This window comes from Phaethon aethereus (genome assembly GCF_964289735.1).
Source record: "Phaethon aethereus genome assembly, chromosome: 3".
Lineage (NCBI taxonomy): Eukaryota > Metazoa > Chordata > Aves > Phaethontiformes > Phaethontidae > Phaethon > Phaethon aethereus.
In genome coordinates, this window is record NC_138576.1 from 109168101 (window position 1) to 109312279 (window position 144179).

The 144179-nt window shown below is 43.7% G+C and overlaps 4 protein-coding genes across 6 annotated transcripts in view; 2 read left to right on the forward strand and 2 right to left on the reverse strand.

The window, feature by feature from the left end:
• Positions 1-2626: 2626 nt before the first annotated feature.
• On the reverse strand, positions 2627-33067 carry CAPN8 (calpain 8; the record flags this gene model as incomplete). The annotated part of the gene is made up of 21 exons (XM_081997144.1): positions 32636-33067; positions 29823-29892; positions 21887-22005; positions 20656-20789; positions 20189-20357; positions 19202-19285; positions 18311-18396; positions 16859-16933; positions 15689-15849; positions 14797-14972; positions 12765-12776; positions 10833-11044; positions 10236-10272; positions 9505-9570; positions 8513-8570; positions 7891-7955; positions 6600-6668; positions 5247-5325; positions 4204-4320; positions 3534-3592; positions 2627-2650 (listed from the first exon to the last, which is right to left on the reverse strand). Exons 1-21 carry the CDS (start codon positions 32870-32872, stop codon positions 2627-2629), a joined length of 2109 nt encoding a protein of 702 aa, XP_081853270.1. The 5' UTR covers positions 32873-33067.
• A 5684-nt stretch (positions 33068-38751) lies between these two features.
• Positions 38752-68169, forward strand: LOC309403678 (calpain-2 catalytic subunit; the record flags this gene model as incomplete). 3 transcript variants are annotated; one of them, XM_081997915.1, is made up of 20 exons in its annotated part: positions 38752-39824; positions 40789-40858; positions 49243-49361; positions 49747-49880; positions 50744-50912; positions 53413-53496; positions 54988-55073; positions 55763-55837; positions 56057-56217; positions 56532-56713; positions 59431-59642; positions 60935-60971; positions 61714-61779; positions 62344-62401; positions 63884-63948; positions 65050-65118; positions 65695-65773; positions 66777-66893; positions 67385-67443; positions 68146-68169. In XM_081997915.1, exons 1-20 carry the CDS (start codon positions 39588-39590, stop codon positions 68167-68169), a joined length of 2103 nt encoding a protein of 700 aa, XP_081854041.1. In that variant the 5' UTR covers positions 38752-39587. The 3 variants fall into 3 exon arrangements, with proteins under 3 accessions (XP_081854041.1, XP_081854040.1, XP_081854039.1); XM_081997914.1 differs by lacking the exon at positions 68146-68169 and having other exon boundaries at positions 67385-67897; XM_081997913.1 differs by lacking the exon at positions 68146-68169 and having other exon boundaries at positions 66777-67520.
• Positions 68170-70285: 2116 nt separating this feature from the next.
• Positions 70286-91566, reverse strand: TP53BP2 (tumor protein p53 binding protein 2). Its single transcript, XM_081997624.1, has 14 exons — positions 91465-91566; positions 88669-88843; positions 86537-86718; positions 85982-86146; positions 85323-85560; positions 83441-83563; positions 82924-83063; positions 81635-82124; positions 80483-81264; positions 78445-78582; positions 77751-77884; positions 76569-76735; positions 73267-73466; positions 70286-70478 (listed from the first exon to the last, which is right to left on the reverse strand). The coding sequence occupies exons 1-14, from the start codon at positions 91549-91551 to the stop codon at positions 70437-70439; spliced, it is 3063 nt and encodes a 1020-aa protein (XP_081853750.1). The 5' UTR covers positions 91552-91566; the 3' UTR covers positions 70286-70436.
• A 40176-nt stretch (positions 91567-131742) lies between these two features.
• FBXO28 (F-box protein 28) overlaps positions 131743-144179 on the forward strand; it is a gene marked incomplete at both ends in the record, with an annotated part of 12448 nt that continues 11 nt past the window's right edge. The window contains 5 exons of the mRNA XM_081997063.1: positions 131743-131955; positions 137898-138007; positions 139028-139166; positions 141682-141877; positions 143796-144179. The exon at positions 143796-144179 is cut by the window's right edge and continues 11 nt beyond it. Of these exons, the coding sequence (XP_081853189.1) occupies positions 131743-131955; positions 137898-138007; positions 139028-139166; positions 141682-141877; positions 143796-144179 (1042 nt within the window). The remainder of the gene's footprint in view (positions 131956-137897; positions 138008-139027; positions 139167-141681; positions 141878-143795) is intronic.

The following is a 144179-nucleotide window of genomic DNA, read 5'->3' on the forward strand; positions in this document are numbered from 1 at the left end:
AGGAAAGATTTGAACAGCCATTGCAGAGTTTCCGTGGGGGTCTCTTTTGCCCCACCTTATTTATAAAGTGCTGAGAATGCCATGCAGCACGGTTTTTATACTGACAGGGAACATACCACAAATTCATGAACCTTTGTGACTTGCCTGCATTATAATTCCCCATGACTGAGCTCCTGTGACGGGAGCTGCAGTGCTTCACAGCTCTGAAAATTAAGCACAGCCAACATGCCCGGCATAAGAGTGCAGAGAGTCCAGATGCCCAAGCCCTGGCGCAGCCCACCATGCCCCACTGCTTCCACAGGAGCTGCTGCCGGCGTTTTAGTCAAAAGGCATTTTAGCCCCATCAGGACTAACTGGGAGAACTGGTGAGTGCAGACATTTGTTCAGCTTGCAGCACAAGGAAGGAAAATAATGTGGATGTTAATCATCTTTTTGCAGATGTGTCAAGTAAAAAGGAGAAGTGCATTCAATCCCATGAAAAGGCTTCTGAGCAGTCATTCTCTGAGACCTGATAGCCAAGTGCTGTGCTCACAGAACAAATTAAAGAGGAGGTGGCTCCTCTGGAGCTGCCTGCTTCCCAAAGATAAAGGAAGATGGAGTGCAGCACTCTGCTCATCCTGTACAGGAGGGTGAGAGTCATTGAGATAACTACGAGAATTATTGGGGGGGGGGCAACTTGCTTGATGTAAAGGGAGAAGAACTGGGAGCATGCAATAGATTTCTGTGTATATTTGAGTTTTCCCAGTCCTGTGGAGAGAGGCCTCTCTGTGATCATAATTGGAATGAACTCATGAATAGTGCGTGTGAGCAGAAAGCAAATCTGAAGCTGCAAGCAGTTGGCTCACCCTGCTGCATGGTTAGTAAGGAGACGCGTTGCATACTCAAGGTATAGGGCAGGGAAGGACTTGTTCATCTTACTGAACAGGCAGAGCATTTGCTAGAAAATTCTCAAGGTTTCAGAGAATTTTTGCTTGCCTCAGGTAGCTCTGTCTTCCAGGCAGGTGGAGGTACGTAGATGTCTGTTGTTGATCAGCAGGCAACTATCTACCATGAGAAACTGGTGGCAACCTAAGACAGCTGCGCGCATGTCATGGCCAGTGTTGGGTGCACAGGGACAGCCCTCAAAACCTTACGGTTCCCTTGCTGGCTGTTTTAATCCTGCAACCTGAACTAAAAAGTATTTCTTTCTCTTTTACTGGGAGAGGACCTCTAAATGAGAGCAGCGAATACCATCCATTAGAAAGGCAGAGCCGTGCACTGAAACGTCTCATACATCCCTTTTAGCCGGGCAGCTGTAGTCAGCACCAAGAAGAGATGCTGGGAGATGTCAAACGGAGGCTTGGGGGCTGCCACGAGGCATTCTGCGTTGGGAGACAGGAACCGAACAACAGCTTTCTTCCTGCTTAAAGAGCGAGCTTAGGAACAAGCAGGCGTGGAGAAAGGTCCCTCCCAAACACAGCACTGAAGAGAGAGGGGGATGGAGCCTTGTCCCCACGTCTGCCTCGGGGATACAGCTTTCTGCTGCTCCCTGGAAGAAGTGTCAAAGACATGTCATCTCATCAGATCATTACTGCAAGTTACAGAAATATTTTCCAATTGCTAAAAAAGACTGCTATATTATCTTGCCTGCGTTGCTGTGCTATTACTCTTTGTAATACTGTGAAATTAAATGCAGGGAGATTTTTTTTAAAGGACAAAGTTTTTACAAGATCTTAGGAAAGCATAGCACTGTTAGCCAGTAACTATGAGCTCCCATTTCTTCCTTAAATCATGATCCATATTAGCACATCCCTCACACACTCAAGCCCCTGGACCCTCTACACGTGGATTTTATGTTCCTCCCCTCACACTTGCCTTCATGAGCTTCTGAGCTCCAACGACTCACCTCCTAAAACTCCAGACCCCACCTTTGGGCACTGAAGTACACATATGGACAAGCGTCCATAGGAGAAAAACTCAGCTGGAATAACTGCGGCAACTTGCCTTCCATCCTTGCTCCTTTTCCTGGAAGAGTGAGCCAAGACTCGTGGACAAGTGCCATTGTGTTTGCCTAATTCCCTGTTCATCCCTGAGGCTGTGTCCATGCCCAATTCCCCTGTGCCTTCAGTGGCTCATCGTTTGCCTCCGAGCTCCTCACACCCAGCTTCTGCAGGCGCTTGGCACAGCCAAAGCGGACAATCGGCTGGGAAGGGAGGCAGCCAGAGCAGCAACACAAATTTTGCCCAGGATCTGAGTATGGCTTTCGTTCCGTGAAATATATGCTGGACATTGCATTTTGAACACTGATGAACTTTGATGCGCAATCAGAAGTCAAACCAAAGCCACCTGGACCCATCTGTGGTAAGCCAAAATTTGTGACCTTTCAGCACAACACACAGAAATATTCCTTGGGCAGGAAAAGTTATGGAGGTTAGGTTTGGGTTTGTTTGTTTTATTTGTTTGTTTATCTTTTTTGGTTCAAGAGTGTGTTTATTTTCTAACTGACAAGAGATCGCTTCATTTTTAGTGGGCTTAAAATAACTTGCCAGTAAAAAAAACAAGTTTCTCTCTCTGCTTTCCATAACAAGGAGAAGCCGAACGAGAGGTTCCGTGTTCAGAGGTCTCTGCTGAATTCATCGACCGGCGTTCAAACCAGTGTGCAGCACAGCCACTGAGGGAGAAACAGAACAAGGAGTCAGGCCATCTGGAAGGTCCACAGGATGCCACTGGGGCACTCTACCACGGCTCTGAGAGAACAAGCTGGGAAAGGCTGGAGCTGCGTTTTAATCTGTTGTACACGCAGGATCCATCTGCTCTAGAACTACAGGGAAATTTATTGCAAAGATCAGCCTCAGACATTGAAAGTGAGGTCTCTTCTGAGGGAAGACCAGTTCTCCAGAGTAAGCTGCGTGACCTTTGAAAAATTCTAGGGTCAGAGTATGCAATGTACAATTTCAGCTAGACTTAGCTAACTGTGACTGAGGGTCACAGGGCTTCCTAGTCATCCTCCTCTCTTCAAGTCAGTCTTAAGCTGAGGGGACTAATTTGGTGGACCTTTTGGGGCCCCTTCCAGCTGTTTCCTGAGATATATTTGTATTCTGCAAAGGGAAGATTCAAGCTGATTCCTTTTATTACAGCTTCAAGAGGAGAAATTTGCATTAAAAACAATGTGGGGAAAAAAAAACCTGGTATCTTAAAAGGTCTCTTCTAATTCTGGCAGGTTGATAAGTACATTCTCCGCCAGACAGAACAGTTCCCTGCTGTGTGTTTTCTAATGAATTGACCACTGCCCTCTAAAAGTAGACAGTGTAAGCATCTTCTCAAGCAACCTTAGGATTTTGGATGTATCTTTACTTTTTTGCTCATATACGGTAATGTTTGTTCTACTAATTCAGACAGGCCTTCTGAGCTGAAGAAACTTTTCACATAAACAAACTTTCCCTTTGAATCACTATTGAGTTTACCACTTACAACAGTGATTTTAAATAAACGTATTTTAGTGCAGTCCATTGCTGTAGCTTAACCAGAAGGTATTTCAATCTGACCAGCCTCACCTCAGCCAGAGAGAGCTGGATGACTCCCCTCTTGTCTTTGTCCAGGAGATGGAACACTTCTGAAAAGTAGAAGAAGAAAATGGATCTAAACCACTGAGTTTGGCATGTAGAGAATCACTGTCTGACAAAATGGAGAGGTCTGGCTTTTTGCCACTATCTACTGGAAATCTAGGCTGGTTCTGCAAGAGAGTATTACAGCTGTTCTTCTTTCCTCTTACAAATAATTTTAAAGCTGCTTCATGGGGCAGAATAGTCAGATCTACAGCAGCAAACTGAGAGTTGGCAGCAGACAACTATAATATCTGATGCGGTAACATCTGGTATGATCCAGGGACAAACCTGTAAATCAGGTCTGAGTGAGAACTGTAAATGATAAATGGTACCATTTACAGGAGCTGGGACAACATGGGGGGCAGAGCACTGACCATAAAGTGCAGATGACTGCAAAGCAGAAGAGCATGGTAGGTTATGAAAACATGTTGCCCAGCCTCCATGGCCAGGCAGAAAGGCTTTTGCTATTTCTCTGCTGCTTTCTCCAACAGACACCATTTTGCTGGCACCCTCACATTTCCATGCAATTTGCTACATTCACAGTTGAAAGACACCAAATACTTAACAAAACCCCAAAGTCTTCAGGAATTCCCCTTGGCTGAAGAACAGAGGCACTTACTGAACAGGGTCTCCAAGCGGATCATACAGGCCACAAAGCCATCAAAATCAATGGTCAGCTTGCTGCAGGCATAGCGGGTGACAATGCTATGCTGCACCTGATCGTTGAGCGTGAAACCTGAAGGCGTGGGAAGCACACGAATCACTGACACAGCAGGTTAATGTGTTGTCTTTGATACGCCTTATCCATGGACTGCTGCAGCTGCAGGCAGACCTGGATGAAGGATCGAGGACTACTCCTCCCAGAAGGTCTGTTGGACTTCGTCACCCACCTCTGCTGTGGGTCCTTTCCAAAGCCCATTGTGCTGGGTGAAGAGAGGCATAAAGTTCTCCCACAGCATTTTGTCAAACTGCATATTTCACATTGTTTCACAGCATAATCAGTCCTATGTTCCCCAGATAAACCCCTAATTAGCGAGTCTTGGTGCTGCAGCTGAATAGCAGTGATTACAGTAGAGCCAATTGCTCACATAACACATTGGGCTCTATTCAGGCCCGTATTATAGCTATTTCTGTCTCTAGATCATTCACATAGACTCCACTGAGCACAAGACAAATCAAAAAAACAGTGCTCCTCTAGTTGCCCCTGAGCTGGCAAACAGTGCTCCAAAAGCGAATAGCACACATCAGAGAGGATATTGTTGGGGCATGCCTTGATCAGGCGTGCACCTTCTCTAGTGTAGAGAAAAGTGGTGGGAAGAAATGAAGGAAAAAGAGGATTTGGACATTGGTCTGAAAGAGGACAATTAGATTAGGAAATAATGAGGCAAATAATAGAGCAAGTAATAATCAGATGGATAAGCAATGGTCACAGCGTGGACAAAAAAAATCTGTGGTTCGTAATGCAGAAGAGAGGATGCGTTTTGATGTATATAACAGCAAAAGGACGTAGCAGTATGTGCCTGTCAGGAAAGGAGAATGGCAATGGCAACGCTGTGATCTAGGAGACGGGAGGGAAGCAAAGCCCTTAAAGGCTCCACTGCTCTTCTGATGTTTGGTGGGGAGACTGCAGTGATCCGGCGGTGTCCCAAGCAGCGTACTCACCCGCCTCTCTGAGGGCATTTCGCATCTCATGGCAGTCGATGGTACCAGAGTAGTCACTGTCCACTTGCTTATAGATCGCCTGCAGCAGAGGGAATGTGGAAATGGCTTTTCGATGTGTGCCGGTGCAGCAATGTGATGATGCAAGCACAGGCAACCAGGCTTTGGCTTTCATGGCTGGGTAACAACAGTAGTGAAGACATGGTAACGCCAGGCTTGCCAGGAGCTAGCAGCCAGAACGAAATAACCAGGGACCGCCTAGACTTTAACCTTGGTTTGCTAGTCCCAGTCTGCAGCCCATGCCCTGCCACCCTCCCTGCTCCTGTAGCTAGGTTAAAGCTGCATCCACACCAGCACGCTGCTGTACAGACACAGCCTTGGGTTTCTGATGGCTGGGACAGGGGCTGCCCCTGCCAGCTCCTGCTCTTTGAAATGTCAACGAGCAAGGGAGATGTCTCAAGTAGCTACTGGCAAGCAAGGCAGAGTGGGAAACACGTTCCCATGGGCTGGCAGCCTGCCTGCCTTCACGTTAGGTGGTGGCAGACAGGCCGTTGAGGAAAATATCCTATCACGTGGCAAACGCTGCAACAGACAAGTTGCTTAATATTTCAGACGAGACGACAGATGCTTTCTACTGCCAGCAGGTTTATCATCCAGAATTAGAAGCCACCCAGACCTACAGGTCAGACTGGAGCTGGCTCTCAGGGCTTGCTCTGCCACCACCAGTCTCAGGACAGAGCCGGTGTGTCCAGCTGAAGGAGAGCTGAACATCTCCTCACGAACCTCCGGGCCAGATGCTCACCAGCATCAAGAATGGTAGCAGCAGACTTGCCCAAAAGGGATATTGTCAAACAAAGCAGGTTCAGATTTGACCTTCCTTTAGACTGCTTGATTCTGGGTACACTTGCTGGGATAGTAAATCCTCTGTCAGAAAAATAATTCTGTGCTTCTACAAGATTTAAAAAGTACAAAGCCAGATTTTTTTTTTTAGGTCTTAAAAATATGTTTCTTGTCTTTGCTGGTGCTCAGCTGGCAATGTAACATATCGTAACAGCAGAGACATGTTCATATGAGCTTTAATACAGCAGGCAAGCAGAGAGCTGTCATTGCCAGCAATGAAAGAGGGTTAATGTGGCTTTCCATAAAGTATTGCAAATTACGGAGGTGAGGCCAAGGTGAAAGAGGATCTGCTTGTGTCCTTTTAAATGAGAGGTGTTTCTGAGCTCTGTGACTAACTCCAGCCATGAGAAGGAAGCCTTCCAAGTATATCTGCCTGTGGTGGCTTAACCCTATCTCAGTTCTGGATCTGTACTTCAGAGCTGAGAGGGAAGGAGACAGTCAGAAATATTATGTTACCAAATACTTTTGAATCTTCATCCAAAGTGTCTTGAATTCTACAAGTCCCAAGGTGCCGGACCCATTGGTCTGGGGATGTTAAGGCATGGTTCAAAAATCAGGATTCCTCTCTCCTTAGAAAAACTGGAGAGCAAACAGTTCCAATAAAAACAAACCACCCATCACAGTGTCATCTTAATGCCATATTCATTCTCATTTGTAATACATCTCCATCTCACACAGGCATGCCCACAGCTTTACATTTGCTTAGTTAAAGGCATGCCAAGAATTTCTAGGCTATCTGCACTCTCAAGGAATGATATATGGGATTGCTAAATATATAAGCATGATTAGATCCGCTTGCATTTTGTACAGTTAACAGTAGATTAAAGCCCTTAGGGAAAGAAAGAACTGGCCTCACTGCGGTAAGTGTTAGAAAGCAGAGACGGGAACTATGAGTTAACAAAGACAGTCAATAGTAGGCTACATGGTCTTCCCCCATGTCCTTCAGGGCCTGAACATCCCTTCCTATGGAAAATTATGCAGAAACAAGGAGCTGGCCCCCATCATGCTTTACTTGGTGAGTTGCCCTGTTGGGTTTGCGAGGCTGTAGAGTGTAGGGCAAAGGCATCACTTCTCCAAACAGCCGGTGATCCACAAGATCCACAGCTCATCCCTGCTGACCTCAACATGAGCATCTCATGAGACCGACATTAGTGTAATCCTGGCAGCACGGCTCTTGACCATGCACTGGCTACTTTCCCAGCACATCAGAGTACTGGGCGGTTGCGTTGACCTCTCCTTTTCCCTTGGCTACGCAAAGCTTATTAGCTCCCATGTGTCCTACAAGCCATGCAGGAGGGAGGGAGGCACGGCACGTGCTCGTAGCCTTCCCCCTCTGAACAGGCTCTCCGGCGTGTCTCTGCTGCTTTGAGCTCTGTGCTCTGTAAGCGGCACCTGACTTGGAGATGGAAGCGGAGGTTGTGCTTAGAACCTGCCTCCTCCCAAGCACACTCGGTACGCATCTGAAACCACACGGGTGCATCCAGGCAGCAGGTCCCTGCTTCTCCTCCCTACTACTTTTAGGGGAAAGTTTGAGCGACGAGAGATGCCAAGCAGGTGAAAGAAGCAGCCGGTGATTAAATGGTTCGGGTTTCTGCCACCCTCAGCTGATAGAGCTGCTCGGCTGAATTTTTTGTCTCCAGCCATGCGCCTGGACGACGGAAGAGTAAACTTAGCCTTGTCTTATCAGGAAGTTTTGTAAAAGAGAACCAGAAATTTTAAAGGTGATGAAATGACATTCAAAGGATACATCTAAAAGGCTGATCATCTCCCTGCAGGTGTTAATGTTGAATCCATCACTTTTAATATCTTTTCCTGTACAAAAAGGAAACAAAAATCCAAGTCAGAAATACTTTCAGACAAATATTTTTCTGCAGACAACTTTGGAGATGTCAGCTACCTTTAAATCTTGTTAGCAAAGTAAATGCTCTGCCATTTCTTCCACTGTTTCCCTTCAGGTGATTAATATGGGGTTTTTTTGGCCAAGGGACAGGGGATGGTATTGGTTTTGGGGGCGGTAAGCTTCTATCTGTCCACAGAAGTTATGCAGCAGCATAATAACATCTTCCCATGGTGGTCCTCCCAAGAAGGTACAGTGCCTCTGTGGGACATTGGCTGGCAGTGCTTGGAAGGGGAACACCAGGCGGTATTTTTCCATCCCCCCATGTCAGAAGTTCAACGGGCCAGGAGAAACTGAGCTGGGGGCAGACAAAAACTCAGTTTTTCATCACCCTGAGCTGGTAGAGCTGGGTTTTGCTAGCACAGAACCTGTCTGTGTGCCGATGGCGCAGATACTCACTCTGACCAAAGAGCAACTTTATGTCTCACCATTTCCCAGCTCCATTCAAGGGGAGCTATATAACGTTACTTACTCTTCGCCAAAACACGATTTAGGATAGTTTGAAGTTCAGTTGCAGTCACTTCGCAGTCCTGGTCAGAAAACACACTTTAGTTGTTAACACAAAAAATATTTGAAACAAACTATATTTATTTGCTGCCAGACATCCAGAGGCTGTTTTCCTTCCATATATTAGGTATGTAAAACTTTAATTTTCTTCTGACACTTTACATTGACCATCAGACATCACACAGAGGAGATCCTCAGGAACCATGAATATTTCCCAGCCTTTCAAATGGGAAGTGGTTTGTTAGGTGCCATGGTAACATGACCCAGTAAATGTTAACTTCTTAACAGGTTTGACTGAATTGGGTGACTGCCTTCTTTCTCAGCTGAAGAGGTTCAGGAGAGCATTTGAGATTTTCTAGGCTTATGGAAACTACAAGCAAACAATACTAAAATTGTCCTCCCAAAACTCAAAAAGGTCTTTCTAACGTAGAAGATGTTTTCCCTCTCCGGCACCAGTGGCCGCCTGTTCATTAAGAAAACATCTGACGTGACAGCCACAGGCTAGTGCAGCAGGGCTTTGTAGATACTGAGGTTTGTCAAATAAAATAAATAGGGAGAAAGTTCAGCCAACAGCTTTCTGATTCCCGGGACTTCTAAGCAAAAAGGAAGGAATTGGCCAACTAAGCAATTGTCAGAATTATACACTAACTCTACAGGTAATTTATTTCACCATGGGATAATATTTACACAGTCCTATCACCCTTATTTTCAAATAATTTTCAATTATTCCATGACCTGCATTACCGAAGGAACAAATCACATTTTGCACCAATAAGAGGAACAATGTAGTAAAACTGCTCTATTGTAAAATAAATTGAACTGAAGCTGTGAGTTAATAAAAGGGGAGAACTGCTTGGATTTTTGAAGACCAGATGGTAAAACGCATCAGCAAGTCAAATATCTGCATCATCGTAACAGAGAGATCCCAGTCTTTTTTTTTCACTTTAATCCACTTACCTCTCCAGAGAGCTTTTGAAACAGAGTCTTGAACTCATCATCTATGTCTTTGTTATTGACATGAGGCTAGAGGAAAGAGATGACCGAGACTGTGGCTTACAAGGTGATCCTAGCAAGCGAGCTGTGGATATCGTAACGCAGCTTTACAGGGGACTATTTACAGCAATGGAAAACGAGCACTTGCTCTGCAGCGACGGCAAACCAGAGGCACTACTTAAATCACGACTAGCCGGAGGCTGGCTTCATTTGGGAGCAAATACTTTCTAAGACTGATGAAAAAATTTCCTTCTGCAGCCAAGATAGTTTTATAAAATTGCTGCAGTGAAAATGTTGCTGCGCCTGGCCATAGCAATTCAGCAGCTCCTTGGAAGTCTGCTTTTGCAACTTCTCTTGGGCTTCAGGAAGACTATTTGATTCTATGGAGAGGATCATTCTGTGCCCTCCCCACCTTCTCCTACTTGTGCTAGATGGAAGGACAATTTAATGTGTTCCAGCCCAGTCTACAGTTTCTGTGCCACATGGGCCCAGGTACGTGAAAATGCACATGAAACTAGGATATGGAGATATGTAAAGGATCCCCACAACCAGAAAATATTTCTCCTGAGCACAAACACATATTGTGATCCCAGCTGAGGGGAGAAATAAAAATCTTGTCCCTATTTTCCCTCCAGATTATGAAGGTAAAGTCTGCTAGGAAAGAAAAATCCGATCCGCCCTGTTAAGACATTTACCTCATACGGTTTTGCAGACACCACGTCACCAATCATCCTAAGGAAAAAAAAGAAAAAAATATAAACCAACCAGAAATGATGAGTCTACCGTTTGCCTTTAAAATAATTAACAAAACAAGCTATTTTAATGTCAGGTGTTAGCGAATGCACAGAACAAGCCCCCAGGCTTCCTGCTTCCCACACTCCCCATCCCACCTCTGTCTGTCCCACCTCTTTGAAGACATTTTCCTTGGGAAATCCAGCCTTCTTGTTCTTGTCTTGTATCCAGACTCCTGTTTTTTCATTCAATAGCTGCTACTGATACAACCCCTTTTAAAACCCATCTCCTCATCGTCACACTCCCAAATCCTGCACTTTTTAATTGTGGGAACTTCTACTTCACGGAGTGCTTGGCGGAGGCTATCTGAAGAGCCGTGACTCTCTGTCATGGGTGTGTGTGCCACATACAGTAGACTATGTAAGAAAATAGGTCCTAGAAATGGGCTTATTTTGCCGACTAAGGCAAAAGATAGAGCACAGGATGTGGGTGCAACACCCGACCGTTTCCTTTACGTGCCTCACCAGCAGAAGAGGAGGCTTTACAGACAAAGTACGCACTGCGTTTTAGCCTGCTTCTCAGAAAAAACTCGCAGGCAGAACTCTCCGTTTTTGTAAGGCTCAAATGTGGACGGCACAATGAGGTACTCTCCCCGGGGCAACTTCATGCGGCTGGAGACTTCACGCAGGTTGACGTACGGATCAGACCGGGCTGCTGGCTGGTTCCTTGTGAAGAAAGCACGGTTCACATGAATATCTGTGTTATTTTCCAGCTGTGGGAAATGTGTTTTTGTTAGAAACAATTTGACAATTCACTGCTAAGCTCTATTTCAATGTAGTGCTTTAAAGCCATCTCAAGATTTTTCTTAGCATAAAATAATAAATCCACAAGTGGTGGCATAAAAGATAACCACCAGGGTTCTGTCATGGGAAACAGTCAGGCAGATAATTAGAAGGGGCAAGGATCTTTCTCTATAAAGATTATCTTTTCACATGCCTCTTTACAATATGTGATATAAAATAAATAAAAAGATCATACTGTGTACTCGTATCTGGCGAAACTAGTACTTGCTGTACTTAAGTTGTCCATGTATAGAGAGTTTTTTGTTTTCACGGGCTGCTTGTGGACAAATTTAAATTTCAGAATGTTTTTGAGCAATTTATGGTATGGGATATATCTCCTAATTAAGCAGGAATTGAAGTCCCTGATTTCTTTAAACAGACAGAAAGGAACAGTAAACAGGACAAAGTACTAGTCACAAGGGTGAGACTTTTGGGGCCACGTTAGATGATTTACCCAACTATTATTAGTAATACTAAGGCTATTCCTTTGGATTAGGTGGAAAACAGTACTTAACTTTTCCTTAATACCAATATACTCTTAAGCAAGTGAAACGTTGCATAGCTCATAAAACAAAACACTGATGTGAGAAGGAACAATAGTGTAAGAATAGCTCTCTCTGCTATAAGCCTCCTATTCATGACTTTTGCTCCACAAGGATGTCTTTCAAAAAGCATGACTCCATGATCCAGAAAAGGTGCTGTGTGGTTGACACAGGGTGGGGAATGTTGCATATGAATAAGGTTTCTGGCTGTCTAAGATCAGAGCACACAAAGATGTTATCAAACATTTTATAATCATTCCATTTTTCTGTTGTAAACTGTAGAAAAATACAGGATTTTTTCCTCTCTTGTTCTGAAGATAAGATTGGATTTGGTATTTATTCAACAGCCCCATCCTTTCTCTCACTCTGTCTTAAGCTGAGTGGGACTGCAAAGATTAAGAAGCCAGATCCATATCTTTTTCAATATATAAGGTTCATTTTCTCTTTGCATCTGCAAGGCTGTTAAAAGAACACAGTTAATTGCTGCATGACCACACATTCATTTGCTGAGAGAGAAGAAAAGGGCTGAAAAGCCGAGGAAAAATTGGCAACGCAGGCTGCTGGACCTCAGTAATGAATATAGGTCATTCCTACTGCCAGACACCCCTGGGGTCTCTTTCTTCAGGAATGAAAAGTCTCTCTACCTCAGTATTGACATCTGTGAGGATTAGGGAAGGTTGAGCAGGGTTTGTTCATTACCAGAAGCCCCAGCTCAGAGCTATAAAAGGAATAGATCCACAGAGTCTGGCATTTCTTTGAACAACATTAGCTACAGTTTCTCAATTTTAGAGTGCAGAGACCCTGTTCTGACTTCACTTGTACTAAATAGACAAACTCTGACCTCTGTTACACAAACTTAATGGAAGCCAAATTTCAACGAGTATAAATGAAGTCAAGATTGGTACTTAGATGTCTGTAATGAAGCCTTGTGCCCCCGTCCCCTGGAAAAGATTATTCAGAACTTGAGATATTTGTCCAATGATCCAAGAATAAAGCTCTCCAGAAGAGCCATCTTTAGTAAGGAAGAAGTCTTCCTGGTAGCTAAATTCTCCAGTGTGACAGAAGGTGCCCATCTGGAGGCTAGAAGTCTTCAGCAGAGATTACATACCTCCGGAGGAATCTGAAAGGAAGAGAAAGATCTGATATTAAAAGGCTGCTACATACCCACTTCTATCATTAGGGAAAAAAAAATCAGAAAAAGCCTCCTTCAGACATATTTTTTTCATTTTCATTTACAGCCACATATTGTAGTATCAGTTATACATGAAGTTCTAACTTGTGCTAGAGCTGTTCCAAAGGAAAAACAGGATCTTCATCCAGAGAAATCTATACAGCCTTTAAATTGCTTTTCTCCTGATATGGTGTTGTGGATGATGCTAGTTGTTGGGATTATTTGGGTAAGCCTTGAAATGTTCAGTCAGGAAAGTCAACAAGTTAGCTCCACTTTGCTAACCAAAACCAAACTGAGAATTACAGCAGACCTAAAATCTACTAGTCTACTGTTACTGGAATATGATGAAAATATAAGAACTACCATCGCTGGCAACCAGCCTGAGGGTGATGAGATTGTTCTAAGGCAAATATAACAAGCAAAAAATGTCAGGATTTGGCCCTTCCTAAATTAACTAAATTGCTATGTTAATTTGTACCTCCAAATATAAGGTAATTTTTCCAAAAGCAATTAGCTTTCTTGAGAGCACAGATTCTAGTGAGAGCCGAAGACATTGTCTTCCCAAGTTCCAGAAGAGCTTTTGAAAATATCACCCATACAATGATTCTGGGGCCTGAGATGGCCCCTTGAGACCTCAGGTCTTGTTCCTTATAACCAGCATACTAGAAGGTCAGGAGCTTGGTGATGGGCCCACTTACAGTAGCTGTCAGAAGGCAGTTTGAGCTACATGACTTACAAAAGCTCTGCAGGGCAGGTAGGTTTGAGCACACACCTTTTCACCTTCTCCTGCACAGAGATCTGCTTTAGGTCACCATCCATGCTGTCCTAACTGGACCTCGGCCACAGTATCATCTGTAATGATTTAAATCCACAACAGTGCATGACCCAAGGAACTTGGGTCATAGCTGGATGTCTACCTGAGATGACTTAGCAGCCATTTCTTTCAAAAGAAAGACTTCATCATGTTAAGAGTCACCAAGTCTACCCTACTATGGAAAAGAGGGAGGAGGCAGATGGGATGAAATAGATGTAAAGCACAAAAGCTCTGCTAACTTCTCCAGGGTTGTACTCAGTGATATGAACAGACAAGCATCCTTAATGTCAAAATTCAGGATGCCAGTGGGCCTGGGTGCTTGGCACCACGCAGATGGCAACTCAAAAATGTGCTCGGTGAGAACCATTTGTGTATGCAGACACTTAGGCACTAGGGAAAACCTGCCTAGTTTTGAACCATCTTGCACAAGATATATTAGCAAGAGTCAGCCATTCCCATCTGCTCCCACCTGTGCTGGTTAATGATCTTCATCCAGTGGAGTCTATACAACATTTAATTGCTTTTCTCCAGATATGAGGAATATATTGTGAATGGCAATACTGGTTGGAAATTTTTATATTTGCTTCTCTCCCCTCACATCACAGAAATTAGAGGTGACACTGCAGTTTTTTTCCCTATGTTGTATTTTTAGAGACAGAAGCAACACTGAGAGAATCGGGGGGGAGGGGGGGAAAGCAAACAAAAAAACTCCACAAACCAAAAAAACCCAGAATAATAGCATGGTAGACAATGAATCAAAACAATTTTCAAATGCAAGGGGAAAATATTAAAAAAAGAAAGTGACTACTGAGCACTGACGATAGGCTGTAATCAGAAACACTTATCTGGAATTGCCAGGCACCCGGAGCCTGCCCCCATTCAGATTTTTTAAGAGAAGGCTCTCAATGAGACTCTTGATAAATTATTGCCCCTAGTTTTACACTGCTCTCCTGTTAAAGTGGGACAAAACCTGAGCCTAAATTTATCTGAATCTTCCCATATTATGTAAGTCAGGAAGAAATGAGAGAAGGATTTGAATCATCTTGCAAAATCCAGTTCTTATTGTAGTGGTGAATGTCAAGATGTAACACACTGCTAATTTTTTCCAGTGTTACAGAACAGGGAATAAAGCCTTTACTCAGGAACAAACTTTACCTGATAGAGGGAATAACCAATACTAAGCAGAGCTTCTCCCATTTTCTTCTGTCTCCTGCGGTTCTTCTGCATCAAGCCTACCAGTATGGTACAGCACGGCTCATTCAAACTCCCTTCATGGTCATCATCTGGTTCATCCAACCGGATTTTAAACTGGGGATTGGTCCAGTACGTCACTAAAAATTCCCAAGGCAAGACAAAAAGGAGGAGATTTTGCTGTCACTGTAGCCAAGATGGCTGTAACTAGAATTACAGAGAATATCTCTTTGGAAGGACTTTTGCCTGGAGTTTTTCTAGTCTTTTCCATTATGTTACATGGTTTTATGCTTTCACAGCTATGCTGAATACCAATTAGAGCCATGGCAAACGAAAGCACTAAGGTATTTCCTGGGGAGTAATGACCAGCAGGGAGGAGCTGATGTCATTAATTCTAGCCTGTCATTTATCTCCAGGAAACGTCCTCGGCCGAGACTGTTATTGTTGCAAGAGGACCAAATGCCAGCCAACCTCTCCAGAGGTCTAACCTGAAAATGAATGGGAAGCAACACTGCCACATGAACTGTGACACTTTCCTGGCCTACCCAACCCTTCGGAGGATTACTCCAGTGAGTAGCAAAAGCCATGTAAGCAGGAAAAGCAGGCAGATAAAAAAAAAAAAAAAAAAAAAGAGTATAGCCATGAATTAACTGCTTAGTGGGCTGGTAATCCCCGACAAGGAAATAAGTGTGAATTAGAACCTGGTTTAGGCTGCCAAGATTTTGCTTATTATCTAAACCCCACAGAAAGAGCTGCACCTCCAAGCCTTTCCCACCAAAGCCCCCTCTGGTTACAAGCATTTATTTTGCTTGTTTTGTTGGTATTTCACCAAGTCCCCACTTGGCTGGGTCTCCACCTTGGTAGTTCTGGCAGCCCCCAGCAGTCGAACCCCGTCTCCACTGTCCGTTAAACAGGGTCAGGTCCCATTTATTGACCTCGTTGCTTGTCAGAGTGTCGGGAGTCAAGTTGCAGATCTCAAGGCGGGTGAACTGCCTTTGAAAATCCGAAAATGCCATCCTGGTGCACAAGAAGACCAGGGTTAGTCCATCAGCCTGCAACAGTCGAGGCGACTGCATATGGATGTCTCTCCCAACGGGGCAGCAAGCGTCAGTACTGCAGAGCTGCCCAAAGTCCCATTTAATTGAACTCTGAAGCTTGGAACTGGCTTTTGGGAAACAAAATTTCCCACTCCCTGAATGAACTGTGTCTCCTGGAGACAGTTGTTCTCAACGGCTGTTACACGTTATGGGTTCAGTCATACCATTTTCTGTCATCCCCAGCTGTGGGCAAACCCTCGTGCATCATGCTTCATAAGTAAATTCACTAAAATTGTCGGAACAGAACATGCAAGGAGATGCCACTTAATGGGGGCAAGAGCTGGCCCTTATGAAAGAGTCACTCTGTAGAAAAACAGTCTCAGTTTGGTGTTCTGCTTTAATTCTGTTGTTGATGTTTGTTTTTACCATTCCTAGTAGATTTGCATGAGTGACAGACCTTGATCACTTTATGCTGCGAGGAGAGGTCTGTTCTCATTTCTCATTGCCTTATGTCCCACATAGCTGATTGCACTGAAAGACGGCGGGCATTTATCTTTCCAGTCTAGAACAGAGTGACATGGGTTCAGTACTGAGCCATATAATCAGCTAATTGGGATGGGCTTTCCATTAGGTCTGGGTAAACAGACTCTTCCCAAGCTGGTAATCTAAACTTTTTCATTAGTGTGTAGCATTTAGGCAAAAAAAACCCAAACCTCAAAATATAGAGCAGCTGAGATTCATTCTTACCGCCTCATTAATTTTATTACCATCTGGTCTCTGTATTTTGGATAAGCACTGAGTTATGCAAGCTCTAATAAAAGGTAATATTTGAATGGGAAGGGAGGTAAACAAGGGGCTAACAATGCGCACATGTCATTATTAACCCCTTTGGAGCTGGCAGTTTCTCTCCATCCAGCTGTAAGGACTGCTTAAAGAGCATACGTGCACATAAAATGTCCAAAACGTTAAGCTAACTGAATGATTCTCACCAAAACTCTCCATCATCTACTTGCTTATCCAGAGCCTGTTTTTGTTTGGGATCGACATAATTCCATTCAGGAGCACTGCAGACAAAGCACAAAAGCAAGCTGTTCAGTTGTGGCTTAGTCTACGACGAGATCAAGAGAGTTAGTCTCCGTCTTTGCTTCCAGCTGATAAAGGACTACGTATTTCTTCACAAACTAGACCTTCCGCCCCTCCCAATGGCAGTACACACTGCAGCCTGTCTATCCAGGGCTGGAACCAGACTGCAACCGTATTTGCGACAAATAAGCCAAATAAATAAATTGAATCATCACTGCCAGGTGCCAGAATGTACAAGTATCGCAGACCGGCTGGATTAGGTAACAGGCAGTCGGAAAGTTGGTCAGAGCTTCTTCATTGTACGAAGCTGTTGGGCTGCCTGATACCCTCCCTGGGGAAATGATAAAAGCTCCGCTGTTGGGGTCAGAAAAGAACAAGAAAGGAAAAAGGTGGAATTAGAAAATACACTGCAGAAAACAGCATTGCTCCTTTCCCATTCTGACGTTACGGTGCAGCAAGCTGGATTCTGCTCCGATCTGCTTCCGTGTGGCGGTGCCATTCCGCACCTGCCTCCGCAGGGTTGTCCCATAGCAAAACCGGTGTAACAAAATCAGGATATGGCATGTGTGTGTGCTTGAGGAACCTTATCTTGGGGCTGAGCAAAGCAGCTCTGATAAAGGTAGGAATAATTCTAATGTTTATCTCTATGTTCTATCCTTAAGTATTCTACGTCGGCACCGGTACTGCAGTCAGTCAGCACGGGAAACCGAACTCTCGGAGCACTGCATGAAAAAATATATCGTGGCCCAAATGAGAGTAAAATTCATGCCATGCTAAATAGAAAAATAAAAGAGGTGTTGTCACTGCCATTCTCATGAGATTCCAAGATAGTTGGAGCCCAGACAGTTTCTGACAGATTTTCAAACTTCTGGGTCTTTAGCTTAACCAACATCCCCATTTTTTCAAGGTTCTCCAGTAGAAACCAAATACTGCTCTGATTTAGAGCCCAGCAACCTCAGAGTTGAGGCAGAGGCACAATGGTTTAGCCCTGCTGTATTTCCCAGGAATAGGACTGGTTTGCACACCCTCCTAAGGTCCTGGCACCATCATTCGGATCAATCGGAGAAAAACCATCCCGCAAAATGACGTGGCTATGGCTTGCCTTGGGCTGCTCGCAATTAAAACGTCGGCTGTTCTCTCTTATTACAAAGCTCTGCCTGAGGCAGGGAAGAATGCCCGCTGGGCAGAGCAGATCAATATCTAACCTTGCTAATAAATTAATAGCGTTTTATTCCAACTGATTCAGTATCTCGCCTAAATGTGCTTTGTGATTGGATTAACTGCATATTCCCAATTTAATTTTTAAAAGATACCAAAATGCACTGAAGAGAGAGAGGCAGGGGCATATAAAAACCTACTTATCACTCCAAGCTCCAGTCCATTCCACTTCACCCCAGGGATTTCTAAGCCTCACTAGTTTCTCTGGCCGTCCTCGGTAACATACCTAAAAGATCCACAACAAACAGAGCCTGAGCACTTCCATTATTCCAATCATCACGGGGCAATTGCTTTTTAGGCAGGATAAAGCACAATTTGTGCTTGAGTGATGCAGTCCATTACAATTTGCAATAGTTAAAAGACACCTAGATGCCTTCCGCCGTTATTTTGCATTATCCTGTGCCACCAAGCAAGCCATTAGCTCCAGCACTCACCGTTTCACATAACGGCAGCAACCTGCAAGGAAAAACGTCGGCTACAAACCAGCAGCATATCTACGTCCTCAAAAGCAGGAGACATCACACAACACAGCAAAGCTGGGAAGAGGTTATTTGGCACGAACACCTCGGTAATGATTCTAGTTTCAGAGGAGCGGGATTATGTAGGGCTCACTGTGAAGATGAGCCTGACGGGAGAGTTCATGAAAGAGGCTTTTACTCCTTTCCCACGGGCGCTGACTGGCAAAGCACATGCTCCCACCTCATGCAGTACCGATACCTGGGGCTGCCTCCTCTCCCGTTTCTCCTTTCCGTACCCTCCATTTCAGTAACAGCTTGGCCCACCTTTATATTTTATATTCCAGTCTGCTAGCACAATAGAAGTTGCGGACTGCACAATATACTCTATATAATTACCAGTACAGAGCTCCCAACCTGGTTAAGTACTACAGGTTCTTTCTTTTTCTGTAAGGGGGTGCATAAGGTAGCAACATTTTTTTTGGTCAGTCACAGAAAGACACCCAACAGTTGAAAGCACTGCGGTATCGCAACTCCAAGCTGTTCTGTATGACGGCCCTGGAGAGGCTGGCTTACCTCTTCTGCTCCAGTGACAGAGTAAGCGTGGCCCTTTACCAGCTTCAGACTTGTGATTGCTTCTATTTCAGCTGCAGTAGTTATCTGGGGCAATAAAAGTATACGCATTTAGGACTATATATTGTGTATGAACTCAGCTTTCACGAGCAAATTAATATGGGGGAAGATATCCAAAGTGGTATGCACAATGAATATCAATATTCTCCATGCAAAGTATATTAAATAGAGGCGAGAACCACAGCAAAAGTTCACCTCCACAGTTTCATGCCCCTATATACGCAGTCCTAGCACAGCAGAGGTTCAAGAACATACAATGAAATCTAAATCTAAATCAAATTCCCAGCTCAGGTAACAGACCCAGTCACCTGCAAAGACATGTTCATGTGAACTCAGCTCTAGCTTGCCTCAGCTGAGACCCAGCATATCAAAATTTGAACTCTGGTAATCCCATATGCCATGAACCAGGATTTCAAACAAAACAATCAAATGGGATGTGAAAGGCGTGAAGTTTCCAAAATATGTACAAACATCATCTCTAACTTGAGGAAGTTTGTATTACAAGTGTCAATAATTTTTAGGACTTTTTTAGAACTGAAATCCAAAGCCAGAATCAGACTACAGGCTACAACAAAGTATCTCAAAGAGTTTGTCTCTGGCCGTTGAGTGTCTGGAGCTGAAATTACACAGAATTTGAATGAAAAAAGATACTCAGAGAATGAAAACAGAGTTCAGGAAGACCAGTCCCCAGTTCATGGCTCTAAGTATTATCACAGGCTGTCTTGTAAAAAGGGAGGCATGACAAGAGTTGGCTATTTATAACCTAGTCTAAAGTTTTTATAACTGAAATCAGTAAAAGTCTCCCATTAATCATAGTTTGCTTCTACTTCAGACCTTCCTATGTCTAACATTGGTCTGAGTTTTCGTTACAGTATGGACCAGAGTCCTGAGAACAGGAGCAAGGAGAGTAAAGCAGCAGCAGTCTCTTACATCAATGGAACAGCCAAGCAGCGACCCAGCTCTCAGAGCCTTCTGGATGATTTGGTACAGGTTTGAAGGAGCCCTCCGCAGCTCATAGGACTCAGAGATGCCTCCAGTAAAATCCTCAAAGCCCTCCATAGTGGATCCTCCTGTGAGAGCTTCATAAGAGCCGTTCAACCTGTGGGAGACATGTCAAGAGCTGTGTAAGGGTCCGTCTCCAACTGTAAGCATTGGCACTGCAGAAAGAAGGGTTTATAATTTAGCATCTCTCAGTCCATGTGATCATCAAGACACCAGAAGTAATGCTCCTTGAAACAGAGAGTTGGCAGTATCCTTTATGGACCTAGAGGAAACTGTAAAAAATGGGTGGAATGGAGGCTGCATTTGAGTGAAGCACACTGTGTCTAACACCACAACCACCCGGGCAGTTGACTTCTGCACACCCAGGACAGCTGCCTCCTGCTTAGCCACCATACTTGGCATAGGCCTTCTCCAGCAGTGCGCTCCAGAACTCGTTGCCTTCCTCCGAGTGCACGAAGAGCAGCTTCCCGTTCTTGGTGGGCAGCCTGTCATCCACCACCACGTCCACCCACTCCCCGTACTGCCAGAACTGTGATGAAAAGAAGAAAGAAAAAGATGGTGAGGGCTGGTGCACACATACTAGCTCCACACTACCATCTTCCTACCCCTTCACTTGTCATCCGTTCCCCTGGATAAGTGACTGTAAGGTTTCATTCCCATGTTGAACTCCTCTCCCTTGTTATAGAGGCAAACTCTTCCCAGCCCTGTGAAGTGCTGAGCAGGCTTCTTAATGCTGTATTAAATTTTGCTGATAGGTAATATTAACAGCAACTTGTTGCACATAACATCTGGAACACCATCTGGGCTCCATGCAGAGCTTACATGGTGGAGAGTCTAGAAAGCTAGAGTGTAGACAGGATACTCTAAAGTCTCTTTCCTTGTCTACTCTTTAAGGCCCAATCCACCAGGGGAAAAAAACCAACACCTCTGTAGACGTCACCCAAAGGGGAAGCACTCAATAGTGCGAATCCCTTCTGAAAATACTGGGAGACGTGTGAAGCATTGCCAGTGCTAATTTTTTGCCTGAACACTTGAAAAATTTACTCCTGAATTTGATGCAGTCCTGAAAGGAAAGAAGGTAATTCACACAATAACCCCTCTACTGAGACGAGCTGGTGGAAGGGTTAGGTTTGTGCTCTATAACATCTGTCCTCACCAAAACACCTCCTTTAGCTTTGCAGAGTGAATCCCTACTGCTCCCACCCGAGCCCAACCTCCAGTGAAAGCGGGCTGGCTCCGCTCCCACACACTGGCTCCATCCGCAAGGAAATCCAGACACGGGTACAGGGAGGGAGGGGAAGGAGGGGAGACCGCATCAGCCTGAATTCGCTCTCAACAGCCAGCGGCGACGAAGCGTGGCTTGACTCCTGCGGCGTGATGGTTTGGCTCAGTTTCCAAAACATGTATAACTCCCCAGAGCCCTGAGACAGCAGAACCTCGCCAGTGAGCAGGTGTCACTTGACGTTATTTAACCCTGCTCTTCTTTTCTTCCCTCTCCCCTGCCCCAGTTTCACTTATGCACTGTAACTCTTGAATATTTAGCCTGTGCCAACCACAAAATAGCTGCTTTTAGCTAAATACTAGCATTTTCCTCTTTTATTCTCAATACTCTGACCATATAGGTACCTGGAAATGAAAGATCCCAGCATAGTCCTTCTGGAAACTCTGAGCCTTGGGAACAACACGGTACAGAACATCTGGATTCAAAGTGAGAGACGCAATGGCAGCCAGGAGCCAGCAATCACCTAAAAACACATAGGTTACAAGGCAGAAAAGTTCATTAATAAATACAGGTTTGCTGAGCTGATCCTTACACCATTATGTCATGCTCCCATCTAGACTAAAATGCCAGCACTAAGTGCTCTGCAGGATCCTGCCAGACTCAGTGTTGGTTCAGCAACTCATTCTTGTTTTGTTCTGTTATGCATCTCTTTTACTCATTTTCCACTCACCCGGACCACATAGGTATCTTGGGGCCTCTGAGGCTGATCATGGTGGTAATTTCAATGATCTAGTTTGGACTTCGCTATTTTGATTTTTTAATGAAGCTGCGAAAGCAGGCTGCTTTATCTAAGCTTGTTGATGCCCTCAGGAGACCAACAACATAGCCAGAGAGAGAAGGCATTTGAGGTATGTGGGTTGCAAAGCCACACTGGGCAGTACAGAGTTAATGACCTGCAGTACTTTAACTAGACCCAAGCCACCACAGCTGGGAGAGGCAAGGGCTTAGAAGGCGTCCAGAAGAGGGGAAAAAGCTCTGGCTGGGTAGAAGGGTGGTGGAACTTGCATTCCTATGTTTTGGAGAAGATTTGATGGGTAGCAGGAACATGCCAGTGGCTCTTCTTTCTTAGCCCTTTCTTTGAAGGTCTGAATTTGAACCAGCACTTAGGGCTATCGTTATGGATTTGCATGTGAGTCTAATGGAAACTGAAGTCTCCTGAGAACTCTGCAAGGAGGTGAGTCCTTTCTCTGGTCCCCTCCTCATCCTGGAAAGGACGGGCATGCGCAGCCCGCGCTGGAGGCTGAGTGTCTTGCAACTTGAGCTGTTTGCTGGGTTGGTTACCTGCTTGCTGTGGACTGAAGGTTGGGTAAGTGGAAGCCTCTATCACACCAAAGGTGGTGCACCTGGGAAACTCGGTGACTCATGGGTTTCTTACAGTATTTGCATACTGTAGGAAGAGCTTTTGTGGTTATGTGTTATTTCTGAGGTGTGCAGAAAGCCTAGGAAAACAAAGCTGCTCTGAAGGTATTAACATTTTCCTGGTTCCCGGTGGATTATCTGTGCCAAGACATAGTTTCTTTGTGCAGGTGCCTATTCTGCAGAAGGAATTGGCATAAGAGCTCTTGCTTCAATGGAAATAAGCTAACAGAGAAACCAAGGAGTTTAATCTGTAGCATGATTTAATAGCTTAGAGCAGTGTTTAACTCTTTATGTTGACTTGGGCTTTATGATTTAGTGCCATGACTAATATAATTGTAAAGGTAAGATACGGGGACTTGCCTGGTGACGCATGCTCCCCGCTGCCTGCGCCCCACTGGGAGGTACCCAGATGCCTCCTATGAGCTGAGCAAGAAACAGCTGTTCCCAGTTAGGCAAGCAGCGACTCCAGAAACACCGATAAAGCAGTGTCCCTGGTGTGATGACCTGTAACCACCTGAGATGGCTGATCTGATATGGGTGCAAAACCACGATCCACCCAGGGTGCCAGCCCAGGCTTTTCCAATACGGAAGGAAAACCTAGTATTAGGATGTGAGGCGCCAGGTGAGCCTTCCCTGAGGAGCCTTCCTTTGTCATCCTGGCCGCTACATTCAGGAAAGACCGTTCAAACTGGAAGGGGGTAGCAAATGGCTGGATTACCTGCTTCTCCCCATCCACCTGCATTTCTTATGAGAAAAGGTTAAAAAAAGCTCGTCCTGCTCACCCTACGCAAGTGAAGTTTGAAGAGGAAGTGTGAGGCAGGTTAAATGCTACTCTGCAGAAAAGCTGTTTGAGTCAAGAGCTCTTACTTGAAAGGTAAGATTTCCCTTGCAGAAGAGAAGATAAAATAAAAGATTTGTGAGATGTTTAAATTGGAAATAGGAAAATGTTGCTGCTGTGCATATAGAAGAGAGCGTCTAAGAGCCTCAGCCACTAGAACAACTATGAGCAAAAACCTTCTCAAGCTGATCTTCAACCTAATTATTTTACAAATTATTTTGTGTTCAGTGGAAGAGGGCTTGACTCAGTGGAGTGGAAAGTTCCTCCCAGCTATGTAGAAAACAAGCAAAACTGGGAGAGAACAATTAGGGGGGGAAAAGTCTTTAAGAACCTCCTCTCTCCAAAAAATACAGATGCTGGAAAAAATCAGACTGAGAACACTCTGACCTGCTTTGTACCTATTTCTTCTAGGCTTTCCTTTGTACAGGTCTATGCCTTAAGCTGTTATAACTTCCGCTTTTCCTTGGAGCGGTAGAAATAATGGTGATAAGTGTGGGGAGCGGCTCCTCGGAGGGGGAAGATGAAAAGTTGTATAAAGTTAGAACTGGAGCCCTTGCTTTTCCAACTACCCCAGGCTTTCTTGCTGCCCTGGCATGCTGTGAAGCACAGAAGACCGTTTCTGAGAATATGGCAGGGTGAGGGTCCTGGCGTCCCTGCTGTGTCCATCCACCCCCGGTGAGACCAGAGAAGGTCTGTAGCAGTGATGACTCTGTGCTCTCCTAATGTGCAACATCTGGAAGGGTTTCCCCTGCCTGGTCCACGCCAGGTTTTCACAGCCAGCGAAGGGGAATCTGCTCTGAGCTTTGCTGAGGATGGTGTATATTTGATGCGCAATTAGGCAGAAGAATCAGTGAAATGAGAGGGCTTTCCTTAAATACGTAATTTACTTCCCTGACTCAGAAATAAACAATTTCAGAATCTCATCTCCGTAAGATGCCAAATGCAGCGTGAAATCCTTTACAGCTATCTTACGGTATGAATTAAATTCTTAGCATCAGGGAGAGCGAGTGACATTGGCATTGGCGCTTCTGCCTGCCACAAACATGCCATGCAACCCCACCTCCCGGGGAAGCACGAGGGGCAAGTCCGCTTAAAGGACGCGTGGAAAGAATTGTATTGGAAGAATGGCAGTGGTGAACTTGGCCTTAATGGCCTTAATAGCCTTAATAGCTGTGCCTGCCTTGAGCAATGCTGAGTCCTAGCTGTCAACCTTACCCGAGGGCCTAATATCTTCGGCTAAGTTTGTGGCCGAACAAATGTTAAGCGTGCCCTCCGAAAGGAACCAGCTGGGAATGGGCTGCTGCGCAGAAACCCGATGAAAAGGAAGGTTTGCATGGGGTGCCTAGATGCAGATGGCTTGGGGCCATCTCTATTTACAAGCAATGCATTACGTTCAGGTTCCTGTGGTGGTGGCTATAGGACAAATCAAAGAGGGTGCAGGAATCTGTCCGTATCAAGGAGCTTCCAGGATGGAGCCGAAATTGCACAGGTTGCTTCTTACCTTGTCTACCACAATGGGATCCCGGCCTATTAATAAGGTTTCTCAGCCCTACTGGGTAATATATCACTAATTCTAGAAAAAGTACAAATTGGCAGTACGTGTTCCTTTTTTCAAAGTTCAACAGCATTTTGCCAGCAGCAAATATCAAGAGTTTTGTTTGTGGTTGAGCCTACAGCAGAGTGCGGCAGCACAAGCTCCCTAGAAAAGCAGCATACGTAGGACCACTAAAACTTGTCCTGATTCAGCTGCAGCTTATAATTCATCTCTCAAACTGTGAAGAAACTATTGGATTCCCGTTCTAAAAAGTGAATTTTTGGAGGGAGAGGAAATGAGGCCAATTGGCTTATGAATTAAATATTTAATTATAATGTATTTCCAACGCAGTTATAGGAAGAAAAACAACAATATCAAAAAGCATTTATGCTCACTACATGCATTTGAATTTTTAGCCTTTTAGCTTATAAAATAAATTTAAAAAAAAAAAAAGTCTTCTCAGCATTAGACCCGCAAGGCTAAATCACCTACAGGCACATACACTGCTTTCTGCTCAGTCTCCTATTTCATGAAAAAAAGTTCATGTACTAAAAATAAGCCAGCTTGCTTCCGGATCTGAAGTAATTTGTAATATTGGTAAAGTCAAATTCTTTTTTTTCTTTTTAATTTGGAATAAGTAATTCTGACCTTGAGTTTTTGGTGGAAAGGGTAAACGTGAAACCTAGCTCTGTGTGTGTGTGCATACACACACATGATCTTGGAGAATTACTTTGACTATTAGTGTACTTGAAACAAAATCCCTCACTGCTCGCAGATGTACTGAGGTGTCGCATGTTCTCAGTGCTACGCGAGCATCTCCTGGTTTTCGGAGATAATCGAATTGCTGCAGAGAATACAGAATCCTTGGTGACCTGGGAGCTGAGCGACTCCTCTACACGGATGATGTTTACCCAAACGCTCTGCACTCTGAGGCCATAAAATAAATGAGAAATTTGATTAGTTTCGGTTGCAGCAGAGCAGTGCTCGGTTTCTGTTTAGCTACCATTGAAGTGTGTAGGCGCAGAGCATCTGAACTGGTGCTTCATTGACCTGGTGGCCGTGACTTTAAGCCAGAGGCCCAAGTGTCCAGTTCCAAGATCTAACTGGACAGTACAGAGGATTCCTGTCCTGACTGTACTCTGGCTTGTTGCTGTATCGGCAACGCCTGATATTCAGAAAGGGTCCTCATACAATGCTGTGGCTCTTTCTTCATCGTTTGTCAAGCAGATTTGACTCTCAGCTTCAGCCTCTGCTGGAAACCCTTCTCCAGAGCCCATAGTACCTGGGGCATTCTACTAGACGTCGAGGAAGCGCTGGCCCACCAGCTTTATACCTTCTGGCAGTGCAGGCTCTTCCTGCTTTGAGGTTTCTAAGGAAGGCTTCCTAAAGTTTTCTGTGGAAATGAATTCAGCTCTGCAGCTGTGTACAGAAAGGCAAAGGAGCACCCAGCAAAGGAATGGGCTTTCTTCTCCTTGGGGTCTCAGACTTGTCAGTGAATGTATTTTTTGAGATCTAGGGGATCTACCTGCTAGAACAAGGATCTCTAATACCCCTGGGCCTGAACATCAGAAGGGACGTATACTAATGCCTATAGCAAAAATAAGTGAGTACTATTAAGCCCTCTCTTTCCTGCAGGAGCTCCAAAGGCTCCCTCAACAGGTAGCAGATCTACCTCAGAGCTGTCAGGCTTTGGTCTGTTCTCCAACCCACCCGTAACCTTCTCAAATCTGCCCACGAGGCAAGGCTCACACAAAGCACGTGTGGGGTGGGCTCCTCAGCTAGTGTGAGCTGGTGCATCTGCGCTGACTTCAGGGGACTTCTCCGGCTGACAGCCCAGGCCAAGGGAGCCGCAGCACCTGGAGTGCCCGCCGACCCCTCAGCAGAAAAGGTGACCCGTGAAGACAAACGGTGCAGATCTGGAAAGCTAATATTAAACGGAGAGGGTTTGAGTACGTTTTGTCTTCTTTAAACTAAATTTATGCCACTCGCTTCTTAAGGCCTTCTGCAAACAATTCTGGGGTGAACTTACTCGGATATCTGCAAGAAAACCCCGTAAGTCACCTTTAATAATAAAAGACTATGGGACTGCATTCTAAGCTGTTACTAAGCTATCAAAAAGATATGGTTCAAAGAATGTTTTAAGTATTTCAGGTCTTTCAAGTTCCCATCAAACTTCCCAAGCTGATATTCATCTAGCTTACGCTGTTGTCAGAGAGAGAAGTTTAATGGAGTGAGACCAACTCTGGGTTTTCTTCTTCCATTTGTTCGTACAAACCCAGGCCTGCAGTGTTATTTTTAAAAGAAAAGAAACATGTCAGAGAAGATTAAAAATAGGCTCTATTTCCCTAAACAACTTGTTAACAGGTCATATACATGGTTTATGTAAATACGTAATCAGGGTTGAATGTTTCAATAGAAGCGTTTTACATGAGGGCTTTAGTAACAAGGGCTTTGATATTCAAGGTATTGGATCAAATACCAAAAAAGCATAGTATGCCTCAGATGTAAGGCAAGTAACTGAACGTTAAAGGTAAGTCCCATTATTCTGAAGCTTATTTTTTTGGGAAGGGTCAGTGTGTGTAGAAGTGATTGTAAGCAGCCTTGCAGAAACAGGAGTGGACTATCTTTGATTATTTTATGTTTGGTTTTTTGTTGGTTTTTTTTGAGAGAGAGAGAGAAAAGGAAGCTCCTAACAAAAACAGAATCAGCTCTGGGGGCTTTTCTTCCAGCTTTGGGGGTAGCTTTCAGGACCAGCACTTGGGGTACTGCCCACTGAAGACTGGCTTGGGAAAGCCCAGAGCCAGGCACTGTCCCCAGGTTCACAGGAGGCTTTTGGTCCCAGTTCTGTTGTTACCACCATTTGATGGATTTTTGGCACCGCTCTCTAATGAAAGCCCATTTAGTACAAAGGACTGGGACTCCACAGAGACATTCAGGAGGTGACAGAAATAAAAAGAGGCTCAGGGTAGTTGTATTCAGTTTCTAGGCTTAACACAAATAATGCATTGACTTCTTCTAGTTTAAGAGCAGGTAATATTCTTCAGTCCTTTAGCTTGTAAACTGTCAAGGAAAATGAAGTTTTACTTCAGGCATATGATCTGTATTTTTTTTTTTATGCTATTATAGAAACTTCCCAAATTGGAGGTGACAAGAAGTGTCGCTTTTATTACTTATCTGAACCATTCTCCTAAAATACAGTAAGTGATTTCCCCATGCTCTGTTCCAGCATCCACCGAATAAATATCCTGGAGCAAGTATATGATTGGGCATCTTATTTTTAGCATTTGGAGCACAGGCCCACACACCAGGGAATTTTTTAGCAATTGCCTTAATGGTGCTGTGTTTACAGGACCAGCATTGGTATTATTTATTGCCAATGACTTGCAGAAATTGTTTGAATCTCATTTGTGCAATGGATGAGCTGGAAGACCAGTAAGGTCAGGAGTACTGCGGTAAGCAGCGCAGGAGGGAGAAAAGCTGATTTCTCTGTGTCTAATCTATCAAATTCTCATTACAAGAGTTTCAGCCTTCTCGCCTCTATACGTAGTCGGGAGAGGCTGTCGCTGCTGTCTTCTGGAGCTGGATTTTACCAGCGAGGCAGGCAGGCGCGGCGGCGGCTGCAGCAGCTATCTGAAGGGGGAACGAAGCCCCCTTACAGCTACCTTCTGGCCGCTCGCGTAGGAGCTCTGGGTAGACAACGGCAAGCATCGGAGAAAAACGGTAAGAAGGTTTTTTTTTAATGGTGGATCTCCAGGAGAGGATGAGTTCCGAGAGGCATCTCATCAGCATCAGGCCCCAACTCAGGGAGCTGAGCAACACTGACTTTTTTGGCTGTGTTTGCACAATTGGCTTGGAACAATTTGCTTGTTGTGGATGGTCCAACAAAGTTTACGTGCTCTGTTCATTTGTATTTTTTTTTTTAATGGTGTGGTCCTTGTTTCTAACACATGCCTGCAAGCAGATGGCTCATCCCGCTTGAAATGGTGTGAAATGGCACATCATAGCCCCAGCCCCTGTACTAAACCCGTTCCTGCTCTACTCCTTGGTTATTGTGTATTTGTTTTGTGTGAAACTGGGCCTGGGACTTGCTCTGCCTCGCAAATAAACGTCCCTAATGACTAGGCTCCTGGGTGAAACTTCCCCAGCGTCCCTTGTCCCCTGAATCTTTGGAGCTGCTCTTGCTGGGACGGGCATGAACCCCCACCTCTTGCTTCAGGGCAAGTGCTCTTGCAGTTAGGTTGGTGTCTAGCTCTGTCTCAAGAGGTGAAAAGCAAGCCAGCCTTCTGCTCCACAAAGGCGTAATTAGTTTCCTACCTCCAGGAGAGGGTTTGGTGTCTCCCTGGTTTGACATAGCTCTTACAAGCCCATATACACCCTGTCCCAGGCAGCAATGCTGGTACCTGAGTCCCCTTCTTGGGTACCTGCCTCTCTCCATACTAAGTCTGGGAGATAGCCAATAAAATGATCTGTGTATGAGGAATATTTAAATGAAGCCTTCTTTTTTTTTTTTTTTGTCTTCTGAAACAAAATTCAGAAGTGCTGTACGTACCCAGCTCTCCTTGGCAGACGTCTGTTCGAGTTGCTCCTCCAATTATAAACTGAGGGTTGGTGCACAACTCCTGAAAAAACACATTTTCAAAGTATGCATCACCCTTTTTGGTCTGAAAAGTTCCCATTTCTTGTTCATTGTTTCGATGTGAATGTTCAAAAAATATTAACACTTTCAACATTTCATTATAAACATATCCTTTGTCCTTTATCTGATTAACGTGGTGTCAGAACAACATTGCCTTATTAAATTGAAAACTGCATGTATTTTTTGGAGCCAAACCCTGAAGCCCTTTTCTACTTGAGACTGTCAGTAATAATTGTGAGAACTTTAAGCTGCTGTGGGGAGAGGTGAAAATTCAACCTCAGCATTTACATCTTATTGTAAGTTGCTGTGGTTTTGGCTCAAGAGGTGCAAGTAAGTTAGTGATGGTTGCTGCTGGCTCTGGCACTGGAGCCGTGTTTCCATTGCCACTGGCGTGGAGGTTCCCCCAAACCGACCTCAATTCCTGCGAGACCAGCCACCCAAACACGTTTATTAACTGACCCTTGGGGCCAGCCAAGTAGGTTATGGGTATGACTGTTCCTCCTACCCCCACTCATGACAATTCATGCCCTATATTGGGAAGTTAATATTGTCTCTCTAGAGACAAAAGCCTTCGCTATCTCCCGAGCGTTTTCCATGAGCTTCTGGATGGCAGCAAGGGCAGTTTATAGGAAGCCAAGCGTGGGGCCAGTGTTGAGGAAGGCTTAGGCAGTTGCCTGCTCTCCTGGAGGGCAGCTCTGAGCATCCTTGTGTTGCTGCACCGTGGCATCGGGGACAGCCCAGGATTTCTCCTATATGTGTGTGTGATGAAGAGCCAGTTTGTGAATGTCCTCTCGCAGTAGGTGTGATCTCGGCTACATCATTTTTGCTTCTGTGGTCATCCAGCTGGTCAGCTGCCTCGCAGCTGTCTGGGTGGGTGGGAATCAGGAGTAGGTTACCTACCACACAGGAAGGGCTTTGTGTTGTTCTTTCTCTCCTCCTTCCAAATCAGTGCACCTGGTGGCAGTCAGCTGCGTATGGCTTATTACTCACCTGGACACCTGGCCCTTCTGAGCCACTGCCAGGTGCCACATGCACCTTCTGCATAACTGCATCTCCACCTTCTCTCTTTTTGTAAAGCCACTGTTGAAATCAAAAGATAAGTCTACGATGGTAGAGCGTCTAACACCCACTGTCTGCAAACCAGCAGTCACAAGCTGGGTGGGATGACCTTAGCAGTGGGTATTTATTTTGCAGAGGGCATTTCTCCAGCAGGTCCCCTCCAGGTTGCCCACGGGTCCTGCTGCCTGTTTCAGATGCAGGCAGGTAAGTGAACAGCGATCCCGTCAGCCTGCAATCATGGGCAGAGTTCGCAGATGGCAACCTGTCAGCTGGTTGGAAAAGTCGGAGCAGGGCTGCGACCTCTGACGGGAGCCATCCGCCACCCGTGGAAGCAGGTCAGATCCAGGTCCTTCCATAGGAGAGCAAAGTAGAGGGTTTGTGTCACCTTGCAGCAGGGGCTGGACTCTGCCCCATGGCTAGGGATAAGCCAGGGGTCCCGATACCTGTGGCTGAGTGTCCGTAAACTGCTTGTGCTGAGTGCTGGGAGGGCAGAGGGGTCCCACAGGGGCAGGTCTCTGGCAGGCAGGGCTTGGCAGGCAGGGCTGGGACGTTTAACCCTGTTGGATCTCAGTCCTCAGTCATTCCTGGCCCTGCTACACTTGCGACTGTGTCTCTGCCTGCAGTGCACACAAGGTTGTTCTGGCATGAGGAGCCTAAGTCTAATTTAATAAGTTTTCTGAAGGCTGATCTTCTCCCAGGGTAGGCAAAGCCAAGAGACACATCCAGCTTGTTGCTGAAACATCCAGGTGCCAGAGTGAGGTGCCGATGGGCAGACGGGGTTGCCAGGGTAGAAACTTGGAGTTATTAAACCTGCAGGTTTCCATTTCTCACTTTTCAGGTGAAAAAAATAATAAAAACCTAAGCCCTGAAATTTTCCCTTCTTTTCTTGTTCTCCTTTCCCCCATCAGAGGAAGGTAAGTTGTTCGGGGGTTTTCTGTCCTTCCCCTTCTGCAGTTTTTCTGGATGTTGCAAGGAGGGGCAAAATGACAAAGGAAGAGCAAAGCAGGGACAGAAAAAAATGACTGAAAAACGAAAGTGCAGAAAAATCACTAAAGACCTGATTTTGTGGCTTTAAAAAAGTTCAGCATCTAATCTTTGCTGCTGAAAATGACCATTTTTAAATGAAAGGCCATTTATAGTATATACATGCTTTGGTAATAACAGTTCCAGTCAGTTGCTCTTTAACTGTTATAGGTGGCTTGTAGTGAGGCAGAGGATTTTATTTAAGTATTAGCCTGATTGCCTGAGGTGCACAGTGTCAGGCCCATGGTGGGGGTACCGTTACAGTTGATGGTTGGCATCTCCTGGGGTGCCCTGCGCCCTGTCTAGATACACTTGGGGTGCTTGCATCCACCTCTGGATTGTACCCTGGCCTCGTAGCTGTGTGGAGCTGGGGGGGACAGAGAGGAAGCAGGTTCCAATGAAGCCATTACAGGATTCCTTGCTTTATAAAGGGCTTAGAAGATGTTGATTTCTGTTTTTTTCCACCCCACCCCCCTTTTCAACCTTGCTTCCGCTAACCATGGAGGTAAAGCGAGACAGAGGAAAAAAACGAAACATGCAGGAATAGTGGATATTCAAGTTCACCACTGATTTAGCATGGATGTTCAGGTGGGCCTTGATTAGATCTGAACCCGGTAAAGCAGGCACTTATAACGCACTCTTACCGTGGGGCGCTTCCAGATTATCCCCTGGGTTTTGAGCGAGTACGGTCCCAGGTCCTGGTAGCCCAGCGCAGAAGGACAGGCTGGGAACTCCTCATCCTTGAACAGGGTGCCGGCCCGCAGGCACCGCCGCCTCAGGGCTTCATAGTCCTGCTTCAGATACTTGACGGCGTTCCTGTTCGATCCCAGCCCACCGGCGGCCGCTCTTTCCCGGCACAGCCTCGCCGCGACCCCGGACATGCCTGCCCGCCGGCGTGCGGCACGGCCCTGCGGCTGCCGCCCGGGCAGCGGCAGGTGAACAGCGGCCGGGAACAGGCTCGGGGGAGCCGGGGGCTGCCCCGCGCGCTCCGGCTGCCCTGGCGGGAGGAGGCACCAGAAGTGCAAACACGTACCCGAGAGACGCGGGCGGGGGCCGCGGCCGGCGCTGCCTTGTACGACTCCCCACCCCCCCGTTATTTGCTTAAAAGCTTGTGAGTTCCCTGCCCCTTTTTAAAATACCCTTTTAACAAGGAGCGAGGGAAACCGGTGGTTTTTTGCGGACACGCCTGTTTACACACGGAAAGTGACTGCGTGCGTTCGGTGTGCTGAAAGCCAGGCTTGAGGACCAGCACTTCAAAAATCCAGCTGGAGATGGTTTAAAACTCTTTTCCTTCCTTCTGAGATGGGGCTCCATACTGTTGGAGGGTAAAGCAGCCACAAAACCTAGTGCTGAGTATCTACGGTTGCAGCCTGCGTGGTTATGGACAGGTCAGTGAGTTTTAAAGCCAGGAAAATGTTGAGAAGTTAAGCCCATGTCGGGCATAAGTGATCTTTTTTTAAAAAATATTGTCTTTGGTATCTCAAAGCAGTGTGATTTTTATGAATTGATTAATAAGCAATAAAAGGTGTGAGCTCGACAGAGCTAGAGGTGGCTGCTTGGCCGTGTGACTGGCAGAGGGCAAGGATACAATCCAGGAGCATGATCCAGGCCAAAAGTGGAAAATTATATCAGCAAAGAGGAGGCAAGCTTGTAACCCCTGCTCCCCATCTCCAGTGTGACCTTGGGCAAAGTCATTGTATCTTCCCCATCCTTAAAAACGGGGTCTTTATCTGAGCTAGTGAGAAGTTAACCATCATTTTTGGTCTTTTGGTGGTGTTTCCTGCATATAAAATGTCTACAAGTAAAAAACAAACAAACAAAAAACCCAAACAAGCCTTGGATGCAGAAGGTTTTTTAGACCCTAAAAAGTGGTGGTTCCTGTTCTTGTAGTAGAAAAACTCAAAGTTTCTACCCATTTTGTGCAGACACGGGGGTGCACGCCTCCCTGGCAAATATCTGTAGGTTCAAGAACTGAAGCAGGAGCAATTTTCCGTGGAGCACGGCTGCTCTCCGCTGTCTTCCTATTTAATGCCCAGGTTTCTCCAGCAAAGCCCACCGCGTGTCCAGCTGAGAGCTGGGTAGGCTTTGTTTGCCAAGGAGAACATTTGATAACTACCCTCTGGAAAGTTTAGGCAGGAGGTGTGGGGAAGGCAAGAGAGAATTTTTAAGGACCATAACCTGTTGAGATAAGGAATCCAAACAGCAGCTAGCCAGGTTGCTTGTCTGCAAATATTTGAAGAGCGTGAATGCAAAAGAGGAAACAAAATGACTTGGTTGGTTCCAGGTGGGCACAGGTAGAGGAGGCTGGGCTGAGGGAATTACTATATGGGCTATCCAAAAATTAAATTACAGAATCACAGAATCACAGAATCACTAGGTTGGAAAGGACCTTTAAGATCATCAAGTCCAACCATTAATCCAAAACCACCATGTCCCCTAAACCATGTCCTGAAGTGCCACATCCACACGTTTTTTGAACACTTCCAGGGATGGCGACTCCACCACCTCCCTGGGCAGCCTGTTCCAATTAATACTGTTAAAATAGAGTAAAGGAGACGGTTGGCCAGAATTTTGTCTCTGTTATATTTCAGTACTTCTAGGTGTGTCTGTGTACTGAATGAGAAGAGAGACTGTAATAATAGAGTTGAGGGGAGGTTTTTTTCCTTCCAGGACTGATTTTTTTTTTTTTTTTTCCTGACAAATAGACCCATTCAGAGGTATCCACTTTCTCTGCTCATGAGGCAGAATAACGGTTTCTTTCCCTCCCTGTACCAGCCTCTTAGGCTGAAATTTCCTCTGTTCCTGTGGCCCAGAGGCACGCTCCCGTCTTGCTGTGCTTGCTATAAGCTGCGAGCTTTAGCAGCCTTGTTCATGGATAAGCGTGGTGCTCCAGCATTTGGGAAATGCTGTTTTGACCAGGAATCTTTTGTTTCCCACATACTTTTTTTTAGACATAAGCTTGATATGCTGTGTGCTCTGTAACGCCAGCTGCCACCAGATGCGAGTGGGCGCAGAAGGGGTGAACCCTTGTGCATCACTAGCGTGTTAAGGTGCGATACAGAAGAGATACAATCAGATTTTAATCTTCATAAATTCCAGTAAAATGTGCCATAGAGGTTTTTTCTGTCCTGTATCTCACATTTGGGAAGAGACTGAGGACAACCATTTTCTCTGATGGAAGCTTGGACCAGGTAACCACCCAGTGTGTCCACCACCACCCTCTGCTCCTAGTGATCTGTAGTACAGTACTTCAAATCCATTTCCAAGCTTGATTAGCAGCAGCGTGATTTATTTTGTGTAGAAAGTGATACACAAGCACCATCTAGAGGCTATAAAGCAGAGGAAAAGATGGTGACTGTACAGTTGACTACAGTAACAGCTGACAGTTATATTACACGGGGAAAAAGTTTTCAGGTTCTCCATGACTCTCAAAAAAAAAAAAAAGATGATGAAGTGGCATTAAACTCCAGGGAAACCACAACCAAAAAAAAAATTAAAATTATTGTGATTTCTGTTCCTTCTGGGATTCGCAGATTTTTGTCTGGCTCTTCCTCTTTTCCTTCCCTTCTCTCCCTTTCCTGTTGGTAGCAGGAGGGTGAGAGAAATGAGGAAAAACAGAATAAACCAGGAAAACGCATCATCTTGGTTTCAAAGAAGAACCCGCCAATTCTCTGAAATCAAAACTGTTCCATATCTGTGGAAATCTTTAAGAGAAAACGACTGCCAATTACCTAACAGTTCTAGCTACATTTTTGCTGTAGTGCGTTAGAGGGAAATGAAATGTCTTTCCTGTACTGCAGCACTTTGCTAATGAGAATTAAAGCTGTTTAGCTGTATTGTGGGCCCTACAGCATGAAAAGGGATTGATTTAGAGAGCTTGCCTTCTCCTCTTCTAGATGTATGGGCTCCTACCCACCCTGTTACTACTGAAATGGAGAGGCTATTAATAGCTGAACTAGCGCGAGCTATGAAAGGTCCTAAATATTTGTCTATACGATTATTCTTTTAGAGGATGAAATATTTCATCTAAACGTTGGGGGGAGCTCAACGGGCTCCCTATAGGGAAACGCCTCTGAAATTAGCAGTGACCCTGCTCGCTGGTTTCATGAAAGCCAGAAAATTGTCGGTGCCTGAGGAGGAGGAAGATGGTGCGCTGAAGCGGTAAGGCCTGCGCCCCAGGTGTGAAGCTCCGCGGCACAACCGGGCTGATCCAGGGGTGGTGGTTCAGGGCCGTATGGAGCTGGGAAGCGTGGCTGCATTTCGCAAGGTGACCCAGGTCTTGCTGCCACCTCTCACTGCGTCGGCCGGGGCTGCAGCCAGTCTCGCGCTGGTGAGGAAACCTCAGTCCCCCTCCCGATCCCAGCTCCAGAGGGAAAGCAATGCCCTTCATCGTGAAACATCACCCCTCCTCTGGGAAGCCGCCCTCATCCTGGCAAGGACAGAGCAGCTCCTGGGGAGGAGAGCAGGAGCCCAGCAGGTGCATGGCCCCGTTCTCCCCTTCCTGGGCCATTGGCCAGTTGCTCCCCTTTGTCCCCCCAGTATCTGGGTGTAGCAGAGGGCTGGTGAGCAGGAGGGACGCTGCGAAGCAAAGCAGCACTGAGCTGCTCGCAGCTGCTGGGTGCAGGCATAGGGAAGGAGAAGCGGATCCTACCTGGGCTCCGGGCTGGGAGAGGCAGCTGGGTGCTCCTTATCAGCACCCAGCATGAGCTGCTGCAGCAACAGCTGAAACCGCTTTACTTGCAAAATGTGAGAGCTACTGACTCTTCTGAAGAGCTGCAGGTGTGCAGAGCGCTTAAGAAAAAGTAAAATTTATTTTTCTTTCTAAAGTTGCCTAATCTTAGGAGGATACTAGTGGGTAACTAACTATTCTTGGGGCTGCTATTTTACCTGGGAGCATTACACTGGTCTCACAGTCAAGTGGACATTGCCTCTTTCTTTAAAGAAATGGGCCTATTTGAGCACGTAGAAGACCAAGGGACTGGCTCATGTAGTGCTCAAAAGAGCTTCCTTCCCTCTAGCTGTGGACTCACGTCTGCATCTGCTGCTGGAAGTGGCTGACTTGTTGACTTACCTGGCTGCAGAGGACTTTGTGGGCAGGCTGTTCAGATGGCTGCTGATATGGCCAGCTTCCCATATAATAAATCCTGCATTACACCAACATATCCTTGTCTCTCATCGAACCACCTGGGACAGTACAGCCCCTGTATGGTTGGGACCACTCTAAGAAGCCACAGCAGCAAATGCATGTCTTCTCTGAATTGTCCCAGGTACATCTCCCACTGCCACTCCTTGCTGGCTCCCTTTCATTCTGGCTTTGCTCCCTCCTGTTCTTTTTTTCATTTGGCTCTGTCTCAGCCCCTGTCCCACCACAGAGACTCTAAGAAAACTCTGCTAACTCTGACTGCACAGAGAGGCCGTGTAGCACGCTTGCACACACTTGATCTGCTTGATCCTTGTCCAAACGGAGGCTGTCGGCACACTGCCAGCAGACCCTAGAGCAGTCTGTGCATATCATCTATGGGACGTAGGGGAGATGACTAAGAAAAGCAAAGTGATTAGATGACAACTTCAACCCAGCTTCAACTTCTGCACCTACTGGGAAGTGGCTAGAGGAGTTCACAAACCCAAACCAGTTTTGCGGGCCAGTGAAAACCACTGCTTTGAACTGACGCCTGTTTCCTTTTACTTGACTCTTGAAAAATCAGAGAAGTCTGATCCGTGGCAGCTGTACAGATTTGAACCACTGTGTGGAGCCAAACAAATGCCTTTGGAACAGCTCTACAGCTACCAGCTCTGTCACCTTAGGGTGCAACATGGCTCGTTGTTAGTTGAACTCCCAGGTGGTAATGTGCTGTTGACCCTTAGTCTCCTGGTTCAGTAGTTGGCCTTCTTGCCTGTGAAATAATTCAGTAGTGCTTAATGAATCAAAACAGTTGAGCATACCATCCTCTGGCGTCATATGTGCCCTGCCAGAGCTTCAGCACAGTCGTGCCGGAGACTTTGGCTAACGGTATACCGGCAATCGGGTGCACACAGCATCTACCGGCTCTGTTCAGAGTGCACTTACAGCACGTAGCATTACTTGATTCAGTTCTCCACATGTGACTGATTTCCCATGTGCCTCAATATTCAGCTAAAAATACCATTATTCTCTTCATTCAGAGAGCCCCTCTGACCCACAAGGAAGAACTGACACCTCCAAAGTCGGTCTGTGCCTGGCCAGGTTTGGACAGCCTCGCAGTCAGCATCCGTGCTACTCCCTTTCATGGCCATGATCTACACAGATGTTGCTGGTGTGGCTCATACCACTCTCATATCTAACTTCAAAAAGATTTTGGGGACCTCCTCTGCTATACTACGTATTGAATGGGCAACGCTTACCTTGTTTTCCTATTCAATAGCAACGGTTTCCCATCTAACTGTGTAAGCAGGACCTTGTGCTGAGTATAAGCAGAGGAATCCTAAGTGACTGAAGTCCAAAGCCACCAAACAAGTGGACAGTGTCTCCCGGCACATCGAGGCACCATATATCAGCAATGAAGAAAAACTTCTGGTTTATCACTTTCAAGGAAAACTTCCCACCACATCTCAGCAAACAGCAAGGTTGGGTGTTTTATGATTCTTCAGACATTGTTCAAACAATAATGTTTATTTTAGTCAGATAGGATGGCTCCAAACAAGTGTTAAGTGCACCCAGGCCTTGGGGTACAACATACAAAAGGAGGTGCCCCGCCTTCCAGGGCAGCAAGCGCAGGCGGGTGGGTGCAGTGCCAAGGGCTATCAGCCTCTGCGCCGCTGCCCGGGGAATGCTGCCCAGTGCCCGGCACATCCTGAGTCAGACCTAAAATATGAAACATATGGTTTGAGTTCTCCCCTGGAGGGCTGCTGTGCTACGCGGGTGCCAACAGCAGCATTTCAGCCATCCTTGGCAGCAGCTCACCACCAGCAGGGAGACGCTCCTTCTCCCACACCGCACGGTGGGGTTGCGCGTTTGGGGGGAACGCGCTGTTTGAGCTGCACAGGGGGATGGAGATGGGTGCATGCCAGCAGCGACAGCAACACGCCCTTTGGTTACCACCAGAAAATCAAGCTGTAAATTATTTCTGTTGTGCACAGCGTTCAAAATTATAGCAGGATGACAATACAGGGTACATATGCACCATATTAGTTTTTGAGCCTTATTAATTTTTTTCCTTTCCTTTAGTCTTTTTTCTGTGCTTACGGATTTGGACATGGATACTTCTGTTTTTTACACAGGAAAATTCTTTTTTTTTTTTTTTTTTTTAATTGATGGACACATGTGGCGATTTGGGAGCCAGGGCTGGCGCAGGCGTGACGCCGAGGAGGTGCCCAGCTGCGAGGGTGACGGGCTTCCCTTCGGGTCCGTGGGGAACAGAACTGGAGGCTGGGGGGGGGGGGCGGTCCTCATCGGTGAGTGGGAGGGGGTGCGGGTAACTCCGGGGCAAAGAGACTCGAGCAAACCGGAGGACAGCGCAGCGCTGAGCACTGGCAGCACTCGTGTCACCCGCGGGGGGGTGGGGGGGTGGTGTGTGTGCTGTCAGACCGGGCCGGGCGGGGCGGCGGCGGGGCGGGGCGATGGCGGGGATGGCGGCGGCGGTGGCGAAGGAGCGGGCGGCGGCGGCGGGCGCGGGGCGGCACGGCCGTGCCGTCCCCTACCTGGGCCAGGACTTCGGGGCGCTCCGGCGGCAGTGCCTGGAGGAGGGGCGGCTCTTCCAGGACCCTTCCTTCCCCGCCGGCCCCACCGCCCTCGGCTACCGAGAGCTGGGGCCCAGCTCCTACAAGACGCAGGGCGTCGTCTGGCGCAGACCCACGGTAGGGGCGGCGGGGCGGGCGATCCCGGTCGCGTCCTTTCGCGACACCACCGCGCCTTTGCACCTGACTTTTCTATCTTCCCCCCCCCCCCTCTTTAAATTGGATTTGATCTAGTGTGGGTGTGCTGTTTGCGCTCCCCCTTCTCCCTCTCGGCCCACCCGGAGGCACCTTTCTCTGGCTCCCGCCCGGCACCGGCGGGTCGGGGTGCGGCTGCTCAGCGCGGCGCGGGCGGCCCCGAGCTGAGCCTTGCCCCCCCTCCCCGGGCTGAGCCTTGCCCCCCCTCCCCGGGCTGAGCCTTCCCCGCCCCGTCCCGGGCTGAGCCTCCCCCCGCCGCACCCAGGCGGCCGCACAGCTCCGGTGCTCCCGTTGCCCGTTTGGTGAGGCTGCGGCCGCTCGGAGCTGCGGGGCTCTGCCGGTGGCCGGGCGGGCAGGGTGATGTGCTCCATCTGGAAAACAACCAACCGAGAAGCCGTTTGCCTTTCCGTGCGGACAGACCGCTTGCTTTGGGTTAGCGCTGGCGGCTGTCGCTTCGGATGACTCTTTTCCTTAGGAGAGAGGCGAGCTGACCGTGACGCCTGCGCCTCTGGCTACCGAAGCAGCCCTGTCTGGCCACGAGAGCCGTCGGGTCAGACGGACTCGAAGGTGCCTGGGCGTTGTACTACTACTACTACCCATGTAGTCAGTGGCAGGGAGGTAATAGCCGTGTGGTACATGCACGTGTGTAAAAACGCAGCAGGCCTCCTGGCACACTGTGAAGTGAGATGGCTGCCCACAAGCTTTGGTCACCAGCCCCCTTTCTCACCGCGCTTCGCGTGTCTGGTGCCCCGCACTCATTCCTGACCTGCTCCATCTCTGTGGCCTTGTCCTGCTGTGGTCAGTCATTTGTTTAAATTTGCTGCCGGTGGGGACTTGTTCCCTCCCTTACCTGTGGATATATGTAATGCAAGGCTTGTTTCTCTCCCAGGAGCTGTGTTCCAGCCCCCAGTTCATAGCCGGTGGAGCCACTCGCACAGACATCTGCCAAGGGGCCTTGGGTAAGGTGGAGGCAGAAAGCGGAGTTTTCTGTGCTGGTGCTGCCCCAGGACACCACAGTCCCCTGCTGTGCCTTCTGGGTTTACGCTAGGCTGTAACTCGCTCTGTAAATACATCTTCTTGCATCCTACTGCCTCTCTTCATCTCAAATCAGGACTTTCTTGCCTTTCCTCGACAGCGGCAGGCAGAGACCACACGTGTGTGTCCATTGAGCACAGCCTTGCTGGGTGCACCGGCCAGGGATGACACAGACCGGCTTCCTGATGGCTTTTCTGACAGCTACCAGTTCTTTTCGTGCCCGCATCCGTGTGCCTGAGAGTAGCTTGACTAATTTCTGCCTTTAACAGTCTGCTTAGAAGAGCACTTGAGTGCATAGCGGGACGTTTCTTTCCCCAGTGGGAGAGAGCGCTGCCGAGCAGGAGAGACCCCCTGAAACCTGAAAAGATGCAGTACGGGGAATACAAATTATACAGGGGCATTCTCGGTTGCGTGCCAGCTTTTGGGGAAAAACAAAACTGGGGTATTTTAGGAGAGATGGGCCAGCCTGTGAGCTGGCCATGCTTTTGCCATGGCTGCCACTCAGTTTGTGCAATGGCAGTCCCTGGGTCAGCTGCTCCGGAGGAGCCCCGGGAGCTGCGGGGAAGCCCCAGGGAACAGCGGGAAGTGAGCGGCTTAACCTGGTTGTGCGTGCAGAGCTATCCTGGCCTCAAAGCCTCTCTCCTGCCTTGCCTGCCAGAAGGGGTTTTGGGTGAGTGCCTCTGCATCTCTCCTCCTGGAGGGTAGCTGCGGGGGTGCCGGAGGAGATAAGCTGAAGTGGAAGCAGCGAGGCTCATATTTATTCCATAACTGTAGGGAGAGAGTTTTAGATCAGACTGATAGTGTGGCTGAGGGAAAGCCCTCAGTGTAGGGAAACATGATTAATACATGCCGTGTGTTGTGCTTTTGCAGCAGGGTTGGCAAAGGAAGGAAGTTCTGTTTGTTTGCTTTTCATCAGCATAATATTAGTCATGTTGCAGCCTCTTAGTTTCTAGTCCCACTGCTGCTATTTGTGTGTTCACGTCCAAAAATGTAACGGATAGGGAAGCTTATTTCACATGTTTCATGCTTATGTTTTCTTTCAGAAATTATCTGGCTTAGTGCTTTCACAACTAGACACAATTTGTATACAAAGCCCTGACAATAAAAAATGTTTAGATGGTGAATTTAGTTCTTCTCATGCCTAGATATCATCTGTGGCAGGGGTTAGGCTCTGTTGTGTAATGCGTGAAGTCCTTGACATGTCACCGCTTCCTTCGTGTGTTCTCTCTCTGCCCAGTGTTATATCTCCCACCATGACTATTTTGGCTTAAAGCATGTCCCAGTGTTTAAGACATGTGCCAGGCATCTGTCCTCTCTTTTTTATTGTGAAACTTTACAGCTAAGGAGTTGTTCAACTTGAAATTAGAGTTTATCGTAATGCCGTTTCAACATCTGGCATTTTGTAGAGATAGGAATTTCTGAAGGCACTTTGTTGCTTTCTGCCTTCTGCAGAGCTTCCAGCTCTTCTACCCAGATGTTGTGGCAGGAGGAGCACTGGAATGAAAGATTTGTAACTTTATTTTCAAGTTGTGGAGTTGCTGTTGCTAATGCCAAACGTTGTTTTAAATTGATGAAAGCATTTGTTGCCTTAATGGTCTTTGGACTAGTCAGATGTTCTCATGAGGCCGTACAGTATCACCAAAGCATACGAACTGACTCACAGCTGGTATTATTTTACCTCCTGAAACAGTATTTGAATAGGAGGTGGTTAGTGTTCTTGGTTGTATTACTGTTTTCACTATGACTAAGTACTGCTATGACTTGCCCCGCTATCTTCTTATGAATCTGGGCAGGATTTTGGTATTGTGTGGCAGTTTAGTGGTTGATGAAAAATTAGATGCTATTGATCTTTTTTCTGTGTAGCCATTGAGTTGCCAAGAGCCTGTATTGAATCTCTGCTTTTTCACACAATGAGGCTAGCATATGTGGTGTACAAATGCTTTTTGTATCGATACATTTGCTTAAGCTTCTATTTACTTTAACTTTGTGTGCTGACGCTGACGTCCCATCACATTTTAGGATGTTACAGAGAAGGTTGCACTGGAGATGTCAGGTGCTCTTGGAAACCTGTACTTTTTATTATGTTGCCTCTTTCCATAGGAAGCTTTTGTAGTCTTATTTATCCCCCAGAAGGCTTGACCACAAAGCAGCAGACCTGTACCCACATGGAGTTTCATCACTGTTGCTAAGCCGTTCGGAACATCTCGGAGTACTGCAGGGACAAATGAGGCATCCAGCGCACACGCACCCAATCACTGCTGCGACAGGCTTCTTGGCAGGGGATGTGTAACTGAACAGCTCGGCTGATGAGCAGTGGTACAGATGTTCCTTTTTGCTCTGTGGGCCAGATGCAGCCTATAAATTGGTTTCATTGTTTTTGACCTGGACTGTATGATACTGTGATGCATAAAAGGCATAGGTGATCATCAGCACAGAAAAGGTGGCAGTTCATTAGGTTCTCCGGACACCCAAGTTCTGCCCTTCGGGCTTTGGATTATTCTTTATTCTGTTTTAAGAAGAAACTTTTAAAGGAGAGTATTTGGTGTTAGTTTTGCAGTATCAGAGCTGAAGTCAATGACGGTATTTGGCTAAGAGCGGCAGCAAATGGGATGTGGTGACTCATTACAGCGGAGGGGAGGAACCAAAGCCACTGCGCAGAGGAAGCTTATTCACCCTTAACCACCTTCTTTGGAGGGGATGTCACCATGGTATCACAACATTGGGGCGTACACAGCACAGTATCTCTTGTCTGCTGTTTAGACACAGGTGTCTCCTCCTTAAATAAAAATGCATGGGAAAACAATGAATTGAGTAGCATGAACTTAGAAAATTACATGCATGATTTTCCCACACCGGCAACCACTCTACCGCAAGTGGGTTGCCACAGCCTCATGTTTCTAACCAGAAAACTTCCCGGGGTCCCATGGTATTAATATAAATACATTCAGTAGTTGTTAATCTATAGCTACGAGTGTTTTAAAATAATGACATGTCTGTGATTGGCTGAATGTACATTTTTCCTTTGACCCCGTACTGCCACTTGGGCTGTGCAGTCACCAGAGGAGCTGCCTTTTGCTTAGAGCCCTCCAGACGCTTCATGAGGATGTTTTGCTTGATTTTGCTCTCCAGAATGGCCAATTTTAAGCCCTTATGGCTATTTATGCTTGCCTTGCAGTTACATTTTTCATAACGTTCTTTTTTATAGCTGGAGATTAGGTAGATGCAGCGATGGATGTATAGAAGTAAGAAGTAAAACATTGATAGCAGCAAAAAGGAAGCATGACAGGAAAAAAATGTACTTGTTAATATAAACAAACTCAGAGCCTGATAATATTCCCTTTTCTGATAACCTTGTTCTGCCTATTGTATTGTGGATTTACAAAAATGCTCCATGATTAACCTAGCCTTGCTAACACTCCTTTCAAATTCTTCATATAAGTAACCTATCTGTTAGCCTCCTCTTAGACTTTCCTTCTCTATCAAAGGAAAGTCACTGTCAAGAGCCTTACAAAAGTAGCAGTTCTTATAGTTAAGACTATTTGGTAAAGACCTTGCTCAGGCTTAATTAGTGCAGGCTAAAACTCCAGGTATTATCACAAGATCTGTTCTCATCCAGGCTTTGAATTACCGGGTCTACTTTTGGTGATGACTGTTCAGAAAGGGAGAGTTGATATCCTAGCTCTTGAGCACTTTTCAACATGGAAACCAAAGGGTGGTGTGTCTCACATGTATGCTGCATCTGCGTTTTAACCTCAAGAAGATCCTGCTCAGTGTTGTCTGAGTTAAATCTGTGTTTGTCTGGCTCCCAGTTCTCCTTAGAAACCAGCATAAAGTTGAACAGAGAGATTTTATAACAAAGCCTGCTGTTTCTTTCTCTTCATGTCTGCCTTGATGGGACAGCTAGAAAATAAAGGAAATTCTTTATAAATTTTGCTTATGAGCTTAGAGGCTCTCTGAGGGGAGTTTCTTCTCCTTGAACTTCAGCGCTTCTTATCTACAGGGGAAAATCTGATTCAAAAATGTATCACAGCATTAAAGGGTATATGCTCTTAATCTACATGCCTGAGCAGTTTCTTGACCAAACCTTCCTGAGATACTGTGGTCATATTGAGTTGTTCATTTATTCTTTCTGTGCTGGCTCGCTGCCTGCCCAGACCCTGCCTCATTTGTGGAATAGAAGCACTAATATTTCTTTGGAAGAGTGGTGGGACAGCTGCTCTCTGAGCCAGACTTGCTGCTAATTTAAATCAGCATAGTTTTTCTGAGAGTAGTAACACCAGTGTCAAATGCTCTGGGGGTCTCTTGGAGTTGTTGAGTTCGCCTGGTTGAGTAAGGTTGTGCAACGTGGACTCCGGTTTGTGCTGCAGGTTGAGCAATAGAGAGAAAAAACACTTCCACAGCTGCTGGTGAACACGGGGCACGGGACATGCTGTTTCCACCCTCCCAACAGAGCGTGCACACAGTGCCTTCAGCCCTGCCTGCAGGGTAGGGGTAGGGGCCAGGCGTGGTTTTACCCAGCTGTGCCTTAGGACCGGCACAGCAGCGCCGAGCAGGCAGAGTTGCTCTCTTGCTGGGTTTATCTAACTTAGTCTGAATGAGAGCATGGACCTGCCTAACCATGCTGAAGGCATCCTGGTAGTCGAGGCAGGTGTGCCTGTACCGGCTTTAGTCTAGCTAGCGTAGGTCTGAGGTGCCAGAGACTCGCTTTGCCTCCGAGTTGCGTGTGTCTGTAAAAGCCTTGCAGAGCGTGGGATGGGGTTGTTGCGCTGCTCGGGCAGGCACCTCTCTGCGGGTTATCAGTTATTTGGCCTCTGTGCTGAAATGAGACTGGTTACCCTATCCATTTGTGTATTTGTGACTTGTCTCATGCCTGTTCCCAGTGTCCAGGGATTTTGAGATTGCTGTCTCTTAGAAGTTAAAAGTCTCACTGGGGCTTGCTAACTTTTCCCAAGTGGGAATGATTGTTCCTGGTGGAGCAGGAACACAGTGGCACAGCAGGGAGAATAAGATCCGTGCTCTTTTCCTTTTTCTTTTAGGGTTTTGTTGCTCTTGAACACCCAGTGGCTCCTGGGTGCTAGAAGAGGAATGTTTGCGGGGGAGGCCACGGCTTACCCACCTACGTGCGGTGATGGGGCGCTGATGGAGAGCGCTCAGCTCTGCTGCTGTGCGTGCTGGTCTAGTGCACGTGCATATTTACATCCATCCCCTTCTCCCACGATGCCTCTGACATACAATATTTCTACTGCCAGGTACATAACAACCTAGTGCTCTCTTGACCTGTCACAAGCTGTGACCTCCTTTAACTCAGTAAAGTGACAGAAAGACTTTTTTGCCTGGGTTAATGAATTGACTTGCTGTGTGATGAGTGCCAGTAGGAGAGAAAGAAGTTAAAGAGGAAGGGGTGGAGACAATATGACATTAATTCAGAGGTAGTATGGTGTTAATTCAACCTGACCCCACAAGAGTCCCAGTTGAAGTGCCAGGGCTGTTCTCTAGCAGGGAGTTGTCCCTTGGACTTGAAAAAGCCCAGCTCTTGTTCAGAAACTACCTGTTTTGGAGACCTAATAAAAATGGGGATCCTCGGTACAAGAGGGATCTCTGGGCAGTCTCTCCCAAGTGATTACCATGCTGTCACGTTGGTTTGAAGACTCCTTTGGTCAAAAAAAAAAAAAACCAAAAAGACCAAAAAACCCAACAAAAATAACTTTGTGCAGTGTATTGGTGTATGGGAAAGCACAGCTCTAAGCTGAACTGAATTTGAAGTCCTGCTGTTTCCTTTTGACCAAAGGGTTTGTTTTCAGAGCCATTTACCATTCTCCTCTGAGAGGAGAACTGCTGCGAAGGGTAACTGCTAAAGCACTCGCGTGGCTCGGAGGCAGGGGATCATACTGTTAATTGTAGATTAGCCCATCTAAAAATGTCTCTTAGTATCTTCTGGTCCTGACTGCTTTCCCAGCAAGCACGTTTGCTGTGCTTGGCAGTGCCTCTGAAGGCACCAGAAGGTACACAGCTCCCAGGGAAGAGGGTCTCAACGCTAGGAAGGAGGCTGTAAGAAGAGTCGCCATTTTGCAGGGTGAGATGGATGTGCTGTCGCAGCAGAGGGAGGGGAATGCCCTTGTTGCTCTGTATCAGAAATGGTGTGGCCAGCAGGAGCAGGGAAGTGATCGTGCCTCTGTACTCAGCACTGGTGAGGCCGCACCTTGAATCCTGTGTTCAGTTTTGGGCCCCTCACTACAAGAAGGATGTTGAGGTGCTGGAGCGTGTTCAGAGAAGGGCAGCGAAGCTGGTGAGGAGCCTGGAGCACAAGTCTTATGAGGAGCGGCTGAGGGAACTGGGATTGTTCAGTCTGGAGGAGAGGAGGCTGAGGGGAGACCTTCTCGCTCTCTACAACTACCTGAAAGGGGGTTGTGGCGAGGTGGGTGTTGGTCTCTTCTCTCAAGTAACTAGTGATAGGATGAGAGGAAATGGCCTCAAGTTGCACCTTGGGGTGGTTTAGACTGGATATTAGGAAAAATTTCTTTATCGAGAGAGTGGTCAAGCATTGGAACAGGCTGCCCAGGGAGATGGTGGAGTCACCATCACTGGAAGTGTTCAAAAAACGTGTAGACGTGGTGCTTCAGGACATGGTTTAGTGGGCATGGTGGTGTTGGGTTAATGGTTGGACTTGATGATCTTGAAGGTCTTTTCCAACCTTAATGATTCTGTGATAATCTGTCACAGGAGAATGGCAAGGTGACTTTCCTCTTTGAAAAACTTCTCTGACACGACGATTTCTCCATTGCAGTACAAGCAGCCAGAGGCAGGGCTGAAGGCAATGTTTTATGTTCGGTTCTTCCCCTCTAGGCTATGAAATAGTAAAAGCATCTCAGGTGTGGAAATTATTCTGAAATTCCACATCTTCCACCTTTTGTGAGAAGCAGAAAGGGTGAGGGGACAAATGTCATCCATAGAGCTGCTGCTGGGGATCAGCTGTGAGAAGCGACGGGCAGCCTGGAGGGAGTTGCAGGTTGCCCGTGTTCCTCCTTGTGCCGAGTAGTGCTGGGTTTGAGCTTGAGAGTGACCAAGAGCTGCTTCTCCCTGAGACTTTCTCTCAGCTGCCTGTTTGAACCCCAGCTTCTCACCTGCGAGCTTTTGACCCTTTTCCTATATGAGAGAGCTGGCTGTATCAAGGCTACTGCTTTGCTGGCCTCTGACTTGCCAGCAGCTGTGGCTGGTTCAGGTTTCTTGAATGTGCGATCCTACGCACACTGCAGGACCATTCTGTGGGATCTGATGTGTAATACTGGCTTTCCTGTGTTCACAAAGCAAAGCAAGAGCAGATCTGGTAATGGTAACAAGGAGTTTTGTGTTGGGCTGTGGGAGTCAGGGGATCAGCTGGGTCTTCAAGTCTCTAATCACCTTGCTAATGGGCTCCAGGAGGCCCCTGGCTGAGCAGAAAAGTCACCGCTCTGTTAAAGTAACACTGGTTTCTGAAAATAATTACAAAAAATAGAGGTAATGTTTATATAGTTGTGGTCTCCTCCTCCCTCTGCTTGGTAGGAGATGGTGTGGAAAAATACTATCCAGACAGCCTGGGCTCTGGGGCTCTGGCGTGAGGGCTCGGTGTATGTTGGCTCCATCCCAGGAAGGGTGAAGAGGTGTGTGGGACTGGCGAACAGTGCGTGCCTTCAGACCTTGCCTGACTCTCCGGTGACTAGCGCCAGAGACGGGATGTGGGACTAAACAGAGAGGCCTCTAGCAAGAGCCTCCAGTAGATGTGTAAGGTGAAAGGAGCTCCTATTTGGTAGGAGTCGGGCAAGAGACCTTACAGGGAGCTCGTCCATAAGGTAGACCTCTGGATGGCAAGTCAACAGGCATTTAGTAAACACGGAGGAGGGAAAGGAAAACAGCCTATGCTTGAGAAAACACTGGCTTTTTGAGGAAAAACTGCACCCCTGAGCACCTGCGTGTGCCCACAGGTCCTGCTCTTCGCCTTTTCCTTATGCTGCTTCCTAACCTGTAGATACTTAATTGAATATTAAGGTTTCTTGCAAATAGTTCGGCATGGGTGATAACTGTGCTGGTAAATCATAAAAAGCCTGCTTTTACCTTTTTTTTTGTTACTCTGGTCTCGAGGAAGCACAACACGTGCCTGGAAGTGACGTGTATTGTGTACGTGCATTTGATCTGCCTTAGAGCTAAAGTGATGGGAGGGGTCATCTCATTGCAGCTGAGGTGGTTATTAGTCGTAATGCACAATCCCTGTGCAGTGCAAAAAATAAAGAATAAAATCTCAATAACGAACTTTTGGTGTTTTTTTTTTAAACAGGAGACTGTTGGCTCTTGGCCGCTATTGCCTCTCTCACCCTGAATGAAGAAATACTGGCCCGTGTCGTTCCCAAAGATCAGAGCTTCCAGGATAAATATGCAGGCATTTTCCACTTTCAGGTAGGTAGAAAACTGGCTCTTGCCATCCCCCCAGTGCTGTTGGCCAGGAACCAGCGTGGCTGGCTCTGTCTGCTTGTGTGGTGTTTCCTGGAACATTCTGAGGGATGTCAAAGAGCCAGGCAGAAAAACGGAGACATCCAAAAACGGTGATGGTGGTGGAAGGAAGACGACTGCTAACCAAAGAGCTGGGAGCAGGGGCTGCCTTTTGTGATCCTTCCTCCATCAGCAGATCCAGCTGAGGACGTGCATCCCTGAACAGGATGGGTGAAGCTGGCTGTGAGGGGGAGAGCTTTTTCTCTAGGAAATCAGTGTTAACAGATAAACGTCCTGGTCACCACCCCATGCCGTGCACTCGGGTCACAAAGTGTTTGTGCTCTCTTTCCAGTTCTGGCAGTACGGGGAGTGGGTGGACGTGGTGGTGGATGACAGGCTGCCCACCAAGAACGGGGAGCTGCTCTTCGTGCACTCAGCAGAGGGCAGCGAGTTCTGGAGTGCGCTGCTGGAGAAGGCCTATGCCAAGTGAGTCAAGGCCAGGGCAGCCCTCCTAGGGCTTTTACCCCACTAAAATCTCCTCGTGCCTCTCCTTCCCCATAGCATCCTCAACTGCGCGGATACTACCTATGTAAAATGTCAGCCTAATTGTTACCCTTTAAAACTTCTAGGGTATCCCACAGTGGCTGCTTTAGTAAAGCTTTGCCGACAGGTGCTTAAGACAAGTAGCCAAAAGTACTGGCTTTGCTGCTAGCCAGGAGAAATAGCTCTTGCATCTCACGGCAAGGCTGTTCCTAGAGTGTTGTCTCCTGTCACTGGGGTCTGGAAGCTCAGTTTCATATGCTCTACCCACCTGTGAGGGCTTGTGGCAGCAGTGCTTCAACACGCAAAGCACACCAGTCCACGTGCCCAGGTCTCTGTTCCAGGTGAAGATGCTCAAATCTGAATTTCCAGTTTGGGGATGGCCAGGGAGGAATTCTGCCATCTAATATTACTATTTTCAATTGACTTAAGAAATTCAGCTAATTAGATCAGCTGAAAAATCAGACCCATAATTGTTAAAGGGATTAAAAGACTGTGGAACTAGAGGGGAAAATTGTTTGATCTTGATTTTTTTTTAATATTATTGTTTTCTTCAAATAGTGTTCATGATTTCTGTCATTGTTATGACAGAACCTGCAACTTGTGTACATGATCATATAAGATTTTATGCTGGGCTTTCCAAGTACAGAGGTGTAAGAAGCAAAGCTGGGGATGGGGGGGTGCATTCATAGCTGCTGTGGTGCTGTTGAAAGCAGAAATGCTGCAACAGTTGGCACAACTGAGTGCCTCTCCATGAGAAGAGGAGAATAGGGAGCCTGATGGTTGTGTGTGTGTCCCCTTTTGTGCAGGCTGAACGGATCGTACGAGTCTCTCTCTGGTGGCACCACCACTGAGGGCTTTGAGGACTTCACCGGTGGAATTGCAGAATGGTATGAGCTGCAGAAGGCACCACCCAACCTCTTCAAAATCATTCAGAAGGCACTTCAGAAAGGCTCTCTCCTTGGCTGCTCCATTGACGTGAGTTAGCAGGCTTATTGCTGGATGCTCGGCTTTTGCTGTGCATGCAGGCAGCTGGGGGATGGACCCATGCTCCATCCGCAGGAGGTGCACAAAGGATGCTGATCCTCTCTGCTATGGTTCTCTGCTAGACCTTTGACACGAGAGTGTGACACAGGCACATACTCTTCTAGGGGTTTAGGTTGAAACGTAGGCTTCATTAGGCCATGTGTAAAAGCTCGTTGCCTCCCTTGTTTTTGTTCCTCGAGACCTAGAGCTTTTGTTCTTTCATAGATTCATGGTGGCAAATTGTAGAGGGAACTCATTAGGGGTCCTGATGGACATCTTTGTTCTTAAGAAAGCCCATAGCTTGGCAGCAGGTTGGTACAGGCTGAGTGGGTCTGGACAGAAAGCTGCTGCTAATGGCTTCTGCAGTCAGATGCTCAGAGGTGGAAGCCTCCATCCTTATCGTAGCCTGTTTGTCGCACAAATTGTACCAAAATGTTCCCAAAAAACCTGGGCTCTGTTCTTGAAGCAGGGAGGCTTGGACTGTTGCCAGGCCTTTAAAAGGCTTTATCAGAACACACGTTGCCAAAAGCTGAACCTCTACCAGAAGTAAAAGAGGAGCTTTGGCTCTGCCTGCAAGGATTCAGCACCACTTTTGGCCTCACTGAAATGAGTCTTAAGTATGGTTATTGTGATAATCACCCTGCTCCCAAAGGAGATCACATCTTAGTTATATCTAAAGTGAAGGTAAACTGTTCTTTAAGAACTTCGTTCATAGTAGAAACTCAAGTGTTTCCTCCCATTTTTTAAGTTAAATCAGAGTCACAGGAGACGGAAACTTCACAGCAGGAAAAGTACTTGGCTAATATCAGCGTGCGACTTCGCAGCACTTTCAAGGCTGTTTTACTAGTTTGCATTTAGATAAGAGTCTGACATCTGGATTTTTGCCCCAGAATGATAGAAATATTTTGTCGGGGGTGAGGGGAAGTAAATATGTTCCTTCATTGGTAAGTGCTGACACTTGCTATATTATTGTTGTCATTTAACCCCAGCTGGCAACTAAGCACCACACAGCCGCTTGCTCCCCCGCAGTGGGATGGGGAGAGAATTGGATGGGTAACAGTGAAAAAAGTCATGGGTTGAGATAAAGACAGTTTAACAGGTAAAGCAAAAGCCAGGCACACAAGCAAAGCAAAACAAGGCATTCATTCATCACTCCCCGTGGGCAGGCAGGTGTTCAGCCATCTCCAGGGAAGCAGGGCTCCATCACCTGTAACGGTGACTTGGGAAGACAAACTCCATAGTTCCAAATGTCCCCCCTTTCCTTCTTCTTCCCCCAGGTTTATATGCTGAGCATGACGCCATATGGTATGTTGGTATTTGGTCAGTTGGGGTCAGCTGTCCCAGCCGGGTCCCCTCCCAGCTTCTTGTGCACCTCCACCCTGCTCGCTGGTGGGGTGGGGCGAGAGGCAGAAAAGGCCTTGACTCTGTGTCAGCACTGCTCAGCAGTAACGAAAACATCCCCGTGTTATCAACACTGTTTTCAGCACAAATCCGAAACACGGCCCCATACTAGCTACTGTGAAAAAAATTAACTCTATCCCCACCGAAACCAGCACAATTATAAACTAATCATTAGTGAGTTAAGCCTTTGAAAAATCCTGTAGAATATTCTCTTCAGTCAGAGAAACAGGGACACAGAAGTTAAGCATTACGTGAAGAGTGTGCTGCAGGGCAGTAACAGGGCATGAACTGACAGCAGGAGTCCTGCCTGCTTCATCCCACCCTCTTTGTAAGCTTCAGATACGCTTGTTTAAAGATCACGTGCTTTCTGCAACGGTGGGAAGGCAATGGCAAACATACGTTTCACAGAGGTTTAAGCATCTTTAGAGCAAGAAGTCGGGCAGTCACTTTCTAGCAAGCAGTGACTTTTCTCTGGGTTGTTCATAGGCCAGACTGCCCAAGTATTGCAATGGCCGCAAAAAGCGAGAGGGTGATGACGCCTTCAGGTGTGAATGGCACCCAGAGCGCAGGGTGGTGGTGCTGGGGAAAGGAAGGGAAAGGCGCTGGCGCCAGAGGGGGTGTTTTGGCCTAGAAGCGAAGCCCTGGGGCTTGTTGTACCTGGGTGTGATCCCTGGTGACGCCTGGGCAGCCTCGGGTGGGTCACCCTCTGTGTTCCTCCTGGTCCCCTGAGAACGCGGAGTTGGTCCTGTGTATTCCTTCTGTACGGCGTTTGGAGATGGCGGAGCCAGGAGGGAGCCGTGCTGCGGTGCAGGGACTTCTGGCACGCACCCCACGCCGGGAACGCGGGCCCCGGGGCTCCAGCGCCGCCACACGCGGCTGCCTTCCCCTGTCCCCACGCGGTCACGCAGAGCCCTCGCGTTGCTGCTGCGCAGCAGCCGAGCCGGCCCTGAACCAGCCCTCCCGAAAGCCCTGCCAGAGGGGGAGGCTTTGCTCCCATTGAGTCCCCGGCTGCGTGGGAAGCCGCGCTCACCCGGCCTCTTTGTTCCCGCAGATCACCAGTGCGGCGGAGACGGAGGCAGTCACTTCCCAGAAGCTGGTGAAGGGACACGCGTACTCGGTCACCGGGGCAGAGGAGGTGGGTGCGCTGCCCCAAAGGGGTGAAATGCAGCGAGCTTCGTGCACGGCCTGGGCCGTGGCAGCCACAAATTCGTCTTCAGCGTTGCAGATTCTCCAGTCTCGCCCGTTTTGCCGAATCAGGTTTTGAGTCCCTTATTTCTGAAGAAATACGGAATTAGTCAGCGTGTTTTGGATAAACACAAACTTAGCTTCTTGGGGTTTTGAGAAAAAAAAAAATAATAATAAAAAAAAAAAAGCATGGCTATTTCCCAGCGGGAAGGCCTGTGCAGAGGGCACACTGTGCTGGTGCCCGGGCCCTTCGACACGTTTCGGTATAGCAGGCAGCACCGTACCTTAAAAGCACAGCAAGATGGGCGAGACGTGTGCCAAGCAACCAAAAAAAAAAAAAAAAAAAAGAAATTATTATTCCTTAAATGCCTGCCGAACAGCGCCTTTCGGCAGGGCAAGGTGCCTGTCCAAGAGCGGGTGGCTGGCGAGGGGAAGGCGAGTGGAAAAACAAAAGAAACAGGTGGTGGCATCCTTCCAGGTCTGTTAATGGACTTTCGGTCACTTCACTGGTAATTGTTTCTGAAATAATTTCTGAAACTTCGGAGCGAGGGTGGAGAGCTGCTGACAGGCAGGTTTATGTGCTTGTATTTGGTCCTTCTCTCACAGCAAAAGCAGCAAAGAGGGAGTTTGGCCTTAATTCACAAACAGGCGTGGTTTAGCCAGGCTTTTCCTTTGGAGATACGTGCAGGCTTTGTCAGGGTAGTTCATCTTCGGCACCGGAGCATCATTTCGGCACTCTGCGCTGCTGGTGCTCTGTGAAGTTTTCTTGGCTTCAGGCTCTAGAGGTGCGCCAGCTCCTTCCTCAGATTAGTGTGTTCCCCGTAAATACTGGGTGTTCCCACCGAAACTCGTACAGCTTTGCTTGGCCTGGCCTCAGCGTGCTCGGAGATCAGCAGATAACAAGCCAGGGCACCGGCACGGTGCAAAGACTTGATGTCATGGCAGGGCTGACGCCGCTGCGCCGTGCGGCGTTTGTGTGGTCAAAGGGGTTGTGGCCGGACCGACTATCAGGTCTGGTGCAGTTCAGAATATGTATAGGGAGGGGGAAAAAGCATCTGAATGTGAAAGGGCAGTTTATACATAGATGAGAGCTTTAGAGAAATATCCCCTTGTACCTGCTTTTTGGCAGTCCTGTAGCAGCTCTATGTTCCCGTTGCTTGAAATCCTATCAGAGGTAACTTTTTTTAGGGGCACAAAACATTTTGGTTATCGTGAGCTTTGCACAAAAACCTTTTCTGGACAAGCTTGGGTGTGTGGAGCTCATTCAAATCAGTTTAACTTCATGGCTTTTGGACCAAATGAGGGAGTGTTTGTGTATATACACTTCAGTGTTTGTGTAGCACTGAGATACTTGCTCTGTCATGTCCTTTGATTCCCATAGAAAAGGTGGGAGTGCAGTGCAGAGTCCCTGGGTAACTCCATACACTTCTGATCCCATCAGGTGAACTTCCGAGGAACAGTGCAGAAGCTGATCAGAATCCGAAATCCCTGGGGGGAAGTGGAGTGGACTGGAAAATGGAATGACAAGTGAGTCGATGGCTTGCGTGTTGCCTGTAGGCTTTCACTGGAGGGGTATGATCGTGTTTCTGCTATCACCTGTCTTGTCCCTGCCTCAAACTCCTCTCCTAAGTCACATCTGGATGTGATGTTTGCTCTGAGCTGTTTAAAAGAAGCATCCCACCGCTGTCGTCTTCCATGTAGGCATCACAGTGTGCGGCTCCCTTCATACAAACACCTGCCTCCGTGTAAGGTTCAGTGATTTTGTTGGTGGTTCCTACAAGCCTCTCTGTGTAGTTTCTGCTTCTTTAACAGCCCAGGTTCAGCGATGAGCTTCTGAAAACTTACTTTCTAAAAGGGCTTTGAAAATCCGTTATGTTGTTAGCAATGAAAGCTGAAGTTTACTCACTGCTGTGGCTGGGCAGTATTTATTCTGGGTGTTGCTTTTTCTAAAATAAAGCTCCATCTCAGTCAAGGCATAAGCACTTTCTGCAAATAAAACTCTGGTTTTGATCCTTGAGAAGTGAGGTATCGAATATCCCAGGTCCCTGTATTTTAATTCTGCTGTGGTTTGAGAGCCATGCAGCTGCTTTCAGCTAGGTATTGTGGAGTGTTGCAATTGTGTAGAGCTGTAAGAAAGTGAAATCATTGTGTCAGAACAGCCACATTAGGATTTAACCTTTACCATACCCTGTAGTTGATGTGGGGTTGTCTTTCAGCTGCCCAAACTGGAGTGGCGTTGACCCTGAGGTGCGGGAGCGGCTGACGAGGAGGCATGAAGATGGGGAATTTTGGTAAGTAGCGCCGAGTTTCCTTTCAGGCTGAAGGGAATGTCTTCTCCTCTGCTTTTTTCACACTAAGTAACCTCTCCCAGTACACTGTCAAAAATGAGTGAACAAATTCACTCCAAACCCTAGCGCTAAATTGCAGCGGGAGGGAGGGATAGACGAGGTGGTTGTATAGAAAACTTGTCCATCCTAAGAAGACGTTGTCTGTGGCATTGCCTCCCACAGGATGGCGTTCAACGACTTCTTGAGACATTACTCCCGCCTGGAGATCTGCAACCTGACTCCAGACACCCTGGCAAGTGACAAGTACAAGAAGTGGAGCCTGATGAAGCTGGAGGGGAACTGGAGGCGAGGAGCCACTGCAGGGGGCTGCAGGAATTACCCAAGTAAGAGAAATTTGAGAAATCCTTTAGTCATCCACTTGTTCTTTCTCTGGGAGGTGGTTTGGGATGGCCTATGGAGGAGGATGATGTACTTTGGATATCCAGGACTGATGTCCAAAAAGTGCAAGTGTTTCGGAAATGTGGCTCCCTGATGAACGACTTACTTGTGGTTGTAAAGGCTGTGGGGGAGTGTTAGTTTTTCCTCCTCACAGCTGATTTTGGAAGTCAGAGCCGCATCTGTCCTAACTGACATGTATGTATCGGCATGGCTGCTTTCAAAGGAGCCTCTGAGCAGTCTGCATAAATCCAATTCCCAGACACTTTCTGGACGAATCCACAGTATTTAATCAAGCTGGAGGAAGAAGATGAGGATCCTGAAGATCCTGAGAGGGGCTGCACTTTCCTCGTTGGCCTGATTCAGAAGCACCGGCGGAAGCAGAGGAAAATGGGAGAGGACATGCACACCATCGGCTTTGCAATTTATGAGGCAAGTAAGGCAGTACAGGTGAATGGGAGGAAAAGGAAAACTCGCCTTATAAATGAGGTAGTGCAGTTCTCAAACTGGGCTTTTTACCAAAGCTCAGCTGGGTTGAGTTGGACACCAGCTGCAGCAAGGAAAAGTCCACTTAGATGTTTAGATAATTCTCCTCCACCAAAACAATGGCCAAGCACAGGGACAGGTACCCAGAGAGATGATGGAACCTGCATTCCTGGAGGTATTCAAACCTAGACTGGACAAGGTCCTGAGCAACCTCATCTAACTTTGATATTGGCCTTGCTTTGAGTACGGGGTTGGACCAGATAACCTACAGAGGCTGCTTCCCACCTGTAATATTCTAGATGCTTCTAGGTGCTTCTAAATGGAGGAGCAGAAAAAGTATTAAAAAAAAAAAAAAGAAATAAAAGTGCAGAAATCCTGTCTGCCCTTTCACTTGTCAGGCTGTGGTGAAAAGCAGCAGAATGAGAGCAGCCATGGTAGGGATGTGACACTAGCTGGGACACCTGCGCTAACCTGGGGAGTGTGAACCCAGCAGCAGAAGCAGCCAAACACCTGTAAAACTCCTTCTGCTGATTAAAGGGTCAGAGACATGTCTATGGTAACTACTTAAGCAGGACATTTTGTCCAGAGCTGCAAAGCAACGGTGCTTAACTGGCAGTGAAAATAGGACTAATGGACTTGCCTGCCTATAATTATAGAGCGACCTGCAATAGGTGCAACTGCTTGCTTTCTCAATATCCCAGCTTTGGAAAAGCTTGTCAAAGAATCTGGTCCCTGTAGGGAAATAAGCTTTAAAGCAAAGCTAGGTCCCCTGAACCCCTAAGGAAAGAGAAAACGGCATTATTGTCTTGTTCGGCCCCTGCCTCCTCTCCTGATGGTGGAGAGGTTGAGGGGTGAAAGAGAAGGTGGGAAGAAATAGTAGAGAAACTGAGCCTACAAAAAAATATCACAACAAGCCACAGGATAGAGGGTCAGCAGGAAACCACAACCAGCCTGGCTGCATCTGTGCCAGGCTGTGCCCGTGCTGCCCCGGCTGAGCCTCGCCTGCCTCCAGGATGGGGCTGGGAGCAGAGCCAGCAGTCAGCATTGGGTGACATGGGCTCAGTGCACACCTTCCCCCTTAAGACACTTTCCCCCCCCCACCTCCCAAAAGTGTGGATGTACCTGCTATACCAACACTGAAAAGAAGTAGCTCTGGAGCTGCCATTCAACAGGCAAATAACTCTTTTCCTTTTTCCTTTTCTCCTTGCAGGTGCCCCCAGAGGTATGTAGCAAGCGTTCGTGGTCAAGGTGCAGATTTGGGGCTGAATGGCTTGTGGGAAGAAACGGTTCAGAGGATCCTCATTCACTGCAGGACAATATTGACTGTGCAGAGTCTAAAGTTAGAGGCCATTTATTCTGGAAGGGGACTTGAGCCCATGTTGTGTTTTCAGAGCACCTTGGGTTGGGATAAGAGCTCTCTGTACCACAGAAACTCACCAAAGCTGCTCTTCCACGGGTCTTCTCCCAGCCCAGACCCACACCTTCTCCCCCAGACCACAGCTGCTTTTCTTAGTTTTGCGCAGAGTTCATGTTTGACACACAACTAATATTCCACGGAGGTGTTTATTTTCATTTCCCTAAGCACTGTCTTTATTGGTTTCTCTCTGTTTCTACCTGCAGGTAGCTTGCCCCGGGGATCAGAGTGGGGTGTGCAATGTAGCGATGCCTACGCAATACGAGGCAGGGCTGTAGATCCCTCTGAGCTGTTGCTCCTCAGAGGAATGAGTGAGCTTGAGCAAAATGCCTGGATATAACCTCAGTACAGCGCTTGTTGTACTTACAAGGGTGCATGCAAAGCAGCTGGGGCACCTCACAGCTCCTGAGGCTATGCTCAAACCAGCTGCTGTTATGTAAAATGCGGTTTCATGAGGAAAGGAAATGGTGCTACCGGTTAATTAAATTTCTTATGTACCTTTTGAATGCCTTAGCAGTACTCTGTCAGCGGCTCAGCTCTCACTCCAGTGGTCCAAAAACCTGATTTCCATAAAAAAGAGACTCTAGCTACAGTCCCGTGACTTTTCCCCAAAAGGTGGAATTTTATATCCTGTCATCACAGCAGGTCTGACAGGTTTTGCATTCTTAAAAATCCGGGAGGACAGGAAGGGGAAGGTTTCTGAACCATGCACGTTCCTGATGTTTGCTTCTAGATCTGAGCTAGCCCACCTGTAAAACCCTGCACAGGAGGGTTTGTTCTGGAAGATATTACACTCCAAATATGCTTTTATAATGTGTAACGTTCATTTTGTTCATGGAGGCCTCCATAAGCAGGCTCTGCCTTAAGGCAGCCTGACCTTGGAGGCAGAGCTGAGCTGCAGTCCCCTGGGGGCACCCGCTCTGGGGACCAGTGGGACATGGGTCATAATCCATCTCTCCTTTAAAGAAAAATGGTTGGTGGAAGAGTTTGCCAGATGTCTTCACATACCGTTCACCATCTGCAAAACATAAGCATAACCTGAATGGTTTATTGAGATCTGCAAAACGCATTTGCACCCACAGCTCAGGAGTACTGTGGTGGGACGCACCCACCTCCTTTCTCTTCTCTCTTTTGGTTCTGTTGAACAGACATCTCTTCCCTCCCCCTCCTAATTAATTGTCATATCTATTACATTATTAATTTGTAAATGCAAATACATGCAAACTGTGGGGTCTTTTTCTCTTTCTTTGTTTTTCGTAAGTTTTCTGGCCGGACGAATATTCATCTGAGCAAAAACTTTTTCCTGACCAACAAAGCAAGAGAAAAATCAAACACCTTTATCAACCTCCGAGAAGTGCTGAACCGCTTCAAGCTCCCTGCAGGAGAATACATCATCGTGCCCTCGACCTTCGAACCCAACAAGAACGGGGATTTCTGTCTGCGAGTCTTCTCTGAAAAAAACGCAAACTCCACGTATGTTGCTTTTCTGTAACTGTGTAAGAGCGGTATGGGCGCGTGGGTGATCTCTGGTCCCTCTCACGGGCATGGAAGGATGGAGCAGCACAGGGCTGGGGTACATCAGCTTCCCGCAGACAGCGGGAAGGGGGATGCGCAACCGCCCTGCATGGATGGGGTCACGGCAGTTCTTGTTTGTCCCCAGTTTCCCCATGTGCCACTGAGGAAAGTTTGAGTAAACTTAGCAGGGAGGAATGGTGGAAGAATAATAATATTATAAAGTCTAATATAACATTGTTGTTGTTGTTGTTGTTATCATCATCATCATCCTCATCATCCTTACCTGGGCAGACTTTTTTAGTTATTGGGCTGTAGGCAGCTGGGTGCCACAGCACAGGTTGGTCTGTGGAGAGAAGAAAGCCACAGAGAGCGGCAGGCTGGGCTCTCTGCTTGGGAGACGGGAATGCCTGGGCTTTTGGCTGTCTGAGAACACACTGATCGCAACAAAAGATCTCACACCTTTGAGGTCAGGCTGGAAGAAATTTCAAGATACTTGTTCAACGAAATGATACCTTTGGTAAAATTAAAATGGGTTTTAATGGAACTGGCTCAAACCACAACATTAGCTGTGAAGCTGTGGAAAAAATTTAGACATGCTGCATCTTAAAGAGCAGCTGGGCGAAGGCCTTGGGAAGGGCTGTGGGATCTTTCGTATTGAGTTCCCTAACTCACAGCAAGCAAACACCTTTCTGCTTGTTCTGTAATCTTTTGCTGCATGTTCCTGTAGGGGTGAGAAAACTGGGAGGTCAGTTATGTGAAGGCATATTCAGCTTTTGATGGGTCCTTAGCAGTGCTTATGGTAGGTGCCATGCTCCCACAGCAGCTGGGGGACACTTCTCCTCCCGCTCTGTCACGGCCTGATGACTTTGTCTCTCACTTCTGCTGTTTTAAAGGAAAAAATAAGAAAAAAAAATTACTAGGTAAAAGTTTGATTTGCACCTGGGAGCCTGGTCCTGGGCTGAGGTCTGTAGGCAGTGGCACTAAGTGACCCAAAGGGTTGTCTGGCCCCAAATCCTGTCTGTGGCTCTGCAGGATGTTGCAGGGTTTGTAATGTGTTTTGAACTCTGGTTGCCATAGCTGGCAAAATACTGCTTTCACTGGTAGTATGCAGCATCTGTGGCTGGTTAATCCAGTAACTTTTGAACACTGTTATTCCCATAATGTAAAGAATCTTTAACTGAAACTTGAAGGAAAGGCATCAGAAAAGTGACTTGTTTTGGTTTTAATCTTGGATTTCTTTATCTTTCTAGGGTTATAGATGATGAAATTGAGGCCAATTTTGAAGAGGTATATCTTAACTTAAACGTTTAAATGGAGATAATTTTGTCATAAGTAAGTGGGGTTGGAGTGCCTGTTCCCTGTGCAGGGCAGTGTTTTTCTATAAGGTGTTACCAAGAACTGTTGTCCCACTTTGGAAACAGGTCTTTCAGTATCCATAGTTGAATGTTCACCAAATGGAAACATCATAAGCAGTAATGGAAACACATGTTGTCCTTTATCCAGAGTGGTGAGCTTGGGCTTCCCAGGTAAAGGAGATCAGGCAGAGGTAACTGGAGCCACGGGAAATTCCTTTTGCTCTCCAGAAAGCCAGGAGTCCAATCCTTAGCTACAAGGGTGTTTTTGCATGCGATGTTGTTTCCATGAGTAGGTAGTGGCTCACCATACGTTTAGTCTTGCAGGAGGTGTTTCGCCTACTAATGCATCTACTACTCTGTGTGATTTTTTTTTTTTCTATTTTTTTTTCTTCCCAAGATAAGAACTTAGGTTTGGCTTTCTTCATTTTAAATAAAGACAGATATTTTATTTTATTTTAGTAAAAGCCATTGCAAAAGTTCTTAATTCCTGCAGGGTTTGCAACACCAGCATTTTGAGGTGCCCCTGAAAATAACACTGATTAAAAACAAAGTAAAAGCACTCTGTACCTTCAATTTTGCCATTTCAATTGTTTTACTAGGAGTAAGGAAATGCATTAAGTCCTTCTCAGGCAAAGAAGTTCCTCCGTTCCGTATTCTCTGTTTCTCTTTTCTAGACCGAGATCAGTGAAGATGACATTGAACCCAGCTTTAAAAAGCTTTTTGGGCAGCTAGCAGGAAGTGTGAGTATTTTGGGTTTTTTTTTTTTTTTAAGGACTTGCTGGTAGCGTGGGTGAGTGGGTAAGAGAGACGCCCTCCCCAGCATGGAGTTTTAATTCCTGTGCTAAGTCAGATCTCAAGCACGTACATAATTATGCATGCAAAAATCTGTGTCGTTACCCATCTGCTTACACAATGGATTTGCAGGTGCTCCTGGCAAAAAATCTGTGCTCTCTTTGAACTGCAGGTTCTTCTTGACTTTTATCTCTGCAGGTCCCTAATTCTGTCCTTCAGGCAGAGCATTTGGTGCAGGCGCATGGGTCCCTCCGGGAGATGATGAGGACTGGGCTGCGCCTTCTCCCCAGGCTGCTCTCGCCTGCCCGAGGGCTCGGTGTGCTGATGCCTGGGAGTTGCTGGTGCTCCTGGGAAGGGGTGGTGGGACACCTTACCACTTGCGTTTCCATCCAAGGGAAACTTGAACTCCAAGGGATATTTGAACTTGGCCAGCTTGCCCGAAGGACTCGGAGGCTGCTTATGAGATGGTGTCCGCAGCTCACAGTGAAGAACTTGCTTTCCTCTTTCCGCAGGATGCAGAGATCTCTGCCTTTGAACTGCGCAACATCTTGAATAAAGTCATGGCTAAACGTAAGTACCTTCATCCAACTGCAGCTTCAGCTGGCCACCAGCAGGTTTCCAGCATGGCCGTGGATGCACAGAGTGCACCACTGACCTGGGCAGAGTCAAAGCCCTGGGCTGTGCCCCGGACCTGCCGTTCGGCTCTCCGGATGGCCACGATCATGTGCTATCTCTGCTCCTCCGGGGGGCTGTGGAAACGCTTGGGCTGTGCCTGCACTGAAAGCGTTTCACAAGACGTGTGCTTTGGCAGGGTGCCTCTGGGTGCCTTTTATCCCAGCATCTGCTACCAGGAATTGGCTGCAAGAAAATGAACGGATTTGATTAGGGCTTGATAATAACAAAGAGCAGGCATTGCTGCTACTTTAGTATTGAACCACTTGGGGCTCAAACTGTAGCTCAGCCAATGGTCTGGGGTGTCCCTGAGGAGGAGGACAAACTTTGAAAATTTGGGCTTCTTTTTCTGTGAAGTGATTCAGAGCTTGGCTCTGCACTATTTATTTTCCTTTCCATTAAGCAGTGCTTGAGAAATTAGTGTTTGGAGAAATAAGTGTCCCTTTAATTTCCAAAGCGAAATTTTAGCCAGGTAGCCAGGACCGTGTTGTACGTCTGTGTGCACCAGCCAGTTAGCAATCGTGTATTGCTGGTTACCGAGCCTGATTTGATGTTCTTCCCTTGCATGAAGCTACTCACCACTGACCTCCATAGGTCAGAAGTCCATGTTGTCCACAAAGGTCCACCCTTGCCTTTGCAGGCAGACAGTAAGGGCAGGAAAGTTTTATCTCTGTCTCTTGCTTCTGTAGCACACTACAAACCAGACTAACTGGGCTGTGTGCTTGGGGAAACATCACAGCTAACTTACACCCCAAGTCTCCTCATCAGGAAATCAAAGAGGGCCGCTTATTACCGTCGTCTTCCCTGCTTCAGTGCTGCGTCCCTCTCATGCAAAACAAGGACCATCCTATGACCGTTTGCCCAGAGCTTTGTAATTCTTGTGCTTGCGTCCTTCCACCTGAAGCTCTTCCTCGGTGGCAAGTCCTGACCTTACTGACAACACCTCCAAGTGAGCATTGCTTCCCGGACTGCTGGATGCAAAGAGGTTGTCGGAAGTCATAGCTTACGTCAGAGGGGCTACCTAAGCAATGTCAGGCAACTGTTTCCCACCCGGCGCTTGAAGGAACTGTAGGATAATCTGTACGCAGGTATCCCGACCACAGCTCTACAGGCACCACTTCCTCCACAGTCTGCGTTGTGTAGTACTTCAACTTCGTTGTACTTCAAACGAAGTACAGCATTAAGCACAAGTTACATAGAAGCAAAAAAACCACTCCAAAATGAAAAAGTCATCTTGCCAGTTGCAAAGGAAGCCACCGATGACACAGAAGCAAATGAGGGCCCAGTTGTATACGCTGGTTACAGGGCTCCTGAGCAATCTAGGAAGGTGGTATGGTACAGCATGCAATGCTAATCCTGTCTTTTACTCTTTCTTTACAGGCCAAGATATTAAATCTGATGGCTTTAGTATTGAGACATGCAAAATAATGGTTGACCTATTAGATGTATCCTTTAAGGCTGTTCCTAGATCATATTCCTCTGCCTGTGCTGGAGTAGGTGAGCTGCTGCCTCTGCAGTGGTGGGTCCATACTGATGTACTAGCGACTGCTGAGGTGGAGAAGCTGCTTTTACTCTGATTCCCTTGAATAAAAATGGCAGCCCTTGCCATTGCTGCTGACCGTGCACATGCACCCTCCCAGGCAGTGGGTAAAATCCATTTTCAGAGAAGACTATCTGCTTTGAAGTCTTCCCAGCTGTTGCATGTTCTGGTTTAGCTGGGGACAAAGTGGTGTTTGTGCTGGGAAAAGGCACCTGGTTCTCAGCATGGTGTGGGTAGCCTTGGCTGTAGAGCTTGAACGTTGCATTTCACTGCTTTGTTACCTGGCTGGAGTAAGGGCATCGTAAAACCATGAGGATTTAGCAAATAGAAAATGATGCAAACAAATACAGGAAGCAGAGACTATGCTGACTTGTAGGAGCTTCTACTCCTAAGAATAAAGGCAAATGTGTAGGATGAAGGATTCAAGTCTAAAAATAGTTGCGTTCAGTTTCTCTGTGCAGTGGGAGTTAAATTGCATAGTCAGAAAAAGGGAAAATTAGCTAAACAGAACGATGCTCTGCTATAATTTGGTGTAAAATATGGCAGTCTGTAGGGACTCCTTAGTGTTTTTTGGGAGCAATGCAATGACCAGGTTCTTTTGTTAGCCGTTCTTACACGAACTTAAGTTCTCCAAATAGCAGGCTTGGTTGTGGCTTTTCCTGTTTATAATCCAGACTTAGGACTCGTGCTCCTATAACTGCAGGTGTTGAACCATTGATGCAGAACAAAATGGCATCATCTCAGCTCTTTTACACATCTGTCGAAAAGATAGGAGGAGCAGAAGGAGCTTGTTAAATGGTCACAGTTTAAATTAATCAATCACCCTATTGATTTAGTAAGACAACTCTTGGAAAATAGTTGTGTATTCAACAGGATGAGTCCTTCAGAGAGGACTTGCATCCTTAATTGCAATATTGGGGTTTTTTCAGTATTGTCACAACTCCCGAGCACAGGGTGGGGAAACCCTTTTCCTTCCTTCCAAAGAGCTTACCTTAACAAAAAAAAGAACGACGGGAGTGGTAAACTGGGACTGAAGGAATTCCACACCCTCTGGACAAAGATTCAGAAATACCAGGTAAGACGCAGCCTTTTTGGGATCAAATGTAGCGGTGGCTGTAGACTGATTTGCCTCGGACAATGTATGCAATCACAATTCCCAAAGCAGGGACTGTCACTTCAGCTCATGATGCGTGTGTGTCCTTGGTCCACCAGGTTTTGCCCCTTGGAGCCCAGGGGTGTGATGGCTTCAGCCCTGGCTGAAGGGCTGAAGGGAGAGGCTGCCTCTCTTCCTGCCTTACTCACTGAGGGGGTTTCTGTTTTGTTTTAACTCAACTCGTGTCCAAATATGTTTAGCCTTCCCACTTAACTGTGTGAGTTTAATGTCAGTCTTGCTGCTTGCTTGGGAAGTGATAGTGCTGTTTTGCACAGACATTCAAGGAATTTTCTGGCTGCTCTGGCTGCTGCACTAAAAAGACTTTCTAAAGCCACTTTTAGATGAACTTGGGGATAAGTACCTAGTCCTTCAGACAAACGTTGCAAATGGTCCTGAGCAGCATGCAGGCTGCATTTCAAAATGTTTGACATCTGACTAAAGCCAAAACATGCTCTGAATTATTGACAAGTTTTGACTTTGGGGTTTTGCGTTCTGCAGAAAATTTACAGGGAAATTGATGTGGATCGATCTGGTACCATGAATTCATATGAGATGAGGAGAGCGCTGGAAACAGCAGGTATTTGTATTGTTCTGTCTCTTTTTAGGATTGTATCAGTTTCAAGGTGGGTTGATAGAAGCTCACTCATCTCCTGTATACCACTTGTCAGCTGAAAAATCCTGTGTTCCCAGACCTGATGAAAGGCCTCCGTTTAATCTAGATGCGCAACCTGGGCTCTTGTTTTTGGGTAGCAGTGTGTTGGCACGCAGGCACGCTAAAAGCATCTCAAAGGAGTGATAGGTTTGCGGTTATTTTCTCTAGTGACCAGCTTTTGAAGCACAACAATCTGGTCTCATAACGGCATACTGTCATCGTTCAATGAGCACCTCTGGGTGACTGGGGGGTTGGCGTAAGCCTGTAGGAGTGAGGCTATGACCTAGGGAATGGAAGTGGCTGGACCAAGGGGTGATGCTCAGAAGGGTCGATTTGCTACTGCAACCACTGAACAGCAAATGTGAGTTATGGTAGTGACTGAGGCGGGTATCACAGAGCCCTACAATCTCAGATTAACTTCCTGATCTTCTGGGGCCATCTTAACATCAGCATTTGGGCTCTCTGGAGCTTTCTCTTCCTGTCGCTGCGTAAGATGAGGCAGCATTTCTTTTTGTCCCAGCATTTAGATGCTCTTTGGAAATAAGAGACCCATTTGCCTACAGAAAGCCATTGCTTCATCTCAGGTCTCAGGGGGCTGAGTCTGGCAGCCGCCTCGTCACCCAAGGAAGGACCACAAGCTGGAGCAATTGGCCATGTCCCCTGGGAAACAAAAGTGCAAGTGTGGGACCACATGCAGCAGGAACAACACACGTGACATAGTCACAGCTCTAAAATCACTCCAAGTACAGAAGGGGTTGTTGGGAGTTTCCAAAATGGAGTAAATACTCTTAAAATTTGCAACTTTAACCAAGAGAAGCTAATTGAATTTCTGACAGTGTATAAGGTTTGGGGTATTTTGTTGGTTGGAGCTTTTTGCATTTTTTTTTTCTTCCTCCTCTTTTTTAAATCTTTCACATTGTATTTTTAGGGTTCAAATTGAACTGCCAGTTACATCAAATCATTGTGGCTCGTTTTGCTGATGAAGACCTCATCATTGACTTTGATAACTTTGTCCGGTGTTTGATTCGGCTGGAAACCTTGTTCAGTGAGTACATGCTTAATAACCAGACAGACTGTGTTGCTTTGTGTTTTCAAGTTCAGGATAATTTATTCAGAAAACTTTGTACTGGAACCAAGGCAACTTCAAAGCTGAGCTATAAATCCAGCAAGCCAGTCTGCATGCTCCTCGTAGATCTAGGAATCAGCCTTTTGGGCCAGGCTGCTGAACCAGAGCCAGACAGTCCTCCATGCAAACAACTAAATGTTGATTTAAAACCAAGAATCAATTGAAACACTTAGAGATTGACAAATAATGTCAATATTGCAGACTGAACCATTAAAAGTGTTCAGTCTTGTTCTTGCACACAAGCATGCAATGACTTTATAGTGACCTTTTCTAGTTTGGGGTATAGACTGTTGTCACGAATTTTAGAATCTAGGACTAAATTAGTTTTTGATCCTGAAGCAGAGGAAGCGGGAAGCCATTACAATTTGTTCCTATACTCATCCTTGTTTGTCATCTCTCTCTCACCACAGAAATGTTTAGAAAACTGGATATTGAGAAAACTGGAACAATAGAATTGAACCTCATTAATGTAAGTTCATTCATTAATGTAAGTTCATTTAGCTCTAAAATGTTTATTGTAGTCTCTTTTTTTTTTTTTTTTTTGGCAGGAGGAATGGGTTAACAGTAGAGACTGTCCTGCTCTATTCTGACCGATTCTGGCTGGTTATGTGTATTCACAGTTGCTGGATTTATATAGCTTGTGTATTTATAAGCAGTCTTGAAAAAGGTTACGCTTTTCTAGTATGTACCTACATGACATTGTATTCTCTAACAAAGAGGCCAGGTTGCTTGAACCTGATGCCACTTGTCCCTTTCTGGCAGTAATTTTGGCTGATATGTATGCAGGCTTCTTTCCTGCTTTTTCTGTCAACAACAAACAGGGTAAAAATGTAGGTGCAGCAGTGACTCATGGTATTGACCATGTCTGCTTCTTTCTGCACCGTGTGCCCTGTAGAAAGGGCTAAGTTAGGAGAAAACTGCCCTCCTACATGTGTTAAACTTGCTTATTACCTAAACATAACTTATTTCTGGACCTACATGAGGAATGTGCAGATCATCCCAAAAGTCTTCTGACTTAAATGAGGTATAAATTTAAATCATTCAGGAACGATCCTAAAATTACTTCTGTAACAATAGGCTTTCTTCCTCATGGTAGAAATGGGAACATGCATACTTGCTACAGGTATTTTTACTAAGCTTAACCTCGGGCCATTTTCCTCTCTTCTTACAGTGGCTGTGCTTTACTGTCATTTGAGCCACTGACACCAGCTCAAGAGATCTCCAAAAAGAACAAGATCAGGTGAAGATAATCAAGCAAACACACAAGTAATATCTTAAGGTGAACGTGCCTTAACTTATGCATGGCAAATTTTGCACACAGTTATTAAGAAAGAAAGCATTCTACTTCCACAACAGAAGAATCTGCACCCTCATTTTTATGGGTCTGACAGTCTTTCTTTATATATCCACAAAAGCTTTAATGTAGTATAAATCCTCAGTACAACCTTTGAAAATACTGCTTTGCTAATATCTTTGTATTTAAGGTGTTTTACATGACTTCTGGAAGAAAGCTCATTATAGCTTGACAGTGTGGTTTAATAACTGCTTTCTGAGTAACAGCTCTGCTCCATCCTGCATATCTAAAACTGGAAAAGGGATGGTATTGCATATCCCTGAATACAGGTGTTTAGGTAAGATATGGGTCCTTTGTGTGCTCTCTGTCAAGCCCCAGGAGTAGTCTGGTTAAATATTCTTTGAAGAATTTGAGTAGCAAGTACATGTTTGCTCAAACTGAAGGACAAGTCTTTCCCTCCTGACCATTGATGTGCCTGTAGCAGGAGGCTGCTGGCAACCAGACTCAACCAAGAGAAAGCCCATGCTCTCAGGTGGAATCTTGATTTCCTGTATCTTATCTTCCTTTGAAATACAAGAAAGTATTTAAATAAAAACAGTAGACCTGAAGCTTGCAAGACTCTCACTCCTTCTGCAAGTAAGCACATTTTTTTCTTATAGATAGATCATCACAGAAGCTGCAGAGCTTTTGTTGTCAGGATCAGAATATGTTGCCTTTTAAAGGGGAAAAACAGCATAATTCTAGAGCTGACTAGGCACTCTGGCTGTGTGTCAGTTAATGAAATAGTTAGAGCGCCTGATACTTTAAAAGATTAATACTTGAAAAACTAACGGTTTCCCAGAAAGGTAATTGATACTAATATACCCTGTACCTGAGAGGCTGTGAACATGAGCAGATGGCTGCTTCTAAAAGTCAGCTGAAGTAAGAACTCAAGTTTGCCTACCTGAGGAAATTGCTTGTGTCCTCCTTCATACAATGTCCTGTATTTATTTCAGAAAGCAGTAAGGATTTTCCTACTAGGAAAGCAGGTGCCTGAAGGGTGAGGCAGTCCATAAAGACTCTTAAGGAAAGATTTTATACTCTCTATTAAATAGTGTTCATTATTTATTTTGGAATGATCATTTAATAGCTACAAAGGATAGTTCCATGGGAGAGGCTTTATTTAGAAAATACTTGCACCAAGATTTTCTTCCTTAAGTATGTCTTTTAGTTGCATATAACCTTTGTTAACCTTAAAAGCTAAGATTCAGCTTAATTTTAAATGCAGAAAGACTGTCTTAAATTAAGCCTCTCCTCCCCCATTCATTTAATACAGAAAGTAGTTGAATGGTAGGGTCACATAGAACAGCAGTGTGTCTTCCTGGTAACACTTTCAGATGGTCTAATAAAAACTTGATACTAAAATACCCAGAGTTAAAACTTAAGAGGAGACAAAAGTTTAATGGTATCACAGTCAAGTAAAAACAAGTAAGTTGTCAAGGTCTACAGAAAGTTTCTACACTTCAGTTTCGAAGTACAAAATACAATAAATACATGAGGCTCTTTGTAAAATGAGGAATCTAAAACTACGTTATCTGTTACAGCATGTAATATTTTGAATACATAGAATTCCTAAGATGCTACAGCATTTTTAAAAGTTATTGCTTAATCAATTCATCACATGGTTGTTGCTGTTCAGATGCACTTCGGTTTAGCTGCTTTAACAAATGTTCTGCTTCCAGCAATAAGCATTAGGGTGCTGTGCACATACTTTAATTTCTCTCGTCTGGAAAAAGCCTCGGGATAAATTTGGACACAGCCAAGTTGTCTGTTTCATGATGATTCCTTCAATGGTAAATTGAAAAGGTCCTTGTATTTAATGCAGAAAAATGTAAAATTCTTTTCTGCCATGTTTGAATAAATCAGAGTGGGTACTTGAACATAATGGCTTGCTTAAACCAAAGGGAGCAGAATTTCATTTGCTTGTAAGCATTATTTCATCTTGTCGAATGCCCTCATCCATTTGCTAATGCATCAATCCTTCATTTGTTTTCAAAGCACATTCTTCATAGCTTTCAAATTACATTGTCATTGAAATAAGTCTCATGATACTGGAACCAACACAAAATGAATTTTTTTTTGTAAGTCATCCATGATTAGTACTTCAAGAATCTGGCTTCTGTACTATTTCATGCCAAGCTTCTTTGTCTAGGTTTAATCCTTGGATACAGCTGAGGGTAAAACAGAAATGAGATTTAAAATTTTAGTGCTTTAAAAGGTTAATTTCTTTTTTAAAGAAAAAGAGGAGAAAAAAAAGGAAAGAAAAACTTCTCTCTGGTGCTACAATTCTAATGTAATCTCTAGTAGCAAAAGCATGGTTATAAAAACTACCCAGAGCATTAACAAATACAAATTCAGCATTCCTAGGCAAGCTTAAAAAAAAAATACTAATCATGTCAGTACAAAAGGAAGGCATTGAACAGCACATAATTCAGTATCTTCAGCTATACCCCAATGGGTGGGCTAGGAAAAGCACATGGCTTTGTAAGTCAAGAGACTTTTGTGTTCAGTGAACTATTGGATTTCCCCTGTTTTATAAATGGAAATAGAGAGGTATTGAAGTCTGTTTTGCTTTCTCTCTCTCAATGCGTATGAACTTTTACATATCTATAGCTTTGGGCAAGCTGGAAACATCTGGCTGCATAAGGGCCATGGAACTGTAGGAGCTGTGCTTTAGTTAGTGGATAGTGGGTGGCCAGTTAAATTCATTTAACTGCTCGGCAGTAAATCAGTAGCTGCCACCCTGTGGCCCATGAGCCATTCACACATCCTGGTTATGCACAGAGACTGCCTCAGGGCGAGGACTGATGGGGCACACAGCTCGACACAGCTCACAGCAGTGCCAAGACTCTTGGGAAGCTCTTGACTCCTACTTGGAAAGCGGTTTGGGAACAACTACAGTTCTGCAAAACATGACTAGTGGCATATGAAAATAGAGGAAGAAGCTTCATGCAGTTAGGAAAGATGAATCCTCCATGCTCTAAATTGCAATGCATGTCTACATTACAGCCTGAGTTTTTTGGTCTAAAGTTCTCCTTAAAGATTCCCTTTTCTCTCTTCAACCAGATTCTGGCTTTCCTCTTTTTCACAGTCAGCTAATGATGAAGAGAAGACCAACAACTTCCCCCACAACGTTTGTCTCAGCCTGCTATGATTTCACCACTAGCAGAGACTCAGTCAGCCAGTCACAGTAGCATAACACCCGATAACACCAAAAGAAATCTTTTGAACACTAAGAACTCAGTATTTTGACAGCATTATCTTATTTGTGTTCAATTTTAGAGCTCTCTCAGCTTAGGGAGCTAGTGAGTCACTTAAGAAGGGTAGAGTACTGATGCAGATAATTTCATCTTTGTTTTTATTCAGTACACCTAACTGCAAAAGGATAAAGCAGCTGTGATACAAATACAACTTAATATAAGAGTATATTAAACTACCAAACATTTTCCTCCATGCTGAACATCTTAGCCTAGATTTCAGCTGCTGTATTTGGAGTCCAGTAATTGCTTTTGGGAATAACCACAGAAACGTTGGTAGCAGTACAAGAACAACTGAACGGACACAAGAGCGTAACAGTTAATATTGGGCTTGGGTAGTTTTCCCCAAAAGGTTCTGTCTGGATTGTGTTGTGCTTAGAAGGATAAGTTGCGATCCCCAGTTTAAGATGTGTTGCCTTGTGCTTTTTATTACAGAAGCACAGATGCTCCTTGTGTTCTTACGCACCTGTGCTCAGGCTGAGTGTGCAAACTTAAGAAGAAATAGCACATGCACAATTCACCCTGGGGCAGAGGGAAGGGAAAAAAAAACAAACAAAACACTGCCATTTCTGACTTTAGTGTGCAGGGCTGCTTTCAATTTAGAAATGTTTACATTTGGAGAGGAAAAAAAAAATGAGCAGAAGTGCTATGCTAGGGAGAATTTTACAGTATATTGTGGGTAGGTCTGACCTGAAAGTCATACAGAAATTAAAACTGATTTTACATTAGATATAGTCGGTCTGCAAAATCCAACCAGTTTAAGTGTAAGGATTATCTGCATGAGGAAGCAGGTTCAGCCTCTTTCAAGCATCATACATCAATCAGCTAAAATTCACAGCGGTTAATCTTTAGCATTGGCAGAACCTCTTATCTCCAGCAGCAGGGCAACTGGATACGTAGAAAAAAAAAGCTTAATGGAATTTTTATACGTGTCCATCTGCTGTAGTTTTCTAGCAACTCAGCCATGAGGAGCAATATGGGGAGATAATTGTAAGTATCTATTATTTGTACACAGTTTTTTTTTTAATGAAAGAGGTAGTACAGAAGGTGACGAGGAAAGGAGAAACCATTCATTTAAGGCCTTTGACATGTGGTTAAATATTACTTAAAGGGCACAGGAGAAAACAAAGATCTGCCTTTATTTGGCAATGTGATCTCTTTTTCAACACTAGGAAAAAAGATAACCGTAGAATTTTGCAGTGTTTATCTTAAAACTCTCTGTGAAACCATCTCAGATCACAAGGTGCACTGTGTACACCCAGACAGGGGAGGACTCATGAGTCATTCTTCATACACATTTCAGCTCTTAAGGCCCTTTGTGCCAGTAAATCACTTTCTAAGAGAGGGGAAGGCCAGTTCTTTTCACATGCTCAACAAAACCTTATGCACACGTCATGTTCAGATAAAAGGTTTTTTTTCCCCCTCTAAGATGGTGAGACAAGGTTAGTCTCCTAGAACCTGCTACGGCAGTGTGGTGATACAGATTACATTAATGGGCGCATAGAAGAACAACATGTGTTAGGCATCTAAACAGAGGGTGTTAACCCACTCTGCCAAGGTATGCAACTCCCCAAATGAATAAGTGGAGAACTTTAGCTCCTTTCTCTCAACTTTTGAAATTAGACTTAACCTAGATACATGCTGTGTAAACTCCACATAGTGGGTTGGGGTTTTTTTGACTCTGGAAGTATCAAGGACTCACCCCTAGCAGGTTGCGGGGAACATAGCCTTCCTTGTCATTCAGCCGTGCCCACCACCACTCAATTTCATCTTCATCTTCCCGGCGCAAGATTGTCATGCAGTCTCCCTCTTTCATCGAGAGCTCATCTTCATTCTGAGCCTCATAATCCCAGAGTCCATAAATCACTCCTTTGTTCATTATCCCCATTTTCTCCTGGACTCCTGCAACATTAAAAACACAGAGCAGCTCAATAAAAAAGTTCAACAAAAAAAAAAAAGAAAAAAGACAACAGTTGGAAAGACTGCTGTACTCTACTGGAGAGCAGTCCAGGGAAAAAAACAACAAAAACAAACAAACCAAAACCAAACCAACCTCAATTCCTATCACACTTAGCACCTTGTTGTCATCAGCCTACTGAAAGTCAGTCCTGGAACAGGTGGCATTGTGAAGTTAGCCTGTGCACATGGCAGACAGATTCCGTGCTTACACATGTTCAAAAAAATACAAGGTAAATGGGGAGAGGAGCAGTGATTGATGAAAGGTTGTATTTTTGCACTAGCGTTCACACTTCCTACACCTAAGTGATGAGCATGAAACACATGTATGTACCCTTAGTTCATCAGTAATCTCTTTTTTGTCAAACAGAGATAGCAATACCTGCTTATGTTGACCACCACTGTCATTTTGATGCCTGAGGTGTCATTTGCCACCCATGCCACTTCATTTCAGAACTTTAAAACAAGCTGCAGTTCAGACTTAGACCTGAAAGATTGTCTGCTACCCACCAGCTGCTTTCAGTTAACTCAAACACTTTTATCTCAGCAGTTCTTCACTTCTGCCACTATTTTAACTATTTTTTTTAAACACTGACTTCAGAAACATAATTCTGTTAAATTGCTCCTGGACCAAGGTTTTGGAGTACATGCATACACCGTGCAGATGTTATTTAGAACTTGCTCATTTTACACCTGTAGCCAAAGATGAAATACTGTTCTTTCTGTACACACTCCTCAGCTTCTAACCAGCAAACCAGAAAAGATGTCTCAATCAACTATTATACAAACTTTCTCTCAGGTAATTATTCCTTTTTAAAATACTGAATCCTACTGAGTTGTTTTGTTTGGTTTTGGTATTGTCAGGAACAAAAAGTACATTGCACGACGTATTGCAAAACTTGTCATTTCCCTTTCCATCTCTTACCTATTACAACCTATTGTATAGGATTCTTACTTATGTCTGCTAAAGGAAGCACCTGCTCACACCAGGTCATCATGTAAAATAAAATTACTTCCACTGTGTGCTTAATTCTGCTCAGAGAAGCTCTCCCCTTGCATTTGGTACAATTAAGGGTTAAGACTGGGCACTGAATATCAAAGCAGACAAAGAGAAGATTCACACAATGGATCTGGTCTTCTAAAAAGGTGGTAACAGTCACACCAGGGTAGCAGCGCAAACATGCTCTTAGAGACAGCACAGGCATTAAATCTTAGAAAGTGAAAAATTACATACTTAAGCAGCATCAGACTTGTCATTTAATCAATGCTAAGGGACTAGCAGTTTTATTTAAACCTACCTGTACTTGTTGATGATATTCAATATTGTGCATCGTTTACAACAAAAAGGTATTAGGTGAATCAATGAATTACACCAAGGTTTCTCACCTTACAGACAAGTTTACAGGGCCACGTTTATAATGCGGTATCTGTTCTGGAAACAGACAGATACACATCCCCAAACTTCTTTTACAGCCGGCAACAGATTTAGCCAGTGAATGAATTCCATACTGTAACTATACAGTCTTAGCAATAGGACTGATGCCTAATAGAACAATATGGAAATTGGATAGCTGAATAACCAATGTATCAAGAGATACCTTAGTTTTGGTCGTTTCAATTTGGAAAAGCTGGCAGTAAGCCAAAGCCTTACAGTCCTTTCAGGACCCGCTGAAGAATGTCTCATAAAACAACAAAAAAAAAATCCCAAACCCAACAAAAAACAGGAGTATCAGGTGAGATTACCAGATGGTAGGTCCAAAAAACAGCACAAAAAAAAAGAATGTGTTTCTTCGTGCTGTATATAATAAAACCATGGATCTCCTGCCCACAGGATCCTGTGGGCTGTTTACCTGAATTTAAGAATTAGACAAATTCCTGAAAGAAATCGCTCAAGATCTATTCAACACAAAGATACCATTTCTTAACTCATATCAGAGTTAAAACCAGTAAGAAATATTGGACAAGTATTATTACTTTTCATTTAGTCCTACAATCTTCCTTGGGCATTTGCTGTTGATGACCACCACTGGAGTCTGGATACAAAACTAACACAGATTACAATACTAGTTAAATAGGGTCCCTCCCTTCATAGGGAAGGCTATATATTTGGCACCAAGAGATACAGTTTTCAAGAGAGACAGTTTTCAAGCTTAGTGAGGTTAGCTGGACAGACTGTTTTGAAATACGCTGTCTGAGCAGCTTATAGAAACTCGGCTCTCACGTGTTGCACAAAACCAGAAAGGCTGTATTACAGCTTTTTACACATATTACGTTGCTATTACTGTAACCTCTTACAGATAGATGACGCTCCACCTAGTAGGTGCATAGGGGACGAGAACTTCATAAAAAAACACACAGAAAAGTAATTTAAAGCCTCATTACTTACAAAACATACAGTAATGTAGTTTAAAACCTCATTGACTAATACTCATCATACCCTAAAGGGAATTCATCCTCTCTGTTATAAGATAGCTCCCCTGTAGTCTTAGTCTTTGAATAAAATCTAAATTTAATATGGGATTTCTTTTTCAATGCCAGCGAAGAGAAAGGCCAGAAAGATAAAGTAAAATTCAATGCTTAGAAACCTTCATTAAGGCAGCACCTTGGCAATACCTTTCTTGGTTCTGAAGTGCACATTAGGAAATACTCCTCATTTAAAGATGCCAGTAGCAGATATGAACTGCCTACTGAGATAGCCATACTAGTTTTGTTTTTATGTAAAAAAATACTTATGTGGTAAGACTCACCTAATCATCACCTCACAGTAATGTATTTGTCAACGAGTGCTGTTTAACTCATTTCACGATTTTTGATGTAGGGGAATGTTTTGTTACTCAGATCTTCTCTGTAGGTTCAATATTACAAGGTTAGTCTTGATGGATCTCATTTTGTGACAAGAAGCTGGCTAAAACCTCTCCCTTTGCAAGAGAAACTCAAGGCATGGGCGTACAACCTAAGTATGCAACTTACCACTTCTCATCTTGAAACATACCAAAAAGTGCCAGGTGAGTCCCTAGCATGCTCCAGAACTCATTTGTCATCACCTACCATATAAGAACTGGGAGCACTGTGTGTAGCCTTCCTCCATTTCCTCACACTTGTCTGCAGCCGTCTGCATGTCACTGTAGGTCATCGCAAATACAGCTGCACCTGACTCCACCAGGAACTTGCACACCTGCACGTTATTGCACGACGCTGCACAGTGTAATGGGGTCCTGCAAGCCAAGAAGAAAAAGATGACACATTACTTCTATTGCTCATAGCGGTGCTTACAGACTCCTGGGGGCAAATTACTTTTGTGTGTGACCTCTAGCAATCAGTACTGCATCGCTGAAGGCTTCCCACCAGAAGCACTTAACCAGGATGTCAGGAACAATTGCTTTTCATAGATAACAGGAGTTACCAAGAGCTGCTTGAGCCCTAAAGCTGGGTTTCCATCTGGAACTCTAGTTATGCTACCTTCTTCCTAATCCATTAACATTTCAAGAACATTCATTAGAACAATAAAAATTTAAAAAAAAAAAATTAATATTAGAAAACCACTCAGAAATCCTTCCGACATCATGCCTCTTACAATCTAGACAATTACGTCAAGACTTGGTGACAAGTGCAGGTAATTGGGATAACTACTGAGGCTGAAGGACTACAAGAATCTTTATTCAGTCTTGGGCCTTAGACATTTTTGTAATAGGCAGAAATAATAGTAAAATCACTGCCCCCCACTCCAGTAAATAAGCTCCCTAGCTACCTGCAAAGATTTGTATCCCATTATCAGTTGCAAGCCTAGGCTTTTCTGCTTTGTTTTTAAGTTGTCCCGAGTATTGGACAAAGAACTGAGGACAGTTTGCAGGGCTAGATACTGCCCAGAGCATGTGTAAGCTATAGTCTCTCACACAGGACATTGGGAATTTCAGCAAATGGCTCATTATGCATAAGCTGTCCTCAAGATCTCAAAGAAACACAGTGATTTCCTGACAACTGCATCCACCCTACTGGGCCTTAGACACACACTTTTTTCTTATAGGGAGTATTAGTATAATTTGCCTATTTTCTCCTCTGGGCATTCTCATATGATGCCCCACAGAGAACTGCTGTTGCTCTGTTGTAGGAAAGTCATTGCCAGCTCTATAGGAGCAAAGTGAAGGCCCTTCTGAGGGACCTGTAGCAGCCTCCAAGTCATAGGTCTCTTGTGGAGAGCATCTGTAATGTACTACTTAAAGAAAGCCTTACCATCCATCACTGTCTGCAGCATTCACATTCACACCGAATTGCACCAGGAACTTCACAATTTCTGTGTGCCCAGCACACACAGCGTTGTGCAGTGCAGTAATCCCTTCGTCGTTGGGCATGCTAGGATCTTCAACCTATTCAGACAGAAAAGGAGCCATTCACATTCTGGTGAAACTCTCTGTAATAAACATCTCTTCATATATATAAAAAATCAGTTATCTTATTCTGAAATATGATTTTGATCCATATTTCTATGAAGGACATGAGCAACAGGCAGAAAACTACAGCAGTAACCAATCTTGCAAAACAACTCACATATAAGCTTGCAGCCTCCTTTTAATAGTGAAAACCTAAAATGGTTCAGAGAAATGGTATCATAACAACTTAGTAACAAAATCCACGTGAATTCTACTTATCAAATTATCTAGTAACATGCCAGATAGGGGATGAAACACTACATAAGAAATGAGGAAAAAGTTGTCCTGCAAATATACAGTCTTGATGCTAAATACCCAGTCTGGACTTAACACTGTTAAAACCAGCCTCCAAGTAGCCATGTCCTATTAGGACTTAGGTCCTCAAGGGCACATCTAGGTGTGCACTATTACTTCAGCTTCCCCAGTCCAGAAAAAGCTGTGACTTCCCAGTTTGAACCAGGATTGCTATGCCTTCTCTTAAAAGTTAGCATTTGTACCTCATAAATTATTCTCTGCACGAGGTCAAACTCCCCCTCCAAAGATGAATCCAGAAGCAATGCGAGGGGATTGAATTTCACTCTCATTCCGTGCCCAATTCTCTCAGAGCCAGTTTTACGCAAGTTCGTCCTCTTCCCCTGTGAAAAGGTAACACAAGTTACAGGCATTTTTTTCCTGGGAAGAACAAGAATATAGAATTGCTTATTTGAGGATGACGGCAGAAACAACCAATTAAGGGAGCGTTTAATGTGAAATGTAGACTATTTTCTGACAATTCCAACACATTATGAATATAGTAGGTTAGGCATGTTATGAAAGATCTCTGCCTTCATGTCCAGACAAGGCCAGTATTCTACTCAAATACTGAAGTCACCTTGATGAAACACATCAAAATCATAAAACTCCCAAATCTCTAAAGATCAGGTAAAAAAATGCAAGTTTTTTGAATGCAGACCATTTCAGCATTAGGTCTCAAAGCTGTTACACAAACCAAGAACCTTGAAAGACTCCATCAAGTATGCTACTTTTTAAGCACCAATGAGTTCTTAGCATTTTCCTAAGTTTAGCAGAGTTTAACAGGAACAGAAATAGTTATGGAAAATGGGTTTGGAAAGAATACAGAACCAAGGGTAGAAACACTTCAGATGCTCTCAGTGATACTGGAAACCAAGTATTTCTATAGCCGAGTTTGTACTCCTTCCTCTAGAAAATATGCACGCACTAGCTCAGCGCTCTCCCCAGCTGGCTGTGCAGCAGCAATAAACACTATTCATAAGGGTATGTAAATTTCTGACAGATGTCCAGGCAAAGATGAATAGAAATGACTCATGTTTTGCAAGAGCAAACATGTGAAGATAAGATATATAAGATGAGATTCCCAGAAAATACTCTTTTGCCTCTTGATTTTTACATAATATCAAAAGTAAAGGCTTTTTAAAGAAAGAGCCTGTCAGCACAACCCAGGTATTTAAATATGAAATCAAGAAGTTGGGCCGGTTTCTTCTCATCATCGCAGAATTATTACAAAACCAGACAGAAACGAGTTCTTACAATTTAGGAAATCCTACCACTCAAGCTTCCTTGTAAAAGGGAGTAAGGACAAAGTCTTGAAAGCATGAAAACATGCAATGACTATTCCATGCAGAAGTTAAAAGCTTTAAATGTGCTTTTTAGCCTTGTAACTCCTCTGCACTGAAGTGATGGAGGAAAAAAAAAAACAAACCACTTTCATGTATTGAGTTATTAACATTCTATTCATGGTAGGTTTTAAAAGAAATTCTTTGAGGAACTGAAAGCAGTAAGCATTTCTGTTCTACAACAGTGAGATAACACCATACCACAAACACAGATACAAACTTCCAAAACAATCAAGATGGTAAAATGCTGCCTACCCTTAGCCCAAAGAGACTCCATTTTGATGGAACTTGAGAACCGACTGATGTTAAATCAGGTTCCAAAGAAAGACTGAGAAAACATTTCAGTAGAAGTGCAAGTAGCCAATATCTACAAATGATTTTTAAAGCAGAAACTAAAGAAATATGTTTCTCCATATTTTTCAAGCAAGGCACTGTCAGATAAACAAATGCAATCTGGGATCAATATAATTAGTTTCCATCTCATATCAGCAATAGTGGGAATGCTTGTGAAATCTGTATCTGTGCCTGAAAAAAAAAACACCCAACCAACTTCAATTTCTCTTAAGAAGAAAGTACAGTTTTGATGTAGTAGGCAGACCTCTATAAGGAATGTTCTTTATAGCCTGGAAGAGTTTTACTTTTTGTGTATCAAATTCCATTTGAAACTTTTCATCATGTCATAAATTCTCGAGACACCAGAGACTTTTCATTACTTTCATTCACTCTGGAGATAATAGCATCACACACACAGAACAGCTACCCAGAGACAGACTTCTAGCCTACTTGTGTGACTGTTCTCCCACATCTGCTTAAGCTTAACAGGACAACACACAGGGCTTATGGCAGAACTTGAGATGACTTATTGGCAGGGCACTGAAGTTGTGGGCTAACTAATACTTACAGGAGGCAAGGAAAACTGCCCAGTAACTTCAGGAGGCCTCATATTGAATGAGTCCTCTCCCAAACTCTCTGGTTCCCCTGATGGATAGGGAGGTGGTGGATATGGAGGATATTCTTCCATGTATACCTCCAGTGGCAGTGAAGCTTCTAGGCTTGGTTCTTCCACTTTCGGCTGTGTGAGTTCATCACCATCTGACGTGCCCTCAGATACAGTGTCCAATGCTACAGAGGGAAGAACAGCTTCACTCTCATCTGCTGGTGTGTTTTCTGCTTCCTCAGCAATGGCCGGTTCTGGCATAGAAGCAGCTGTTTCTTTTTCCGATTCTGCACTTAGATAAGGATTTGGGATTTCTGCTGGGCTTTCAGGACTGGAAGCTGATGTTGTCTGTTTGGAAGGATGTGATGGAGCTGAGATAGTCTCCATTGCAGCCAGAGTGGTCCTCTGATACAACAGCTTCTGAATATTGGGGCCATTAGGTCCTTCTGGCTCAGTAATGGAGCTACGTTTCTTCAGTGGCCTGGGTGCATTGGACAGCTTTTTCCGTAGTGCTTCCAGATCAGCATCACTCTGGTTGCGGTACGGATTGGATAAGAAAGGCAGCAATTTCGTCGGGCTAAGGGGACGGGGTATTCGCTCTGTTTCGTGATTCTCATGAGCAGAGGCTGTTGTTTCCATCTCAGGCTCTGGACTGCCTGGCTTGCCTTGGAGGTTTGAGTAGACGTTCTCTGTCTGCGGCAGCTGATTCTGTACACCAGCTCCTGCCATCACAGGCTTGCCATACACTGCAGAGCAGTTCAGAGAGGGGTGGGGAAAAAACCCAAGTGTGAGTATTTGATCAAAGCAGCTAAAAAGAACATGCAACCTGATTTGCCTATGTAGGGCAAAGCAGCAGAATAATAAGATCAAATGTACAGAATTAATCTAGTAACCAGGTTTACCATTAGTTATCTTGCAAATGCAAGACAGTTCTGCACTTTTTGTTAACGCTGACACCTTACACAAGAGAGCATGTAAGACCCACCTAAGAGTCTTACAGCTGTACTAACCTGCTTAATTCCCCTGAAGTACAGCTTTATACCCACAGACTAGGTGGAAAGTACATTGATCTGAGGTTTATGAAGGCAGAAGACAGGTAGAGGGCCACATGCTTACCGCTCGAGAAGTGTGGTCCTCTGGTCTGCGCCCTCGTCAAAGCACTCTGCACTGCCTGCTGGAAGTTCTTCCCAGGAGTCTGCTGTTGCGTGTACATGCTATAAATTGAACTTGCAGCCACAGTTTGAGGCTTTCGAAATGGCGGGAGCGAGGTCTCTTTGGACGGCTGAGGGGTAAAAGGTCTCACAGCTGCTGCTGGGGGACTTTCCTGTTTGGAGGAGGGAAGAATTTGGTCCTGGCTAGAGGAAGGACCTGCAGGAGGTACAGAAATTCTTTGCTGTATCTGCTGAGAAGGATGGGAAGGCTGCTGTGCCACTGGTTTTTGTTTGTTCCCCATAGTTAAAACAGCCAAAGGCAGCTTCTGCAGGTTTCCATCCAGCTTAGTATCAGAAGGTTGCAGATGACTGGCTTGACCAAAGTAAGGCAAGTTTATCTGTTTTGGTTTAGTGGGGACAGGTGGTGGCACCTTTGTTACATTTTTATTGGCTGCCTGAAAGACAAAAAGAAAAAGTTAAGATTAAACAGCAAAACACGTTTTAGGAGTTCTGCTGTGAAGGACCAAAGAGCCTCACAGAACGACACAGTATCCAGCATTTCTACTGTTGCTGCAATACTGTTTTACAACAGCACTAGAAACATGAAGAGATTTCTTGAAACATTTTATGATCATAGTTGTTCATACTTTGAACCCATTCTCTTTAATTCTTTCTGTAGCAGCTATGTTTAAAACATCAAGCAATGGCAGGGCACAGTAATTTCTCTAGAGATATTGGAGGCACGTAGTAGCAGCTGTAGGCAAGAAGCTTGTTTTACAACAGAGTGCTTGTCATCCCCAGTTCTTCTGTATGACTTCAGCCCTACCTGATCAAATTGTGCCCTTGTGCCAAGATTTAGGTGGGAAGTCTTACTGCAAATCAAGCATCTGAAGGACACTGCTGCATTAAACAGTGAAACAAGTGTGTAAATGATTTTAAAAACCTCATGCAAATACCTCCAATGCATATAATCGGGGGGAGGGGGGGGGGGAAGGAGGATATATACATACACGCTAGTATAAGTAACATAGCCATTTTCATGCACTCAGTCAAAAGATACATTTTCATCACAGTGAGTGTAGGGAACAAGATTGAGTTACCAACTGCCATTAAAAGCCTAAAAGACTTTTTTCCTTAGAAGTAGTCTTTTAAGAGAAGACCTAGGTCTTCAAAGAGCTTCCTGACAGCACCATTTGAAAAGCTGTGCAGTAATCCCCATCAGATGGGACGCAGTGGTTTGAGTTTCCCGCATACCTGTGCTTCTCGCAGGAGATCTTCACTGCTCTGGTTCTTTCTCAGCGTGCCAAGCCCAGCAGACTGGTCCACAGAATCAAACATTGAGAATGGACGCACTTTCTTCTCTTTGTCTCGTAAAAAAGTTTCTCCTTCAGCCACTGTTAGAGAGAGGGGAAGACCTTTAAAAAGGGACGACACAAATCGTAGGAGTAAGAGTCCTGTTCTGTGCAATACTCAAGGGGATACTTTTTGTATCCATCCTACCCCTGCAGTAAGGACCCAAGGGCCTGCCAAATCCTGTCTCTTGCAAATTTAACAGGAGGATGTATGAAGGCATTAGTATCTACTTCACCATCTGAAACTTTTTTTTTAAATATCCCTGCATCATCATACTAAAGCTTATATAGCAATATTCCTTGATTTTTTTTGTGCTTTCAGATGAATTCTACATATTTACTGAAGCATTTAGAAGAAACAGATGTCATTAACTAGATTTTGCATATTTTAAGATTAGCCAAGCACATTTAGAACATACCTTCACTAGTCACAATTCCTTTTCCTGAAGTCAAGGCTGATCCTTGACTAATATGATTGTCTGTATTTGAACTACTCCAGTCAGTGGCAGATGGGGAAGGTTTTGCACTGGGGACCACAGAAGCTAGGAGAGAGCAAGGGGAACAGATTAAGCTAAAATAATTTTATTGACTCATTTATTACAGTTTTGTTTGTTTGTTTTTTAAGAGTCAGGTCTAGACCGTGCACCACTATCATATACAGGTTAACTGCTATAAATCCTATCACTTTAGATTTTTGCTCATTTGTTCATTTTAAAAAGAGAATGCAAAACCAAGCTCAGAAACAACTATCAAAGCGGCAGCAAAACTATTTGTCTGAGCACATGTCTGCACTTAACAGCATTCAGACAAGAAACTTCTTTAGACTGCCTTCTTTCCAGCTAGTAACTAACTTTCCTTGTATATTTACAGTAAGTTAAAAGTGACAGGATGGTAAGAAGGGATAAGAAAGACACACCATGCAAAGAAAAATATGATGCTTTAAAGCATAAATAGATCCTACAAGTAACATCCAAAACAGCAGAAAAATCATCTTTATGTTCAATGTGCATATAGGCACTGCATTAAAGCTGATCTTTACATTCACTGGAGTAGACATCCAGTCTGCTTCAAAAATAACTAAGAAAATGCTTGCAACTTGCTATTAGTTTAAATACTTCACCCTAAACCTTTACCTTCACTAAATTGTAAATTATCTAGTACAATAAGTGATATTAAATTGAAATGGTAATGATAAGCAGCAGAATAAAAGTTTTATTCTGACAAAGTATCGAATACTATCGCTCTAGGAAAGCGGTTGTTTTGCCCAAACGCTGAAGAATAAAGAGTGATGTTTTAGTTCAAATAGCACACCACCACGTATTCCTGTAGCAAAAATTCAAATCTTGTGTGCACTAGAGCTAAAATTCCACTCCAGCAGTTTAGGATCTGCAAACAGCTCCCCATTCTCCAGTACAGCAAGAGACACTTGGACTCGTTTTCTGTCATGACTACTTTAATAATAGTATCTGCCAGAGCTAGAGATGGAGGGAGGGAGACAAAAAATAAACAGAACTATTCTACAAGCTCAGCTTCCATTTCTTCCTTTTGGGAAGATCAGGGTTTCTCTGATGTCCCAGATGAAAAGTAAGTCTTCTCCTCCCAAGATAGCACAGAAGAGATATTTGCAACTCTCCAGTTTCTCCAGACTTCTGCTCTCATGGAGCTGAACTGTATGTCATAGCAGAAAGCCACAGAGAAGCCAGGCAAGTCTTCATTAACACTCCTAGTGGGAGAGGCCAAGCCTCATCTCAGGTATTAGACTTACGTCTCCCCATATTCCTATGCCATCAAGAAGTCAGCAAGTTTACTGCTATTTCTGTGCTACAATTAACTGCTTCCTTTATAATATTTCCTGTGATGTTGGTTAATCTTTTAGATGTGTCCTTTCCAAAACGCATGATTAGAAAACTTGGCTTGCTAAGTTTTTGTTAGTTTTTAAGTCCAGGCACCAGGTTGTTACCATGTATGTCCTAAAACTGCCTCTAGAAACTCAAACAAGCACTGCTGTATAGTTTTTAGGAGTAGTTTTAAATAAATAAATAAATCGCTAGTTTACAGAAAAACCTTCCTACATTCTACACTGTGTAACAACTCAAATTGCTCACTAAGAGGATTACTTAACTTGTAATACATTGAATTGTATAACTTCAGTACTTATAAAATATATTCACTAGGGCAGGCAAATTGCAAGTAGCAAGACTGACATTTCAAATAATACTTTGCTTTAAAACAAAAAGACAGAACTGGTAGATAAGAAAACAAAACATTTCTGAAGAAGAAATATTAATTGTAAGCTATTACCTGCAGGAGCTTTAGCTTGTGAACTGCTCCCAGCTCTCATGTTGGGTAGAGTTTGTGTTTTTAGTGGACCATCAGGTGCCTGCAAAGCTTGTGTCCCATCTGAAAATGCTGGTTTCACCAAAAGTTCAGGTCTGGAAGCAATACGTGGCATAGTAGAGGACTGGATGTAAGGACCTACTGCTGCCACTCGACTTGGAGCAGAAGCCACAGGTTGGGGTAAATTCCCATCTGAAGAAACCTTTGGAAAAAAACAAAAAGACAATTTAAAGAGTGTTATGCTGCAATATCCACCCATCAGAGTTTGAAACAGAAGTCAAAAAGGAAAAAAACAAGTAGAAAATTATACTCCCATTTTAAAAATGCTTTTTAAAAAAAGCTTTAAGAGATACAAACTGTCTTTGTACAAAAGAGGTAGTAATAGCAGAAATTATCTAAGAAAATAATTCCACGACAGCATACGAACAGTTTTTGTCCATAAAGAGTAAGTAGGTTAACACTAATGTACCATGAAAAGTACTTTAATAATACAAGACTACCACCACGTATAGATAAAAACAAGTCTAGTATCTGAACAGCCTTGCCCACAAGCAAGCTTTTTTCAGACTGTATGGGCCACAAATTAAATTAATTTTTTTTGCTATTAAATATCCCACACTTACTGGTACATTCTCTTTTTGTTGCAGAGCTGCCTTTTTCTTCCACAGGCGCTCTCGCAGCTCATTAACACGCTTATCCATGACTGCCACCTCCGAGTTGCGCTTGTTCAAACACTCCCTCTGTTGCTGCAGCTTGGCATTCTGCTCCTGGTTCAGTTTGTTCCTCAACTGAATAAATTCACAAAGCGGGGGTGGGGGGAGGAGGGGAAAACAACAAAAATCAAAACAAATTAACTTTCAGGATGGGGGACAGGAAACAGTTACAAAGAGAAAAGCCTTCTAAAAAGTCAAGTCATGCTGGCAAACTCAGCTTATTTTCTCCTGAGAAAATGTTGGTCAGTCTCCAAATTTTGCAGAAAGGAAAGGTATATACACTGCATGCTCCTTCTCCTGTTTACCTTGAACCCAGTACAACTAACTCTCCATCCTCAGCACACAGGCGGCCACGCAGCTTTGTCAGGAACAGGAGCAATAGGATTTCTTTCCAACGAGGCAAGAAACAACCCAACCAACTTTTAGCCCTTAGAGCTGTGGTTCATAAGCCAGCTTTGCCTTTACCTGCAGCTCCTTGTACAGGCGGTCAAGCTCAGCTACAGCTGACTGGTTGTCGTGGTAACCATCAATTCGGCCATTCTTCAGCATCTCCAGTTGCCTGGTGAGTTCCTCTACCTTTGACACTGCCAGCACCAGCTCGCGCTGCTTTTGCTGGAACAGGCTGTTCATCTGTTCAATCTCCTCCACTGGAGAGGACGAGAGAGCACAATAGCTGCCCTGAGAAACAGGCGAGCGTGGGCTGCTTCCAAGGCGGCGGTTAAGGGGACAGAGAGCACCCTGCTGGCCTCCAGAGCCGTGCTGCACGGAGGCTGCGGCTGGCTGCCGCAAACTCACGGTCCCTGTCAAACCAGCTCTTGTCGAAGCATTTGTAAAAGCAAACACACTAGCAAGATTATGTAAATTCGGTCTACTTAGAGCACTGATGGGGAGGGAAAAAGAACACTTTTTACTTTCTGAAGCACGGAAAGAAACAAAACCACATACCTGGCTGAATTTAGTCTTAGAAGTCTAAATTCACTTAATGCTGAATTCCACAGGAAGACACTTGCTCAACCACAAGCCATATTTATGATATTTAAAACTCCAAATTTAGGTCATAGGAACTCAAATGACAAAACACTTCAGCTGTTATATTAAACAACGACTCAGAGGGCTTTTTAGGGTCTATTACAAACAGGTGTCATCAGCTGCTCCCACTGCCAAAACTGTTGCATAATAGAACAAAGTTTAAGGACTCATTAAGAGTTCAAGCAAGTATGAAGACCAGACCTGCTGGGGATGGTGCAGGGTAACAGATACACATACTCCAAGATGCTGTATTACTCTACCATCCTTCTATTCCTTTAAACTTATGTTTATTTTGTGCAACAGAACCCAAACAGAAAATGCATTCTTCACATAGAAAAAACACTTTAACTGTAAAGCACCATGCTTCCTATTAAAACAACATTTTTATTTATATTTTACCTTAATAAACCAATATATTTTCATTTTAGTCCAGCTGGAAATGACAAGTTCTGTACAATATGTATAGAGGGAAGATGAAAAGGTAGGCAGAAAAACTTGTGTTGATATGAAGTCTGAAATAAATATTTAATGTTGCATCAACAAGCCATACACTAGTCGGATTTCCGTAATTAAAAAGAAAATACTTGGCCACTTTGGCCATTAAGTTACCTGTTGCATAAGAGGCAACACATGGGTATCAGGCCAAGCTTTGTTATAGGCCAAGAAAGTAACACTCTAAATGTGTGGGATATTAACATCAAGGATGGAAAAAGTTGCTGTGGTACACAAGTAAATGTCTTGGTTTCAGCTGGGATAGAGTTAATATTCTTCCTAGTAGCTGGTATGGTGCTGCGTTTTGGATTTAGCATGAGAATAATGTTGATAACACACTGATGTTTTAGTTGTTGCTACCTGGTGCTTACACCAAGTCAAGGACTTCTCACTTCTCATGCTCTACCAACTGAGAAAACTGGAGACGCACAGGATACTGGAAGGGCGCACAGCCAGGACAGCTGACCCAAACAGGCCAAAGGGATATTCCATACCATATGACATCATCCTCAGTATATAAACTAGGGGAAAGCTGGCTAAGGGGATGCTACTCAGGGACTAGCTGGTCATCGGTTGGCAGATGGTGAGCAACTGCATTGTGCACCACTTGGTTTGTATATTCTTTTGTCATCGTTATTATTACTATTTTATTTCAATTATTAAACTGTTCCTATCTCAACCCATGAGTTTTTTCACTTTTACTCTTCCGATTCTCTCTCCCATCCCACCACGGGGAGGGGAGTGAGCGAGCAGCTGTGTGGTGCTCAGTTGCCGGATGGGGTTAAACCTTGACAGTAAGGACAAAAACCTACACTGTAATTAAAGAGCAGATATACTAGGCTCAAAACACAGGGTGCCCTTATGGGATATTTTAAAATACAGTAAGAAAATCTATTTTGTTCTAAGTCATTCAGGACTTTTCTTGGTAAATACAAGATATGAAATTATTAAGAGTTCCTGGAACCCTGTAAACACCTCCTCTGAATCACTGAAATCACCAGAAATTTTAGAGTTCCAAGAACCACTCTTCATGAAAAAAAAAAATCACAGGCTACTTTCCCCAAGCAGCAACTCACCTAATTTCCCATTGCTGAGTCTTTTTTGCTCCACATGGCCTTTCAGTGCTCTCACTTTCTTAAGTTTGGCTTCCTGATTCTCAGCAATTTCCTTTAATCGCTTCAGTTTTTCCTGTTCAGCAGCTTGCTGTTGCTGTCGCTGATCTTGCTGCTTCAGGAATTTCAGACGTTGTTCCTGCAGTCAAGACAAGGAGGGTTTTTTTTTTTTCTTATTTAATTAACTTATGGTAAGGTACTGACAGATACAATCTCCACAGCAGCTCAGAACAGCTTTAGCCCAGTATCCTGATTTCTCAGCATCAAGGGAAGTCTGAGAGAACAGAGCAAACACGTACCAATTCTGTCCCAATACAATCTTCCAGGTACAGCCATTCTGTAGTACAAGAACCTACTGAAACAGAGGTGGTAACAGTATCTAACAGCCCTCAGTAAATTCTCCTTACATGAAATCTCTCAAAACCCTTTCAAGCCAAAGAAAAATTTTAGCATTCATGGTCCATGACATGATTTCATTTAATCACTACTTGGCTCTTGAGTTGCAAGAGCTAATGATTATTTCCCCTCTACCTTCTCCATCTGTACTTTACAGATCTCTATCATATGTCACTTTTTAAACAACTGTAAGTTATACTGGAGAATATTAGACATTCTTTATACAGAAGGCATTCCATAAATTATTGATCATTTTCACCATTGTTTGTACTTTTACTAGTTCTGCTAGAACCTCCTTGAGATGAGGATCACTGCACACCAAAGCTCTGAAAATTTACTGTTTCCTGGTAATGATCACTACTATCACAACACAGGATGATTCAAGACATGGGAAAACCTTCACAGTGACCTGGCCCCATTTATACAACAGACATCACCTCAGTGGAGAGGATCTTTTTGCCTCCCCAAGAGCATAAGAGTAAAATGGTGCACTACCAGTTTCTATATACAGATGCCTATAGTTCAGAGCTTAAAGAAACCACTAGATCACCTATAGAGACTTCCTTTAAATCACTGGCCATTATACATTGCTTTCAGTTCTGGAGATGATCAGTTGTTACAGAGGTAGGAGAACTACTAAGACTTTCCCAAGCACCCACTAACAAACAGCCAAGACTACCACTGCTTACTAACATTAGAACTCAACAACTCCTCAAAAAAAAAAAAAAAAAATCAAAATCAGCCATCATATTTGGAAATGGGGACTCTTGTGCACTTTGAATAAAAAAGGGAGAGCAAAAGAGTGAGCTTGCCTTCCAGAGAGAGCCAGGCAGCACCTGCAGTTTATGTACTAGTTTAGAGTCAATCCCACACAGGAAAATGTCAAAAAATAGATATTACAGCTCATGTCTAGAAAGAAAACTTATTCCCCCCCTCTATTTTTAATACTGCATCTGATTTCAGAAGGCAGGAAATAGGCAATGGAACGCCTCTGTTTGGAACAAACCTGCTTTCCTAGGTGCCCTTTCAGAGCGGCAAGGTTAAATGAAAAGTTCTCCAACAGGACACCCACAAGGCTACTCTTCTGCAAACCACAGGCAACAGACACCTACCTGGATGGGTAGCTATCCAGTCTCAAACTCATAATTTTTATTTTGGGGTTTTTTTTAGGTCTTGTACAATTCCCTTTATAGTAAATAGACATAGTGTTCCTATTTCTGGTTTCATGTATATATAGTGACTACAGTGTTACTACTATTATTAGACCAAGGTCTATTACCATCACCTGTCAGTGAAACAGCCAGAAGTTACAAAAGTTTAGGCTTCTCTTTTATATGAAACACTCATCTGTCAGTTTGGAACCGAGAAGAGGGCAACGTTCTACCTTGGCAAATTAATCTGCGCAGGATGGGTATTAATTGTGCTGCTAAAGTTCAAGTGAAAAGTCTAATCATTTTTTACATTTATATTTGCATCTTCTTCATACCAGTTCTTATCATAAAACAGAAATGAAGTTTTATTGGCTATTTTGACAGGCCGTAGTATCGTTCTGCAGGTCCTTCAGAACCATCAGAAAGCCATAGTTTGAAGCAGTTCCCTGAGATATGCTTATTGAAAGCCCACGGAACGAAAGAAGATGCTAAACATAGGGAGGTGGGGGAGAGAAGGGTAGAACTCAGCTACCTCGAAAGGAGAGCGAGACAGGGCTTCTGACAGAGGAAGAGTAGCAAGACAGAAGCTACTTCTTCCCCTGTAGAGCACATTCTGAAAGGCATGGTAACTCCTCCACCCAGAGTATTTTTTCCCCCTAAACAATTCAGGAGCACCCTGTGTGCTTTCATTAGCTTTTCTGTTAGTGTTCAGCAACCATTTTATAAATCACTCTCCTAGTTACTTTTATCAAATACATGCCATCTTTTCCAGATGGCTGCCCCAGGAAACCAGGCACATTGAACTCTGTCAGGAGAAAGCAAGATATCATTAGAGGACAGCATTATATGGAGACAAAAGTGTTGTTCAGTGATCAAACCACTGAATGGCTGGTCACCACACGGAACACAAATAGGGCTGGCAGAGCCACCAGGATGAATAACAATATATTAATGTTACGTGTTCTATCCTTTTCGTAAGCTATACGGTCACTTCTATCACTGCCATTATTTTAATGTTTTACTACTGGATATTTGCATAGGTTGACTTTCAAATTTAAAAAGACAGAGCCAAAGAAAGGGAGCGCTCTGTTTATAAGAGGTAGGAAAAAAAAAACCAAACCCCAACCACACACAAATCTCCAACCCTCCCTCCACCTCATGTGACTCTTACTACCTTTGTTCCTGGCTGTAAACAATCTCATTCCAAACTCACCTTGTTAGCCAGCATTTGCTGTTGAGCCTCAATTTGTTGCTGCTGGCGTGATGCCATTTCCTGAAGTTCAGCCAGTGTCATATCCATCCTTGGAGCAGTGACCTGTCAAAGAAAATCCAAAGCATGCTAAATCTAGAATTTTTAATTTGGCTCTAGACCTACTGCAGAAAACTATGGTAAAGATCTTTAAAAAAAATAACAGCTAACTACCCAATAAAATAGTTAGAAAAAAATGGCTTATTTTCATGGTAAAAGGATGAATAGTTGTAAGTTCATACACATGCATAGCCCAATCCAGCAACACACATAAGCCGACATCTCTTGAAACATTAATATTTCTAGCAAAATCCCAGCTGCATTTTAAAGAGGCATTTCAGGGCCCTTTATAATTAAGCTCAGCATGAATCAGCTTTGACTGACCGAGCCCAGAATGCTCAGCACACCGCAGGGTAGATCTGTTGATAGGTCTGTATCATTGCAATTCAAAGAACTTCGACATAAGTTGAAGAAAATGTAAATATAGCAAATGTAAAGTTTAAATATAGCAGGGTAAAAAACCCACCACCCTCAAAGGTAGCACTATTATTACATTAGTTATCGGTTCGTATTTGTTTTCTGAATCTAGATTCAATCTTGTATCTGTAATTGTATCTTCTGGACCAGGAATAAATGACAGACAGTGGATTCCATGCTGAAACACTAACTGGTCTCAACTTGAAATCTGAAACTAAGGCTTCTCTGACACAAAACTGAATGTGAAAATAATCAATGAACTGAAAGAAAACAGAGAAAATTTTCGATGGGAGTAAAAAAAGGGAAAGTATGTTGAATTTATATGGATGCTATCAGAGCAGCAAATACAGATATGGCAGCCAATGGATCTGAGAGACATCCTAAGAACTGAAATCAAGGATGATAATTGTTAGAGGCTTCGTGTCTGTTTTGGAGCAGTCATTAGAAATCTCTCCAAAATACTCTCTCAGTTTCCAGGGTAGGACTTGCACCAGTATCTCAAAGGAAGGGATGCCTTCATTTGCACTATACTGGCCATTGCATCAAGCACTTACTCCATTCTCTATTCTTCGATCACCAGGCACTTTCACACCATTTCTTTTTAAGGCTGCATCTTGAGACCTTTGTCCAGTCCCTAGGTAGAAATACAGGATAGTCAAAGATAGTAAGGTATTTTAGGATTTTTCTTATCCCTTTAGACATAGCATTCAATACAAAAGGAGAAACAGTACCATCATTTTGGCTTAGAATCTGAACAACTGTTCTTCCCCTGCTCTTACCACTAAGACAACCGATAACACAAGATATTTTATGAAGAGGCTGTTGTTCAATGTCGACTTTTTTTTAAGATACAAGACAGTTTAAAAACGGACAAACAAAAAAGCTTAACCAACAGTATGCTATTTCAGTATTTCTCCCACAGCCCACAGTCCCCTAGTAAGTCTGCATTACAAACAAATAGTCACAAAAACATGTTCCCCTCTGCAATGACACAAAAATATCTGGTTAATTCAGAGAGGCATTTGAACCACAATATCTTAAAACCAGCATCTAGATGTTCTGGTGTGCCTTTTTCAACTGTCTCACAGAGAATATCAATAACAATAATTAAAGGTTAGTCACTTGTCATGAAAGATGCACCATTTAATCTACAGCTGATTATTGGCACATAAAGTTTAAAAGCACAAAGTTTTTTCTTCCTGGAAGCCATTGTGACAGTAAAGATGCTACTTAACTAGAATCCTACTTTAATGTTTCCATCAAATTAGGTACGAATGGTGTTCAGGTGCCAAATACCAAGCTCACTCATTTCCTTGTAGGACATACATGTACTACAGGATGAAGCCATCTCTGTTAACTTCTTGCCCACTTGACACCTATTTCAAGAGCATATTCCTGCAAGACTAACTGCAGAGCTCCTAACTTATTAATTTGCTCTTCCTCAAACATATTTTCTTAGCAATGCTATGGCAAATAAAATGCCAATAATCCTTATACTATGAGCAAAATTACACCCTGACAACTAAACTGCGCTGTAAGATCCTTAATAGGTAGAGATGGCACAGCTTCTATCATCATTACACATTTCAAACATCAAGACACATTTAGCCATTTTAAAAATATGCTGGGTACAATGACGCTTTACACAAATGTGGTATTTCCAATACCAAGGACAAAAACAGAAAAAGGGGAAGAAGCAGCCTGATTTACAGGTGAAAGTCTTAAGGATTCTAACTGAAGATGGGATGCACAGAAAAACCTTCAAAAGCAAAAAGTAATTTTCTTTATAGGTTTCATATTTAGATTTACAATGCATAGATGTTACATTCTCAGAGAACTTGACTAGGCAGTTCATTTAATGTTGTTCCTGAAACTAACACGAATGTGTAGATTGTCAGAGAAACATCGAAGAACTATTATCTTTTGCCAAGTATGCCAAGTTTATCACCCTGGTTAAGTATTATCCAGGTGAAACATCCTAAGCCCAAATAATAAGTTACATCACTGGACAACAGTTTGGTTACTAGATTTAGAAAGAAGAGACCATCACAGATCTCTAGATAATAAACTGTGGCTAATATATTTAGCACAGGATGCATTTGGATGCTTTGGTGATGACCAAACTGCAAAAGTTTCAATTTGGATTTAATGCCCCCAGATTTGGCAAGGGAGGATGAAGTATTTACTAAAATTAACAAGTTTTCTGTTACTAGCATTCTCTGTTCCTAAGAAAATAACAGTCAGACCAAAAAGGGCTGCAACACCATACTGACTACCAACATTAATAAATAACATACACAAGCTGTTTCCTTAACCCTGAGGAATGAAATGAAACTTAGACAAATGAACCAGCTGCGATCAACACCTACCTGCTTCCCGGCAGGGAGAGCGCTCATGCCGAAGAAAGAAACGAACCTCACTTCTCTGCATCCCAAAGCGCTGCAAAATATCCAGCATCCGTTCATTATCAGATATGGGACGTTCTGAAAAGGTAAAAAGCCAGTTGGTTATTACATCCCTATGTAGCTTAGGCACATACCAAAACAAAACAATCTGTTCATCACCTTTTACTTGAATGCCTGTTATTACTCAGGTGCAGTGTGTGCATCTAACCCTTGCCCTCGCCCAAGGCGCCCTTAGGAAGGCGCTGTACTGTTCCTTGCTTCTGAAATTAAACCAACATCTCCGAAAAGCAGATATAACCCTTTAAAAGTCCGGCCCCGAAGGGAGAAGCTGAGACACTGTCACATTCCAAGGGGAAGCAAACACACAGTTTAGAGCTTTTGGCTCTAGTGCCTTAAGTTTCATATTTGCAAATCATCTCACACACTCACTGCCACAGGAAATGTGCTGGAGTACCTTTTGCTCTACTTCTGTGGTATCTCAGGCAAACTTATTTCTCAGTCATTCCCACCCCCTCCTCAAGGGCTCCTCCGCCCGGATTCCTATAGGGACTCATTTACTTCCTATTCCAGTGAGAATTAAGGGAGATGCAAAGATAAACTCTCAGAGAAGAGGAATTCTTCTCTTAATGCTCCATAAGGATTGCAATCAAATGCCAGATTGCAGCCCCTGCGTTCAAGCTCAGGCAGAAGCACGCAATACCCTGAAGAGGCTCCTAGGCAGTACCCAACGGGTCTGACCCTCAGCAAGCCATCAGAGCTCCTGTCACTTCAAGTGTTCTCCTACAGCACCTGTCAGCCATAGATCCTGCTCACTCTCTTGGACAGCAAATTTGATGAAGTTCAGATTACACGCATTTCAAAAGCCGTGCTTCTAGTAAACCTGGAAAAGCTGAACTATTTTGGATTCATGGCTCAAAGGAAAAAAGATGAGACAGTGGGAAGCAACTCCAATAACAATTTGCTATTCTTTTCACGTGGTTAAGATGAAGTGTCTTAAAAAGTTACATGCACAAGGTCCACAGAATTTCTTTTCCTGCTGTTGTTCCGAAGTTCAGCATTCAATCACATCTCTAATTTTTAAGCCTTACTTGTTGCCTTTTGGTGTCACAAAAATCCAGTGGGAGTCTATATCTACCGCCTTCATTTACCAGTCACTCCTCCCGTTCTTGTATTACTGTTCTTTCAAATTTTACACACTTCATAGCTGTGCATTCACAGGGAGGATATAATTACAATTACTTATCGGCCTCTAAATCTTTACATAAAAGCAAGTGCTTTTGTTATCCTAGACATTTTACCACGTATTTTTACGTCTATGCTAAAAGTGATGGCAAACATGCAGTCAATATATTAGTCAAACTTATGTAGTCAGGATACTGTCATAGTATCTTATGACAACATGAGACTCATGATCAGGTTAGAGCCAGATAAACAGAATATATTGTTCCTGGCCTGAGAAATAAGACAAGCAGACAAATACTGAAATTAAATACCCCCACTTTTGCACCAGTTTCATTTTTCCTGACATTGCTCTTGTTGGATGTTTCCTTTTGTTATTTAAGCAAGGGTGGGAGGGGGGGAGGAAATCAGAGTAATTCATTCATATTCAATGGAGACTCTTTCAAAGTCACTATCTTAATGTGGAATAATCATTTCAGGGGAAAATTGTTTGTGTTAAGTATAAATGTTTTCAGTTTCATAAGAAAGAGGAGCTACTAACATGTTTTCAGCATGCGAAAAGCTCTTTTCAACATAAAAGTGTTTCTTTAAATGAAAATGCTGCAGCTGTGCTCTAGCAATCTAGGAAGGAAAATTTCTGGAGTCACTGTCAAAAGAGATTAGCTTTACAGAATAAGCAAGTAGGTCACTGTTACAGAAAAAGCAGTCTCTTGGCGGTTACTTGTCTAGACAACTATAAAAGCTCTTCATCTGCTAAACCTTAATTCAAGGGGGGGGTCGGAAAAAAAACAACAAAAAAACAACACTATCACTGCCAGATTTCCATCTTAAAGATATAGCAGACTTATGAGACAGATTTCTAGCAGCTCGGCAATACTTCAACTGAAACTCTATAATCAAGGGAGATGCCCTTTACACACGGATTCTGTCAATACCACTCTGACTTCAAAGGAAGGTCAAAGAGATTTTCAAATACCAAACAAAACTTCATTTGGAAAGCTCAAGAAGAAAGGACAAACAATCAGACTTCATTTGTTTTATTCCCTAACTATCTGTCTCAAAGAAAAAAAATACATCTTTATACATGCACACGCCTTTTTACTGCTTTCCACCCCGTTGGCCATCACTGGCCAAGGTAGTCACCTAAGAATTCTGTTGATAATAGGAAGATCAAGGATGTTTACCCTGATACTCATCAAATTTCAAGCAAAACTGGGAAGACAGGAAGAGTAGTAAACTTGCCCCCTTCAGGGAGCAGAGTGCCTCAAGCGCACTGGCAGCAATCTTTCAAAGTACGCTTAATAAGGTCTGACAACAGAAGCTAAAATTCCTGAGCAAGCATCAGAAAGAGAGAGACACAAGCAATCTAAGAAGGATCTTGGTAACTGAAGTCTGAGAAGTCATTTTCCAACATAAATCTTTTGTTTCTGCCCCAGAAAGTTAGCTGCCGTGTGCCATGTTGCTTTTAAAGTTTAATTTGTTCAGTGTAAAATGAAAAAAAAAATAGAAGTCATAGCATATCTTGACAAAACAAGACAGTGAATTTTGCTGACATCTAAAATGATATTTGGTAAAAGCTAAAAGTATTTCTCTGCCTTCCCGTCCCCGCCAAAATCCAAGATAGAGATGAAAACATATCTTGCAAATGGTTGCTGCTAGATGTCATACAGATGCTTAAGAAAGGATATATTTTATGCAAAACAACATGTATGTACTTCATCCAGTACTCAAGTCTTTTAATATTACATGATTTAAGACTACTGCATTTTTTGTTACCAAGTACAATTTGAAACTGCGTACCATTTCACATACACACACAGAGGAGTGTTTGTATATAGGAGCAATTAGTAAATATGACAGGATCAGTGAAGGGAACAAGAATAATTTGGTTTCTAAAACAATTGTCAAAGTTTTCACTGTATAAATGAATGATACTTTTTTGGGGGTCTTATGGCAATAGCTGTGCAAATAACATTTAAATATCTCTTCTCGTGGTATCTCATGACATCCTTGCAAAGACTAATCTCATAAAAAATTCTGTGCTTCACTTTATGTTTCTGTATCCAGATTATTTTCTTACATCTCCTTGTGTACCACAGAGGCTGACAACTTCATTTTGCAAATAAATCTCCTTATATTATATAGTCCCACACACCCAGAAGTTCACTTTTCAGCTTGACAAGACCATTTGGACACTAAGTACTGTCAGACTTCACTTGCCTCTCAGTATAGGTGCTCTCCCTTGATTTCAGGACAACCTTGCTGCCCGTTCTAGCATACTCTACATCAACATCTCAAAAGCCGATCAAGAATCCAGGTTCAGGAAAGACAAGCAGGGCTCCAACTTTCGTAATGACAAGAAAATCCTGTCCCTCACCATCACAATCTGTGCTCTTCAGCAGGGCACGGGGCTAAGACTAACTATAAATTCAGTGGTTTTACCTAGACCTTTATTTTACTTGTATGTCTCTGTTGACTTTGGTATTGCATTGATTTAGACAGAGTTGGACAAAGACGTACAATAAAAACACTTTCCTAAAAGATCTCTTTCCATGCTGCATTAGTGATTTTATTTTCCTATCATTTATAAAGAAAAGATGCTTTCTTTTCTAAGAAGAAGAAAAAAATTCTGTGGCATTTTTTAAACTTAGAAATATCAGAAACATTACATTTCTGTCCGAAGGGGCTAAAAATCAAGAGACAACTCAGGTATCTTATGCTATTAAACAAACATCCAGCTCACCAAGGACTTCTTTGAACAGGTGTAAGCCTGGCCAACAGCAGAGGAAGACAGGAACATAAGCCCTTATTAGCTCATTCTTTTGTAATTTTATTGAAGCATCTCAAAAAAGTTGGATCAAATATCATTATTTTTCTTGACTTAAAATCCTGGCCATGACTCATCTATTTCATGCCTCTGGATAGCTACCAGTATCTAAGGAGTACCATGGAGACAGGAGATAGTCAAGAGTCCTTTCCCATTTAAGCCATGAAAAGTTAGCCACACTTTAGCTTTTGATTTGTTTGGTGACATGTTCTCCAGTTCCAATGGAGCATGGCAAGCTAGGGAGATTTGAACTTCCAAGACAAAAATCAGCAAGAACACAGACGAAAAAAAAAAGGCAAAAGAACCACAAACATAAAATCCTCTTCCACAGGCTTAAAAGGACAGAGGACAGTCCAAAGTAGTTTGTGCATCCTCCCTCCCACCCACCTTCTTTAGAGCACTTCGCATCAGGTAACTCCTACTACTTCTGGTAACACTCCTTCCCATCCAAAGTCAACCAACGCAATCCGGAACAACAAAGGTGCCATCAGAAAAAGAAAGTTTTCCTTTGACACTACAAGTGAAAATGGCTATGGGGTTGAAGAAATTATTCTGACTGGTCACAGAACTACTGAGACTTACTACTTCAAAAACCCTGCGCAGGCCACTGGGATCCCACTGTGGGGAAAAGAAGGAAGAGAAAACAATTCTCCCGCACCCTTCAGAGACTCATTTGAGTCAGAGAAGGGCTGCATACACACAAGAAAATCTACATGCTTGATTCCCCTTCTTTTAACTCATTTTTGCATGCGTGAGCCTCTTTGTAGATGCATTATCATACAGCAGGTCTGATGAAGACATTAACAAACTGTAAGGCAGAAACCCTCTGGGACAGGACCACATCTGCCAGGTCTCCATGTGGTACCTTATTAGAAGCGGTGAATGCCCAGCACATCACAAAGTGCAAGCCTAACCTACCTGAGCCACACCACACTTCAGCCAGGTGGCACTCGCTCTCACCAGGCTCCTTGCACAGCTCCACCACATCTCTGCAGGTCGTTTCGGGGGTGACTGGCACCTCAGTGAAGTGCTGCTCGTTGTTACTGAGGTACACAGTCAGAAACATCTGGAAAAGACAAAGGCAACAGCACACAGTTACTTTGCAACACAAAGTCAGACTGCACATCGGAGTCACAATCCTCTCATTAAATGCATTATTTTCAATGCAATTGTATCATTTGTTATCAACTACTGTGCATATAGAATTTCAAAACAAAATCAAATTTCTTTTTAAGGTACAAGCAAGCGAAACACTATGGAAGTAATTCTCTGCTCAACTAAATTATATTGCTGGAGGATTGGTTGGTTTTAAATCTGGACCTACTGCTCCTTCCTTCTCTCTTAAGGCGATGCGTCAGAACTCTTCCCACCTTACTATACGTATATACTGCACCCATTTGACGCAGCCAGAAAAACAGTCACCTAGAGTTCAGAAATATTCTTTATAGTGAAAAACAATGGCAATTACATCTATATTGGGGGGGGTGGGGGGTGGGAATAGACCAGAGATTACTACTTAGGCAGTGAAGTAGAAACATAATTTACATTTCCGTAACACATTTTATTAAAAGGTTTCTTAAAACACAAGTTGACTTGCTATGCCCTTAGTCTCAATCTGAATACAAGGTCCCCCCAAATGCCATTCACAGGGAAGCAAAGATATTTTACTCAGCTTCCTCTTCACAGCTGTAGAAGGATCCTTGATCTTTGGTTATTATTCTGTATATACACAAACCATACAGCTAGATGTTATTCTTGTTCATGTCTTTCCTGCCACAACTAGAAAACAAGCGTTTTAAGAATTAGTTACCTTACAGAAAATATTGATGAATACCGCCTCTGAACACCACGTCACTGTATGCTATTAATATTAAACTGCTATCAAAGTTTAGCTGCTAGCTAAAAATATATGTCAATCCTTTTCTGAGACCTATCTCAACTTCAGTATCAAATGGCTGCTAGTCACATGACTTCCAGCAACACAAAAATCAGTTAAATGTCTCTAGAAAGCAACTACTCCACAAAGCATTTCAAGCAATAGAAACCTTATCAATAGGCTACACAATTCAGTCGTCTTCATACAGCTGGAAAAGCTGTTTTTGCAGAAAAAGACACAAATCCTTGCCTGTCCTCATCTTTAGAGCGTAAAAGGGGTATACATCCTTACAAACAACAGTTCAAAGGCCAAAAAAAAAAAAAAAGTCCAAACAAGGCAAGAGAGAAGTATAAATGTCCTTCTAAATTATTACAAAAAAAACCCAAACCAAACAGACATTACCACAAGCATTATTTGCGTAATTTGGTGTGAATACTCTGAAATAAGTATTTTTGATGCTACTGCAAAGTGAAATTTAGCCTCATCATCTTCACAGTTTTAGGAGCTCCCCTCTTGGGGATTCTCCCAGAATAGAACCATGCACATGCACAGCCCTGACCCCTCCAAAGCCTTTTCAGGGCTCTTTCGAGTGCAGAGATCCCCTCCATGCCTACGAGAGAAGATGCCTTTATTCCTTTAAAAACTTCTACAAAAACATTCCATATTCAGCATGTCTTGTCATACAGAGTTTAAGTATTTGTCCCGCTTGTGGCAGTATAAACTTTTGTGAATAATATTGCGGGCCCTGGGACTGCACCAGATGTAGCACCAAGAGCACGCAGAGTTTCTGATCTCCGGTTTTGCCCAGCTCCCCAAGACAATGGTTTCTGATAAATTCGTAAAGACCTTCTACAAATATTCAGAGAGTGGAAAAAGCCTGCTGAAAGAAAACTCAAAACTGCCTGTAATCTTTAGGAAAATGTTCAGATCGCTCAACTATTTCCTTGTCACGTTAAAAAAAAAAAAAAAAAACCACAACACACAACACTTGTAAGCAGAGGAATTAGGAAAGAGGATGTGGAAACTGCGAAGGTGGCAACAAAATTCCAGTTACTGACTGACAGAAGCCAGTGAATCCCGTGGAGGGCAGGCAGGCAGATGGAGTGGGACACCCAGCGCTTGAGGATTTTAGCTTGAATCAAGGCTGCTGCTCACTCCACCGTTCTGCTCTTGGACGGGAGCATCCCGCCTGCCAGCCAGGATCGCAGCTGCTCGCCCACGGGTGGCAGGGAATTTAATGCTGCTCCCTCTCCGCTATTGCTTTGTGTGGGCCAGAGCTGCATGGCAGGCAGTCAGGTAGGATCCGCTTACAACATCCACTTATTACACAGTGAAGATGGGAGCAACCGTTGTGTTGTTTACAGCATAGTGCACTGAAGTACTGACCTAAATTAAGAGACAAACCTTTCCCAGCTGGAACTCTAATACTCAGCTTTAATCTTTTGTCATTGAACATGCTATCTTTTAGATGTAGCGTTTCTAGAAGAGATTGATGGTAAGGGATGCCACATGCAACCAGGTAAGAATACCACTTAATCATAAAAATTGGGGCAGAAAAGTATAAAATAAAAAAAGAGGTTCCCAAGTAGTTTTAGAGCAGGGTTATATAGGTATGTACAACACATTAACACTTCACATTTAATGCTGCACAACCTCATACTGAGAACACTAAATCGCTCAGGCTGTGTATTTGCAGTAACTTTTGTTAGTTCTAAAGATGAGCTCACAGATGGGAATTAACAGAAAATTATAAAAAACATGGCATTATACACAAAGCAGACCTAATTTGACCCTAGCAAGACTGTTCACTCCTCAGTGTGCCTGTTTATATCCAATTGTTAATCCTCAGGATTTACCGACACAGACAACTGCGCAGGAAGGATCACGAGTTGCCATTTCGATCCACAATGCTCAGGATAATTACTAATACATTAAGCCAAGAGCACTCAAACCTGGTGCGTGGGGGCCATGTCTGAGGGTAGTGTCTGCATTATCTCTATTCCACGTATTCTAGGAACTAGGAAAAAAAAAACCAAACAGCAACCAAACTCTGCAACTTCCCTAAAAACATACCTCAAAGTCTTAAGAGTCTAAAGCCACTAGAAGGCTACAAAATTGACATGACCTTCACAGCTACCTCATCCCACTTCCCTTTAGCTCCAGGGACAACGCTGAGATGATTCAGAAGTCCTCTTAAGTAGTTGTGTCCCTCCTCTCCCACCCAAATGGCTGTAACATTTACTGCCTTGCAGGGGAGAGGTGAGGAGCTAGCCTTGCCTGTTCCACCGCCTGCGTATCTGCAAGGTCTCCTGGGGTAGCTTGCTGCCATCTGGCCATGTCCAAGCCTAGGGCAAGCACTGAGCAGGCAGTATCCATCAGAGAGATGTCCCTCTCCCCAGACAGGGCTGGAAAAAGAAGCTGGTGTGAACCAAAAGCCTGCTATGGCTTCTTGGCACTGCTTGTAACCCTTGGTGGCTGCTGTAGCTGGTACCACCTCACACTGGGATCCCAAGAAATCATCCTTCCCCTGGGAATGGTTCAAGTGCAACATTTATTAAACATCCTACCAGTTAGTTTATACTGCTGTTTGATAGTTGTACGGCCGCAAAAAACAAAGGAAACAAGGATACTCGCATGACACCTTGCTCAGAAGTTTGAATCCTGTAGATTGCATTGAGCTAGAGCACAAAGCGGTCTTTTGCTCCTCCCTGAAATCAAAGGTGTTAAGACAGTTATATATAGGCATCCAGGAATTAAGATAGAAGGAAAAAATGAAAAAACAATATGCAAAAAAATCAGTTTCAAGCTAAGCATAAATGAAAGACTTGATTAAAAAAAAAAAGGAAGGTAAGTCTCAATCAGACCTTGCACTTCTTTTAAAGACGGTATCCAGGCAAACACTGAAATAGCTGACAATTCCATGAAGCCTTGGATCAGGGTTTTTTCCTCTCAGACTTTTAAAGATTGAGCTTTAGAAACACCTAGCATACAGGCTGAGCACTTTTAAAAGTAATCAAGTACTAAACTAAAGATTTCCCCCTCATTCCCCACCACCAAGATGTAGTCACTGTTTATAGGTACTGAAAAGCTTTAAAATGTGAAAGCATTCCAGTACTGTGGCAAACTTAAAAGAAACCAGGGATGTGTTGTATAACTACTGAAGCAGTTCCTTTTAAAACCATATCGCAGATTTCAGCTGACTCTGCCACAGCTTAGAAAATAGAAGTTTGCAGCTACGGAGCCACCAAATGAGGCAGTTCGATTGGATGCACCAAGGGCATCAAAGGGATGACCAAGGACACATTGAGCAAAAGACAGAGTGTGTTTTTGCAAGGAATGACTGCGACGCAATACGTACAAACAACTGGCAACGCAGAGTATTGAGCATAAAGAAGGACTTCATGTCTCGAAAAAAGCCTGCCACTTAAGACAAATCTAAGAAAATCCAAATTGGTATGAATTACAACTTTGAGTCCTCCCAGCATGAAATATATCATTTTGTTCCAACCCATATTACTTATGCATCACCTCCAACTACAGCCACTAAGTCTGGACTGTAACACTCCCAGGAACAGGAAAAGAACATAGCAAGAAAAGCAACCAAACAGGAGGACAGAAAAGGGCCTCAATTAAAGCAAGTCACACCCTGCTTTATAATCCTCCATCTCTCTTCTGCACGTCAGTCCCAAATAGCCTTACATTCGCCCGCAAATCTGACCCATTTCTTCCTGAGCTCATCAACCGGATCATTTCATACAATTACACTGATATTACATACAGGTCTCAATATCTGCAAATAAGTTTTCAGCTGAAAGTAAAATATTTAAGAATGGCTAGCTCTACAAAAGTGCTAGGCTATGGCCACACTACCTTTTGGCTCCTGCTTTGTTGTATTAAAACGAAACAAACAAAAAAAAACAGCTTCCAAACCTGTTTGGAATATAAACCTGGGCAAACACATGCTTTACAATTTATATCCATCCAATGAGATATCATTTCATATCAAAGACCTGATATCAATCCTCTCCTTAGATCAAAAGGTCTCAATTATTGATTAAAAGGGGGACAAAATAGAAATGCAATTTATTTTTCAGCTTTGATGATGTTTCCTGTAAGCATCAGACTTCTCTTACTCCTTCTTATAAAACTGGTATTGCACATCTTCAGTGTTAAAAAGTTATTAAATTGGACATGTTACAACTAATATACTAAGAATATTCAATTATTCAGGATGCAAGTATTGAGGGGAATACTCTATTATTGTGCATAATACAAATTAAAATGCAATGACTTCATTAATTACTGAAACTACTGGAGTTTAAAGGATCAACATACTTTTTCCCCCCAACAATTTCTAGTGAAAGACCTAATTCAGATAATAAAATTCCAACAATGGACAATAATCTTCTAGGGCAAAACTTAGTCCTTTATAAAATACTATAATAAGTAGAGAATATATAAAAAAAAAAAAAATCCCTAACTTAACCCTGGTTTTCATTATTTGCTAAATTCCTAACTTCATGCAGTCTTCCCGTACAGCGTGTGAGATACAAACTGTGGCGTCTATTCACATAGTACTTTTCATCTTCAAAGCATTTTTTGACCAGGAAGTTGTGACACAAGGAGGCAGTTACCCACTTTACAGGCAGGGAAACTGAGGCATACAAGATAGCAATGAGAGACAGAGACAAGAACATTACGTGGTAGCCAAACAAGCATACTGCCTCTGGAAATCGTGATTCATTTTATTACCTTGCATTAGAGCTTATAATATAATTCTGTACCACACTCCATATTCTCTGCATTTTAGACCGAAACCAAATACCCTTGAACCACACAATACGAGCGTTGAGGGGTTTTTTATTTCCATAACACAGCTAAGTAATGGTCTTAGATTGCGTAACAGATTTTCCTAGCTCTCATTTTTAAGGAGGCATTAAAAGTCACTCTTAAGGTTGACAATGCCATGTTTTGCAGTAATATTCTCTCTATTGTTATCTGAGTTATACCTATTATATGACACTGCAAATGTTTCAGCGTAGGCCATATATCTTCCTACAACATGGAGAGCATGTACACCTTGATGTGCTGTACAAACAAGCCTCCAAAAAAGGAGCTCATAGCACACCCTTCAATGACTTTTCTATACAGCATGGTTACATAGCAGCAATATACATCAATACAGAAAATATATTTCACAAGTATGTGAACTAGCTTTTTTTAACACTGTGTGGGATGGAAAATAATTACAACAATATAGTTTACATCCTGAACTAAAATATATTTTTAGAAGTTAATTTTAGTTAGCTGAGAAACTAGCAACATAAAAGTTTTAGAATTAATAGATTAACTATCAAATTTCAAGTACAGATGACAGAAAGAAGAAATAACTGCTTCCACCCACAGACCTGATACCCACAGTTTCAAACACAAATGAATCTTTCCTGATAAATATAAAATCCTTCCAAACAAAGAGTTTTACATGGAAAGCTTGCATCTTACCTACCTAGTGAGAACACTGATGCTGCACCTTCCCAGAGAGCCGTGAAGAAATCAGCTGCTAAAATAGATATTTTTGCTGACTTGATGCAACTTTCTAAACAACAGAAAACAGCCTGCACAACAGCACATTTTCCTGTTCTCATAAGCAGCATTCTGGGCTGGTGCATAGTTACAGCTCTCTTGTTTAATACTGTGTATTTTATATATATATGTGTGTGTATATATAGACACACCCCTTATTGAGGTATAATGAAGTATACCTCAATAATAAAGTAATTCAGCGATTCTCTGTCATCAAATTCCTCAGAATCCTAAAACTGTCCTTCAGTAGGCAACATGCTCACTTATTGATCCTGAAGATTAAGGTAAGCAAGAGATTGTAATGACTTACTAGAAGACAGGCACATAAGATGACTGCTATCCCCGTTCCTGTTCATATTCAGCTGTCCAATAAAGCTAGATTCAACAGAAATGCCGAGTAAAGTTTTATATTTGCCTATAGCCACACCCAGATGCACCAAGTTAGGTTCTTGCTGTCTCACCCGCCATGCACACTACTGCATTTATATTGTACTGGCTTTTGGCCATAAATATAAGAAAGGAAGTTATGATGCAAGGTAGGTGGAGTACAGTAGGAAGCACTGTGGGATTGTTCAGGTTATTCCCAGTCTATATAAAGCACAGCCCTTTTCCCTTTCAATTGTATCACGGAAGAAAACAAGACTCAGCCTTTACTCTCAAAGGCATGGTAGTTTCTGCTTGTATAGATTATTTTAAATATAAATGTATTATGTATTTGTATTTTATCTTTGGTAAAAATGCCAATTTTTCCCAGGACTTAAATTACAACATACATCTATGTGCACTTTTGGGGGGACGGGGGAAAAAAGCTGGAAACAGCACATAGGAAGCTTCCCCCGCCTTCCTTTTTTTTCTCCCTCTTATCCTTAATGTAGAGAGAACAGAATGAAAGCCCTCTGCTTTTGGTATATACTAGTTAAACTGGGCAAACGCTATAGCACAACCGCCACATTACGTCTCACTATCAGGCATGCATCTGAATCATCATTAGGGGAATCTGAAGAGCTACAAGGCAACCAGTCTGAGTTCTGGCCAAGCATTGTTACCATCTGAAATTAATGGACATAGGTTCACCACCCTTCATGGACTGCAACCTCAAAGACGGAACTCCGTGCTTCAGTTCAGACTGACAAATGAGGAAGATGCGATTACAATCTTCCTGCCAAACCTTATAGAAAATCATTATCATCTTAGTTTAGCCATTTTGATTTTGTGAAATCTGTGAGGCATAGTCCATGACTGGTATAGAATCATAGAATGGTTTGGGTTGGAAGGGAACTTCTAAGGTCATCTACTCCAACCCCCCTGCAATAAGCAGGGACATCTTCAGCTAGATCAGGTTGCTCAGAGCCCCGTCCAGCCTGACCTTGAATGTTTCCAGGGATGGGGCATCTACCACCCCTCTGGGCAACCTGTGCCAGTGTTTCACCACCCTCATTGTGAACAATTTCTTCCTTACGTCTAGTCTAAACCTACCTTCTTTTAGTTTCAAACCATTACCTCTTGTCCTACCGCTACAGGCCCTGCTAAAAATTCTGTCCCCATCTTTCTTATAAGCCCCCTTTAAGTTACTGGAAGGCAGCAATAAGGTCTCCCTGGAGCCTTCTCTTCTCCAGGATGAAGTAGAGAAGCAACCTTCTCTTAGCCTTTCCTCACAGAAGAGGTGTTCCATCCCTCTGATCATTTTTGTGGCCCTCCTCTGGACCCGCTCCAACAGGTCCGTGTCTCTCCTGTGCTGAGGGCTCCAGAGCTGGACGCAGGACTCCAGGCGGGGTCTCACCAGAGAGGAGTAGAGGGGCAGAATCCCCTCCCTCGACCTGCTGGACACGCTGCTTTTGATGCAGCCCAGGATACGGTTGGCCTTCTGGGCCGCGAGGACACATTACCAGCTCACATCCGGCTTTTCATCCACCAGCATCCCCAAGTCCTTGTCGGCAGGGCTACTCTCAATCCCTTGATCCCCTAGCCTGTATTGATACTGGGGGTTGCCCTGACCTGGGTGCAGGACCCTGCACTTGGCCTTGTTGAACTTCATGAGATTCACAGGGGCCCATTCCTCGAGCTTGTCCAGGTCCCTCTGGACGGCATCCCGTCCCTCAGGGATGTCAGCCGCACCACTCAGCTTGGTCTCATCTGGTAAACAGAGGATTCCTAACCTGTACCTCCCCTCTTTCAGTAGGGTATTACCCACAAGGTGATTGAGAAGAGATCTTTCCAAACTAAGGCTTTTACTTTGAACCCAAGTTACATTTTCCAACTTGACCTTTTTCTTCAGTCATTCTCATACACAAGAAAAGAGCAAAAGTCCTCCCATAAGCCAGACATCAGAAAGGTCTATGCAAATGAAGATCACTGTTTTGGATGAATGCTAAGCACAGGAGCAACACACTCCATGCTCCTTGGTAGAACTACCACATATCACTGAAGGCAAGAATGTCTCAAATCAAGTGTGGCTTTTAAGGCCACTTATACTTCTGCACTATGGGTATCTATTGCAACATCAGCATTAAGTAGAAGAAAATGTTCTAAAAGATATAGGCCAGTTTGATTGGTTTTTAAGATACATAAACTAAATTGGTTTCAGTAACATACGTAGGAAACAACAGCCTTTTACTGAGCACTCACATTTGCCAACACATCATGTACAGCTCATTCTGCTCAGACCTGAATCCACACTTGGATTTGCACCAACTTAGTTAAACAACTGCAGGAATTCAGGGTAAACAAACCCTGAATACATTTTTCATATTATACCACATGGCAGCATGTTCACAGATCTCTTCCCATTGCCATCTGTGAAGTTCCTCTCCTCCACACATTTCCCCCTCCCCAACTACTCTTCCCCTTTTCCCCCAAATCCTTCCTTGTGGCTCCCTAGAGCCACCACTTTTGCACTGTTGGACATTTCACCAAAACCTGCTGCAAGTTGATTGGCAGAAAAGCAAGCCTACACACGGTGTTTGGACTTGTACTGTTGGTGTCCTACTTGGAGCTTGCTCCTCCTCCTCCTGGCGTCAGCAAAGGAAGATTGGGTCTTTGGAGGCTTGTCCCTTCAGGCAGACTCTGCCTCATCTTCTGCATTCAGCACTGAATTATAAACACTTGGTACACAAGGAGAAAGCAATAAATATCATTTGCAGGCAGATAAAAAAATGACACCACGTAATTCTTATAATAGGTAGTATGGTCTGGAAAAGGGTAACAGTTTAACTCATGCATCATAACCACAGGGTTTACAGTTGCTCCTCCTTCCATCTTTCAGTATCGCAATACACATTCCACCTAACAAGAACCTAAAGCCAAGCCAACATTCAAGCTTAATGAGCAGGGTTATGAACTCAAGCTTAAGCCTGAATCACCTCAATTTTCTGTACTCGCGTCAAACCCAGAGGCAGTCTTTGTACTAAAAAAAATAATAATAATAACAACAACTACATAAAAGAAAATAAAAAAGAAGCTAAGCTGCTCTTGCTGCTCTAGAGCTTTGCATCCCCCCCATTGGTAATAAGTGCTACTGTTCTCTCAGCCTCCTAGACACCTAGAGGCCAATAAAAAGCCATACTAAGTGCTGCCTTTCAGGACACTTGAGAATACCACCTCTTAAAATAGTCCCTTAAGATGCATATATACTCTTTCAATGAAAAGAAAGCCTAATATTTTTCCTGGTAATCAAAAAAGATTTTGTACAAGCCAGGACCCTTCACGGAGAAAAGCAAAGTTACACCTGCATCAGGGGTGAAAGCATGTTTAACAGAACCTACACCTAAACAAAACAGGCTATCACAGTAAACTGGCACCTACGCCACCCACAACACATTGCCCAACGCTTAAGACACCAACTCTTGACGGGGTCTAAAAATACTCATTTTCTTCTTTTCCAGTCAACGTAAAATAATCTCATCTATAAAAAGATGATCAACATTCGCACCAGGAAGCACTCCACCTCAGCCCACCAGAACATCAAAATTCTGGAAGTTAAATCCACATTTATCATGCAACAAGTGCCTGACCCACACATCAAGCAAATTTATTACCCTCTATCTACTGGCAACAAGGGGCTGTGCTCCTGGGAGCACCCATGGGGGAGGCAGAGATGTGAAGCAGAAAAGAGGATTTTTTTGTGTGTGTGTGAGTCAATGTCTATCTCAAACAGTTTGGGGGGGGAAAAAAAAAAGGAAGAAGCTTTGTGATTTAACAGAAACACAGAACAAATGTAGCAAGTTAAAAAAAAAAAAAAAGCAGTGCAGAATGCTTTCTACATCACGTTAGTTACTCGTCCAGGAAAATAGCTGCCGACATCTGTGTTGTACCTACATGACAGAGATCTATGACAAACCAGAACACTCATGACATGCACAGGTAGGTCAGAGGACACATCGCTTCTGGCACTTGAAACAGTAATACATATTTAACCACACAGGTAATTCCAGTGCGGGGAAAATCACGGGATATACTGTTTGGGCTGTTCTGTGATGCAGGGTGACCAGTCTGGTATCCTAAAGTGCATTACTACAATGTGAAATTCAGGGGCATTTTAGCACATTGCAGGTTGACATCTCCTTTATGCTGTGACCCCAGAACATGCTTTTTAGCCATCTAACTTCAGGACAATCAAAAAAGAAACAACCCCAAAACAGGACTTTCAGACCACATAGCACAACAGTCTGTGTGCTCTACTGCTTTCAAGGTCAGCTCCGGCTTCCTATACACTTGCCTCCAGGAAGCAGGGGCTTCCTGCTATATGAGCTTCTCAGTCTCACCAGGATAAACACATGTTTGTGTTAGTCCAACTTAGTCCTCACAGTGAGTGAGAATACCCAAAGATGGTGGAGAAATTCCCCTCTATTGACATCTCTCAAGACAACATGGAGGTTAAGAAAACCGTAGGGTATCATCTGACTGCTACAGCCTAGCCAACCTAAACGGTGAGCTGACAAAGGTAGGCCATGCTCTTCTCAAATCCCCTTCCATTATGTCTGATTATGCAGCCACATGGCAAATCACTTCCACCATCTAAGCCTTTTTGTTCCTTTTTGCCTTTGTTGTAGGTAGCATTTCTTCCCAACTGCCACCCAACTCCTTACTAAATTCAAGGGGAAGCTACAAAAGACACGTGGCTTTGGGTGGGGATGGAAACCAAAGGCACAAGATCATCCATTTAAGCAGCATCCTACTATTAAATTAATTAGGTGTAATGTCACACCATACCTTTGCAGAAGGGTAGCTCTTTCCTATTCACCACCAGTTCTGGGTGGGAACACGCTCCTGTTGCGATGGAAGCATACCTTGAAAAAAAGACCTTTGCTTGCCAGACCCAGGTGACTGCCAGTACACCGAGAGCAAGCAGCCCGTGCACGGCAATGCAAGCAACCAACACAGCCACCAGCAATGCCAAAGACAAATGGCACGAAATGCCTATGCTTGGTGATCCTATCTATTTGACAATAGCTGAAGTTACTATTCAAAGCCATAAAGGAGTTTTGTCCTTACCAGTTCTGGGCTGCAAACATGCAGGAAGTCATTAGTGCAGATATTGAAGAACATTACGCTACAGCGGCACGTGTCCAACTGGCACAGAAGACACATTGAGCTTCTGCACCAAAATAGATGGATCTTTTTTGTTATTCTGCAAGTTAAAAAGGGACCAGTGGGGCTATTCCAACACTGGAAAATGATGGATGGTCAGATGGTCTTGGTCAACCACATTATAACAGGATATGTACAACAACTACAGCAGAACTGGGAAGGAAAAATCTTGGCCTGTCAGTCAGCCCATTAGCCCACCTAGCACCACGCCTTGATCTAATCTTTGCTCCTGTAATGTGGAGCTCTACATGCTTTAACTTTTTGTCAAGAAACATTCAGCTACTATAAAAGAAGCTGCAGAAGGGTGGCAGATTGCACAGTTGATCACTGTCTGACAGGTTTTATTTAAGTGCTGCTCACTCCTCAGAGCTCTTTCTAGGCAATACCAGGCTCTATGCAGACACACCAGCTGAGAAGTGAAGGAAGGGAGAGCAGTTCATCAGAGCAAGGCAGCAGGCTTGCTGGGTGGCTCTGCATGCTATCACCAGTGAAGTCATGACAGTGATCTTCGCAGATGGCCTCATGTGAAATGGTGGTCACTGAGGTGATGTCACAGCTATTTTAAATGAACAGAGTAGAAGAGTTTAATCAAATCAACATTTATGTTATGCCGGGCTCCTCAACAGACTTCTTTTGTCCCAGAAGAACTCCAGAAATTGTCCCTCTCAGCCTGTTACTATTTGGCCATTCATTCTGCTTCCCTGCAGTGGAAAACTTTTCCTCCAACTCAACCCCACTAACTGCTGTTTGCAAGACAAGCACTCTAAATAACAATGTTTTTGTGCAACGCTGGGAAACCACACTGCAGAAAGGCCTCGTGGGCAAGACCTATGTACAGTGGCATAGGAATAGTGATGCAGAGACAAGAAGCATGCAGTCCATTTCCATAGCTCCCACACACAAACCGTTACTTCTAGTAAAACTTGTTCTCAAGAGGCTGGAAGGCACAGCATGGCTATCACTGATGAAGTGGCTACGGGGCAGCACGGTAAGTAAGGAATGCTCTTCAGAAACATCACTCACACATGACCATGGCAGAGTCGCTTTGTCATTTCTGGAATTTCACAGGAGAGCTTCATGGCATTCTCCAAGGAGATCTGGAGTATTTTGCCCAGCCCCTATGCACCCTGCCTTTCACAACTCGGCAATACCTCCCTCCCTCTTTTGCAGCCAGAAGTCAGTCACATTCCCTGCTACACCAGCTTTTCCTTAACACTTCATTAAGTTGAGACAAACATGCAGTCTTACTACAGTTGAGATCAGAGAACCTCAAACAAATTCTGGGCATCTCATCCTTCAGAGGGTCTTCCCAGCCCGAGGATGCCAAAAGATTCCAGGAACATGTTCCACTTTGCTGGAGAAACCAGGGCAGGAGCTATCAATCACTGCTGTGCATGTCCCAGATGCTGATCTGGGTGAGGGTCTGCATTCAGGGCAGCATACACTTGTGCAGGGGAGGGCGGGGGGGAGGTGTTTGCACACACTTTAAAAAAAAAAAAGCACACCAGACAAACCACCACTCTTGAGCAGCAAGGAAATTACCACCAAGTTATAACTGTGCACAGGTATGACAGACAGCTGAATAAGAGCCGCTGCTACAGGGAGCAAAAGCCTTCCTGTACATTTCTGTGTGATTTGCTAGCCCAGCCAATTTGCACAGCTTCAACATTGCCCAGCAAAAATAAGGAATAGGGGGGGTAAGATCCCTCTGTGTCTTGCTGAAGAGGCCTGTGGCTACTGAAACCTAAGCAGGGAACAGTCACCTTACAGAAAGTCAAGCCTCCACACCTTGAGAATGCAAGAGGGGTACTCTACACCAGTGCTTACATGTAGTCTTCCAGCTCCTTATTTGCACACTGCAAGGCTGCGACATGTTCACAGACTGGCAGGCTGCTGCTCCACTGGAGTCCCGGAGGACATGGGTGGTTTGGTACAGCATAGAGCTCAAATGGGATAACGACGACAGCATTAAAAACAAACATGCTGAAGAAGATCTAAGGAAATACGGATTTTCCTCTTTTAAATGACAGAAGGGAACAGAAGATAAGACAAATACTCAATTCCAGAGACTACTCCTTAGCTTTCAATTTAAAGAAACAATGGGATTTTATACTCTATTGCAATAGAGGAAAACTAGTAATCTAAGCTTAGATCTAAATTGCTACTTAAGCAGTTAAGCCTCACAAAATAAAAGTATCAAAAGACAAGGAAAATCTCCTAACTTATTCGACAAAAACCAAAACAAACCCCACATGCTGCTTCTCATATCCAAGATATGCCTTAAACAGTAAAATGGGAACACTGACTTTACACACCTGTAAAGGATTTATGAACAAGTACCTCATCTGGGACTGTTCTCAAGCATGGAACAGAGAACCACCATCAAGCTTCTCTCCCCATTCATGATGTACAGAAGTAGGGGTGCTGGCAATGTAATTACAGATTATTAAATACTTACATTGGATATGACAGACTTGTATTCCAGCTGCACCACAATGTACCAGTTGGTTTGACTCTACGGGTCTCCCAAACCCCAGGCTGGACCTACTGCATGACCTTTTAACAAGTGGCTTAACCTCCCTGCAGCTTCCACTCACTTTATTAAATGCTCTGATCCATAGCAGTTAGTATTTTACAGACCAGATGTTTGATATTGAATAACACAAAATAATGTCAGAAGCTCTCAGGTCAGCAATGTGAACATGTCCGTGCTTCTACTTGAGTTTGGGTACCATAACTATAACCCAGATACACTGCAGATAGAGGTTTTCCTGAATCAATTTCATAATCAAGAAAACCATGCAGAACACTGGATAACTGCAGTACATGACTGATTTTAAAATGTGTATGCTTTACTTTGCAAAAGGATGAAATAAAGATGTATGAGTTGGATTTAAAAAAAAAAAATTCAAGAAAAAGGCAAGAAGTGTTCCCCCAGTCCTCCTTTTTAAAAATATATGCCAATAAAAGCTAGGGCACTGCACACAGCCATCTATCAAAGGTTCGTATCACATTAAGACCTGGAAGCACCACTGTAGCATAAAAGACTTTGGTACAGAAATGATGTTACCATCTCAGTAGTAAAATTCTTGGTATTAATGCCACAGCAACAAAACCCAAAGGCGTCATCCTTCAGACACAACTGGGTTCAAAATCCACATAATGCCATCGCTACGGTGAAACTACTGGTGAGGACATATGCATGACACTCTAAATACCAGCAGCAAGATACAGAATATTAATGATTAATAAAAAGCAAATAGCAAAAGCAAGTAAAAGACCGGTGTCTGCCTTTTAACATGTCCAGCATCACAACAGTCATGACTGCCATTCCGTCCCCAATTCACTCACTGTTCCCTCTCCATGAACATTTTTCCCCAACTACAGTAATAGTTATCTAACATTGTTTTAAACAATGTTTCAGGTCTTTCATGTTCCACAGAAAAGCCTGAAACAGTTAAGCAATAGTGACTAAGATAATTAAGTATACTTCACATGATGTCCAGGATTTCTAGTGACCTTTATACACAATATCATGCAACTGTTTGAGAACGGAAGATCAAAAAGGTTTTGCCTGACTCAGAAGTGACTAAGCTGAGAGAAACCAGGCCTAAAGATAATAAAACTGAGAACAAATAGAAGAGTTTTATCTGCTCATTACCTCATGAATAGGAGCACCTTCCAGTTTCCAGAGCATTAAGTAAGTTTTTACGCTTCACAGGAAGTCAACAGCCCACAGATTAAAAAGATCTGGGGGTTCCTTTGTTGTTAGTGGGCCCACGCAGAAGGCAGGGAGAAGTCCTCCTCCATCTGTGCCACCAAGCCACGGGAGGTAGCTTAAGTCAGTCTCCTCGGGGTTATCCAGCTCCCTCTGCAGAGAAACTGCATGGCAGCAAGGCAGAAACTCTGCCCATCATTAACCAAGCTCAGTAACACACACAGTGGGAAAGAAAGAAAAGTCCCCGAGGCAGACTACTAACAAGGACAGTGGCTAGACAAATGGAGCATTTTCAAGACTGCTTCTTAATCAATAATTTGAAAGGAATGCTAGGCACATTGCCATTCTGCTAGTTTCTTCTGCTGAAATAACCTTTATACCTGCCTCTTTTAAAGTCCAGCTGACTTGCATGTAAATTAATCTCACAAAGCAGACCTGCTTGCTAATAAAGCAGAGATCCCATCTGGCAACACTAGGAAGAAAAAGAAAGGAAAAAAAAAAAATCCTGTGAATTATCCACCCATCCCAAACTTCATCACTGCATGATGAAGTTGAAACAGTAAATGCAAGAGCCCTACGAGGCACTCACACCCTGAACTGCTGAATAGACCAGAAGCAGCATAATTAGCTATTCCCATGGCCTCCACAGCTTGATCCGGTATGAATTTGTAATATTGCCCTTCCCCCATTTCTGATAAAAGCCACACAAAGAAACAAAGATGTTTAACATACCACAGCATAACGTAACACAAACTGCAGATGGAGGGCTAAGGTACTAAAAAAAGTCACCTGAGAAATAAATGCATTTAAAACTGTGCCTGGAACAATTATTCATGGGACGGAAAAAAAGATCTTGTTGTAACAACATGAAAGAGAAAAGAAAAAGTACTCTGGGAACCTCAAGGCAGTATTTCCGATTGTGCATAATGACAGGTCACATTCTATAAGAGAAGTGCAAGAGGTAGGAGAAGTTTAGAGGTGAGAAAGCTCAGCAAAACAATCACCTAAGCTTTACTCAGCACTCTAGACAAAATACTTCAAACACTGAATACCATATTAAAATGTCTGAACACAATCACAGTATTAAGACTTTTACGTTACTAACATTAAGTGGAAATTCCATTAAAAGAACACACAACAGATACTAAATACTTCAATCAGATAAAGATATGAGGTATATGCTTGGAAGAGCTCGCAGTCTGAAGTTCCACTCATGCAATAAAACCCATGCAGGCAGACAAGGAAAAGTGTTAATGGTAGAGAAACCTGAATGGACATTAAATAGTTAAAAGACTATAGGGAATGGGGCTGAGATTCTACAGACCACTTATTGGTATCAAAACAAGTTGTTAAACTCTACCAGCAGGCCAGTTTGTTTATAAACTTATAGCTGCTCATCTTACAAAGTGCAAGAGATTCATTTCTCTCAAAATTTCTTTAGTTAAGGAGCAAGTAAAGTATTTCCCAATAAAACTGCCCAAGATGGGCTACTACTGCACTATTTCAGTAATCAGAATACATATGGCAATTCCAATTAACTGCCTAACAGAACAAGTAAAACAATTTTAATTGTAGGATTTTTTTTTTTAAGATTAAAAATAAATTAAAAAAAATACACACATCCACAAAGTAGCAAGTATTCTGCAATTAAAATTTGTACTTTAAGTCCAGTGCTCACTGGACATAATAGCTCAGAGAAGATCACTTGGAACAAGGCATTCAACAGACTTTAGAAGGAAAGCAGAACTCCTTATGGTATCAAAGTTGCAGCATTACACTTAACCATGTGTTCTTTTCTAATCAAGTTAAACTACACTTTGTTTTCTGAAACTGAAGTTTCTTGATAATTTTAGTCATTTCTGATGATAGAAGGCAAAACTAATTTAAATTTCAGTACTCTCCAGTTTGACAAGTTAGTTCCTAACCCTAACAACATATCTGCACGGCTGCATCCATCCTGATTTCAAGGAGGCTCCCAATAACAACTACTGCACATAAGACAAATTGCAAAATGGAACCTTATCTAGACAGTCAAGAGGTTTTGATCCAGAAACCTCACTGGGCATTAAAGGGCAGCTCAATCTGTGTTACCTCCTACTATCTGCAAAGACATTTATCTAGTATGCATAATGACGCAAACTATTTCTCAATACATGTTCATCTTTAGGGTAATAATGTAAAATAAGGGAGAGAAACCAATTATGCTGCAGAAAAATATGCTATTTTTGAAAGTGTTTCCAACTCCTTTTCACTACTTAACAGTACCAGTCACACTCCCACAAGCCTTCACAGATGAAAGATGAGACAACTTCACACAGCTTGCCAGTGTTAACCCTGTTATTACCTTCATCAGTACAGCTACACATGAATTACTTTGTATTACACCCTTATGCAGACTTTCAATCACATTGTTCTGACATATGGTTACAGCAGCAGTTTAGCTCCTATCTGTCATCACCGCAAGGAAAACATTCCCATTTCAGGGTAGTCCCCCAAGAGTACGAGCAGTTATGCTGCTACAGCAGTTTCCAAGCATTTAGCTGGCAGCTACTGAGAGGTGAATTCCTGGCTGGGCTCATGCATGCTGTATTCCCCGCTTGGTGTCACAAGCTCTCCCATGTTGTTTCATTGCTTGTCCACACTACCTACTGGAGCAGAGGAGAGATGGACCTGGAGCAGAGAATTAAAATCCTATACAGGCAATTTTATTTAGAGGGTGGGGAAGAGAAAGAGACATCGGAAGCAGTGTTAAGCAAGTAACAAAACATTTTGCAGAGGGTTTAGGGCCAGCCTACTACTTCTCATTCAAACAATGCAGATAAAGATACTCAAGTCCATGAGCACCTCATTAATGTGTAAATAGAAGAGCACTCAGATATCCTCCTCCCTCCCAACTTTCTTCAAACGCTCCTCCTCTTCCCACCTCAAACTCTTTCAATCTCTTTTTATCAAGATAAATGTGACTTTTTTTTAAATTAACTAAAAGACAACAGTGAAATCTGTAGAAATACTTACAAAAGAGATAAATAGTAAGAGTTACTTTTGGCACTGTGTTTTCCACACTTTCATATTCACATTCATGAGAGTATATTTACTATAAAGTCTTTTCAAAGTGGCAAGCGACTGTTTATGTGACCTACAGCCAATGGACCACACCACTTTGTTAACACACTTCTGCACTGTTTAATACAACCGTTGGACATCTTATCCCTCTGAAGATTATACTAACACTCAGGGGGGTTTGGGTTTTTTTTTGTTTTGTTGGGTTTTTAAGGTGAAGTTCTAATACTCATAATACTTATATTTTTAATTACTTTAGCCACATTCAACCTTTATAAATCTTTCATTATACACAGTAAATAAAACGTGAAAAGAATGTAGCCATCCCTTTATTTATGGGTTGAAAACCAGAATCACTAATGAGTTGAGTCATCAGCCAAAGAAAAGCCTGAGCCACCAGAGCAATGCAGACTCCGGAACTTGTCACCTGCAAACGCTGATGGGATAAAACTGCTCCTGCTTCTTTTCTCTTTTATTCGAACTCAGTGACAAGGAACGGGCCAGAAACAGCACTTCTTGGAGATTTCACTGTTAGATGAGGGTGCTTACCTAGCTCGGTTTTGACAATTAACACCTTATTATATTTTCTGGTTGTTTTCCTTAGTTTTTCACAGGTAGACAACACCACAGTTGCACAACGCATTGGCTACTTAATCTGGAGTTAGGCTCATACTCTGTCTCCGTTCCTCCCTCATTAGTTACTGCAATAGTCACCCAGCCTTCTCAGGTGTTGTGCGAGATCCAATTATTACTCATTATTTCCTCCTAATTGCAGGAGGAGAACCTCACACCGATAGCAAAACAAGCATCCCTGAAACACCCATATCCTTCCAGCACGGATTCCCAGTTTCACCTCCCAGTATAGCTCCTTCCTTGCTCGTTTCAGTCAGCTCCCGGAAGAGTTAAACTGGAAATAATCTTTCATGGAAGAGTGCTGTTGACAGGACTACCTATGCGTGCAGAGCCACTCGGTATCAAGCGCGGTAAGGCAGGCCCTATCGCCCGGGGGAGGATGGCGGAGAAAATATTTTAAAGCACCCTCAGCTCGGACTAAGCAGGTATTAAACTTGCTGGGATCTTCTGTACACATTCCAGTCTCTCGGAACAGCAGATTATGGACTTCATGGGGCATCTCTGCTGGCATAACCTGGTATTCAGAGTCAGGCGTACTTGTTAAGGAAACTATTTTATGTCATTACCTTCACGTATTTTGTGCTGAAAACCAAGCAAAGCCGCTGTGCCATGCTTTCATCCAACTTCAACCGACAGAAACGGTGTATTCTTAAAATTCGTGTTAAAACGCCGATAGGAGGTGGTCCTCCCTCTGCCTTTCGAAAGCGTTGAAACAGAGGTTTCCTCCCAGAGCAGGGCAGGTTTAACACACACGGCCGTGAACAACTCCTGAAACTCTCCCAGCCGCGGGGATGGGAATACCTACCCCCGAGAGCTCCTCATCGCTTTGCACCGGTAAACAACACGGACACCATCTTTCTCTTGCGAGCCCGGGCACTCGAAAACAAAACCACCACCCGCCCCCAGAGCAGCAGATGCGGCTCGTTTCAAGCCAACTTTAAGAACTTTGTACCATTAAAAAAAAAAAATAGAAATTGAAAGAAAAAAAGCAGGATTCAGAGGAGGTGCCCGTTTACCCCGCGGGGAGCGGAGCGAGCGGCCCCAGCGGGGCAGCCTCATAGGCGCCCCGGGAGCAGAGCGAAGGGGGAAGCTCCCGGGCCGTGACCCCCCTCCGCCGCCATCCCGGTGCTGCCAGAGCCCCGCCGCCCCCGCCTCCCCCCGCCCTGGCTCTGCTCCAGCGGGCCCGCCTGACAAGTTGATCCCGGCGTGAAAGAGGAAGAAAAGGAAAAGCTGGGGGGGAAGCCAGAGGGGGAGGGGAAGCTCCTGGATGCCGGGCTGGGCGGGCGGAGGGAGGGTCGGCCGCCCTCCCGCCCCACTCCACGTCCGCGGGATCCATTTTCCCTCCCGCTGCCCCGCTCCAACTTTCCGCGCCCCGGGCGCCGCCCGCCGCGCTGCTCCGCTCCGAGCCCCCGCGGCCCTGCCCGCCCGGGACTCACCGGCATCATCTTGGAGCCGAACCGCATGGAGGCGGCCGGTGCCGGCCCCGCCGCCCAGAGCGGGAGACCGACGACCCGGGAGGCGGAGGGCCTGCGCTGCCGCTGGGACTGCCCGGCGAGACCTGTTGCGGGAGGCGCCCGGCCTCGGCCCGACCTCCGCTTTGTTCCTACCGGGTGCAGCGCTGCCGCGGCCCCCGGCTCCGCTCCGAAACTAACCCCGGCCCGGCGAGGAGGAGCCGCCGCGCCCCGCCCGCCGCCCACCCCCGGGAGGGGCCGGCGCGGCTCCCGCGGGGGACGGGCCGCCTCCTCCGGCCGAGCTCAACTTCCATGGGCGGTGCGGCGGGGATCAGCCCTGCCGGGGCTCAGCGCGGGGCCTATGGCAGTACGGGGTACGTGCGACCCCCCCCCCCCTCCCGCGCACCCCTCCAAAACACGCCGGCCTCCCGGCCCCATCGAGGGCGGCGGCGCAGCCTGCCCCCCCTTCCCCTCGCAGCGGGGAATCGCGGGTGGGGAGCGACGGGGCAAGGTCAGGCTGCAACGCTGGCGCCTCCCCCGCTCTGATCTGCGAGCCCCTGCCGCCTCAGGCGGGTGGTCCTACGACGATCTCCTTTTAGCTCTTCCTGGACGCGGCCAATTTAGCATCCCCGCTCAGGCTACGGTTTACTTTGTGGGGGGGGGGCTATTTTCAGCTGGACCTGGCAGTCCAGCTACACCAGCCAAGCCAAACTTCGGTAGAGACCCATATTATAAGGTTGAGCAACCCTACAAATCTTTTAGAAACACTTAAGGGGGGGGGGGGGGGGAGTTTTCCCTGGACCAGTGTGCGGGATACACAGTTCAAACCCAGGTACTTTGTTACAGTTCAAAAGCTTAAGGAAGGCTTGGAAGGAAAGTATGCTAAATCAGCACCGTTACAGGGCTCTCCCTGCAGGAAAACCAGCTCCATCTGTTTTTCCTACTCGTATTAAAATCTTGCCAGTAATTAAAAAGAATAAAAGGAAAGAGGATTAGAAGTTCCCATATGAAGGGAGAACAAAACACGGACATAATTTTTTGTATAAACCCCTCTTTTTTTCTAAAACAGTAAAGAAACCTTAACAGCATTGATAAAAGCCCCGGGAACTCCTGTGCAATAATCAAGTATTGTTTAATACAATACTGTTGCAGCTGGGGGGGGGGGGAATATAAAAAGATCAAAAAGCTATTTTGGTAGATAATTAGATCAAAGAAAAACAAAAGGCACTATTTTTTTTTTTGCTCCAGCGCTTTGAAACATAGCGATATTTAAAACATGCCCCAGAAGCGTCTCGCATGTTTTAAACCCGCCGTACAGTCTCCCCGCCCCCGGCTCACACCTAGGCGAGCGCTTCGGTTTCGGAAGAACAAGCTGCGGGGGCCGAGGCCGGGCCGGTGCGGGGAGTCCAGCGCGGCCACTTCCCCGCGGCCGTGACCAGCTCTGACTCCCTCCCACCGCGCCGGTACGTCTTCATTCCACGCGAGGCGGCCCAGGCCCCAGCGCATCCCACAGCCACCGTGGGCCACCTCCGCGTCAGTCCCCGCCCCGCCTCCAGGGCCGTCCAATAAGAAAACGATGGTGGCGGCATGACATCACCTCCCCCGACGCCTATTGGGTATCTCGAGAAAACAGCGCGCCGTCTCCCGGCAACACGGTGGCGTCACGGCACCGCCTCGTAAACCCTCCGCGCCGGCTGGGCCGCCGCGGCCCCCGGCCGCCTCCCGCGCTTGCAACCCCGCGGGAGGCATCCGCGGCAAGCGCCAGCCGTCGGCCCGTTTGTCTCTACGCGGTTGTTTGATTTAAGGGCTGGAAACGTCCACCCTCGACCATGAGCAAAGCTCAGCACCGCTGCTCGCTCCACGCCGCGCCCGCAGGCGCGCGCTGCACCTGTATTACCCGTAAAGTATACGTTGTAAATACCAGCTCTTTCCCCACGGCCCCCATTCGCGTGCGGCTCGGTTCTCCACTGCCCGGACACATCAATCAACCTACCCACAGAAGGTTCATAAGCCCAGCTTTCATTTGGTAGTTGGTGTTTTTTGTTTTTGTTGGGGGTTTTTTTTTGTTGTTTGTTTGGGGTTTTTTATAACTCAAACTTTGAATTTATTTTACAAAATAAAAACGTTACAGAATTCAACTAGAAAAGTTGAATCAACTAGCTGCAACTAGAAAATCAACTAGAAAAGAGGCTTCAGATGCATGTATGTGCATGGTACCTGTACTCTGCTAGCACATACCTCTTGCGGGTCAATCCACAGAAGTCTCTGTTGGCAAAACTTCTAATTTTTACATCTTCCACACGAAACTACAACCCCATCCCTGCTAAGGAAATGAAGCTTCAAGGGGTGCACCTATTTTTTTCCAGTTTTTGTCCAGGCTCTGTGACTCATACGCTGTGACGGAGGTGCTTGGTGCCATCTGGCAGCGCACTTCAGATCACAGCTACCCTCCAACAGAAGGGACAACACTCACCAGGTCTGCAGGTAAAGTGGGGTCAAAACCACTCACACCCGGGCGCATCTCAACAGCATTTCTTACCTTCCCTACAATTTTCTTACTTTCCCTACAGCATCCCACATTTCTGTCTCTTACAGCAATTCGGACACTGTTTCTACCAGGTAAGCATGACATGAATTTCCCACAACAGGTTATTAATTACAGGAAAGATTTTTGGTTTCATGAGCAGGGAGCAGAAGGTTCTCCCCCACCCCATAGCAGGAAGAAACAATCTATAGAGTGTGGACAGTTGGGGATAACGGAGACACACACGGGAGAACTGGCAAGGAGCAACAGTTCTCAGTCCTACCACAAAAAGGAAGAGGAGGGGAGATCCGCAGGACCTGGAGCCAACGGCACAGACAGGTGAAACTCTGGACCTCTTCTCTGGTTGCTGCTACTCTTGGCGGCCTCCCCAGATCATGCTGCAGTGGACTAAGGCCACACGCAGCTCCCTAGAAGCAGTCACAGCAAGGGTCCAGGGGAAGTTAATATTCAGGGAATTGTTTGAAAAGCATCCAAGAAAAAGAAAAAAAACACCCACCAAACCACCAAATAAAAATGTAGCAGAATCATTCTTCTTCTCTCCATGAAAGATCTACTTGATCTGAGCCACAGAAACTTGCAGCAGCAGAAAGACGTTACAGAGAGCAGTGGTAATGATAATCAGTAGGGATCAACAGCATCGTCTTTTCTGGCCATTAGCCTTGTCATACGATGGGATTGGGGGGAAGGGGGCTGGGAAGACACTGCTGTATTTCATGGTTTCAGCACACTACTTAAAACTCAAAAACTTCACTTAACTCCTTCAGTGCTATATCTAAGCAACTTTAACAGTAACTTCTCACCCTCTTCTCTACCAGCCTGCCTAAAACCGCCTCCAGACCAGTCAAGTCTTCTTTCACAGTCCTGACACAATTAGGAGGATTATCAGGCAACAGACATCAGGCAACATCTCTTTTGCAATACCTTGTAATAATTATAAAAAAAAGCTGTGCCTGCCAGTCGTTTATATTTTAATAACCCCTTTAATTCGTCAGCAAAAAGACGATGAACCTGATTCTTAGACTGTTTCTAAGACAGTAATTTCAGAGGGAGCCTGTCAGAAATCAACACTACAGCATCAATGCCCGAGGAACAGGAGGCCAGCTGGTTTAGACTTGTTGTCCACTGCCACCTACTGTTAAAACTCCACCAAGTTAAACTTCTGAGCTCGAGTTTCTAAAGGATATGGCTCAAGAGCACAGAAAGAAGGAAAAGCTTTGGAACTGAGAATGCTGGGGAGAAAAAAAAAAAAAGAAGGAACATGCCAAGAGAATTGCTTACCTAAACTCAGTGGGCTGGGGCGCAGCACAGCAGCTTCACAAGTTTGGATTTTTTTCCAGCAACGTTGAACTTCTGGCACCTAATTTATACAGCTAGACTCCACCTCAAGGTAAGGCTTCTCCAGACAGTGATTCAAAGCAAAGGTCTCAACTAGTCAGTGTTGTCAGAATTCCTCACAAAGAAAAAAGGTAGCTACAGAAAAGAAAACTGATGGTTTTGTACCTTCAGCACCTTCCTACAGTTCTGCTAATGCACCACGTTTCCTGCGACGGTTGTTAAATTAATTGTCAGTATTTAATGTTGCATTTTTAGCATTTAATTTGTTTTAAAACATCAGATCACAGACTTTGCAGTGGAAACAATTTTGGAGAAAACATAGAGCAATGACTGAGTCTACCTTCCAGATGGAAAAAAAGACGTTCGCTAGTTCCAAAGTCTGCAGCTGAGATTCATGAAATTCTTAAAGGAAGCTGCTAACCACACTAGCTAGGACATCCCATATTATCCCAGTGGCTGCTTCCAAAGCAAAAGCCTTTGCTCTATACTCCATTCAAAAGACATACATCAAGAAGCGTTTGACAGATGTAAATTTTAAATTAAGACACAGTGGCTTGCCACAACATCTCTCAAGTCTAATTCTTTAAGTGTAAAGGTTTTCTTAAGCATTGAGGAGTAATATAATAGGCATACCTTCCTCCTGTTGATAAGCTACTTCTGTCTAAAACCTCTGAGTCTGGCAACTGAAGTGACTCTCTTCAGCTGTAATCTCCTTCAGCAAGTTTATCACATCAGTGCATGCTTAATGAACAACATCATCAGGCCTCTACTTGAATGGTGTGTGTTTTGTTGAAAAGGATGTTTTGCTGTCAGATGACGTTCATTTTTGTTGTGACATATACTTCCTTATTCACACACAGATGATATTGATTTAAAATCTAAACACAAAAATGTATTTTGTGACATTCCTGTGCCACAGCTCAAACAAAAACTAAACTTGCCTAACACGAGGAGCAGCTGAGTTACATTTACCTCACTCAGAGGCATGAGAGCCAGTCTCTGGCCTTGTGAAAGCATTTACTTGTACAAAGTGCATATAAACTTCATTGGTTGCTGTATAGACAAACTGATCATGAGTGTAAGCAATTGCATGAGACAACAGAGGTTCAGGTCCAGACTCTGTAACCTTAAAGCTAATTTAAAAAAAATATTTCTTGCTTAACTTGCATCCTCTCTGTAAACTATTCCCATTGGCTAAGTTGTGAGTGTCACATATGCACCCACTGTGTAGTGGGCATGTGGGCAAAGTACATGCTCAATCACATTACTCAGTAAGCTAATCATTATATGAAGCCAGCAGCACTCAGAAACTACTTTGGAAATTTGCATCTGTTTTGCTACAACCTATTTAGCTGATAATTTCATGAAAGTTTCAAAGGGTGATTCTATAAAAGTAGAAAGTGACATTAATACCACTTTACACGAGCATCACTCACAGTAAACAGGTCTTCCATTTATTCCAGATCAACCAGGAATGCTTTAACTTCAGTAAACTAAAGCTTCTTCAACTTCTCAAGTTACTTGCTAGAAGAAAAGTCTAATTTCTTCACTCAAACTCTTTTCCATGTAATTTAAATTCAGAATATTTTTTCCACAGGTAATTTCACAACCAGCCAGATAAAGCAAGGCTGTGCTGTGTCTTAAAGAGAGGAGAAATAAACTTCCTCTTCCATTAGCCCCCAGCATATTTGAGCAAAATGTAAGCTGGCCCAAATTAGCGTTTTGTAGGCATCATACACAGCTGCCATTCTTCTCAATAACTAAATTATATTCACTGGACTCACTCTGGATCCCTGTCAATTTATCTCAGCACAGATCCTGACAGAAGATGGAACAAAATGTCTGTTTAGGGCAATTACTGCAATGTGAGAAAGCCATATCTGCCTGCAGCCACTCACCCAGCCCCATAAGGGAGTTGGTCAGTGAGGAAGAGCAGAGAAGGAATTAAAAAATACACTCATTAAGGACATATATACTCAGCTGTTGCAAACAGGAATTCTGTGATCACAATCCCATTCCTTTCCAGAAACCTTAAGACACTGATTGAACCTTTGTCCCAGCTGGATGTTTAGAGAATGAGGAGAGTTAAATTAACACTGCCATTTTACTGTTGCCTCATCCCCGTTTCTCAGCTGCCAAGCAGCCAACCTTAGCTCATGCTAGCAGTCCCTCTGGAGTCAAGAGAGAATGAAACCAGAAGGATTTCAGAAAATACAAAATTATTTCAAGATCAGGCTCCACACAGTTTCTTTTTCGTAAAGTAACTGCAGGACTGAGCAGATCACGTCTTTGTTTATGTACTCTCCTGGTCAATTTATGTATTTTTTTGCACATTGTCACACAGAGCTATAGTCTTGTGCCTCAGCAAATCAAACTCTGCTTTAGATAACCCTGGCAGGCACAGGTACATGGTCTATGAGGGACAACAGATGCTTTGGGAGCTGGCTTTTTCTTATACAGCAACATTATTGGTGCAGTTTGTCATGTTAGTGGTATTTCACTGAACTGATGAGACACAGAGAGACATTACTGCTGTCTTCACCCAGTTATCTTTATCATGCTCTAAATATGTGGTAATATACTAAAATCAAACGAATTCCTTGGAACTTACATCAAGATAACCAGCAGCAAAATTGAGCCCCTCCCTATGATAGAAACTGATTCTCCGTCCTAGGAGCTGCAAACATCCTACAAGAAAATAATATAGAGAATTAGTAAAAGTCATGTAATCTAACTAAAACCTCCTTTTTGTTTATATAAGCTTTTTCGCAGAGTTTACTTCTGAGTACAGCTGTGTGAGGATGTGTAACCTAACCAAGATAACATCCAGTACCTGATTCTGCAGTCCTCTTTCAGGGAAGGTATTTTGACGCCAAGAAAATAGAAAGGTTATTTGTCTGAACCCTTGTCCTTTTTATGCCCCAAGTACATCAGTTTACCTGATGAGTGTATTTCATGTCTACAAATCCCAACTTTCTTGTCTATTTGAAAATACTTTTAGTTAAATCTTTTCTTGAAATTCTAAACAGAAAAACATATTTAATGAAAGCTTGACTGTGCAACATGCCTAGCCTACAAAAACTACTCAAGATTAGTCTGGTCCCCATACTTTTAGCTGAGAAAAATCTACAGAGGTTGTATTTTCTTTCATTCTATCTTCTACCTGTTTTCCTTTTTCTTCTGTCTCTCATTTCCCAGGGAGCATCACATTCTTCTGCCTCTCAACATCAGTTTATGATTACTATCAGATACCTAATGTACGGTATTACAAATAAATTACTAGGTAGATGTAGATTTTAGAGGCAGTTTCTCAACCAGCTTTTTATGCAACATGTAGCACTACTTGGCCCAAAACTGATTCAACTACGAAGGATCCATTTAAATATGTATATTGATTTAGTTAAACTGGGATTACATTCATATCTGAAGCTATAACTTCATGCGGCAATAAATATTAAGTTACCTATTATCGGATCAAAAGTCTCAGTTGCTAAATATGAAACTGTGCAAATTTACACTCCTGTCTAAATTTGTTAAGAACATTTTAAAAGGAAATTTTAATACAGCTTTTCCCCCCTCCAGTTCTTTTCTAATGCTTACCAAAAAAAGACCTTTAAGCAAGCTGGAGGCCATTCACAGGGACAAGAGCGCAGACTCTGTGTGGATCTTCCCCAGCTTGCTTATAGGTCTCTCCTCTTCTGGCTCAAAAGTCACAGTCCCTGGATGTGCCCAGGTGTAGCTGCTCTCTGTATAAGCAAAACCAGGCCCTGTGTTTTGTCCAGATCTGACCTTGCACCTGCTTCTGCATTAGTTTCAGCCTTAGACTTTACTCTGTCTCAGTGTCCAGCAGCCAAAAGGAAAATATGGCTCTTCAAATATACCAGACTCCTTCCAAATTTCGCAGCTCTTAAAAAAACCCTTAATATCCATAAAGTGAGCATTTTCTATTTTTCTATTGATTACAGTAACTTAATAAAACAAATCTGTTCTCCTCCCACCCAACTTCTGCTCTTATCCTCAGTTTTTGAGCACATTACTCCTCTTTGCTCCTATATTCCTCATTAACATGGCAGTTCTTGACCCAGTTACACACGTTCTTTCACCTCCCAACCCCTGCTGCTAGATTTCTTCCCCTACCCCGATCTTTCCAGACATCTGCTTGTTAGCTCCTGCTTCTCACTTTCTTTTTTCCCTTCTCTGAATTTCTTTTCCTTTCTCACATTAGATATTTACAATTTTCCTTGTATTTGAGCCAGGCTCCTTCTGCTTCACCATGCCTCTTGTCATTGCTTGCTGCCACACAAAGCCCAAAGGAAATATTCTATGTGCTTTTAGTAAAATTTCACAGTCCCTGCTGTCCTCAGCAGATCACACCCAAATCAGTTGGGAGCATGATATACATATGGTCTTATGAGCACATAGGAGGCTGCAAGGTTGAATCTGCTCAGTAAAGATACATCTAAGAATTTCACTGACAAATTTTAAGACAACTGATGTTATTTTACAAACACTTATGACATAAACATTTTTTGCAGATTACTACAAAGAAAGCAAACCAGTATCCTTGGCCCAAGCAGCCTTTCTTTTAAACCTTATATTCGTAGCCCAAAGTACAAAGGCATAAAAATTTAATCCCCACAAAATAAATAAAAAGATTATAAGAATATTCGCTTAAAAGGGGGAAAACAATACATTTCCCCTAACATTTTTCTTGTGAGTCATTGAGACATTTCCAAAAAATTCAGTCCAACTATACTTATCATTCTAACATGGTATAATGAAAACTAAGGCTATTTCAATATCTTTTAAATGGGGATTTTGTGAAAGTGCGTGCAGTCTGTGTTTTTACAAATTAATGCAAAGTGATGCATGCTCAGATAAATGACACAAGATTCATTGTGGAAGGATGTGAATTAAAACCTGGAAGGCAGCAGAATTAGCTTACTTACTAGAGTGGACTTATTAACTATAAAGCTATTTATATAGTTGTAGTTAATATAAAATATATTGTGAATATTATTACTATATTCTAATTAGTAATATAGTAAACACATAGAACATACAGTTTATATTTATTAAACATAAAGCTGTATCTTAAAACCTCAAATTGTACAAACTGTATGAATAAACAAAAAAGTGTTCTTGAAACTATCTTAAATTATATATGCTTAAGTAGAGTGAAAAAAACTTTTAAAGCATTAATGGGCTGCCAGCCCAAACTTCACATCCCAAGTCACAAGTTTATGAAGAATTCTCCTGAGTATGTTTTAAACTGCTGAGTGTGCATATGAAAGCAGATCAGGTCACAAAATCATGCACAAGAACAAAACGCTTGTTCTAAGATAGCCAGGTCATTTTACAGCAGCATTGATGACTTGAGGGGCGGAGGGAGCAAAACACTTCCAAATCCGTACAAGGCACACAGTGTTCTGCTCCCAAAAAGGAAATATTAATTTCAGTGCACATTTTTGGAATGCCATTAGGATGACACACATAAAGGCTTACCCTGCATTTGCCCCGCTCCCAAGTTAATTCTTTTCCAGTTGCAAATTTTTTCCTTTAAGAAAGAGGTTCCAGGTGGGTTTCCAGGGAAAGGAGGAATTTGCACATGAAATAAATGTGTTAAGATAAACCTTCAAAGGGAAGCATGACTGAAAAAAATGTACAGGGATGCTGCAGGCAGCTGATGCTTTAGTTCTGTAATGTTTTAAGCTGTACTACCTTGGTGTAGGTACTGCAAGGAGTGGTCCCATTCTCTCCAAACATTTTAAGGCTTTTTCTGATACACTTTGCTACTGTAACTTCTGGCATGCACCTACTGATTTTCTTTGGCAAGTCAGTCTTCAGCAGCACCAGATCCCCAGTGAAACATATATGCTCAATGCTACTGACATGAAAAAAGCAGCAGCAGCAGCTGAAGGCAGAGAGGAATCTGGCACCGTACTTTAAAAAGCAGTTGTGCCAAGTTCTGTCGGGCTAAAATTGTTGTGAAACTATGGTGTAAGTGTCTATGACCATGCTCAGAAGCACCAGGGACTGTTCTAGAAACAGCCCTTGGTCCCATCCCTTTGCTGCCCCAGCTATTACATCCAAGAAACCTCCCTATCATACAGGATTAAAGACAAATAAAGGAGCAGAGTGTGTTTTATTCTGAGTATTTTGCCTCCTCACGTCTGGTTCCAAGCAGTAGTTCGCAGGCAACCGAAGTCTTTGCCAGCTGGCTCTGGCCCCCGAGGCCCACAGCAGACCTGCATGCCCACTGCCCACCCTGGCTGCTGGGGCTCCCCCTGCATGCTCTGGCCAAGGGGAGGGTAAGCCCAGGTTGGACACAAAAGTGGGATGCTCATCTGTCTATACATAGAATAGAAAGACAGGGATTAAATCTGTAAGAGGTATGTAGTTGTGCCTCACTTATGAGCTATGGAGGTATTTTTCCTGTAGCTGCCTTACTGTAGCTGCCTTACTGTAATTCAAATGTATTTTCCTGGGGGGCCACTGTGCTGGTGCAGCCGGCGCTATTCCTGCAGTGCAGAGGGAGCACTGCCATATTCCTGCGATGAATCCTTTGGTGGTCCTTCTCACAATTTCCTCAGGAGGGGCCATGGAGAGGAAGGCACTGATCTCACCTCTTCGGTGAGGGCTAGAGGGCACAAGAGGATGGTGTAAAGCTGCCTCTGTAGAAGTTCAGGTTGCATACTAGGGAACAGAGGGTGGTCCAGCACAGGAATGGGCTCCCCCAGGGAAGGGGTCATGGCCCCAAGCCTGTCAGCGTTCAGGAAGCATTTGTGTATATATACATGGTTTAACTTTTAGGTTGCCCTGTGTGGAGTGAGGAGCAGGCCTTGTGGGTCTGTTTCATCTTAGGACAGCTCAGGATAGCCTGGGTCTCCATCAGCTTCTGCAGCCTCCTCGACTGCCTCACTCCCATGTCTCTTCTTCCACTAACGTGCAATAAAACCAGCTGTGCAGGGTCGGACAGGCGATGTAGGGCGCTCAGGGTGCCATTTCCAGCCGCAGCCAGTAGCGATTGCTTAGGTACCTCGTGTGAGGAACGCAGCAGGCACACAGCTGTATTTCCCCATGCGCCCTGACACCCTTATCAAACCCTGTTCGCCGACAGCGAGTCTCACGCTTCCATTACACATGGTACGACAGGTTTATTTCCAGTCGCTTGTTTTAAATCTACCCCTGGTGGGGCGCCCAGCACTTGGAGGGCATTTCGAGCCGCCTCCACCATACCTCAGTCGGCAGAAGGGCCTCTCGAGGCTCAGTCCTGACGCGGCCGCCCCACGCCGCCTGGGCAGGCGCCTCAGCGCCTGCGGACGCCCTCGCCGCGGGCAGCCCGGGGAAGCCCTGCAGGGGGCGCTGCCGGGGCTGGGCCACCGAGGGACGGCCAAGGGCCGCCCGCGCCCTCTGCCGCCCCCTAGCGGTCGGGCGGAGCGGGGCGGAGCAGAGCGGGGCGGAGCAGAGCGGGGCGGGGCACACCGTCCGTTACAAACGAGGGGCGGAAGTGTCGTCATAGGAAGGCTCACTCCCCTCCCTCAGTGGAGGAAGGACGGTTTCCAAGATGGCGGCGCCGGAGGAGCGGCTCCTGTCGGACGGGGAAGGCGGCGCCCTGGGCTCGGCGCGGCTCTCCCCGCCCCCGGTCTCGGAGTCTCCCGAGGCTCTGGCGCCCTTGGAGCCGCCGCCTCAGAGCAACACGCTCATGGGGCTGCCCATCGTGGCGATCGAGAGCATCCTCAGCTTCCTGTCTTACGATGAGACGAGCCAGCTCCGCCTGGTAGGGGCCGGGGAGAGGAGGTGGCGGGGCGGGCGAGGAGTCCTGCTGCGCCCGGGACCCGAGAGCGGCGCCGGGAGGAGGTGGGGAGGTGCCGGCCGCCCCCCGCCGGGCTGCCGCTCTCGCCGGGGAAGGGGCGGGGTGGGATGGGATGGGGCTTTCTCCCTAATCGCCCCCGAGCCTCGAGTACGGGCGCGTAGGTGTGTGCTTCCATGCACGCATTCCTAAAGATCTTCTACCGTCTCTGACTTCTTTCATTCCCTTCATCCCTCTGTAAGAAATTACGGGGCTGCTGGAGGCTTATTTCTCCTAGTGACTGCTTTTCTTGGGGGACTAGTCTGTTGTGTCTCATGTGTTTATTTATTTTTACTTATAGAGCTTAAGCCTACAAGTGTAGGAGATGGTGAGCCTGCTGCTCCAGGGACCCTGCCCTCTCTAGAAATAAACGTGGGGCAAAAAAGAAGACATAAGAGAGCCCTTGCCTGCTGAAAGGCTGCCTGCTTCTTCCAGTCATAGTAGTAGATCTAATAAAAGATATTACCTTTACCTCCAAACTTTATAATGCCAAAAAAAAAAAAAGAGCAGCTGTCAGTAAGCAGATCAGTGTATATCAATCTTTAACTGCCTGCGTAAAGAGCCTGATGTAAACTATGACATAATATGATAAGCTGCTATCTTACTGAATTTCTTATGAGGTTGTAAATGGAATAATAGTGAGGGAATTAATGCATAGCTTATGTAACCCTCAGTAAACTTGCATGTACTGTTTCTATTTTAAGAACTCCATTAGCCTAAACTGGATAATATTACAGGCGTATTTCTGCAGAAAATTAGACTGCGTATGTCCTGGATCAGCAACCTGAAATGTTGCATCCTGACTGTGACTTTAAACTGAATGTTCTTCAAGCAGAAAATCTGTTCTTATTCACACTGCACCAAGTACACCAGTACCTAAATATTTCTAGCATGCTGTCAGTTCACTAAATACTTTTGCTTCTTCTGTGAGAGTAGGTAGTGGATCTATGGAAAAGATGTAGTACTGCATTTTTGGATTGTAGGCTCTGCTTTTGAGTAATTATAGTTTGAATGAAGGGAAGTACATCTACCGTTTGAGTATGCTTGTTGTTGCGTGGTCTGTATTGCAATGCTAGACATAGCCCTTTGCTGCAACCTTCCCGTTGCATTTTATAAATGGTTGCACCCATGGGAGTTATCACTAGTCAATAGAAGGTGGTTTGTTGTTTTTCTTTCTGTAGGGCTAAGTTTGTAAGCAATGCTTTGTCAGCAGTGAAGTTGAGAATAGGAAAGATGGTGGTGTAAGGACTAAACCAGCAGTTTAACTCCCAGTGCTACTTAAGAAGTAAAATATAACACTTTTATGCTCTCTTATGTAGCACCTACAAATTCCTTTTTCTAGAAGATGACTGCCCCTGTCAGAAGCTTCAGAAATATGCAAAACCAGACTGGATAAATACCAACTTTGACACACACATGGAACAATACTAGATGTAAAATGAAAGGAAACTATTCAGTTGGTCTTTCCCTATTTTTGAGTCAGTAACAGGCAAGAAACTTAATCTATCAAATTCCTTACTGTTCCCTTAAGCACATCAGAAGGCAGTATGAGCATTCTTCTGAGAAGAAAGTACGGTTGTCTTTGTTAACCAGCACTAATGTAAAGAATCAAAGACTTTTTGGTTTGACTTAGTCAAAAGTGTAGCTTATAACCACATAAGCTTGATCAACTGGGTCTTTTGGATGGCCATTCAGAACTAAGGGTGTTCATTTGACAACTCACTGAAGGTTATAAAGAGAGAGGAGGAGACTGGATGTTTTACGTAACTCCAGCTGCTGTTGATGGAGAATTAAGGTAGCCTTTAAAAATAACAATGCCAAGGCATAAATTCATAATGAAATTTCATCACTTTCAAATCCTTCAAGGCTGCGAGTAACCTTGGGAGACACTTGTATATTCCTGCTCTAAGATCTGTCTTGCACAAACAGTAAATTCTTCTTCTCTATGAGAACTGACTTGAGCCTTGAGCTGCTTATCAAAGATGAATGGGTGTATCTTATAATGAATAGTATTCTGCTAAAGATACATTGCAGGACCACATTAATTGAATGACAGGGATTAAATTACTTAGGTGTCACGCATATTAAAGATGTGCCCAAAAGCAGCCTCATTAACCCCTTAGCATGTGGTATTCCATGGGATAAAGCATCCTGAGGAAGGCAGGAAGATATAATTCAGGACATCAATCAACCAAAAAAAGTTTGATCATACATGTGTAGACACAAAATGTGGATTCCCTAAACTGATGACTTTGATGCATTCTCTGGATCCTGGCATTGAAGGAAATGGATGTCCTAATCTTTTTTTGTCTTTCTGGCTCACTTTAGCTCACTGACTTAAACACAAACAAAAAAACTCCAAACAAAACCAAAAACCAACCCACCAACCAACAACCCCAACTTTGATCTGAACTGGTGTTGGAGCTAGAGTGTGGATTAAGGAGTTGGCTGGGTGGGAGAACACAGAACATCAGCAAGTTTTCAGATTAAAATAGAGATAGGAACCTGTATTGTTTATATAGAGCATAATGAGGAGTGTAATCTAAGGCTTAAGATCCATAAGCCTTTCTTCTGTCACCAAAGGATGAGGTAAAGAATGTTTCCTGCTTATGATGATTGCCATCGGGCAAGGCAAGACCATGGGCCCCTCATTGTACAAAGAAGTGCTTGCCTTCCTCAGCATAATGTTTTTTGCTATTCTTGGTGTTACTGCATTTAAAAGAATAAATGAAGCACCTACTGGTTAAGCAGTGAAGTAGACCTAAACTAACAGAGACTAAACAATAGGTATTCAGAATGCAATCTGAAATTATGCCTCACTGCGAATCTTGAGTTCTCAAACTTTTGTTCAGGTAAAGTGAATGAAAGGAAAAGCAGAATCATTTTGTTTTCAGCCATTTTGAGTATTTACTTCACCTGCTTCCACTGATATGTCATCATAAGAGAAATACAGAAGACCCAAAAGGTCTGAAGCTGTAGTGTTCTGGACAAGCTGCAGCCTAATATGCACGCTGATATATATAAGCTAGCATACCTCCCAGCTTTTGGAGGCTTCATGTACTGTGATTTTTTTAATGACTGTACAGAAGCTCTGGAATTTTTAGCTGAGTGGGATAATAAAATTCTTATATTCCAGTTTCTTTTCACTCACATGTCTGAGCTTGGAAATGTACTTCCATTCAGGCTATTACTACAGCAAGTGTGATTAAAACAAACGAATCCATAATCTCCTTCCATGAACACTCTGAGGAGAAGTTTATCTTGGATTCTGACATGTCAAAAGTGTCTCAGATTCTCCAGCAAACTTGTGCTTGTTTTCTGCACAGCACAAATAAGGACTGATAGCCTTTGGACAGCATGGCTTTAATCTTCCCCCAATTTCAGAAAATCCGTTTTTACAGGCATTTCTATTTTAAAACTTCTTGCTGAAGTCATCAACATTTTGTCACTTACTTATACTTTACCCTAGAAAGGCATTATGAAACATGGTGTCTGTCTAGCCTCTAAGAAAAATAACATATTGAATCTAAATACTTTAGGGTATTTTTGTCTCTGTTTTGATATTGGTTATCTGTTAGTGAAGCTTGGAAGAAATGAGGCATGCCTGGGGAAACGCAAGCTGGTAGTAGCCGTCTAGTAGATTGTGTCAGTTTAGTTTGTTTACAAATGAAGTGGAAAATTAGCTCTTTCACAGAAGCTGTTGTCACATATAAGTCAGCATACTAAAAAGCAACCACCTTCTCATTCTGCTTTTCATGTGGACTTGGAATAACTTTCTAACACTGAAATTGGAACACAGTGTCTGGTGGGACTTGACATTTGGGGAAGCGTGGGCTCTTTCAGCTTTATGCCTAGAATAAGAAAATATTCACAAAAGTTTGCAAATAGAAATTTGAGCAAATTTAACTTTTTACTTATGGTCCATTTAATAGCTGGTATCAAACTGTCTTGGGACTAGTATGAACACTTAGAAGCGTAGTAATGCTACTTTGCATATGACTGCTGACCGTGCAGTCTAAAAGAGGTGTATTGTTCCTCTAACTTCAGGTGCCGTATGGTTTAAATGATGTCATCAGGAGCCAGCTGAGAATTATGAGGTGATTGGTAAAATAAGTTGCAGACAAACATTTTTTGTTTCTGGTGGTACCTGTTATCTGTTCAGTGTGTGGGTTCTAGACTGATTATCGGCACAAATAGAGGTGATGTCCAGAAATCAGAGCAAATAATTCTTCATGCTGCGTAGTGTACGCAAATGAGTAAGATTCAAAAAATCCAGTGTTTAAGAAACTTGGTGTTACCCATTACGACCGACTCTCTTGGATGTGGGAGGCCTTCAGCACACTGAAAGGCCTTTCTGCCACCAGATGTCAGTGTACACGTGCTTAACCTCACTCTCTCTGTGCTTCCTCTGAATCTGTGGCTAACGATGTATCCAGGATCGTTTTTCTTTTGTGCTGAATAACTGCATAGCTGACAAAGCCCCTGTGCAGGTCCTAGTTCAGGGGTTTGGTAGCGTGAGAACTACAAGTAAGGTGTTAAGTCTTGTACTCAAAAATGGTATCAGATCTAGGCGTCCCTAATGCAGCTAGTATCTTCGAAGAAATGTGACAGTTTCCTCCTTCCTGTAGTTGAAGGGCCAGCTTTTTTTTTTTTTTACAGTAGAAATTATTTAGCTGATTCTGAGACTGTACCTTTGTAGTTAGCCTGTCTGTTCATTCTCTGATGAAGACAAAGAAGCACAGATGGATCAACAGTAATTACTTAATGGTCTGTTAATACAGATTTGTTTGAAAATGGTCAGTTCTTACTCGCAGAACTTAAACTAGCTGTGACTAGAGGAAAACACAGAGAAAGTAGAACTTCTTTAAGTAGTGCCTTCCATATAAACAGAAAATCATTGCAGGCTTTTCTAGAAGTGAGAATACTCTTCCTGAAGGTATAAGCTATGTAGACTTCAGAGTTATAAAATTAGTAGTGTATGGAGGGGATGGAGTGTTCATTTAAAACAAACAAACAAAAAAACCAACAAAACCCGAAAGTTAAATCTATTGGGAAGTGTTGTCACAGTGGGAGTTGTGCACTTCAGTACAAAAAAATAATTTCAAAACAATTTCAAAGGACAGTTGGTTCATTAGGGTTTTGCATCTTCAGAACTGGATTGGAACTGCTTTAAAATTTTGTACAAGTTGGCTTTGTCTTGTAACTGGTTACTTTGTGAAGGTTTAAATTTAGCAGCTTATTATATCTTCTGCAGCTATTAATGTCCTTTCTGCCTAAACCTGTGAAAAAAATGAGGCTATTGGTATCCAACATTGCAAGTAAAGGAATCTGTTAAACATAAAAGACCTTTTTTATATGAAAAGGAATCTTGCTTCCCATGCACTGCATTGCATGAGTTTTTTAATTTAATTTTGTCCATCTTCAAAAACATAAGCCTTCAATGCTGAAGGAAAACCATCATGATTTCTTGTTTTTAGAAGACATCGTTTTGAGACTACAAAATACTGACTTGATCTACCAGAATCACTTTGGAGGCCAAGTTAAAAGCCAGGCACAGGCATTTGCAACTTCCATTAAAATCAGAGGAAATTGTATCTGCTTATACATGAGTGGAATTAAGCCTACTGTTTCTTGTTAGGCAATATCAGGAGATTAATTTGTGAAATGTGTGGAACATAGCCACTCCTTTTTGGAGTACCATGACCATTGTAGAGACTGTGATGCCTTAATCTCAGCTGCAATTTCTGCTTCTTGAAGTGGAGCAAAAACTAAGAGAATCTTTTACTACCTGGCAAGTATGGATAAGATGATAATAAAAGTGACTTGTGGCCTTAATTGAGCCTTAAGTTTTCCTTTTTACTTAAATACAGGTTTGTAAGCGAATGGACTTGGTTTGCCAGCGAATGTTAAATCAGGGATTTCTGAAAGTGGAAAGATACCACAACTTGTGTCAAAAGCAAGTTAAAGCTCAGCTTCCAAGGTATGTACCGGTTAAAACTGTAGCTAAACTTAAATGTGCTAGATTCTTTTAAGCAGAATATTGAAAATATTTTCTTTCTAGCTAATTCAACTTACATGTCTTGAAAATCTGAATCACATTTGTTTTGATTTAATTTTTGTCCGAAAAGCACCTTGAACCTAAGATCTAATTACCAAATAATGGTGTGGATGAATGTAAATTGTTGTATACTAGGAACTGGAATATTGGAAAGTGTCTCTGGTATTTTAAACAGAGAAAAGAAGAGTGGGTCCTGTATTACTCAACTCTTCTGGCAAATCAAGGAAGGACTCCTAGGAATGAATAAATGCCATTCCTTTTCAAGACCGACTGCCTTCACTGATGATATATCTACGACTCTGCTTAAAAAAAAGCAAGGTTTTTCAGTGCCAAGGATTACACAAGGGAAAGGGAGGGGGGGTTGACATCTGAGCATTACTGGGAACTAGTTTCTCACTAAAGCAATGTCTTTTCTCCTCTTTCCAGTGAGTAAGTGTAGCTGCTGCTGTGTCCTATCAGATTTCCCAGTCAGAGTGAAGAAACTAAATGCTACTTACTGTAGAGATCCTTTGTCAAAAGAGTTTATATCTCAACCTAAACTTTGTAGCAAGCACTAATAATATATTAAATTTATGCCAATTGCATTGAAGTACTAACTGTAGGAATACAGGGGGATAAAAATATTCACGCTGACTCAGTGTCTACTGCTAGTTAGTACTGAAAGCTTGTTTTTAAATAGTCCTAAATTACATATAGAGTTTGTGGATCACATCAGATGTATAATTACTTAGAGAACAAATTTTGTCTGAGAAAGTGCAGTATGCTATTACTAGCTGGTTCTCAATCTGTATCCTTTTTTTTCCATAAAGACAGAAATAATGTTAGTGGTTACATTTTCAAACCTCAGAGGGCTTTAAGGGTGAAATTAACTCGAGCGGTTGTTACAGTTTCATATTGTTGACTCATTGTTAAATCAGTGTCACTTAATGGTCTGTCTTCTAGACGGGAGTCAGAAAGAAGAAACCATTCATTAGCTCGTCATGCAGACATCCTTGCTGCTGTAGAAACGAGACTCTCTCTATTAAATATGACTTTCATGAAGTATGTGGATTCCAATCTCTGTTGCTTCATACCTGGAAAGGTAAAATGTAGACTATATTATGTGATTGTATATCTGTGTTTAAAAAACATGATTGTGTAAGTTAACCTGGGACAAATTTATATGATGTATCCAGATACTGAAACTGTTTCAGATACTTGCAAAGGCAGGCATGAGCCAATACCCTGCTATAACAGGCAGTCTGAAATGAATGAATGAGACTGTCTAAATATTAATTGATTTCCATTTTCCTTTAATGGAAATCTTTTTTAATTCTGACACCAGACTTGTGGCATATTCAGCCTATACAACTTTTTACAAGAAACACATGATATGTAGGGTTTAATTCTGAATTTTAATGGTACAAAACAGCTGGAGGCCAGGTCATCAGAAGATGCAGTAATTTATACTATGTATAACACTAAGCACTCAGTCAATTGGGAAAATTTTAGGCACCTTTCTTAAGGGTTTAAGTACTTCAGATTAATTGAATTAAAATATTTAGCCTGTGGAAACACTGTTCAGTATTACAGTGGATGGGGTATTTTCGTACAGTAGATGGAATTAGTTTTAAATGTAGCTAGTGTGTTAAATATTAATACTACTGAACAATTCTGGTGTTTCAGAATGCTACCCCAACATAAAATATAAATTATGCAAGCAAGATGTACATCAGAGATGCTACTGTTTTATAAGCTGTGAAAACAGAATTGCGTAGGGGAATTGACAAAATTATGATCTGAGGAAGACTGATACAGCTCAGGGTTGAAACAAGATCTGTGAACATTAGCTTAATGCTCTATTCATTGATCTTTCCATTTGAGGTTTGGATATGTTGGTATTAATTTTTCATGGGCAGATAACTGAATCGCACTGGGATAAATGGAAAAGTTAGCTGTTGGATTCAGGTGAAACATGGCAGGCATTTTTACGTTCAGTACAGTAAGATAGGCTGTGAGCATGAGATGTGTTTTTATCTTGAAGCGGTAACTTAATTTCTGTATAGTCTTGTTGACTTGATATTTAATTAATTTTAAGTCATTATAGTTTATTTCTGTTTATTTGGCCTTATATTTTTATATATACCATGTGTTTTTAAAAAATGTAATATAACATGAAGTCAAATAAGCTTAAGTCCTTGATACTCACATAGTAAATGGAACACTTAAATAATGCCATACTTTTTTGAAGTATAGATGGAAAGGCAATACTCAATCTAGTCCTGGGGTGTGCAGGAGCTGGGCAAATGAGCTTGGCAGCCATTTTCCTTGTGGGCACTGAGTCCTAAGGACCTTATTTGAATTCTGATGTAAAAGCTAAAAAGTTCTTAAAAATTATTTACTTAGTGGACAAGCTTGCTAGCACTGATGCGCTCTCAGCACAGTTACCAATTCACCAAAAAATCCTATTTTGGTCAAATTCAAGGCTTAGTGTTCACTTACAGTCTGTGGTTTCCCCCCCACCTGCCCTGCTCCCATCAGGAAATTTCATTTGAATGAAGCTGCCACAGAATTGTAAGGAAGTGAATTTGTGTTAGAATATGTGAATCCCAATTTAGGGTTCGGCATACTGTGTAAGGGTTCCTGGTAATAGCAGAGCGGGGCTGCAAGATTTTATATTGAGGATGGCAGAAGAATGCTTTGAAGATGATGTTGCTAACTGGATACAAGGCGGATAAAATTAGAGAAGTTTTTGTAAGCTTGTTGCATGATGAAACACTTTAGTCTTGTCTAGGTTTTGCAACTTGTTTGGCAAAGCTTCCTTTATTAAAATACAAGATGCAACTGTGTTATCCTACCTATGGTTCTATGTCCTTAAGATCTGTGTTCTTCAGGAGATTTATTCTTACCGTTCTTAATCCTGTGCCAAATACCAGTGTCAGTAGTTTCTGTAATAAGAGACCAGCACTCCCAATCTTGACCTGCCTCAGACTTATAATTCATAGATTAGTGAGACACCTTTCATTTCTCTCTATCTCTCCTAACCAAAGGGCTTGTTTGTCAAACCTGTTAAGAGGCTGCTTGTGTTCTCTGCTGGTAGTGGATTGATGCTTTATAAATTATTATATTTTGGACTTAATCTGAATTTGCAGTATTTTGTGTGTTTGCAAGTGGACTCAAGTAAAAATTTGCAGCTCTTCAGACTAATATAAGGATAATTGTTGCTGTTCCATTCATGTGTTTCGTATGCCTCGTAACTGGCTGGGGGAGTGTTGGCTTGGAGTATCTTGCTTCAGGTTCTCCAAAGAGACATGATTATGCTCTGCTGAGTATAGGTTACATAACTTAGAAGTTGAGTATGGATGTAATAAAATAAAATTTCACACAGTGAGCATCGTTTCATGAGTCTGAAGAGAGTTGTTGTGATAGATCTAGTGAACAGCTTCTCTGATATATCTCAAACAGCACTTCATTTCAAAAAGCTGATCTAGAACTAGAGCACACAGTGGTATGCAATAGTTATTTAGTAAAAGCCCCTGAGTATGCCAGCACTTCTAGAATGATCTGAAGTAATCTTGCCTTTATCAGAAAATCCTAATTCTTCTTAAATGTTTTAGGTAATAGATGAAATTTATCGTGTGCTAAGGTATGTAAACTCTACAAGAGCTCCTCAAAGAGCTCATGAAGTTCTTCAAGAACTAAGGGACATTTCCTCCATGGCTATGGAATATTTTGATGAGAAGATTGTTCCAATACTGAAAAGAAAGATGCCTGGGTCAGATGTATCGGGACGTCTGATAGGAACTGCCCCAGGTATTAATTCCAATGTATAGTTAAGTTTTATTTAGTTTTTATGTAAAAATCCACAGCACTCTTTTTAAAGCTCCCTCCTATAAATGTGAGCTTTATTGCATAAATATTGATGATACTTGTTTCTTAAGAATGCTAACTGAAATTCATTTGCTTTGAAATTTAAGGAGCCTTTGTACTGCCAAAAGAACAGTCACTTGAATGTACGTTAGAATTATGCATAGTGTGTATTCATTAAACAAACGCTTTTGTGCCACCAATGAATGAGACTTTATCATAGCACTTGGTTGAAATTTGGCACATGAGATGACAACTTGATGCCTTTCATTTTTAGGACGATCAGCAAATGAATTAGCCTAAGCTGTTGTAGTGCACAGAGAGCTAGAACACACTTGTATGTGCTTTTTTACTTTCCTGGGGCACTAATGTACACACTAACAAGCAAAATACTTATGGGTAATAGCGAAAAGGCAATTAAAATAACAGTCTATTAAAAAGCAATTAAACTGGTCCTTCCTATAATCTGTCAGAATTTCCAGAACTTTTGTGAACCAAAGTCTAAGGTAGTTGCCTCATAATGGCCAAAAGGAAAAAGTTAGAAGAACTGTAGTGTTTTCCCTGTGCTGAACATCTTCACACTTCTTAAAGTGTGAAATTAACACTCTGAAAGGATAACTTGTAATTAATTTTTTAGAAATTTTTATTACCTTAAGCAAAAAAGATAGGCCTAACTGTACAAGCTGCTGCTTGTTTCTGGTATGTCCTGTCCATCCTTTTAGCCATAAGTGTGTATACCACCTCTTAATTGTATCCTGTTAATTATACCTCAATTCCATTGAGTCTCTCAGTTGAGGAATTATTGCCCAAAACCATAGTTGATGTCAACTGGCTTGTTGAGGCCAAGGCTTTATGTGGCATAAAAATGCCGTTCTTGTGTTGAGGGAGGAGCATAACGTATCTAATGGCAAGCCTCTAGTGTCACATAACTGTAGCTATGCTGGCATCTTAAAAGAAAAACAAAAGAGGAGGAGGAGGACTGTTCTAGGCTGTTCCAGACTATTCTATCACTGTAGCACTTAAAAGTTGCATCTTACTTGCACAGAATGCTAGAAGAGTAAAATGATAGAAAAGCTGATAGATATCTTTTATGATAGAAAAGCTGATAGATATCTTTTATGATAGAAAAGCTGATAGATATCTTTTATGATAGAAAAGCTGATAGATATCTTTTATGATAGAAAAAGTGAAAGAAATTATACAGTAGCTGTTAGTCTCCTTGATTTGCAGGATCTTTATTAGAATCAACAGTCCCAAGCTCAAATTCCAGTATGGTTTTAGTACTTAGGAAGAGTGATTCTAAAGAAGCATGGAAAATAAATTCCTTTCTTCTAAAATGTAAGTTAAACTGAAATATCTTGTTAAGCCCCAAACCACAAAATTTTAGAACTTTAGCTGTTTACAACTAAGACAGCAGAATTCTACTGCTCTATTGAAATATATTTATTTAACTATTCTGTAATAAGTAATTTATACACATATTGTGTATAAGTAATTTATACACATATTGTGGGTTTTTGACTTAACATCTGTGACACTAAGACTAGATGACAACATAATGTCTCTATGTAATTTCTGATACAGCAAAAGAAGGGGGGCTGATATAAAGAAAATGAATTATGAGCTGTTTTTCCAGACTGGTGAAAATCTACGTGTTTTAAATTAAACTAGTTGCGCTCTGAGATACCATATGCTCTTGTTAAACACTTAAACGGTTGTAAATCTGTTTACGTGTTCACATTAACTTGCAATCGGCATTCAGATTCCTGTTTGGGGAGTAGGGATAAGGAAAATACAGAAACTGGGACACAATTTCTGCCTTTGTCTTAAAGTTTTAGAGGATTAATCACAGTTTTCTCTGAAGTTCCAGGGCCTTCTGCAGCACTGACAACAATGCAGCTGTTCTCCAAGCAGAACCCTTCAAGACAGGAAGTCACCAAACTCCAGCAGCAAGTGAAAGCAAATGGCACAGGCTTGACAGCGCTAAAGCGGGAAATCTCTGAGCTTCGCATCAAAGTGCAAGAGCAACAGAAACAACTCCAAGATCAAGATCAGAAACTGCTAGAGCAAACCCAAATCATAGGTGAACAGAATGCCCGATTGGCTGAGCTTGAACGCAAGCTGCGAGAGGTGATGGAGAGTACAGTAGGAAATGCTTCAGGTTCTGGCTCAAATGAACAATCTCCTAGAAAACGGAGGAAGGCGGTTGAATCCACAGACTGTCCTAGGAAATCTAAACGCCTTCGGA

What these genes read in the sequence shown, in the direction of transcription:
- TP53BP2 (XM_081997624.1), bottom strand. Translation starts at nt 91,551, where the DNA reads ATGGATATGACACTGGCTGAACTTCAGGAAATGGCATCACGCCAGCAG. An exon ending in AGGAATTGTGACTAGTGAAG is followed by an intron (nt 83,064 to 83,440) that starts GTATGTTCTAAA and finishes TCTCTCTAACAG; the next exon opens with TGGCTGAAGGAGAAACTTTT. An exon ending in ATCTCCTGCGAGAAGCACAG is followed by an intron (nt 82,125 to 82,923) that starts GTATGCGGGAAA and finishes TTTGTCTTTCAG; the next exon opens with GCAGCCAATAAAAATGTAAC.